Raw genomic sequence first — 142,798 nt, forward strand, 5'->3', positions numbered from 1 at the left:
TGTACTTTTGAACCACAGCATAAGAAGAAACATATAACCTAATACTCTGAGCTAGGCTTGTCCCGATCCGATCCACGTATCGGATCGGGACGCCGATATTGGCAAAAAAATGCATATCGGCAAAGCATGTAAAATGCCGATCCAGACTGCCGATCCAGTTTTTAAAAAAATATCCGGTCCATATTTTCCAGTTTCACCGATTGAAACGATCCATTCCACTATTTTGCGCCAGCGTTCCCCTGTTTTGCATTTTTATTAAAACTTACAGTAATACTTGCACCTTTAACTGTTTACGGTTTTACTGCTCACTGTGCAATTTCAGATTGCTATTCATAATTTTGTCCAGTTTGTGTTTATCTCTTAATAAACAGGTAAGTTTGTTGTTACCAATCATTGTGTTTTATTCAATCTCACCTAATTCAGCTGGCTAGATGTTATCAAGAGTACTAAAACCCTTTTCAACATGAGTCTTACAACTAAGGCTAAATACTTTAACTTAAACTTAAATACATGCTCGGATAGGCTGGTATCGGCCAGTATCGGATCGGAAGTCCAAAAACAATATCGGTATCGGATCGGAAGTGCAAAAACCTGGATCGGGACATCTCTACTCTGAGCTCTGTGCGCTCCATTGGAAGCTGCTGCTGCAGTGCATGCTGGGAAAGCTGTCAATCTTTAGAGTGCACAAGTCTGCTCTGATCATTAAAGAGGGAGGGGTTCTTGTGAATAGGAACAGTACTGGGGCTGAGGCTGATGACGTTTCACAAGCACATGAGAACGCACAAGTACGCATATTGAGAAACGGCCTATATCTTTGCTGATATGTTGCTTTCAACATGAGTAGTATAACATTCATTTGATGGTTTCATTTTGGTCTTCTCCTTTTTCTTGTTTTAATGGTGGTCGGTGAACAATTTTGAGGTGCATGAGGAGTGTAACAGCTTTATAGACGGTTGAATAGACGTACATCAAAATCTGTGATTTTTATTCGTAAATGTATGGTTTTTACTCATAAATCTGTTATCTGTACTCCAAAATGCTTGTAAATTTGGGGTTCTATCTCTCAAATTCAAGATATGTAGTAAATTATGAATTTTACTTGTAAAGTTGTGATTCGCACTCGTAGTTTTGCAAATGTTGCAACTTTGTAATGTTGGATTCGTAACGTCTAAGCTTGTAGTCACATGAAGATCTGATGCCACATTTACATAAATGTTCACAAAAGGGAAGGAATTCAAATCTTAGATATGTTAACAGTATTAACTTACTGACGGTAATCTTACCCCATACATTTCACTCCTCATAGGCGCGTTAATCTTTATATTTTTGACTTTTTTTTTATCCCATCCAATTCATTTAACTGTCAGTTTGAGGTCAGATTGATGAACTTGGAAGCTGACCTATTATTGACCTATTATTATTATTATTATTATTGACCTTATGTTGGAGGTAAGCATTAATACAGGTGGTAAAATGGCCCCATAACCAACTGTCAAGCAGTTTGTGGTGGCAGCATCAGACTGTTGGTTTATGTAGCCAAAAATTTCTAGTCAAATGAAAGTAGAAGTCAGCATTTTTTTACAGAAGTAAAAGCAAAAGTAGCCACCCAAAGAAATTACTATAGAAAGAGTGAGAAAAGTTAGTAAGAACGCTCCTTTAGTTCTGACAAACAAATCTAAATTCCTTTAAAAATTGTTGTTGACATGTTTTTGACTAAAATAATATATATATATATATACATATATATATATATATATATATATATATATATATATATATATATATTGAACTACAAGTAAAAACAAAGTTATAAATTCAAGCAAAAGAAACTTTTTTCTAATTATTTTTTCTTCCATAGAATTATGAAATCAATACTTAGAGCCTTTAATGTATATACAGTGAGTTGGAACAGTGCAGATAAAATATGTCTAACTGACCTCTAAATTAATTAATTTGCTCAGAAGATAGAAGGAAACCCTAAAACAACAAAGCTTGTGTATAAGCAAGAAGTCTCACTTCAACATAGATCACGTGTGTCTCTGGTAGATTTTCTAGTAAAAACAAACAGTTACTCAAGGCGCCATACTTGAGTAAAAGTACAGCGCAGTAAAGCTACCTTTTAAAGCATGTTTGTTTTTTCCAGAAATTACTCAAGTAAATGTAACTAGTTATTTCCAAATTGTAGTGGAGATTTTTCACTGCCAGTTATTTGTAGAGATCAACCGCTAGATGGAAATCTGGACCATTATTGGTTATTTATTCTAAACACTGCAAAGTGGGGTTTGGAATAAATAAAGCAAACTGATATTAAAACATTTGGACTCATTCTGTCTTCAAGACTGTTGTAAAATAAGAACGATGCTTAACAGCCTGGTCGGTGCTGAGGAAAGCGATGTGGTTAATATGCAACTTACCGGAGAAATTTAAACCACAACGTTAATAGGGAGTGGGAATTCACACCAATGATGAGTGAATGTAAAGAGTCTGAAACAGAAAAAAAGCTGTATATTTGTCAAGTTTGTTTATATGTATGAAATAAGTCTAAAATATTTGAACTATGCTTCAGGAAGTAGCTTTTATTTTGAAAACAAATGCATCAAACCGTTTCCTCCATTTGTGATTTCATAGTCTTCCATGGACTTTTGCACTGAGCCTGAAATCCAATGTAGAAGGAGCTAAAGCTTTTATGCAAATATGTTTAAGCTTACATATATTTATATTTTTTCAAGGCTTGCTTTTATTTTAAATAGGTCTTCCTGGTTTTATGAAAAGATGGTATATTCTTGCTTCTACTTCATATTGTGCACTTTAAAGCAGATGTAGGTCATTTTGTGAGTTTAAAACAACTATCTCTGCATCAACAGAAATGGGAGAGAGATGAAAACAAAAGCATTGTTTACATCTAACTAGTATTTAGTCTATTTTTACCATTCTTCTTTTGTTTAAATGGTGTCATTTTGCCAAATGAGATAAATAAACCAATTCTGGTTGCTGGCTTTAATTGCAAAGCAGCATGTTGTAGGATGTCCAGGTGAAATGTGTTTGATTATCCAAAGTAGTGCTGCAGGTTATTCAACCCTCAAAGCATTTAGATCTAAAGTAACGAAAGAGAAAAAAGTATTTAGTTTATTATGCAAAAAATGTGTTTACTTTTGATGGATGTATTTATTCTTGGGTATAATGGTACAGTCAGGGTTTATTACAGGACGTATTTGAAAATGTTTGATAGATGCAGTCGGCTCATGTTTTGTTTTGTTTTGTTTTTTTCTTCTTTTACATTTTTTCTATAAGAACAATCATCCTTTTCTAATAAACATTGCTGCTGTTGGAGCAAAAACATGGTTTAAAAACCAAAAGTAAATTAATCAATTCTAGATTAACAGTATAAATAACTGGTCTGGTACATTCTATAACCATATTCTATTTTCCAGCAAAAATAGGGAGGATAATTAGAATAAAAATCTATATCAATTAATTAATTATTACAAATGTGTTGAAGTACATTATATACATTATATATATATATATATATATATATATATATATATATATATATATATATATATATATATATATATATATATATATATATATATATATATATATATATATATATATATATATATATATATATATTAATTTGTATTGTTTATTCAAGACAGAAATGTACTATAAGTTATTGTTTGTGAATAAAAGGGAGGTGTTTGTTATATTTCAGGAAACTAAAGCCCTTCAGGCTGCTTTACCTGGAAGTCTGCTATTTAAAAATTGATATTTTTGCCTGCGAAGCATTATTTTCCTCCCCTGAGCCTTTAGAATGCATATCATAAAGATCGACCCAGGAAGAAAATGGATCAGGAGAACTGACCCTCCCTTGACAGCTAAATGGCTCCAATGAAATGCTAGCTTTCACATTCACTCTTGAGAGATGAATCATTTGGCTCAGTACAAATGCCTCCCTTTATTCTTGAATCAACATAAAATGCTTTCATTGAAGCTCTAAAGTCAAGTGAAAATATTTAACTTTACTCACATGTTATTTTGGAGCGTTATTTTATTTACAGGAATAAAAAAAGATGCAGTGGATTGCATTCCTTACAAACCTATAGCTGTGCATCTGCTATAATCACTCGGCTAGCCAAAACCTGCTAACATTATCTAATTAAATGTATGTTTTATGTATGAACTTGTTTAGTGTCGCTTTCAGACTAGTAAATTGCTTTGTAAGAGTTTTTGAGATTGTCAATCACATTGTTTATGTCAGAAAAGCTATGGTTATAGCCTTTTCTGGTTTCCCGCCTAATTTACTTTCCCGCCTTTTTCCAAATCTCTGTGCTGCCTTGGGTATGGAGTCTCTATTGGAAGCTTATACATGAGGAGTCACAAAATTTTTGCATAATCAAATTAAAATCTTAAAAGGATTTATACAACAAAATAAATCCTTGATTTCAATCTGAATTAAACTTGAGTTTTTATTTTTTTAAAAAGCTTGGCTAGCTTATTAGCAAGTTGGCAAGAAGCCAAGCTTATTAGCAAGAAAAAATTAACAATTTATGACAAAAAAAAAATAGAAACTGTTAAAAATCAACAAAGGTTATGATAGTTAATCATTTCAAGAATTAGAGTATTAATCTTTTTCGATTAAATCTATGTTTTTAAATCATTTTAATTAACAGCTGTATTCTCAAGATCAAAAAGTATTTCTTGATAGTGTTTACACTGTATTCAAGACTGTTGAAATAATATCTTTAATGATATATTATTAAAGTTTTAATAATTGTTAGACAACGAAGGCACATATTTAAAGAAGACATTTCTGTTTTAAATGTATTAATTATTTATTGTCAATCTTTAAAGGTAAAATACCATAAAGTGCTTCCTAAAGGATTCAGTTACAATATTGTTTTATGAACCTGAAGGTTAAACGTCTCAATGTTGTACTTTCCTTTTGTTGTTGTTTTGCATCTCTATAAGAGAATATATTTGCACTGCATTAAAAACTATTTACATGCTTGAATTGCCTGCATTTATGCTTTATCATCTTATCTGTGATAATTATTATGAATCAGGAAAAAAACATATGCATATCAGTTCCTATATGTAGAATATTATCCTTGTACCATTACTTTCAAGATCATATCACTTTATTCTATAGCTATGTATATCTGTTTATGCTGTTTTGGTCTCATGGTTTTTTAAACCCTTTTTTATTGTGTGAATAAATTATTCTGAGATTGCAAGTATTTAGAAAGCTCTATGCCTTACTGTTGTATACCATACATTTATTATTTGGGGGATGTTTGGCTTGTAATTTACCAATAATTTCTTACCGTTAACTTTTATAGTTATGCAAAAATGTATTGTATTTTAGAAAGAAGCTCATACTTAAAGCTTTTTGTGTATAAAGTCATAACTGCATCCAGACCTGTTACAGGGCAGAAAATTGTACGATGTTTTGGCTATGGCTCAAATTAGTGTCATTTAAATGTCTAAATTCTTGCTTTGCCAACCACCCATATTGCTTTAAATGTACCAGAAATACAAGAAAACCTGCTGTTTATGGGCTGTCACAGTCATAATGCTGCTGAAATAAATGTTTTGTGCTTCCACTTAAGAAATATAAGCGGATATTAATGTTTTTACTCTTTTTTTATGGTAGGGTGGATGTCTCAAAAGTTTTTTTTTTTTTTTTTTTTTTTTTTCATATTACATACAGTTGATTGAAAGTTTACAAACCCTCCCATTAAAAACCGAAAAACAATCAGCTGTCATTACTAGTGTAATTTTATCTTTTTCTCTGATTGGGAAGAGTATGTAAAATTGCAAGCACAGCAAGATTTTTTTCTGAGTAATGCTCATTAATTGTGCATGAGGTGTTTCTAATTGTTTTTTGCTTTAACAGTATGAGATTGAATTTAAAAAAAAGGTATTATCGCAATAGTCATCTGAAAATATTAAATACAACATATAGCTTGTTGATGGGTTCCTTTAGTTAACATTTAAATGTAAAACCTCTCTTTAACAAGCTAGCCAATAAAAAAATCCATTATTAATTAACAAGTAATAAGACCATTTAAATGTATATTCCAGGTGACTTGTTTTAGTTTCCTTAAACCTTATTTTTAAGTAGCTGTGTTAATGTCATTACTTCCTTACTTGTTGTAACTAGCTAGAGAAACACCAAAGACTTAGTAACAAATTATCATTGCCACTGAAATTTCTGTAATAAAAACATTCAGATTTTAAAAGAGCAGAGTATGTAGATGGCAAGTTACAGAAGGGTATTAAAATCTAATTTCAAAATGCATCTTAACAATTTATTGAGGCTAGATAGCTGCAAGCTAGCAAATAAAATTTTAAAAAGTAAAGAAGACCAATAAAACGTTTCATAGTAAAGAAAATAACGTGTTTTTTTTTAACACTTAGCAGTTACTTTGAGACCGTAAAATATATTTTGAAAAAGCATACATTTTATCCATCTGGTCTAGCTAATTACTTAGCTAGTAATGCTAACTTGTTAAGTAAAAATTAAGTGTTCAGTAAATCTATCAAGCAAATTTGTTATGGCTATCTAATGAAGGTAACTAAACATGTAAAAAAGTTATTAACTTTATGTATATTATATTAAAGTCAAAATAAATAACTTGTTTTAGCTTGCACTGTCTCCCCTAGGAATTTTGGCGGGAGGGGAAGACTGTGCTAGCTGAAAGGAATATGTCAAGAAAAATAAACCACTAAGAAAGTTGGATAGTGAATGATGCTTTCCTTACAGCTCAGTCCCAAAACAAAATAATAATTAAAAAAATAAAATAAAATGCAGGTGTGGATTGTAATTATAAACTCTTATAATGGAATTGTTTCGCGCTATCTTTGATCAAATTAGATAACAAGCTAGCAGTAAGCTAAGAAAATAGCTTTGTCTTTATAGATTGACATTTAAAGGTTTGTAATAAAAAGTTTACATCTAATTATATCTGGTGTACAGTGATAAGTAATCTATATAGTTATTTTATCAATTAACCATTAATTGGCTGATCATTTAATTACATTTGTTTGTAACAAGCTTACTTGCTAAATTATTACACTAGTTATTATCATTTTTTGATTTTCTGCAATAAGGGCTGGGCAATAAATCTTTTTAATCAAAAAAATAATAATTTGGTCTGTAAAGACTAAATATTTTTGAAAATTACGCCTTTTTTTTGCTGATGTACTTTTGCTCTTCTATAGTTCACAATGAGATTATCTGATCACACTTTGTTTTATGATCAGAGGCGTGCACAGACATTTTGGGGGGCAGGTGCTCAGGAGGGGGGGAGGGCATTTTTTAGCGCACGTGGAACACTTAATTATAAAAAAAAAATACACACGCATGTTGAATGAAATTTGACTTTAATTTGTAACATTCTCTAAACGTGAGTTTGCAATGGAAAAAAGTCACATCACCAACAGAACAGACTAAAGCGTACTTCTTTCATCTGGCTCATCTCCCTGTTCTCCCTCATCCTGGTCTTTTTCTGTCTCTGTGTCTCCCTGAACTCTTCCTCATCTCCTGTCCTGGTAGATGTTGATAGTATAGAGCTTCCCTGCTGTGACTGGCTACAATATAATAATAATAACCATCATGACAATAATAATGATAATAATAATAATAATAATAGCTTTAACAAATATGCCACATTAGTTTAAATAATGGGCTATTAGGGCAACATAACTGGAAGTCTTGTCACGTGGATATGACTTATGGTAGCCTACAATATAATAGCTATTTTAATACCTGCTGATTTTGTACAAACCACTTAAAAATAAAATGTGAACAGCTTTTAAGATTTTTCAATACGATTAACCCTCCTTTCTTGGCATTGTGCTGCAATTACTAAATCAATATACAATTAAGACAATAAAGAGACCAAAATGTGTTAATTTATATTGCCTAACAAAACCTATACAACAGAAAACGTTTGTCTTAACACATAGATTTGTATGGAAGGATTAGGGCCACTGGAAAAAAAAAAAGTTGACTGATTTTTAAATTTTATTTAAAGGGTTAGGATTAAAAAGTCAGAATACTGAGCAAAAAGCCCTTTTTAGCCCTAATCCTCTTCTGTAGATTTGCAATTGCAAACTCTACCGAAATTATTTGTAGCCTATGTGGTCGTCCTCACGTTATCTGTCATTGGCTTGGGCTACAGTGTAAAACTTTCAGAATCGGGTTTATTGCCATTGTTAGTGAAGGAGTTCACAAACTAGGAATTTTTTATGGTACAATAGTGCAACATGAAACATATATGGAATAGGTAAAAAAATTATGAAAATATCTAAAAACTGTGGGTATACAGCATGCAATAAAATAGACTAATATATACACTTAAGATAAAAATATGGTTATAAAATATAAAAAGTAAAATAGCATCTTACAAGGAGACAACTAGTTTATCAGGTGACCAGTCGCAAAAATGCTTGTTTGGTGCTGCTGAATGAGACATTTTAATGCACAACAAAATGATTTTGCTTGATCTGTATATTACCTGGCTAATGGGGCACGGGAGAAGCAGCCTGTCAGCGACCGTTCCTGCTATCTGAAGGGGCTTACTGAACTGCTATGATGCTGCGCATCTGGATACAGTAGGCTGGTCGGCTGCTGGCTCATATTGGGGCATTGTTTCAGTCGTTTTTAATGGCTCAGGTTTTCAAAAGATCATTTCAAGACCGACCTCAGTAAAATCTTAATATATTAATAATAATAATTTAAAAAAAAACGAGTTTCAAAAGGGCATTTTCTTTGAAAAAGGGCAAACTTCCTAGTACTTTAGCACCACCTAGTGTCTATGTATGCACACCCCTGTTTAAGATGTATCATTTTTGGGTAACAGCATAAGCTACAAACAATTTTTGCTTTATGGCAGTGCATTCCAACTTATTTAAAAAGAAAATTTTACAGCCTGTGTTTCGTTCCAATTTGAAATCAGGTAAACTAAAATAGGATATGATCGAAATAAATAGCTTATAAAATTAACTTCTGTCATCTATTTGTTTTCATAAAACTAAAGGCTCCAAAAATGTAATTGATTTGATTTGAAATCTGGGATTTTATTTTTTATCTATATTACGCGGCCCCAAATTAACTCCATATGGTTGCTTAGTAATTTGAGAAGTTAAAGATTCACAAAGTAATCCGATTTATTTACTATATTTAGTAGTTTTTTTAATGGATGCAGTTCAAATGGTTTGTAGAGATGCTATAAATAACAGCATTAACACCAACATTGGATGATGTCAGACATTTTTTAACATATTTGCTTATAATGATGCAGTGAACTAAAACCAAAGTAGGATAATATCCATTCCTATCAGCCCATTTTTACATAAATAAATTCCTATTTATATTTCCATTAATTTTATGTTTTTTTAAAGTTATATACTCCATTTTTGTCCATGAGAATATTTCTCATACTTCCCTGTGGTTTAGTTTATTATTTCCATTATATAACCCCCCCTAATCCGGCTGTCCCTCCCCTCTCCTCTTCACAGCGAGGGCTGCAGGCGAGAAAACACGGTGAAGAATGTCGGCACCAGAAAATACGCCTTCAACTCGCTCCAGCTCAGGGCCTTCCCCAAACACTACCGGCCGCCCGATGGCACCTACGGGAAGGTGGAAACCTGATGGAAGCACCGGCGCCATGTCAGGTCATCAACAGCATCACTGGACCTCTTTGTATGATTCAGATTAGACATATTTACAGTCATGACTCATCCTGGACTGATACCAGATGTTTTAGATGACATTTTGTTGAAGGAAATTTAATTTGCAAAGTAGAACCATATTAAAAAAATATACAGGCAAATCTTCTAAAAGGTTTGTTTTCAGGTACGCATACAGAATGTCGCATATGTTATGTCCATAATACGCTCAACACTGTTTTACCTCACTGCCTCAAGTTTTTCAAGCACTGATAATCGATATTTACCTGCCAGATTTGAGGGAGGAATCATGTAAAATCCAGCTTTAGCTAAAAATTAGTGCACTTATCATGTAGCATAAGAAGCAGTGCCTTTAAAATGTTGTCTGAAGTGCCCAAGGAGTACCTTTTGTTTTTATTAGTGGATGGACCGGATAAGTTCATGTTTTGCACCTCAGTGTTAAAAAATGAATCAGCATTTTGCTGAACTTTAACAATAGATTATTTAAAAAGACCTAATAAGGCGATTTAAATGAGGGCAGATTAGAGCAGAGCAAACGATGTTCTGAATTAAACACAGAGGGAGGCGTCACTGTGCTTCTACCTAGATAATGTACGCAGCTCTACATGTCTGAACCCGCTGCCATGTGTGCTAAAGTTGTGCTATGTACATGTTTTAGTCCTCACTGAGATTTTGTTTTATTTTGTCTCTGTTAACATACACAATTTACTTTGAATATTTGAACATTGTTTTGTCATGTTGTTAAAATAAACAACTTTTTTTGCGATGTTATCGTCTTGAAAGTGAATATTTATTTTATTTGAGCACACTCACTATGAAATAAGCAGACATCAAGGTAGGTAACTGATTCCTACAGCTAGCTTTTATCCATAATGTCAGAAATGTTATGTCCCTCATAAGTTCCCCCCCTTTTTCCACACAAATTAATCTAAGATGATAAAACTTTTTTTTTGGTTAAGGCTCTCAATCCTCATCTGTCTGCTGATAAAAATTGACTGTTTCTGATTTAATCCTCATTTTACGAATGAGGCTAAAGGATTGCAGGTGACTTGGTAACAACGGGGGAGAGATTAAAGCTGTGTCCCATTAGATTTATTACCATCACACCTATTTGACCACAACACTTTGTGGAATGAAACATTACGCAAACGTACCACCAGCAATGACCCAATGACACATGCCCCCATTTCAGGTTCTGTAGTGTTGCAACTTCAAACACATTAGGGCCTTTTAAGGCTCCTATTCTGAACCAGTTCAAACAGAGCAGGAGAAAAGATAAGACCTCTCACCCTGATTTATTGTGGTAAAAAAAAACTTTATGATATTTGGAAAGTACAACAATAAGGCATTGGATTAGCAGTTAAGTGCACAATAAATACTGCAAAATTTAGATTTAATCCATCATTTTAAACTCATTAGCCTTCAATTTTCCCTTTTTTTTAATAAATATGTACCCTTCAAGCTAAAATATCCCAAATAACTCCATTATTCTACTTTCTTCTATCGTTAGATTACAGGGTTTATATGTTATTCATTTCAGGAGAAAGACAGAAAAAGATAAAAAAATTTGTTAATATTTAAGAAAGAAGATTTTAAGGGAGCTTATTTCAAATGTCCTGGGAACAGAAACAAACAACATTTTATATACTGGTTGAAATAATGTGTATGAATAATTCTTCAAATGAAGATAAGACTGGATGTCAAATAGTTTTTTCAGTGTTTTAAAAGTTAAATATAAAGGCCAGGTACATAAAATATTCTTAAAAAACAAAAATTATTTATGCAGAGATTGTATAAAGATTGTTCATTTTATATATAAACATATTTGTGTATATATATTTTTTCCAGTGATGTAGAGTTAGGTAAACTATGGAAGCCCATTTCTGCCACATGAAAGTAAAAAATGCCAAATACAAAGTCATAATTATGACTATCTATTTGACTTTCTTTTTTCTTTTTTTTTACTTTCATGTGTCAGAAACAGGCTTCCATAGTAAACTTGTATTTTGATCTTTTTGTCTTTATTACTATTGCAACTTTTTTTGTAAAGCAGTGCAAAATAAAAAAAAACTCCTGAAACGTTTTTTTTTTTTTTTTTTGTTGGGTTATAAGAAATCAAATAATCTAAAAATCATATGCCAGCATAAAAATAATATTTAAAATATTTTTCACCGCTCCCTGGCTCATAGGATTATACCTGTCAAAAAGCTGGATACAAAAAACAAAATCCCATACCCCTCACATTAAGACGTTTTTGTCGTCTCTAAAATTGATCGCCGAGTAACTCCTCTCGGTTATAGATTATCTCTGCAGCTAGCCGCTAGTCTCTCAAATTGATCGCCGAGTAACTCCTCCTGTTTATAGACTATCTCTGCAGCTAGCCGCTAGTGTCAACAGAAGAGCTGCTAGCAGCGGCTTTTCTCTGCTAACAGCTGCATTAACGGAGGAGTTACCTTCTGGGTGAAGCTGACAGCGAGAGAAACGGCCAGAAGAACCGGCTGGTGAGGAAGAGGAGGTTAATTCATCCTGGTTACTGTAAAGGTTTGCCTTAGTTTCTAAGCTAGTTTCCACATTAGCTACTAAAGATTAGCAAACACCTGCCAGAGGCTGTTCTGATTTTAATTAACGATTGCTGCTGTAAATAAGATATTAGATTATTTGTGTTGTTGTTGTTTATCGTAGGTTATGAACGTAAGGTGGTTTCGTTTTTCTTTTTGAAGTAGTTGGTTTCTGTTTTTCTTCCTATCAGGTTTCAGCCTGTAAATGTGAGCTGATTGATGGACTGCAGGTCAGAGGTGACAGGTGACTGTGCAATGATGGAGGATTAAAGCCCTGATGGAGCCTCAGGGGAAGAGGTAGGTTTCCCCCCCCTCCATGGATGTGATCTCCATGTGACACCGCCTCACTGCTCACTTCTGCTTCCAGCTACAAAACAACAGTTGTTTGGTGTTAAAGCAGCACATGGTGACAGCTGCTGCCTAATTAGCCCACACATTTTTATTTTTCAGTTTCTTTCTTTTCTTGATGTTTTCCTCCGTTTCAGCTCTGAAGATGATGATGGAGGAGAGCGGGGTCTCCTCCACTCCTGGAGGGGCTACTCCTGCAGCTTGGTCCCAGAGAGGCTCCTCCTCCAACGGCCGGTGCTCCAGGTGGCCCTTGGGGCCCAGCATGGAGTGCTGTTGGTGGAAGGTGAGACCCTGTTAGATTCAAACTGTGAAACCATTAACCAAACCCATTGAGGGCTCTACAGTAGTTTATCAGTTAAAATATGTTGATAAAGCAAAAGAACCAAAGAGCCAGAGGACTAAAGCCTCTATACATGGGTCGTGCACACTAACCACTGCGCCACCTGAATGCCCCCTGGTTACATCTTTAAATAAGGCCGTCGTACGTGCCTTATATCTGTGGTGAACTACGGTTTCAGACAGTCATTGAAGCTCACCTTTTTCACCATGGTTCTTTGAAAATGGCTGAGGGTCGTAAGAGGAAAAAGTGTCTATGAGAAGAAAAGAAAAGGCCTCAGAAGTGGCAGATGTATCCCAGAATGCTTTGCGAGAAGAGCTCTCCTTGCAAATCGTTCCGGGATATATCTGCTTCTTCTGAGGCCTTTCTGACACCATAGTCTGTCACTAAAGTTATCAATTAAATTGGGCCCGTGTAGCTTTTGCTGCACAGAGGAGAGTCATCAACTTCCCTTCTGTGCTCACAAGGTGAAGATATGATGATGGAAAAGCGAAAAAAAAAGACTTTCTGGCAGTTAGCATGGCAGGTTTTGTAATTTAATACGTTTCAAGAGAGCAGCTTGAACAATCTGTTTAAAAACGCTGCTAACAGCTCAAAGTCTCATCCAGATTGTTGGATTACATTTAAAACATAGAGCTAGTTAGCAGTTAGCGTGACCTTCATTGAAACTAAGTGTTAAATATTCTGACAGTATGTTGGAGATTCCTGTTTTGGTATTGCTGATTAATAAGTTTAATAATATGTAAGAAAATATGTTTTTGTTAATTCAGTCAGTGTTTAATACCTGACAACAAAGATGGCGCAGGCACCGCGCAGTGAAGGAGGAGCAAAAAGTGGTGATGATCTGTTCGAACAGTCAGTTAAATGAGTTCACTATAAAGTCCCCTCTATATATAGAGATTTAGGGGTTAGGGTGAACGTTAGGACACGGTGAGCTTGTATGAACAGCAACTTTTAAGCAGAGCATGCATGAGGAGAAATGGTCTTATGCATTTAGTATTTTTAAATGGAGAGAGCGGGTTCAAAAAAAATTCACAAAAATCCTCCACAATACCTTTTAATTAATGTTTTATTAATTTCAAATGTACTTTTTTCACTCGTTATGTAAAGAGAAAAAGGGAAAACTGTTAGAATCATTCTGTAACGCAAAGCAAAAAAACCTTTAATTCTATGTCTATAGATCTATATTTATACCCTCTAACTATTCTTGACTCTCATTTGCTGTTTTGTATTCTAATAATAAAACCCTGCTGGGATTTTCTTAAAATAAGGGTTTCAAGCAGGTTTCTCTTCATATTCAATGTGTTTTTGTTGGGTTTTCTCTGTTTCCAGGAGGACAGGTGTATAGTTTCGGAGAGTTACCATGGAAGCAGGCCCAGGTCGCCCAGGCGACGAAGCCAACCCTTGAGAACGCCCTTAGCGGTCAGCGAGTTGTTTCCGTGGCAGCGGGGAGCTTCCACAGCGGGGCGGTGACAGAAGACGGCAGCGTCCACATGTGGGGGGACAACGGGGCGGGCCAGTGCGGCCTGTCGGGCCTCAGCTGTGTGCCCAACCCCACGCCGGTGGCTTTGTCGGACCCAGGCGGCACCCAGACGGCGCCGGTCCTGGAGCTGGCCTGCGGGGAGAAACACAGCCTGGCGCTGTCGGTGCAGAGGGAAGTGTGGGCGTGGGGCAGCGGGTGCCAGCTGGGCCTGAACACCGACGTCTTCCCCGTGTGGAAACCTCAGAGGGTGGAGCAGCTGGCTGGGAGGTTCGTGCTGCAGGTGGCCTGCGGGGCCTCCCACAGCCTGGCCCTGGTGCGCTGCCCAGGGCTCGAGGGCCTCCAGCGCCCTCCTGTGGACAAATGCAACCAGTGTAACCAGCTGCTGTACACCATGACGGACAAGGAGGACCACGTCATCATCTCTGACAGCCACTACTGCCCGCTGGGGGTGGAGGCCAAAGAGGAGCCCGCTCCCACCCAAACGCTGAAAACATCCCCATCTGAACCCGTCCTGCCCTCCCACAGCAGCTCTAGTTCAACCCCAGCAGATCCCACCCCGGACCCTCAGGACCCTCAGAAAGCAAACCTCACTAACGGAGCGCCCCCGCCCTCTGACTCGGACCCCCCAGCTCCTCCTAAAGCCGTTAAAAGCTCCCCTTATCCAGACGAACAGGAGGTAAAGGAGTATCTGAGGAAGCTGTCGGACACGTCGCAGGCGGAAACCAAGATGGCGGCAGGAGGTCTGCACACCATGCAGGTGAGCATCCAGAGAAAACAGATTTTAGATCTAGAACTTTACTTATTGTGCTCTGATTTATTTACCTTCATGGACAGAGTTCCCACCCTCATATTACAGCCATGTTGTAGGAAAGCACTCCCACATCATGATGCTGCCACCGCCACTCTCATAAAAACCTATAAGGCTTTCAAAGATAAGCTTAGGTAAAATTCCTGATTTTGGTAATCGAATGGGGCGGGGCTAAAACCTTGCTACATTTATATAAAAATATACCAAAAACTGTTTCATGTTTTCCCACCGTTGAAATCCTTTAAATTAGCTTTATTGTTCATCAGAATTAAATTTGTTCCAGCTGATTAATTGATAACTTTCGCTTTAAAGGAGTTTGTCAGGCAGTGAAATACTTTAAAATTTCGAGTCAAGATTTTTCTAGAAGGACAGTAAAAGACCTTATTACCTTTTTAACATAAAAAATATATATATTCATGGCAAAAATCGAGTTTGATGCAATTTTCAAAAGCAGTCATTTGTTCTTATATGGTTTTAAAATAAAAAGTGCTCTATAAGATTCCTGAAAAAAGAAAAAACTCTTTAAGAAACAGACATATTTTTAACTTGATTTATCAATTCTTTTAAAGTCAATAAACAATTTAAAGGGGTCATAGAATGATTCTATAAGGTACTGGTTCTTAAGGTCTCTGAATAGGGTGTGTAAAATTGGTTGGGCCAAGACGTCCTCTTTTCCCCAGATATGTCCTATTTTTCATACCTAAAAAATGTCCGGGGGGAATTTCAAAATCGTCCGGCTTAGCGATGCTAAACAGCTTAGTAACAACTTACTTACAGCTTGCGATTGTGTGTCGGAACAGTCCCTCGTTTCGGTGAAAGAAGTTTAGCAAATCTTGTCCAAGATTTTGAAAGCTGTCTTCAGTAAAATCATTAGAGCAAATAAACAGCTGAGCATCAAACTTTGCAGGGATCTTCTGATAGACAAATATAATCCATGCCTGTCGAGTCTTTGGATCCTTGGGAAGATTGTGAAAATTTCCCTCTTTCTCCGTGCAGCCTGGAACACTGCATTTACACCCCTGGTTCTGGCTCATTTTCAATAAAGAACCTGCCCGCTTTGTAATTCTTGTAGAAGTAAACCCAACTGTAGGCTAAACAGCTAAACTGACGTCTTACATCTACCTCTATTCATGTTCTTGGCCAGTGAACCAGTGGGCTGGTCTGTATGTACATTTCGTGGCGTGACAAAAGTACAGGCCAGAACCAAATAAGGCAACATCCCCGAGTTGATGTCAAGTCGGCGCTTCATTTGGATTCGCCGGTTTTATGGTGGAAGTTTAAAATTGTGAGATTTGCAGAGAAAGGAGGTTGATGGGGTTTGAACTTCTCTATACGTCCATTTCACCCACTGAACTATCATTATTCATCTATGACAATGTAAACTCTGTTTTGCATTCTATGACCCCTTAAAGTTTAAAATGGCTTTTTAACTTTTTGACTTAGCTTATTAAGCTTTTAACTTAACCCAGTGACTGTTTTTAAACTTAATTTACAGCTGGTATCAAATCTCACAAAGTAGGTAACATTAGAATACTGCTGGTATTCTATAAAGCGGACATTCAACCTCATGATTTTGCCTCATTGCTGCGTAGTGGTTTTACCGATGAAGGGGAAGTTATCGCCTAAATTTCGCCTGTGTAGCCTTGCTGCACAGAGGAGCGGCATCAACTTCCCTTCTGTGCTCACAAGGTGAAGATATGATGATAGAAAAGTGGAGGAAAAAACATGGGGAAAAAAAAAAGACATGCTAGCAGTTAGCATGGCAGTTCTTGCAGGCTTTTGTAATTTAATACATTATTGTTGGATTACACTAAAAGCAGAGAGCTATTTAGCAGTTAGCATGCACTTCATTGAAACTAAGTGGTAAATATTCTGACAGTATGTTGGAGCCCTGTATGTTGGAGGCTTAATAAGTTTAATAACATGTAAGAAAATATGTTTTTGTTTATTCAGTCAGTGTTTAATAAGGCTAAACAGAAACATACAGGGAACAAAAACAGGTGATGCTGTTTTCAGGGATTTATTTTGAAGATTTGTGTCAAAACTGATCATGAGACACTAAAGGTAAACAAACACACAAATATACAGTGTTCAGGCAGGTTTACTACTAAAAATAAATAAATACAACAAAAATAAAGTGACGATGTAAGTAAATCTAAATCAACTTTTAAATTCAATCACTTTTTTAATACAAAACTTTTGGTATTCAACAAGAGCGTCGAATAAATGAATGAAAAAGAGCTACAGCTGAGAAGATTTTAGGTATTACAGGTTGTTTAGAACTAAAATAATTTATTTTTTTATTTTGGCTCGTCTCATTTCTGCGGAAGCGTATTGCATTAAATGGGATATCACATATTATCTCATAATTATGACATCTTATCTCGTAATTATGAGATAAGATCTCATAATATTGAGTACAGGATCGCATAATTACGAGATATTATCTCATAATTACGAGATCTTTTCAGATAATTACGAGATGATATCTCGTAATTATGAGAAAAGATCTCATAATTATGAGATAACATCTCATAATATTGAGATCAGGAACTCATAATTACGAGATATTATCTCGTAATTATCTGAAAAGATCTCTTAATTATGAGATTATCTCTTAATTATGAGAAAAGATCTCTTAATTTTGAGAAAAGATCTCGTAATTTTGAGAAAAGATCTCGTAATTCTGAGAAAAGATCTCGTAATTATGAGATATTATCTCGTAATTATCTGAAAAGATCTCATAATTATGAGATAACATCTTATAATATTGTGATCAGGAACTCATAATTACGAGATATTATCTCGTAATTATCTGAAAAGATCTCCTAATTTGGAGATAAGATCTCCTAATTAGGAGATATTATCTTGTAATTGTGAGAAAAGATCTCGTAATTACGAGATACTGAGCTCGTAATTTTGAGATAAGCTGTCAGATTTTTTTTTCTTTGGTGAATGCAAAACGCTTCAGTACATTTCCGCTCTGTATGACCTTTTTTAATTCATCCTTAAATTTGCTCTCACTCCATCTTTTCCCGCCAGCCGTCATCGTCTGGACGCAGCTCTTCCGCTCTCAACAGCCTGGTGGCTTCCTGCGCCTCGGCGGTGGGCGAGCGGGTGGCCTCCACCTACGAGGCCCTGTCCCTGAAGAGGATGATGAACTTCTACCTGCCGTCACGGCTGGAGGTGCTCGGCGGGGCGGCTGACGGCTCTGCCGAGCGAGTCCGCAGGGAGGAGTCGGTGCAGACCAAGAAGAGCTCCAGCACGGGGGACATCCATGAGGAGGAGGCGGAGGGTCTGCGACGCCGCCTCTCACTGCCGGGGCTCCTCTCTCAGGGTAGATACGCTGTTCACCTCTTATCCTCCTCCTATGGGCCGCTGCGTAAGTACAGCGTGTGCAGCTGGATGCATGCCATTGGTTCTGCAGCTTCTTTACTTGCTCATCCTCTTCATGTTGGCTGAAAGCATCTTTCGTTTGCTTTCATTGACTTTTTGTGTTTCCTGTTTTTAACTTTTGCCTCAGGGAGGCTAAAGTTCAGCCTCCAGCTGTTTGCAGGAAGGTCCATAGATAACCATCTGCATGATCGCCTCTGAACTCTGCATAGCGCGTCGATAGAAGTGAGAAGGGGAAGTCAAAAGGTCTGATTGGAAATTTTAAAAATGGTTTCGGTTTCTAAAAGGAACAGCAGCTGCGGTGTCTGCCTCAGACGAACAGGAAGAAAGTTTCATTAGTTCTCATATCAAAGCTAAAGATTTCAGCCACACGTCTGAAAAAATAATTCAGTGCTTTGATTTCACTGAATATTAACTAAACTTCAAACTGTCCATGAATTCATCCATTCATCCATCCATGATTTCATTTTTCTGTCCATTCATTCCTCCATAAGTTCACTCTTCCCCTCATGAATCCACTAATCAGTCCATGAATTTCCAACTCATCTATTCGCAAATTGTACCCATTCATCCATCCATGGATTCAACAGTTAATTCATCCATTCATCAGTCCAGACATCCAGAAGATAATTCCGGAATTCACTCTTTGAATTTATCCAGTCATCAGTTCATCTATCATCCATGAATTAATTCATTCATCCATCAGTAAACCTTTTAATTCATGAATTCAACAGTACATGAATTAATCCATTCATCCATCTGTAAACCATTTAATTCATTAATTCAACAGTACATGAATTAATCCATTCATCCATCAGTTAACCATTTAATTCATTAATTCAACAGTACATGAATTAATCCATTCATCCATCAATTACCATTTAATTCATTAATTCAACAGTACATGAATTAATCCATTCATCCATCAGTTAACCATTTAATTCATTAATTCAACAGTACATGAATTAATCCATTCATCCATCAATTACCATTTAATTCATGAATTCAACAGTACATGAATTAATCCATTCATCCATCAATTAACCATTTAATTCATGAATTCAAAAGTACATGAATTAATCCATTCATCCATCAATTAACCATTTAATTCATGAATTCAAAAGTACATGTATTAATCCATTCATCCATCAATTACCATTTAATTCATGAATTCAAAAGTACATGAATTAATCCATTCATCCATCAATTACCATTTAATTAATGAATTCAACAGTACATTAATTAATCCATTTATCCATCAGTCAACCATTTAATTCATGAATTCAACAGTACATTAATTAATCCATTCATCCATCAGTTAACAATTTAATTCATGAATTCAACAGTACATTAATTAATCCATTCATCCATCAGTCAACCATTTAATTCATGAATTCAACAGCACATGAATTAATCCATTCATCCATCAGTTAACAATTTAATTCATGAATTCAACAGTACATTAATTAATCCATTCATCCATCAGTTAACAATTTAATTCATGAATTCAACAGCACATGAATTAATCCATTCATCCATCAATTACCATTTAATTAATGAATTCAACAGCACATGAATTAATCCATTCATCCATCAATTACCATTTAATTAATGAATTCAACAGTACATTAATTAATCCATTCATCCATCAGTTAACAATTTAATTAATGAATTCAACAGCACATGAATTAATCCATTCATCCATCAATTACCTTTTAATTCATGAATTCAACAGTACATTAATTAATCCATTCATCCATCAGTTAACAATTTAATTCATGAATTCAACAGCACATGAATTAATCCATTCATCCATCAATTACCATTTAATTAATGAATTCAACAGTACATTAATTAATCCATTCATCCATCAGTTAACAATTTAATTAATGAATTCAACAGCACATGAATTAATCCATTCATCCATCAGTTAACCTTTTAATTCATGAATTCAACAGTACATGAATTAATCCATTCATTGATCGGTTCACCCTTTAATTCATGTTTTCAACGGCACACAAATGAATCATTTGATTCACCAATCTACCCAAATGTCCATGAATTATTTTCCAAATTCATCCACCCATGAATTTAACTGTTCATGAACCCAGGAATTCATGAATTCCTATATCTATTTATCCATCGATCAGTTCATCCATCCATCCATAAATTCATTTATTCATCAATGGGCTCACCCTGTCATTCATGAATTTGCCCAGTCTGTCCGTTCAACCCTCCATCATTTAATCCATTCATCAATTCAACATGACTAGATCTTCATTTTACTCACGAATGAATGAATTCATCCAGCTGTCTGTAATTTTTCACCCATTCCTCAGTTTCTCTTCATCCATCAATTCATTCATTCATTCATGATTTTCACCCCAATCTGCCCATGAATTCACCCATCTCTCAGTCCATCCAACAGTCTATAAGTTCATCCTTTCACTCAATCATCCTTTTTATACTAATTTCCTCACAGAAATATTGTATTGATTCCAATCAGAGACTAAATGTTGTTGTTTGGTCTCATAGTGTTTTTTCCAGTGAGGCGATCCTCTGTTGTTGTTGAACAGTTTCCTGACGGGAAGCCTCTTGGCCTCAATGATGAACTCTTTCCTCCATTTTACTCTTCGTCTATCCATCCATCTTGAATCCAGTCGAGTCATTTTTTTCCGTCTGGGTGCTTCTCCTCGTCGACCCAGATGGGATACGACTTTCATACAGTCCTTTCACAGCAAAGTTAGATACTCTGATTTAGTCTTGCAGACACAAGGACTGCAGCTGTCAGTCATCATGCATTCTATTCACTAATGGTGGTAAATTCACAGTTTGAAATGATAAGTAAAAAGAAAATAAACTTGTATTGCTTTATAAACGGTATATATTTATTCTAAGTAGACGGCGACAAGTCTGTAGAAACGGGCAGGACATCATGGTTCAAACCAGCATGTTTCTCTTGCTCTTAACCATCAGCTTGTTTTCCTTTATTATCACTGCTGGTTAAATGCAGGCATCGCCTCCACCTGTGTGCCGCATGAGTTGCATTTTTATTGAGCTTGTCTCTGTGGATCAAATTGTTCTGAATGCTTGCTTAGGAATTTTAAAACTTATTTTTTTTTACTTATAAAATAATATATTATTAAATATATTATAATATTAATAATTAATATATTATAATATGATTTAGTATATACATTTATTTGTTCTGTCTGCAGTGTCGCCGAGGCTTTTGAGGAAAATGGGACGCGGACCGAAGACGAGGACCTTCGCCCTCACGCCAATGGGAGGGGGCGTCCCTGAGGACCAGGAGGTGTTTCCCACCCTGCAGACCGAGGTGTGGAGCTGGGGACACGGCGAGCACGGCGAGCTAGGACATGGAGACAACCTGGCCAGGTAGAGAGTGATTTAAACAAATCATCACACTGCCGCTGGAAAGGTTTCACTACATCTAAAGATAAGAGAACAGACCCAGGTTTTGTTTTTTTCAAGACTGCAGCCGCTCTGCATCAAGAGCCTGAACAAGAAGGAAGTGATCCGTGTGGCGGCCGGCGCTCATCATTCCATCGCTCTGACGGCTCAGTCTCAGGTCAGTTTCTCTTTTTATTGATCTTATTGAAAGTTTATTATGGAAATGTGAATTTTGTTCTGTTATTGTTGCAAGCAATGGACACTTTTTATGAATTAAAATGGGAAAAAAGGCAATATTTAAATGCATATTTAATTATTATATCTCATGTTTTGTTTTTGTTGTTTCCCTAACAAACTAATTAAGATTTGTAAATGGTGTTTTACAGATCACATTCTCTTCATTCGCAGCTCAATATAATATCTTGCTCTTAGCAAATAAAAAGGTTGTTTCCAACGTCCATGCAGGCCAATAGAAATGCATCTTCGCTCCTCACTCCAGAGGAAAGCTCGCCCCCAGAGTGAAGAGAGTTTGATCTGTAAAAATGCAATTTGTAGTGATTTTTAAACACTCAAGAGACAATACGAAATTTTGTTAATTTAAAAATTAGGCCAATAAATTACAAAAATATAAACTTAATGGACATATTTATTAATACCTATATATAAAAAATTAAAGGGAAAATTGTTTCACTTATCAATAAAAACCTAACGGATCTCAAAAACAATTCAACCATACAATTCAAAGCGACATCGGAAATTTGACAATAACAGAGCAGGAATGGGCAATAATGTGGAGATATCATTGGATGTTTAATAAATCTCTACAATGACAAGAATTTGGATGGAAAAATCTGGTAAGATATTTTTTATCAAACCTGCTCAAAAATGTCACTATGATAGAAATCCCCCCACATGTTGGAGGAAATGTAGAAATTAAAAAGGCAAACAATCATCATCATGTCTTCTGCCCAATTATAAAAGATTACTGGAAAGAGATAAATAATGCCTTAAAAGATATTTTCAAACAGAACATTCCTTTGGAGATCAATTTTATGTATTTTGGTATTATTTCTCAAGAAGCCTAAAAAAACAAATTAATATTTAATGACGATTTTATTAACAGCAAGTAAGAAAAACATTGCGAGAAAATGGTTATCACAAGACAAACCAACTTGGGATGATTCGATCAACATAACATTTAGCATTTTAAAATGGAAAAAACAACAGCCTCTCAATCACAAGACTGAACAGTTGTCAGTGGTGGCAGATTTGGGTAGACGATGTAAAACTTAAAAGATCTGATTTCAACTTTAGAGAGCTAACTTGATTAAATCTCCTCAACTATCTGCTCTCCTAATATGTTACATTGAATTGAGTTTTTTCATTGTTGTTTCCTTTTTTTTTTGTTTTTTTTTCTTGTTCTTTTTTTTATTTCTTGGTTATAATCAGGGAATTGAAATCTCTGCTTTGTTTGGACTGCCATAACGCAATGCCTTACTTTTTCGCTTTATTTCAAATGTTGGAGTTAACACTGAGAAGTAGAGGCCTATGTCTATGTAAACGATACTTTCCTGAGAATCGATAAAGATTAAAAAAAAAAATATTGTAAATCTCAACCTGGAAAAATAGAATCTTGGGGGATAAAAACTGTGAAATGGAAAAAAAAGGCTAAAAAAATATAGAATTTGAAAGAACTGAAAAAGCAAAATATGAATAATTTCAACAACAAAATTTTTTTTTTTAATTTCTGAATTGTATTGTTTTTGTTTGTGTTTTTAAATTTACAAAATGTGCTTTTTGCTCACAACAAAACTGTAAGAAAATTCCCCCCATAATGAATTCAATTATTCATTCAGTCTCTCTCCATCCTCCCTCCAGGTGTATTCATGGGGCAGCAACATCTGCGGTCAGCTGGGACACATGGAGACTCCCAGCACCGTCCCACGCCTCGCAAAGGTCTGTAGACTGACCTGCGCCCCGTCCTCATTGAGGTATCCTTCATTTCTTCAGGGTTTTTATGTGGTTTGTTTCCACTTTCAGCTGTCGGAGGGGATCAGGGTGTGGGATGCGAGTGCAGGAGAGCAACACACTCTGCTGCTGGCCGACGGAGACTGCATCCAGCCCATCATTTACTACAGCGGGCGGCAGGTGAAGGAGGATGAGGAGGGAGGAGCAACAGAAGAGGAAGAGGAGCGGGCAGGAGGCTGCACCCAGCAGCCTGTCCTGCTCCCTTTCTGCATGAACGTGAGGAAAAACTGCTACATTTTATTATGTGCCACAGATTTAAAAAGTCTATGAAGTTCCAGGTTTTTATGAATCAAAAAACCCATAAATAGCTTCAACCCTCTAATACCCACATTTATACACTTTTATATTAAAAATAATAACATTAGTGTTTTTGATGTTAATGAGATGTTGGATTAAATCAAGGTTATTTATTTCAAAATTGGCATTAATTTAGGTATGAGGCTAATTAGGAACACCAGGCATCTAAGGAAAAACAAACTTTTTATTCTCAGGATCTTAACTATTTGCTGCTTTGCTTAGACATAAACACATGAATTAATTCAAACCGTACATTTTTTTTTTTAGCTAGAATTTATTTATTTTTTATTTCACTTTGTGTCAAATTGACCAAATTCATGGAAAGGGCCTGCAGGGCCTTTTCTGCAATAAGAAATCAGTTTTAGAAATTGGTCTACGACACAGATTCCTTAAACATTCCCTGTGTTCTAACAATTAAAAATGTTAATCATTTGCATCACTTTCCCATCAGCTGGTAATAGTTATTTTTGCAGTAATTAAAACAATTCTGTTGAATTTCAGAGGAGCTTTTATCTCCATGTTTCGTGGACCAATATTTTATTATGTTGTGAAATCCTATAATTCATTATTCTTTTACATAATGGAAATTAATGCATTTAATTGAAATTTTCTACAATTATGCTTAAGTAAAACACAAAAATGTATACAGAAAATGTAAAAGATACCAAAAAAACTGTATTTATTTTTTTTTATTTACAGCCTAACTCACATTAAGACAGTTTACTGAGTTTATCAGTAAAGTTTAGACAATTTACTGAGCATGGATGCACTGTCTTACAGTGTATCCATTACACTGTCAGAAGTACAGAGCAACGAAATTAACTCTTAACCCATCCCAGTGTTTAAATCCCAGGGATCAGCATTTTGGACCTAACTTTAAGGACCCACACGGGCTCATTCCCCCCAGCTGGGATAGGGTTAATAATGGCGCATCTGCAATATATCACGGTCACGGAGATGGATCTAGAGTTTCTAGACATTGAAGAGGAACACGTTCTGTTAATGGAGCGGATTATACTTTTGCAACCGCACACTAGAGGCCCGCCCCCGCAGTGTTCAGACCCGCTCACGCAAAGGATTATGATTTTCAGTCCCGCTCCTGCTCGCACCTGTAATAGTTTATCCCGCTCCCGCCCGCAATTCCCGCATGATTCCGATGTTCAACTATTGCTCAAGGCAATTGTGTCATTAGTTTGAGGAATTAAACACGCTGTGCTTAGCTGAGCACATTACTGGGTGATTCTTCTCCGCATAGTGCATGACTCGCGTTAGGTGGCACGAGCTGCAGTATGCAGCACATTGTGATGTATATACATGATATAGACTGATAATAAACGGGACTGCTGCTTATCACCGCTCCCGCCCCCAGCTGCACTGTGCGCTCTCCCTCCCGCCTGCACCCGCAATGAACTTTCAATATTTGTCCCGCGCCGCACTGCTTTGCGTTGGGTCCCGCGAGAGTGCAGGGCTCTACCGCAGACATCAAATGTCGCTTGCGTCTTGTCATGAACAAGTTTTGCTGGTATGCTTCTGCACCGTCAGTCTGGAATTTCTAGGGACGCACAGCAGTTTCCCGCCAAAGTGCAAGAGGGAGCTTATTCGAGTACTCGTGAGAACTTGAAGTTTTTATCTCAGTCTCTTCCACCTTTGCAAAAAGTCTTTTGGATCCCTCCAGGAGTTGGCAGAGACCTTGGCGACTTTATATAATTTGTCTGAGGCATCGCACAACTGGTTGTACTTCCGAACCTCCTCAATTAACCTTTTGTCATAGTTATCCATGGTAATAGTTCCTCGGTTTTTATAAATGGCGCGCCCCAGTATCAAATCGAGAAGGATGACCACACAGACAGCCGGAAAGGCATACCAAGGACCAATCACAGCGGCTTTTTGTCTGCGCACTTCCGCTTGAGATCTGCGTGGATTTGTTACCATCCAATGTGTAGTCAGGATTTTTTTAGGTCCACGACCACAAAGAAAAAAAAATACCTTGTTGTGAATGAATGAACACTTTATGAACCCCGAGCAGTGAAGGAAACAGTCGTCAAGGTTCCACCTTAAAAGAACTGAAAGACGTAAAAAGAACTGAACCTCATAAAAAAGAAAAAGGGACACAAAATACCGGATTTCTACTGAGAGCTTAATTTTTAGGGATGTTCTTGTTAAAGTTGAAACTTGAATAAGATAGAAACCATTTGCCCTTTTGGCAGAATCCTTACTTCATATCAGTCTTCTTGTTTATTTTTTCAGCCCCCTGGGACTAACTTGAGTACAGCTGTAGTTACAAACAGCTTTGCAAAACAACTGTGGTCTGATCCTCTTCTTGACAGGAAGACAGTTTTGTTTTTATTTAAAATGATTTATAGATTTTGTATATTTCAGCTCGGCTACGTCAGCAGCGTAGCCGCGGGCGGTCGTAAGTGCGCTGCGCTCTCCGACAGGAACGTCATGGGCTTCATCGCCAGCCTTCACGAATTGGCGTCAGCAGAGAGGAAGTTCTACTGTAAACTATCAGATGTCAAATCTGAGGTCATACGCCCCCTGCTGGAGCTGGGTGAGAATACGTTTCCAAAGTAATGTTTACAGCTCGGTGCATCGGAATCCCACTCTTTATCCCCTCCCCCCTCCTGTTTGTCAGAGGCTCTGAGCTCGGCGCTGGGGCCGGTGGTCACCGAACTCCTGCAGACGTTGGCGGGTAGATTCGGTGTGTTGGCTCGTCTGACGGGCCAGCACGCCGCCAGCCTCACCGCCAGTCTCCGACGGGGCCGTGACGTAAAGACCCTTCTCATCCTCGACCACGCCAGCATCTTTCTAGACTTGTATAACGAGTACGTATCCAGAAATCCCCTCTTTTTGTTGTTTTATTTTCACACTTAGACCAACCTTCTGTTTGTTTTTTGGTTTTTATAGTTACTTCTCAGCTGTGGGTAACTTCTTCGTGATGGGTGGTTTCCATGCTCTTACAAAACCGTCCCTGTGAGTTTCCTCGCAGTTTTATTATGAAAAAAAAAAGCTTTACAAAACAAGGGGTTTATTCTTAGTTTTTTACTTTATATTTTTTTTTTTATAAGGGACATCTTTGGGAAAACCCCTGAGCTGCTGCAGAGGCTGCTGGAAAGCGGCGAGGAGAACGCATCCACCTCCGACCTCCTCACTGCACTTTTCTACCTCCCATTGCAGCACCTGCACGAATACAGTCGCCTGCTGCTCAAACTGACCACCTGCTTTGAAGTGGTAATGGAAGAAATGTGTGGTTTCAAAATCTCTGGAATCAAAATGAACTCAAACTTTTGAAACAAATCTTCATAGTTTTAGTTTTTTATTGCTTTTAGAGCTCCGGTGACTACCAGAAGCTGCAGGACACCTGCTCCAAGTTTGAAGCTCTGACTCTGCAGCTGAAGAGGAAAAGGAAAGAGGCTGAATACACCTTCCACTTCTGGAAGAGCTTTCCAGGGAAAATGACGGTACTTTTGCACCATTTCAGTCTTGATGTCTCAGGTTTTCGACAGGTAGCTGAGTGTGAGCTTCGTTTTTTTGATCAGGACTCCCTGAGGAAACCTCACCGCCGACTGATCTACGAAAGCAGCAACAAATCTCTGACCGTGCAGAATGCCGGGAGGTTCTCCGTCAACTGGTTCATCCTCTTCAATGACTCTCTGGTGCACGCGCAGGTCAGCTCCTCACACGTCTTCTTGTAGCGTCGCATGTTTTTGGCTGTTCTGCTTTTCTTTTTTTTCCTCTCTGTTGTTTTTCAAGAGTTTGTGTGTGCTTGCCTCTGTGCTGTCAGGGCGTGGCACCTTGTAAAAACTTCGTAAGTATGCAGCCAGCTAAAGGTTTCAACTCTTACTCCAAGTCTCTCCCCGTCCTTCCTTCTTCATCGTTCTGTTTCCGTTTTTTTTTTGTCTTGTCTGCTTTAAATTTAGGAGTTTAGAGCTTTGAGTTATCAGATTTACTCAACAAGTAATTTCTTATCTGCTCATAAAACCGAAAATAACAGCTACTTGTATTTGTTATACTCCGAGAATTTATGCTAATTTACAGTTTAAAGGGATAGTTCGGTATTTTTGACATGAATCTGTATGGCATCCCGATCACAAGCGGCATGCAATCACACTGACTTACCCCTGGCAGCGTCCTGTGAGCAGAGTTATCGTCCAGTTTTGGTCAAGCCGAAAGTAGTCCTGCAGGTTTTTAGGAACAGCGAAATAAAACTTTTCTCTTCCCAAAACATTATGTGTCCAAAAGAGTGATATTTTCGCATCCCAAAAACATTGTAGGGGAAAAAGTCACACGTCGTTATCAATTGGTCCTATTTTCTCTCTGTTCGTATCAGTGCGTGCCGTCATTCAGACAGCGAGCCCAACAACAGCCATGTCTCCCTCCGCCGCGGAAGGAGACATGGCTGTTGTTGGGCTCGCTGTCTGAATGACGGCGCGCACTGATACGAACAGAGAGAAAATAGGACCAATTGATAACGACGTGTGACTTTTTCAACTACAATGTTTTTGGGATGCGAAAATATCACTCTTTTGGACACATAATGTTTTGGGAAGAGAAACGTTTTATTTCGCTGTACCTAAAAACCTGCAGGACTACTTTCGGCTTGACCAAAACTGGACGATAACTCTGCTCACAGGACGCTGCCAGGGGTAAGTCAGTGTGATTGCATGCCGCTGGTGATCGGGATGCCATACAGATTCATGTCAAAAATACCGAACTATCCCTTTAAAACCTTAAAATTAACAACTGAGGTCAGTAGATTGACATTTTTTACCTGACCTTGCTAAAACGACAGAATTGATAAATATTATACAGCAAAATATGATAAACCACATAAATTAAAAGTGAAACTTAGCCAATTTAAGTATTCCTAAACTACAATTTGATGAGGTAAAGAACACCTGTGCTAAAAACCACTGAACTTAAAGCACCAGTGTCTAAGATTTAGTGCCATCTAGTGGTTTGCTATGTAAATTCCAAACACCTAAGTGTGTAATAACTACTATGGAAATTACAGGGTGTCATATATGTGACAATGTAAACATCCTGTATAAAATTAAGAATTGTCAGATGATGCCGTACAGAACAGTGCATAGTTCTGTTTTTTTTTTTTTTTTTTTTTTTTTTTTTTATGCTAACAAGTTAAAATTTTAGCTACTGCTAACAGCCAAAGTCGCCTGCTGGTTTGACTTCTGTGTAGAATAACAGCGACTGATAACTACTGCAATGAAGCTCGTCCAGGGAAGGCTAACTACAGACTAGTTTCTGGAGTAAATTTCACTTTGCTATTGAATTAACTGCCCAGCAGAAAGCCTGCAACCTCCATGTCTGATGTAGACTCTAACTCTCCCTCAGTGTTTACTATTTTTTTTTTTTTTCATTACTTTCTATTTCCTCTTGTATTGGTGAGAACAGTCGTCCCTCCGTTTTAACAAAAAATAGCAAGTAGAACAATCTACAGTTGTCTTTGCTAGTTTTATTCTCCTTCACCAATAACATGTCTTCATAAACGGGTAAAACACACAGCTAACAAATTTGTTAGCCAAATTAGTTATTCGCTGTCAATTTCAATTATATGACGAAGTATTTAAGCTGAGCTAAAGTATGCTAGCTCTAGCTAAAGAAAGTTAACTGAGAATGAATTTAATGTAATTACTAAGCTAATACAAAGTAAACAAACTTAAGATAACCGCAGTAAAGTTAGCTAAACTTAGCACGACCTAACTAGCTATTTAGGATAGGCTAACTAGCTTATGCTAAGCTATATTATTAAATATGATGTGTTAAATTAAAGAGGTGTATGTTTAAATAATTCCAAGCTGAGCTAAATGTATTTTCAGACATATAGTATTTAATTTCTGTAAAATAAGTATTAGTTGCAGCAGTTTTACTTTTGGTTTCTATTTTTTTCTGTACTTCTAAATGTATTTCCTAACTCAGCCAATAGACAAATCATATCTGTGTTCGTTGTTGCATGAAGGTTTTCTTTAACTTGACCTCCACCCTCTGCCTGACCCCTACATCCAGGAAGCTGCATGGGAAGATAAACTCTCTACAGCCAAGGCTCCGGCGCTCTAATCCTCTCTTTGTTTATCCATTACGTTATCAATGATTATCAACCAAAGTTAAAGTAAAGATCCAAGCAGTTATTTCCAGCAAAAGCCTTGGTTCCAACTGTTTATATTGTTACCTTCTCTAAAGCAGCATCCTGTTTGTAATTATTTCCACCCTGGGTTCAGTCGTTTAGTTTCTCCTGTGGTTGTTCTGTTCATATAATAGTATAAAAAAGCATCTGCCCTCTTCTTGATTTTTTTATTTTATTTTATTTTTTTTTATGTTTTAAATGCTATTCAAATATGAAATAAATTAGCAGTTTGAAAATGAAGGAAAAGAGTTATGTTATTTTAGCCTCATTTTTATTTTTATTTTAAGATGAACGGTCTTTTTAGGGTCATGCCACTTTATCTCAGTGAGATTCAGAACAGGACTTGGACTTGGCCACTCAAAATCCTTTGTTGTTGTTTTTTTTTAATATTTCTTTATCCACTTTATCCACTTCCACTTGCTGCAGAACCAGATTTTCAGCTAGAAGTCACTAACAGATGGTTGAATATTTTAGAAACGCTGCGAAATGTATGGTTCCATTTATCACAGCAAGGCTTCCAGGTCCTGAAGCATCAAAACAGCCGCAGACCATCATGCTACTGCCACCATAGTTTATGCGGAGTTACTTTTCTGTTATACGCCTCAAGTTTGCTTTTTTTTTTCATAGCAAAAAGCTACATTTCTGACACACTGTCTCTTTAATTTTCGGAAATCTTTAATTGGCCGATAATTGAACATAAAAAAAAAAACAAAAAAAAAAAAAACATCTTCACCAACCTATGTTCAAGTTTGAAAATCACCAACCATCAATGCTCTGTTGAAGGTAATATTGAAGTAAATATTGAATATGAAAGTTGGCATCGGTCAAAATAGGAATCTACAATCGGTGCAAAAGGAATCTCAATACTTACTCTCTGATTCCTGATTTTCTTTGGATGTCGGCAGGTTCTATTTAAGTGATTTATTGATTAAGGACAGGTGTGGCAGTGATCCCTAATATAAAAATACTTTATTTAAAAACAGCACTTTGTCTTTACTTGTGTTTTCTTTAGTTAATATATACATTTGTTGATATTTTTTTTAAAAGTCGTGACAAAAAATGCTAAATGAAGAGGGAAAAAAGCAATTAGGAAGAGGACAGACTCTTTTTCACATGACCTTATCAGTTCTCTTGATTGTGTGAAACCCAGCCTGGTTTAGATGTAATCTCTGGGTAGAAGCGCGGTTAGACTGAAGGGCAGTTAAGAAACGGAGCTTCCTCCTTTTCTGCTTTGTTCCTCCTTTTCTTCAAACTAGCATTTTTAAAAGATCCCTTAGGTGCCCTACCACATGCCTGAAACCTTAATTTGTCCCAAAGCGACTCAGAAAACAAAGATTTTAATATTGGAAATACAGAAATTTCAGCGTCTTTTCTCGTAACCTGTGGTCATTCAAATTCTTTTTGGTTTTTTTTGTTGTTTTTTTTACATCTGAATGTTCGAGTTTTTATATAAAATCAATTTTTAAGTTCCCCATCTTTCTTTTTCCCGCTTCCCCTCCAGTTCTCCACCCATCACATCTTTGCCTTGGCCACGCTGTGGGTGGAGCCGACTCCAGAGGACGATTCTGGACTGTAAGTTAATTACAAACTCTCAATACATTTTTATACATTTTATTCAGATTCCAGATGTCTCTTTTAATTTTTTAATTTTTTTTTTATGGTGTTAGTTTGTAAAGGTCAACAAAAGTTTCACTCATTTAACCCTATGGATGCTGGATCAGTCCCCAATTTATACTTTTCTCCTGCTTTTGAGCTTTTTTAAAATTTAAGTAAGATAAAGTGGCACTAATTTCATTTAAAACTAGTTTATTGGTTTAAAATGTATTCATTTAAAAATTAGCTTAAACTATGTCGTGTTTGTGTGTAGACATGGCTTGAAGGTGGTGACGCCTGAGGAGACTTTAACGCTTATGGCCTCATCTTCTGCTGAGAAGGTGAGTCTTAATAACAAACAAAGACTCTGTTTGTTTCCTTTTCTTTTTTTTGTTTTATTTACCAAACCTCCAATCTTCTCATTTTAAGACTAAGTGGCTCCGTGCCATCAACCAGGCAGTGGATCAGGCTCTGAACGGAGCGGCACAGGACGCCGGCAGCCCTGGGTCGAAGGCGGAGCCTCCGATCTCCAGGACGGCTTCCTACACCTTCTATAAAGACGGGCGGTTGAAGGACGCCACTTACGAGGGCCGTTGGCTGGCTGGGAAGCCTCACGGCAGGTCGGTCACCCTTTGGGGTTAAGGAAACAAAGCAAAGTCTGATTTCTTTAATTTGCTGCTTTTGTTTTCAGGGGTATTTTAAAATGGCCTGATGGGAGGATTTACACGGGATCTTTTAAGAACGGGCTGGAGGATGGGTGAGCAAAGCATCAAATCAGCTCTTAATGCATTGCGGGGGGGGTTTGTCGTCCTCTCACTCAACTTGTATTTATTTTTCAATGTCTGTGTGCAGCTTTGGGGAGTTTATTTGGCCCAATAAGGCTCTGAACAAAGATGATTTCTATCAAGGTTATTGGAAAGAGGGGAAAATGCACGGCCTCGGGACATACCGGTAGGTCTCACTAAAACTAAAATGTTTTCTGTTACAGGAGAACTGTAAATACAGATAAAGATGTTTTTTTTTTTTATTTCTTCCACCATACTTATCTTTTATGCACATTTTCGTTCTTGTCCACATGGGGGCAGCAGATCTCCGATTTACAAATACATATTTCCAAGATTTTGGATTCTTTTTTCTAATGTAGGGTTAATTTTACATCAATGACCTGCAAATATTTTTAAAAACAAAAAACAAAACCTTGTGAAAATGTTCTCAAATCCAAACTGGGACAAAACAGTGCAAATAAATATTTTTGTTTTATTTTTTACATAGTGGTGAGGGGAGTGGTTTCCTAGTGGGTAGAGCATTGTGTTTAGGTATCAGAATGTTCTGAGTTCAAAACACTCCCACAAACTTCTGTTCTGGGACCCTGAGCAAGGCCCCTAAACCCGGGCGCCGCTAACTGCTCCCAAAAAGGTTAAATGCAGAGTTCATTTCATTGCTCTGTACTATGTGTGTAATGACAATAAAAGCTGAAATTAGTGCCATCAGAAAGAAAATTTGCAGAGGCAAAATTCATAGTGAAATGTATTGTTGGTACATTTCACTAAACTGAAACGGAATAAATACTTCAGAAAAAATATAATTACCAAAGACCATGATTTATGATAAAGCGAAGTCCTGACAAGGAAATAAAAATTTAATTCCCCTGTTTCCAAATGTCTGTCTTGTTTTATCTAGACCATTGGAAAGAATCCGTTTTTTTATGGAGTTAAATTGAGGCCAAAACATTTATTTGAAGAAAAAAAAAATGTTTTTTTTTTTTTTTTTTTCAAACAACGTTTCCTTTTTAAAAAAAAAAAAAAAAAGCTTTTGATTAGTTTTTTTGTTTTGTTTGTTTTGCTTTTTAACAAGTAAATGTTTTACACTTTTGTTCAGATTTAAATGTTTTTCTTTTTCTATTTCAATTCTCTTTTTTCAGGTTTAATTTAACTCCATACTACTTAAGGTTCTCGGAATCTGTTTCAAAATGGTTCCATAAAAATATTATTCCGTCTTCATTAAACCAAAAATCCGCCATCTTGGATCTGTGGCGAAATCTATGGGGGGAAAAAAGACCAGCTGCTTCGTTTTTGTTCTGTCTAAGAGATGAAAACTCCTCTGTCTTGATAAAGGTACGCAAGCGGTGAAGTTTACGACGGTTCCTTCCAGGATGGCGTGCGGCAAGGCCACGGGATGCTGCGCAGCGGAAAGCACAACACCTCATCCCCCAGCGTCTTCATTGGACAGTGGCTCCAGGACAAGAAGACGGGCTACGGAGTCTTCGACGATATCACAAAGTATGCCCTGAACTTCTCAGACACTATTTTGCCGACATATTCTGTCTTACAAGTTCCCCCTGTTTTCTGCACAGAGGGGAGAAGTACATGGGAATGTGGCAGGAACACCAACGGCAGGGCATGGGGGTTGTTGTCACCCAGTTTGGTCTGTACTATGAAGGAGCTTTCAAAGACAACAAGATGATGGTGAGTTTTCTAACAAACTCGCTAAGATGGATGGAAATGTTTAAGTAGAATCAAATCTGACTTTTAGGGTACTGGAATCCTTCTGTCTGAGGACGACACGACCTACGAGGGGGAGTTTTCTGATGAATGGACCCTCAGCGGAAAGGTGCTCTAAATGCAAACTGATCTAACGGAACCGTTTTGCTTGAATACAAGATTTCTCTCTATAATTTCAGGGCGTTCTCACCATGCCTAACGGTGACTACCTGGAGGGCTCCTTTAGTGGCGAGTGGGGGTCTGGTCTTAAAGTGACAGGCTCCTATTTCAAACCAAACCTGTTCGAAGCTGAAAAGGACAAGAACCGCGCCGTGTAAAGCTCCTCTCTTTGGCAAAGCCTCTGGATTAAACGTCTCGCTCCGGTTTACTTTTGTTTGATTCTCTTAATGCAGAAAGCTCGGCCGTCTGAGCGTGAGAGCGGAGGAAAAGTGGCAGGCGGTGTTCGAGGAGTGCTGGAGTCAGCTGGGCTGCGAGGCAGCAGGGCATGGGGAGCACTGGAAGGCCTGGGAAAACATCGCTGTGGCCCTGACCGCCAACAGGCAGCAAATACATGACAGGTTAGCAAAAAATAAAAGTTTAACCTCGTTACACCGCTTAGAAACGACCATTATTCCTGCGGCTTGTTTCCTCAGCCCAGATACTTTGTCTCGGAGTCATAGTAAAACCCTGGAGTCTCTGGAGGTGATCCCCCAACATGATGGACCGATCACAATGGAGAGATATCATAGCATCCGACTCTATCTGATCAAGGTGCGTTCAAGAGTCGGTATCAATGAATTCACCTTCCTTTGGCTTAAAATGAAGAGCTAAATAGTTATTTGAACAATAGAAATATGACCTAGCTTTATCAAAAGTATCAACACTTTTGACAACCCTGTTTAGTTACGAGCTTTTTCTTTATAAAGCTGCATGTTTTCGTTTTAACAGGCATGTGACACCCCCCTCCACCCGCTGGGCCGGCTGGTGGAGACCCTGGTGGCGGTCTACAGGATGACCTACGTTGGCGTTGGAGCAAACCGTCGGCTGCTGCCTCAGGCAGTCAACGAGATCAAGTCTTACCTCTGTCGCATCTTCCAGATCGTCCGGTACGGATAGGAACCTTTTTAAAAAAATAACAAGGAGGCTTCTGTTTAAATTTCCTTTTCTGTCTCTAAAGGTTTCTCTTCCCCGACCTGCCAGAAGAGGGCGGTCTAATACCGGAGCCTACAGAAGGTCCTGAAGGCAGTAAGCAGGATGCCGCAGACGCCCGAGCAGAATCGCCCAAACCAGGGTATGAGTCACGCCGCCGCCTGCTGCTGCTCGCAATCCCAACAGATCAGGATGTTTTGTATTTATTTTTTGGGGTTTCAGCCGCGTGGTGAGCAGCTCGGCTCTGCTGCTCCCCGTCCTCCTGCCTCGCCTCTACCCTCCGCTCTTCACCCTCTACGCTCTGGAAAAGGAGAAGGAGGACGACATGTACTGGGAGTGCGTCCTGCGCCTCAACAAGCAGCCCGACCTCGCCCTGCTCGCCTTCCTGGGGGTCCAACAGTAAAGCTGCTCTGTTCCTGAACGAAAACAACCATCGGTGTAAAACTGGGTCTTTCTTTTTCATTTGTTTGTCTTATCCTGTTGCAGAAAATTTTGGCCCGTTTCCATTCCTAACGCTCCACCCACTCCGGGCGAGAGGCAGCCGGTAAATATTTCCCGCCGTAGCTGATAGACGTACCGTCTCCTTCTAAATGACTTTGTCCTTTCAGGTCATCCCGACCACAAAGGACGCCTGCTTCGCCTCGGCGGTGGAAACTCTGCAGCAGATCAGGTCCCGCCCTCCTCTACATTTATGATATATTTAATAGGTGCCATATTTTCTCTACTATAAGTCGCTACTTTTTTTCCCACGCCTTGGACCCTGCGGCTTATATAAAGGTGCAGCTTTTTTGTAGATTTTTCCAGTTGGAAATAAAAGAAGGAGGGGCTAATTTTCATTTAGCACATGCTAGCAGCCAGAACAACGGAAAACAAATTTATTTGCTTTATTAAAGCTGTCGAACCAGTGAAGAGACTGTGGGCAACCCCTGCAGAGCTGAAATAAAGATTGACAAAGCCCCATCTTTCATTAGAAGCTCTTACTGCTGCGAGACAACGAGCTAACAAGAGCTAGCATTCTTGTTTGTCCCTACTCTAGGGTAGAGAGCTCCCCCTACAGGTGTGTTGGGGGACAGTTCAGTAGATGGCGGGTTATAGCCCGGTGCAGATTATATTGAGGGGCTCCCTATAGTCCAGAAAATACGGTACAGTTAAAATGAAGCCTTCTGTTTCTCACGATTTTTTGCAGCACGACTTTCACGCCGTCGGATAAGCTGCAGGTTATCCAGCTCACTTTCGAGGAGATCACCCAGGAGGTGCAGTTGCTGCTGAAGCAGGACTTCCTGTGGTCCATGGACGACCTCTTCCCCGTCTTCCTCTACGTTGTGCTGCGCGCCCGGTAAGCCGACGCTTAATCCAACCCAGTGGCAACATCTGGAACCCGTTTGATTACCTGTGATCTTCCTCTTTAGAATCCGCAACCTCGGTTCAGAGGTGAGCCTCATCGAAGACCTAATGGACCCTTGCGTTCAGCACGGAGAGCATGGGATCATGTTCACCACCTTGAAGGTAACAGAAAATCACACTCATCCGATTTTATGTTTTTATTTTCTTTTTTTATGTTTTTTTTTTCTCCTAATTTTCCAACTGCAGGCCTGCTACTACCAGATCCAACACGAGAAGATTTCATAGAACGATTCCTGCGTTTTTCCCCTCTTCCTCCTTCACCGGTTCAGCCGATGACGGGAAGTTGGTAAAACTCAAGTCTGCTTGCTCAGGAAGTAGAGTTTGATCATCACCCGTCTTGACTTTTTTCCGTTCTGATCGGGAAGATGGAAACATAAACAGCGAGCTGCTTTCTCCTCTTCCGGATCCAGCTGGAAGTATTACTGAGTTTTCTAGCGCGTTGACGGAAATAAGAAGCAAGACGACGAGAGCAGAGTAAAAGATTTAAAAGCTACAGACGTATTTAAAAAAAACAAAACAAACTGAAGTATTTTCATTACGGTTTACATTTAGTGTCATCATGTACTTCATGTGATGAAAAAACCAAACTGTAATGCCCTCTGGTGGAAGGTTTATACGGAAACGAGGACAGTCCGGGACTTTAACTATCCTGCAGAAGAACTCTTTTAATAATAGAAGGATTAATATATGCAAAAATAAAAGATTTATTAAATAAGGATCTAGAAACAAAAAAAAAAAAATCCTAATTTAAACTGCTTTGACTGTGACTCTAAAGCTGAATAAATGCTTGGTTTTGGTCTAATGGAGGACTTCTATACCTCTGGCAGAAACTTGGACTGGAAGCATAATGTGAAACGGTAAAATGGGGTTTCATGTGTTTTTGTTTTTTTTTTCTAGACAATCTCAGCCTAAATATCCCAGATAGACTTAAAAAAAATGTCAAAATGAAATGGCACAGACTTTAAATTAAAATTGAAACTTTTTAATCTGTATTGCTAGTGGATATGAAATATGAATTTATGAGGTTGGTAATTCCTAAAGGTTAAAAAAAAAAGTAAAATCTATCATCGGTTGACGTCATAGAGGCAGTGGGATCAGTGCTGCAGATGTGGATCAGATCTCTGCTACATCTGTTCATACTGACCTTTTTCTTGTTGATGCTTTGAGTCAATTGTGCCAGTTTCCAATACAGTCTTAAGAAATGATTTTGTGCTAAAAGACAACAGCCGGCGGTAAGGAGAGTGGAAAATCTACAAGAGGTCTGCAAAAACCTTTGGGAGGCTCATGTCATTCCAACATTTGTGTCCAGATTGATTTACTCGAAGTGAAGCTGCGCATGACAACTGACTGTACATTTGTGCTTTTGTTTGTAAAGATGAATTTTAGTCTTTTCCTTTCCCTGTTGACTTCATCTGTTGTTTTTTTTGTTTTTTGCCTTTTTTTTAAATGCCATCAAATGTGGTGAAATTTTAAACAAGTGGCAATAAATATAATTTACTGGCTAAATCAGAGCGATTGAGTGGATTTACAGCAAAAGAAAGCTTTTCTACAAAAAAATCCTAAAAGAGAATATCGGACAATTTGTTCTTTAATCCGAATCGGCTTGATTTGGCAAATACGCTGACGATGCGCATATTTACGCAGCAATAAAAATGGGAAATGTATAACTTCTATAAACAAAATGGGTAGATTACAACCTTGTAGTAGTTGGGCCATGGGAAAAGTTCAAGGATGCAGAAGTAAATTATTAGATAAATAGATGTGTAGTAACCAGGAAACAGGTGATTATTATATGAAGCTCCTGGGTTATTTTATAGGGGTTGTTGACACTGAGTAGCCATCCTCATGGATTATTGACAAAATAAAAGTTTCTTATTCATTGGTGTTCTTTGGAAAAGTATACAGTTCCAGATGTCTTGCATTTAAAAAAAAAGAGCATATGTATTGAAGAATTGTGAAACACCAGTGCCTCACCAGTAGGTGGGGATTATTTTCATATTAGATCTTTTTACGTATATAAAAATAAAAGGATTAATAAAAATATATATATATATGTGTAAATAAAGCCCAGAGAAAATATGGTCCACCCTGTAAATGACCCAGACCACCCTACTGGCCTCCCCAAATACGGTTAGTTGTTGATTTACAGATTAAAGCTAATTTGTCCATAATGTAGGGCAATGTTGGTGTCACTTAGTCCTATTATGTTCCCCCCCAGGTGTCATATGAGTGGCTCGGGAATTTTTATTTTTAAGAAAATGAACTTATCTGCGACCCATTTAGATGTTGGAAATTTAGCAACTTCTTCTCTACTCTACGAGCCTCTACTTTAAAAGGGGTCATAACCTGGTATTTTACATATGCAATCATTTTTGAAATTCTCTTTCAATTCATTAATAATTTTAGGACATTACCTTTGACATAATAGAAATCAGTTTTGCCATAGTTTGACATTACCTTTGACATAATAGAAATTAGCTTTCCCATAGTTTGACATTACCTTTTAATTTGGGCAACTTTAGTTTTAACAAAATGGACTTTAGCTTTGACACAGTTTGACTTTAGCTACTATGTAGTGCGGCTTTAGCTTTTACATAGTGCAACTTAAGCTTTTACGTTTGTGTGACTTTAGCTTTCACGTAGTGCGACTTAAGCTTTTACCTAGTGCGACTTTAGTTTTTACGTAGTGCAACTTAAGCTTTTACCTAGTGCAACTTTAGCTTTTACCTAGTGCAACTTTAGGTTTTACGTAGTGCAACTTAAGCTTTTACGTTGTGTGACTTTAGCTTTCACGTAGTGCGACTTAAGCTTTTACTTAGTGCAACTTTAGCTTTTAAGAAGTGCAACTCAAGGTTTTACCTAGTATGACTTTAGCTTTTACGTAGTGCAACTCAAGGTTTTACCTAGTATGACTTTAGCTTTTACGTAGTGCAACTCAAGGTTTTACCTAGTATGACTTTAGCTTTTACGTAGTGCAAATCAAGGTTTTACCTAGTATGACTTTAGCTTTTACGTAGTGCAACTTAAGCTTTTACCTAGTGCAACTTTAGCTTTTACCTAGTGCGACTTTAGCTTTGACGTAGTGCGACTTTAGCTTTAACGTAGTGCGACTTTTGCTTTTACGTAGAGACTTAAGATTTTACCCAGTGCAACTTAATATTTTGTGTAGTGCGACTTTAGCTTTTATTTAGCGCGACTTTAGCTTTTACCTAGTGCGACAATCTTTTACCTAGTGCGACTTTAGCTTTTACCTAGTGCGACTTTAGCTTTTACCTAGTGCGACTTTAGCTATTACCTAGTGCGACTTTAGGTTTTACGTAGTGCAACTTAAGCTTTTACGTTTGTGTGACTTTAGCTTTAACGTAGTGCGACTTTTGCTTTTACGTAGAGACTTAAGATTTTACCCAGTGCAACTTAATATTTTGTGTAGTGCGACTTTAGCTTTTATTTAGCGCGACTTTAGCTTTTACCTAGTGCGACAATCTTTTACCTAGTGCGACTTTAGCTTTTACCTAGTGCGACTTTAGCTTTTACCTAGTGCGACTTTAGCTATTACCTAGTGCGACTTTAGGTTTTACGTAGTGCAACTTAAGCTTTTACGTTTGTGTGACTTTAGCTTTCACGTAGTGCGACTTAAGCTTTTACCTAGTGCGACTTTAGGTTTTACGTAGTGCAACTCAAGGTTTTACCTAGTATGACTTTAGTTTTTACGTAGTGCAACTTAAGCTTTTACCTAGTGCAACTTTAGCTTTTACCTAGTGCAACTTTAGGTTTTACGTAGTGCAACTTAAGCTTTTACGTTGTGTGACTTTAGCTTTCACGTAGTGCGACTTAAGCTTTTACTTAGTGCAACTTTAGCTTTTACGAAGTGCAACTCAAGGTTTTACCCAGTATGACTTTAGCTTTTACGTAGTGCAACTCAAGGTTTTACCTAGTATGACTTTAGCTTTTACGTAGTGCAAATCAAGGTTTTACCTAGTATGACTTTAGCTTTTACGTAGTGCAACTTAAGCTTTTACCTAGTGCAACTTTAGCTTTTACCTAGTGCGACTTTAGCTTTTACGTAGTGCGACTTTAGCTTTAACGTAGTGCGACTTTTGCTTTTACGTAGAGACTTAAGATTTTACCCAGTGCAACTTAATATTTTGTGTAGTGCGACTTTAGCTTTTATGTAGCGCGACTTTAGCTTTTACCTAGTGCGACAATCTTTTACCTAGTGCGACTTTAGCTTTTACCTAGTGCGACTTTAGCTTTTACCTAGTGCGACTTTAGCTATTACCTAGTGCGACTTTAGGTTTTACGTAGTGCAACTTAAGCTTTTACGTTGTGTGACTTTAGCTTTCACGTAGTGCGACTTAAGCTTTTACTTAGTGCAACTTTAGCTTTTACGAAGTACAACTCAAGGTTTTACCTAGTATGACTTTAGCTTTTACGTAGTGCAACTCAAGGTTTTACCTAGTATGACTTTAGCTTTTACGTAGTGCAACTTAAGCTTTTACCTAGTGCAACTTTAGCTTTTACCTAGTGCGACTTTAGCTTTGACGTAGTGCGACTTTAGCTTTAACGTAGTGCGACTTTTGCTTTTACGTAGAGACTTAAGATTTTACCCAGTGCAACTTAATATTTTGTGTAGTGCGACTTTAGCTTTTATGTAGCGCGACTTTAGCTTTTACCTAGTGCGACAATCTTTTACCTAGTGCGACTTTAGCTTTTACCTAGTGCGACTTTAGCTTTTACCTAGTGCGACTTTAGCTATTACCTAGTGCGACTTAATCTTTTACCTAGTGCGACTTTAGCTTTTACCCAGTGCAACTTAATATTTTGTGTAGTGCGACTTTAGCTTTTACGTAGTGCAACTTAAGATTTACATAGTGCGACTTTAACTTTGACATAGTTTGACTAGATTTTACGAAGTGTGACTTTAGCTTTTATGTAGAGCGACTTTAGCTTTTATGTAGTGCAACTTAAGATTTACATAGTGCGACTTAAACTTTGAAATAGTTTGACTATACGAAGTGTGACTTTAGCTTTAACATAATAAACTTTTGGTTTGACATAGTATGACTTCAGCTTTTATAAAGATGTTTCCTATAACATAGATGATTTTATGTGTGACTCCTTTGACTTGGCAGTTGACATAGTTTGATTATGTCAAATCTCTAACAAAATCTTCAAAGGGTATAGATAAGGCGATATTGAAGTCCTGAACTCCTTAAATGGGTCTCTGATTCCTCACACCTAAATCAGTTAACTGAACTATATCCATAGTCAAGAGCTCAGTCAGAATAAAGTAAAACCGAGCCTTTGCTCCCGTCCCTTCAATTTTTTTGCGTTCAATAGGAAAGACACTAAGGTTTGCAGTAAAGGAACTCTGTATTGCTGTGCTGTAATCAGACAGCCTTTTGACAATTTGCTGTGTTTCGATTGAGGGAAGTTCTCCAGAGTCCTGCTAGTGACCTGGTTATAGACACAGGTTAGTTGAAGCAGTTCAGAGGTGTAGCACAGCGGACGTCGAGAATTGGAGAGCCCCTGGTATAGATTCTGTAACAGTTACCCATTGACCCCTTTGACTCAAAGAAAACGGATGTGTTTAGAGTTAAATCTGTTTTTAATTATGTGAATGAAATGGGGATCAAATGAGCATTTTTCTTGAGAGATTTGTAACTGATGATTGTGTAATTAATCCTCAGATGTATCAATTCTTACACTTATTTAAGGCGACACCTTCGCTTCCTCTGTCGTTATCCCTCAGTTACCTTCGTGTACCGCTAACAGCTGAAATGGTTAAGAAGATTTGGCAGCTCAGCATAGACAAGCCAGCCGGTGAGGGAGTAACCGGCTTCCTGGGGCCAGAGGCAGGCAGCTCACTTGCCTGGGATTAAGTGGGATCGAGAGAGATTACAGCCCTCTCTCTCGTTGCCCTGTTTCTCGATGAAAGCCCGAGACTCTGTCCACTCTCAGGGGAATCTATTTTCCCAACCAATTGATTTTTCTTTCTTCCTGCATTGGAGGAGGTGGACGAGGACTTGAACTCCCTCAAAGACATCAGGTGTAAAGGTAAGACACATTATGTTTATTGGTTGAAGAAGAAGGGAATGAATAAAGGCCACAGGGAACAACCTGGCAGCAGTTACCTCTAGTAGCTCCACCTACCTTACTACACACTTCCAACAGGTCTATCATAGAAACTCTTTCTAGGATAGTAATCAGACACCGAAGCAGTAACATCCATCTAATAGTAACTGGGTTTTTTTTTTTTTTTTGAGTTATGACTGCCCAACAAGCAAATGAATCTTGCTTTTTTAAGATTTCTGGACAACATTGCTGTTAATCAGAGATTATCATCTGTTTATCGTCTGTTTTTATTAAGTATCCCATTAACATTTGTACCCCAATTAAACTTGAAAAGCTGAGACTTATCCCATTGCAGTTCCCCACTTCTGTAGATCTTAAAGTCCACTAGTCTACTGCCTTGCTTTTTAAATTTTATATTGCATTTGTCTTGAAATCATTCTTATATGGTAGCAATGTTGCTATATTAGAGCCACCACTAGAGGGTGCTGTGTCAAAAGAGACTACAATGTATTGTTTGCATCAATAAATATTATAGGGCTGGACAATATGGACAAATCATGATATGTGATATCATAGATATTTCATTATCATATATTTCTTAATTAAAGTCAATATTTTATAACTTCAATATCAATGTAAACAAAATAAAATGCCCACAACAGATTCTTGTACAAAACTGTTATGCCATTAAAAAAAAAAAAAACAATATAACATTTTAGAAATTCAAAACCAAAAGTTAGAAAACTACATAATACCTGGAACTTCAGTCAGGGACAAATTATATAATCATAGACCATAATGTATATTGAAATACTGAAAATGTGTTTAACCACCACTGTTGTATAGAATTATATTGAGTTATTACTCAACCCTAAAATACTGTTAACATATCGTTGAGTACTCTACATCCAATATTTAGAAAACTTTTATGTTTTAGTTGTTTTTTTTTATTAGACGCACAGGTTTTCTAGCTGTCCCAAACACATTTTATTAAACTTTGATACAAATGTTTAAATACTATTTCCAAACAGTATGCAGAAACTGCTTAAAATTACTTATCCAGCGAATTCTTCTATTCAACATCATTAACTGCTTTAAAGTTACTAGCAACATAAACCTGGCTGTATGTAAGGGATTCTGTTTTGTATTGTCAAAGTCAAATACTTTTCTTCACTCAGTTTTTATGATTGAGCCTCTAACATGTCTGTTCTTACAGTCTCAGTTTAAATAAAGGCCTTTATTCAACCCAGCACCAAAGACTAAACAAATATATATTTTTTTTTTTTCATGAAACCCCAAGCCTGATACTACTTTTTAAAATAATCTTGAATGATCTCTTAAATTGACATTTGTTACAAACAACTTTGAGTTGCAGTCACATGTGGAGTTCCTCATGGATCCAGTTTCGGGCTCCTTTTAATTTAGTATCTACATTCCCTCGTTAGATGACATCGTAGAGTTTCTCTCAAACAACGTCTGATGACACATTAACTTATGTGTGTCGATATGACCAGATTCACAAATACCAAGTGCTACATTTAAAACTAGAAACACTATTTTTGACATCTTCTGTGAGAGTTCTACACTAGATTTCTCAATTCTAATTATAAAGTTTTTAATCTGGCTAAACACTTTGGCCAAATATCTTTAAAAAGAAGGGATGGGAGTCAAAACATTATTTTACCCACACATAGTCGGGCTTAGACTATCCTGTTAAGAGTTTTTAAAGACACGTCTAAACAATGATTAATAAAAATACTAATATGTCTAATGCTGCAATCCTATTTGGCGTTCCTCAAGTCGCTGTTCTCGGGCAACTCTTTATTTTTTTATTTTTTTTTTTTCATTATTCCCATTTATTTCAATGAATTATAAAAGCATATTACATCTTTTAGCATGCACTGACATACAATGTCATTAATTTAATACATCATCACATTCACTTGCAATTATTATGTCTGAATAACAAATGTGCCAGAATGTTTAGTTTGTTTGGGCTTCAAAATTATATCTCAGAAATTAAGACTCGTTAACGACAAAACTAAATGAAATATTGAAAACCTTACTCGTCTTCATTGTAATTGTTTACTTTCCATGATGTAGTAAATGTAAATCCTTACTTATTTATTCATTTATTTATTTATTTTGACTTTTTCTTCTGCAGAAGATTGTCTGAGCTGGTATGTTTTGCCCTAAATAAGGCCAGATTCATTTAGAGATTGTTTGCTTTGAGGAAATACTTTACAGTAAAAAAAGAATGCAACATTTTTCAGACAAAGAGTCAGATAACGAGGAATCAAAGAAGCTTCTGATTTTAATCCATTAATCCTTAGGTTTACCATCCATCCTGGTGAGCAGTTAACAGCTGGTTGGGGGTCTAGTGATCATGAGGCAGGCGGCAGAGGCTCAAGTTATAAACCCCCACTTTGAGCTTGGAGAGCAAGGTGAGGAGGAGTCCTGTATTAGAGTTAAGGTGTGTTGTCTACGGTCTAATCCGAAGGTTCCTACTCTGCAGGCCTGCGTCAGGTCCTATCTGATGTGATTGAGGAGGTGAGATGCTCCATTAGTCAGGAAATTGATGGAGCAGACATCCTCCACGGTCTGCTGACGGCATCCTGGCTCCAGTCGCTGCTTAAGGTTACAAAAAACTACTTTTTATCAAACAGAGCCAAACCTTGCAGCCAACACTGATTTTTTTTTATAGATATCCTGCTCTATTGATCCTTTATAATTGTCCTAATTAAGGCATTTTTCTAACGATTTCCTTTTGCCAGGTATACGAATGTCTTCAAAGGTATCTTACGTACTCCCCTGCTCCGACTCTGGATTATGCTTCAGGACTCTCACTGCAGGTTCATCATGCAGTCATAATACCGTAGTGTTTAATTTAATCCTCACAAACTGAACCTGCCATGGGTTTGTGTGTAGTTGCTGATAGATATCAGGTCCCAGCCATGCTGCTCTGAAGAGGCCAAGGAGCTGTACCGTCTCCTCCAACAGCCCCACATGCAGGTGAGAAACCAGCCGCTCGCTGCTGGTAGGAAATATTAACTGGTCCTGTAAAGATGATGTCTATTTTTAAAACATTAATTACGTAGGAATTTGAAAAAATCTTACATCAAAGTTATAAAAAATACCTAAAATATGACTTTAATAACTAAAAATAACAGCTCTGTTAAGTGTTTAATAGAGTTTATTTTATGGTATTTTGATAAAGAAAACACTAAAAGTGGCATCTTTAAAATATCCTTATTAAAGGCACAAGATGATTTTAAGAATTTTTATAATTTAACCTCTTTGACGATTATGCAGGGCAAAAGGGACCAAATTAAAAATATATCTAAAAGAAATAAATGGGCAAGTTTATTTATATATAACGTTTCTGTAGCAAAACTGTTCAAAAAGCTGTAAATGAGGAAAAAAGGTACTTTACAGTGAACATTAATAATTAAAGAAAAGTATTTAAAAGAGGATAATTGCATGAAAAGAGGATTAAATAATTGATAAAAATAAAAGATAATTTGGACTAAAAACCTAACTAACAATGTTTAGGTAGTACTGACAGGCCATGCTAAACAAATATGTTTATAATTTAGATTTAAATTAAACGTTTTAGCATTTTCTGACAGTTTGTTGTTTTTCTAGATTAGTGGAGATAAAAAAGCAGATTTTCCTTGTTTGATTCTGAATATGTAGAGTAGATTTGAGGGGTTTGGCTGGTTTATACATTGACAAGTTGTAACATATTTTTTTGGTTAAAAAAATCGTAAATGTACTCTGAAATCATTGAATAATTCAATGTATCGTTTGTTTACTTAATACTTTATTAGATTATTGAATATGCTATTAAAGAATATACAATATAAAATTATTAAAATCATTTCAGTATATTTATATGGACCCAATTCACAACACATATCATCTCCAGGCACTTTACAGAGACAGTTCAACCAGATCATACAGTCAAATTGATTCAAAGTTTTCTATCTAAGGAAAACCAGTTGATTGCATCGACTCATTGACTCAAATGCAATCCCTCACACTAAGCATGCTTGTAGCGACAGTGGAGAGGAAAAACTCCCTTTTAACAGGAAGAAACCTCCTGCAGAAACAGGCTCAGAGTGAGCGGCCATCTGCCGAGGCCGACTGGGGTTCAAGGAGAAGGAAGCAGATGTACATAATTAGATAATATTAAATAATTTCAAATTACATATAAAGGTCTTTTTCTATATTATGAGTGAAATAATTACATGGATTTTTAGGGGATCAACTAGTGCGTCTGTGTGATTATGGCTTAAAAAAATCTATCATGCATAAGTCTTTCATATCGGTTGATATCAACAATTATTGAGTAGTTTGTTTGTTTTTTATTTGTAAGTCACCTGTCTGACAGGGTTATGTTTTTGGATCAACTCATGTTTTTGGAACCACACTTTGAAAATAGATTCCGAGCTTAAAATAATTAATAGCAGTCTGTGGGAGTGGGGCTCGAACTCAGAACCTCAGGATTCCAATCTCTATGCCCTAAGCACCAGGCCGCCACTCCCCCTATAAGAGCTTAGAAGATAATGCGGCATATTTAGCAAAGTTTAACTGAATTAAGTGTTTTAATAGCTGCTAAAAAACATGTTGTGACAATTATGGACCTTGCATTGCCCTAAAGAAGGTCTTGAAATCTGGTAGCCAAGGTTTAAAAGCACTGAACTTGCACTGAATATACTCAAGTTGACAAATATTGAAGTTGCTTAAGTTGTTATCTGATGCTGATATCAGGTGTCTTTCATATTTCGTTCATTGTAAGTTTTAGATGGTCATTTTATGTTATTCACAGATGTTCTGTAGCAGTATTTAACGGGCTTACTAAAAGTAGGAAAAAAATACAAATGTTTTGTTGCAAGAGTGTTGTGTGAAAAGAACAAGCTGTTAAATGAAAACATTTCTGCATAGTTAAAATGTTTATTTTTAGGCTCTGCTCTCGGCACACGACAGCGTGGCCCAGAAGGACTACGAGCCGGTGCTGCCACCGATGCCAGACGAGCTGCCGGATGAGGAGGAGGCCACCCGGATTGTCTGCCTGGTCAAGAACAAACAGCCGTTGGTGAGAAGCTCCTTCGTCTCAGTCACGTTTTAAAATGTGACTTTTGTGAAAACTTGGAAAAAATGGCAGTAATGGTTGATACTGATTTGGAAATGTGTTTCAGAGCTTTTTTCTTTAAGCAATCAGTTGAATTCAGTTACCTGAAAATGAATTTAAAACAGACATCAAATGTTAATTTTGGCAATTTTTTTTTATTTTTTTTACATGAAGTAAATTTATTAGATTACCACAGAGACACAGAGTGTCTCATAATTGCACACTTTAAATTAAATTATTAAAGAGGAATTTCAAATTGTTTTCATCAATCTATTTTTAAATACTGCAATTTCAAAATGTGTTTTCAAAAGGCATTTCTAAAGGGATACTTTAAAACCACAATTCATACATCTTGATTTTTTAATGACTGTCATTGCCAAACATTAAAAAAGTAAAAAAAAAATTTCCAGACCCAACAATGGCATACAGGTGCTGGTCATAAAATTAGAATATCATGAAAAAGTAGATTGATTTCAGTAATTCCATTTAAAAAGTGAAACTTGTATATTATATTCATACATTACATACAAACTCATATATTTCAGATGTTTATTTTGTTTAATTTTGATGATTACAAATGACAACAAATGAAAATCTCAAATTCATCATATCAGAAAATTAGAATATTGTGAAAAGGTTCAAAATTGATGGCCCCTGGTGCCACACTCTAATCAGCTAATTAACTCAAACCACCTGCAAAAGCCTTTAAATGGTCTTTCAGTCTAGTTCTATAGGCTACACAATCATGGGGAAGACTGCTGACTTGACAGTTGTTCAAAAGACGACCATCGACACCTTGCACAAGGAGGGCAAGACACAAAAGGTCATCGCTAAAGAGGCTGGCTGTTCACAGAGCTCAGTATCCAAGCACATTAATAGAGAGGCGAAGGGAAGGAAAAGATGTGGTCGAAAAAAGTGTACAAGCAAGAGAGATAACCGCACCCTGGAGAGGATTGTGAAACAAAACCCCTTCAAAAATGTGGGGGAGATTCACAAAGAGTGGACTGCAGCTGGAGTGAGTGCTTCAAGAACCACCACACACAGACGTATGAAAGACATGGGTTTCTGCTGTCGCATTCCTTGTGTCAAGCCACTCTTGAACCACAGACAGCGTCAGAAGCGTCTAAAGAGAAACAGGACTGGACTGCTGGTGAGTGGTCCAAAGTCATGTTCTCTGATGAAAGTAAATTTTGCATTTCCTTTGGAAATCAAGGTCCCAGAGTCTGGAGGAAAAGAAGAGAGGCACTTCATCCACGTTGCTTGAAGTCCAGTGTAAAGTTTCCACAGTCAGTGATGGTTTGGGGTGCCATGTCATCTGCTGGTGTTGGTCCATTGTGTTTTCTGAGGTCCAGGGTCAACGCAGCCACATACCAGGAAGTTTTAGAGCACTTCATGCTTCCTGCAGCTGACCAACTTTTTGGAGATGCAGATTTCATTTTCCAACAGGACTTGGCACCTGCACACAGTGCCAAAGCTACCAGTACCTGGTTGAAGGACCATGGTATCCCTGTTCTTAATTGGCCAGCAAACTCTCCTGACCTTAACCCCATAGAAAATCTATGGGGTATTGTGAAGAAGAAGATGCAATACACCAGACCCAACAATTCAGAAGAGCTAAAAGCCACTATTAGAGCAACCTGGGCTATCATAACACCTGAGCAGTGCCACAGACTGATCGACTCCATGCCACGCCGCATTGCTGCAGTAATACAGGCCAAAGGAGGCCCAACTAAATACTGAGTGCTGTACATGCTCATACTTTTCATGTTCATACTTTTCAGTTGGCCAACATTTCTATAAATCCTTTGTTTTTATTGGTCTTCAGTAATATTCTAATTTTCTGATATGATGAATTTGAGATTTTCATTTGTTGTCATTTGTAATCATCAAAATTAAACAAAATAAACATCTGAAATATATGAGTTTGTATGTAATGTATGAATATAATATACAAGTTTCACTTTTTAAATGGAATTACTGAAATCAATCTACTTCTTCATGATATTCTAATTTTATGACCAGCACCTGTATTCATGGTTAAGCTGTAGCTTAATAAGAGTTTAGTTCAATTTACTAACAGTTTAGCTTCATCCTATTAACAGTGTAGCAACAGCTTATAAACAGTTTCTCAACAGGTTAACAGTATAGTTACAGTTTATTAATAAGAGGCATGGGTTAATAATAACAATATTAGTAATAACAAAAAGGATTTATAAATACACATATAAAAGGAAATTGAAAAGGGAATTACCTTTTTATATGTTTGATTAGAAAGTACATTTATAATGAGATTCATGAATTGTGGTTTTTCAATCTCTTTTTTTTTTTATTCGATTTGACTATACACTTTTGATTGCAGTATTTATGGACTGATAAATAAAATTAAAAACATTACAAAACTATTTTCTATCTGGATTTTGAATTCTATGATTTAAATGTTAACTTTGAAATTGTGTTTTACTTTAACTGACACTCCTGATCCTCCATACAAGCAGAGCAATTTAGTTGTGTTTTTCCTTTAATGTTTAGTTTCATTTTCATTTAGATTTGCTGAATATTTTTTGTTTATCGCATTTATTTTTATATATGTCTAGTAGACATTAAAGGCTAAATGAAACAGCACATTAGAAAATAATAAAGAATTAAAAAAAAGAAACTACTGTATAAATCATAAAAAAGCAGAAAACAATATTACAAAAGTTGTAAAAGTTATACTTATTCCTTAGTTATTAATTAATACTTATTAATAATAGATGTTAAAACAGAGAGACAATGAGTCATTAGTTGATTTAAATAAAAGTAATAAATCATTGAGTATATTATACTACAATAATCCCAACAAATCTACCTTAAAGAAGACAGAAGAATATTTCAAAAATTGTTTTTTTACTTTTTCTTTTCATTGCAGATTTTCTTTCAATTTGAATTTGTTGTTTGATTGAAATAAGTCCTTGATTTCTTTCCTAGATTAGAAATCTGCGTGAGCATACAAGCACCATTTCTTATCCACATAATATAGCTTATGGTGCTACGAATTAAATAGAAACAACAGGGATCTTGAGGAACACTACAGTTAATTTGGCATTTCAGATCAGAAATGTGACGTCCACACCATGTGGAATGAAACTTTATTTCTATATTAAGAGAACACAACAATAACCGTTTCTTTGTTGTCTTGGAATGTTCAAATTTTTTTGTGCAAAGACATTATTATGGAGATATTTTCAGTGACTCTGTTGTGTCACAGCTTGGCGGGCTGAGTGGTGCCTCCCATGCCTGTGCAAGGAGTTGTAGATCAGGGATGGGAAGTGCCTGGAGCATTCACAGCAGTGAGACATTTAGAGTGCAAAGTCCTGCCGCTGAAAACCTGCGGCGCTTCTCATGTTGTGATGTCCGGAGGACCTGCAGCCATCCTGCAGAGCCGCAGCGCCCCCCAGCAGAAGTCCGAACGTTCCTACTGCCTCGACACCAAGAGTGCTGTCACCAAAAGATGGTTCACTGCAGAATGTGTTACGCTGATCGGCTCTTTGAGCAACGGTTGAACCAGTCGGCACCATCTATCCACAGCCCTATTGGGTTTGGTAAGAAAAGACGTTTCCAGAAATCATCTCTTTTGCCTTGAAAACTCATCCGTCTCCATCCATCATCTATAAATCGATAGACTGTCATATGGATTGATTTTTTTTCTCTATTTCCTATTGAGACCACCCTGCTGAAAGTGAGACCGGACTGTTCTCTAGCGCTCCGTATTCTACCTGTCTTGGCGTACCACGCTGCCTTCAAAAATGCCCCTACCTTCAGCCAGGTCTTCCTCGAGCCCAAAGCCCTTGCATCCGCACGGCTCCACCGAGCCCCATGCGACCTCACCGGGTGCTGGAGGAGACCCCTGTAGAACTGGCCAGGCAAGAGAGCCTGGATGAGTTGAGGACTACCATTAAGCTGGCAGCCAGCTCGATGGAAAACAGCAGTAAAGATATCACAGTCCTGGGAGAGCGGATGGTAGCCGCCACGGAGCGTATGACAGAGACGGTACAATCCCTGGTTCTCCTCACCCAGGTGGTGGACCGGCTGCAAGCACTCCTCACCACCACCAGGACTGAGGTCACTACCACAAAGACTCAAGACACAAAGCTGTGTTCATCCACCTCCAGTGCCAGTTCTCTGGATGCTCCCTCCACCTCAAAGGACCCAACTCCTTACTCTGCATCTCATCATGGTTCTCCACTTACCACTGTAAGAACAAAAAAACCTAGCCCAAGGGTTCCAGTAATGTCCAAAGGTCCACTCACCAATGGCGAACTGCTCGACTTCACCAAGACAGCAAACAATATAAAAGGATGCCACTCAAAAAAGAGGAAGAAGAGAAAGAAGAGGAAGAAACCAACCTAAGTGACGAAGAAGGGGCTACAAACAGTGAGCTTTTTTATGGGATTGTTTCTACATTCCATTCCATCATTTGAATCTTCAACGAAAACAGTCAAAGACACCCCTCTCATTTCAAGCACTAGTTTGGTTCTTGTCTTTTCAAAATCATACATTCCTTCTGTTTCATGCATGGTCTCTAGCGGTCATCAGTACAAGAGCATTCCCATTGTTTGGACACTTTAGCCTCTGAGCTTGACATGGTGTCGGTTTTTCTCTATCAGGGAGCGACGATTAAGAGAAACGAGATCACGGGAGAGATTTTCGTGGCCCGTGTTATTCATGGAGGCCTGGCCGATCGAAGCGGTAAGACACTTTTTTTCTTCTGTTTGACAATGTTGTGTCAACTGATTGGAGTTGTTTGAGTTACTGTTGACTTCCTAACAGCTCGAACCAGTCTAGCCGTTCCCCTCTGACCTCTGGCATCAACAAGGAATTTGTGCCCAAAAAACTGCCGCTCATCAGATACTCTCTCTTTTTTTGAACCATTCTCTGTAAACCGTAGAGATTTTTATGCATGAAAATCTTAGTAGATCCGCATTTTCTGAAATACTCCCACCAGCCCATCTGGCAACAACAAACATGCCACGACCAAAGTCATTTAAATAACCTTTCTTCCCCATTCTGTTGCCCATTCTGCTGCAGATTGTCTTGATCATGTCTACATCCCTAAATCAGCCATTGGCCCAATGGCTGATTTGAAATTTGAACTAAGGAGTAATTGGACGGGTGTACCTAATGGCCAGTGATCTCCTGAACACCTTTCCAGCCCATTCTGGTCAACATTATGGTGTTCCCAGGCGAGCAGGGGCATTGAAGGCGTCTCCTATAAAATCAGAGTATCCTACTACCTGGATGTTACTCGTTTTTGTATTTAGCTGGCTATACAGTTGTACAACTAGAGGGAATTCTTTGGTATCCCAATCTAAGATTTTTAACTTGGTGAACAAAACTTCTATGTAGGGGTATATGTTCTCCAATGAGTTTGGGTGTCCTTGAAGGGCAACATGGACATTAAACCTCCAAAAGTAGCCATTCGGGAACCATTCTGATAAATTCCTGATCCATTTCTGGTGAAATTTGTGAAAAAGCAAAAAAAGTGATTCTAAATCTAATTAGCTTCCCTGTATGCCCAGGTCTTCTCCATGCTGGGGACAGGATTGTAGAGGTGAATGGGTTTCCGGTGGATGGATTGAACCCTGAGCAAGTGATCCAAGTTGTGGTGGGTTGATTGGTAGTATATTTTCATAATCATGAAATTCCTTTATATTTGCTATAAAATGTTTTTTTCTTTTGTTCAATTACATCCAATTAGCAAGCTCGGGCACAAGGCACCATCATGTTTAAGGTCATCCCCATCACAGAGCGGCCAATCCACAGCCAGACCATGGTAAGTCTTCTACCACCTTTCTGTGTCGTCTGTATTTCACACGCATAAAACTAGCTGAGAGTCTAAATCTGTTTGTCAGCTCTACGTTCGCGCCATGACCGACTACAGTCCTCAGCAGGACCCGAACATCCCCTGCGCTGACGCAGGGATGAGCTTCCAGAAAGGCGACATCTTGGAGATCGTGGATCAGACTGACACAGTTTGGTGGCAAGCCAAGAAGCTGCCCAGCAGTTCTGCCTGTGCCGGACTCATCCCTTCAGCTAGCCTTCTCAAACGGTCTGCATCTTACTCCTTAATGTAACTTAGTTCTGGGTTGGCCTTAGATGCCAGAGAGGGTGCCCACAGGGGACTAGGACCGCTTAGGGGAATTTCTGCTTAGGATAAAACGTTTCATCATCCTCATTGTGTGTTCGCACCAAAGAACAAGGCGAATGGAGTTAGTGATTTTGAATGTTAGCCTTACATTAGCAGCCATTTAAAAAGGCCCTTCTCAGTGAAACGCCGGCCGAATGGCAGCCCACTTCCCTGCAACTCCCAGCAAAATCCCCTCCAACCTCCAGCCACTGGAATGACCCCCTCTTGCATATTTTTTGTCTCTACCCTTTCACCGAATTATAGGGTCTGACCAGGAGATGACGCTTCTCTTTAGATCTTAATGTCCACAAATCATGACAGAATATTTTAGAACAAAGATTGAAGTTTAAAAATGAATTGTAGGGGACCGGCCTAGGGGCCATCAAGGAAAGTGGAGAAATTTTGAATGGTTACTACTGTACGAAGAGGCAAGATCAGGAGCAAATAAATGGAGCAAAGGACTTGTTTTGGTTAATAGGAATCTGGTGATGTGTGCGAGTAGACTAAATGGTTACTTTTGTTCAAATTAAGGCTGAATAATAAGGCCAAAACTTACATTACAATATATTTCTTGATTTCAGTTGATAAAATATTTGGAGGTGGATAACAAAATAAAAGCCTCAGAACAACTGAAACGAATTCCCACAACAGATGCCTGTCTAAACTTAAGACAATTATTTTCTCTCATTTTTTTTTAACTCCTCCAATGTAATATTTTTGAAATAATTGCTTTAAAAAAATGAAACATAAAATTGGAGACGTCAGTCAATGATATTAAATTATCGTCCAGCCCCAGCTTGGGTTCTAAAATCTGAACGTTTCCCTCAATTCAAGTCCCTAAAACCAATCAGGAACTGGAAGTGGTTGTAATGAAGAGTCAAGAAGAACAAAGGGGACTAGGGATCCAATTACAGCAAAATGTTACAGACTCTGAAACCAGGGTTGAAGTGCGTCAACGGTTGCCATAAAAGTAAAGTCCAAATGGAGATGGTAAGGAAGGAGGTAGGAAGAGGAAGCAGGAGGCTTCCTATAACACATCATTTAGCATTAGGACCAAAGCATTCAAAACATTCCTGTCTGGTGCTTAGGACCTATAATGGAATACCGTAAGACATGATGTGTACTCTGCAGGGGCGGAGCTAGATGGGGGGCCAGGAGTGGCCATGGCCACCCTTAGCCAATCATTAGCCCCCCCCCCTGTGGCCACCCCAACCACTTTTTTCCTCTAATGCAGACAGTGGCACAATACTCTGAAGGGGAATGTTCAAACTTATTAAACATTTTAATTTTTCATATACAACTACTTGACAACAGAAACACTGGTTAATTATGCACATCAATATAAAAACATTAAAGATGATAAATACAGAATTAATGCTCTTTTCAGAACTAAATTTTGAAAAATTTGGGGTAAAGATATAATTATGTGCCTCTGCAAGTCCTCGAGGAGTTTTCAGTGAAATCATAGATAAATAACTACTTTAATAATAACTTAAAAATTCATTAAATGTGGACATTAGTGGAGTTAAATATATTTTTTTTTTGCAGAATGATTATTGATAAAAGTAGGTAAACCCAAACCTGAAAGAATTTCGTCCACTGTATCTTTTATTTACATGGCATAGATGTTTAAATATATGCGTCTATTTGTTAGCAAAGGCTTCAGGAAAGTATAGTTTGTCTTTATTTAGAAAATATGGATGTTGTGCTCATTCCTATTGAAATAGTGTAGAGTGACCCTGAGGTTCTGGTGCCTTTCGGCCCCTCAATGTAAGGTGCTTATTGACTGCCCGCCCCTATTAGGATTTTCTGGCTACGCCTCTGTGCGACACACATAAATATACACACCTTTATATGTTTTTTGGTTTTATAATGGAGATCTGCATCCGCTCACTATATCTTAGGAAATTGCATTTTTAGTTGTTCTTTTCCAGAAGATTGTTGTCCCAATTTTTTGGGTGTCATCTATGTGCATTTCTTTCTTACTCCATGAAAATTAAAGGAACAGGAGTGAGGGGACAACAGTTCTTGAAAAAACACAAGTACAGCTGGAAGCAACCATCTTCCAGCCACCAGCTTTCAGAGCTGATTGACGATTCTTCTATGACTTGGCGAACTTGGGCCACCTTTTCACGTGCAAATTGTCTGTTGGCCACATTAAAAATTTGCCTTATTCTCATCCTGTGTGAGCGAACCAACTTTTCCTTTGATGGCTTGTAGCTCATTAATATTTTTAAAGGTTAATACAAAAAAGATAATTAAGCACAATCTTCTTGACGTTTGCCTTAAGAATCATTGAACAAACTCCAAATGCAACGTCTTGCCTTTAACTTTAGGGTTTTATCATCAGTTTGATTGAATACAACAAATGAATACCAACTAAACGGTATTAGAAATTATTCATGATTTTTTTTATGTTATTGTGCCTTTACTTGATTGAAACAGTTGTTTTTAAAATGACCTTTTGCAGCAATACCATAGTTTCAATTTTTGTATAATCTACATATTGAATTTCCTTGCAAAATTCCCTGCAGTCAGTTAAGTCCCCTTCCAAAACAAACAAACAAACAAAAAAAAAAACAATCCACTGAACTTTGTTTCCAAGTTTGAAGATATTTCACTTCCCATCCAGGAAGCTTTTTCAATTCAAATGTCAGGAATAGCGTTGAGTTTGAGGTTTTATACAGTAGCCTAACAAAACATTTCACTTTTTTTTTTTTTGGAGTGACTATGACCTGGATAACTGGGAATCTTCACCAGCATAAATCCCCTTATAAAATATCTGAAGTACATTCTATGATCCAACACTTTGTAGAATCTTTTTAGCAGAAATAATTCCCAATTGTTGGTTTCTGTCCATCTTTATCCACCTTTTTAATCCCTGTGGTGGAATTTTTCCGACGCTTTCTTAAATTTGTGCTTCAGCTCTTGTGTCTGCAGATATTTCTGTTCTGCACAGCTCTCCTTAGATTTCGCTGCAGCTCCAATCAGACGACGTCTGTACTTTGGATGCTCAATAGAAAACATAAAAATTTTCTTTCTTAGATGTCCTTTAAGAGATCTGTAGATTATTTTTTTTATGGTTCGGTTACAGAGCAGTCTTTTAAAATAGAAAGCTCCCTCAAAATGTCATTATTATATATATTGTTTTGCTTTTTATCTTTTAATGATGCACAAATGAGATGTAGATTATGGAGTTTAACCTGAGCCGTGTCTCTGTGATATAGGAAGCAGAGGGAGTTCTGGTGGTCCCAGCCTTACCAACCGCACGCCTGCATGCAGATCTGTGAGTTTCCTGCTCTTCTTTTAGCTGACGTCACCTATTTCATGCTCTGTACGATTTAACAGATTGGTTTCATGTGTTTTACTCCATGCTTGCTGCAGTGAGCACTGTAGATGAAGGTCAGTAAAGTCTATGTTCGTATGTGGTTGAATAATTGTGATTTAATTTTTATTTTTTTATTTTCTTCTCCCAGAGGAGGATTTGATGGCCATCGATGAGAAATGTGTTGAAGCAGGTGAGGTGTGATCTAAATGTAATTTCCAAATCATTTTTTGCTGCTTTGCTTAATTATCTGTGTGTTCTGGGTTTGAAACAGACGAGGAAGCTTTTGAATCCGGTAGGTAAGTTTTTCCTTTTTTGGGGGTGGTGGTGGTGGGGGGGATTTGTTTTTTTTTTTTATGCTAGAATTGCTTCGTTGATCTGTTTTCTGCCTCCCATGGAAACTTTTGTTTGTCTTTTCCAAACATTTCTCGGTTGTGATGGGTAAATGTCAGAGGAGCTCAGAGAAGGTGAGGAAAGCTCCTTTTCTTCTGTCTTCCAGATTTCTTGCAGAGGATAAATTTGTCCATTTATTTACCTTAGAAAAGGAATTTAAATAGGCTTTAACCTCTGTAGGTCCATCTTATCTTTAGTTATGTTTAATGTGTCTTCTGATTTTTTAATCAGTTTTGCTAAATCTTTGCATCTCTGTTCTTTTTCTCCCACCAGAGGATGATGACTTCAGCAGCAACGTTGAAGGATTTTATATAGGTAACCTACTGAAATCCTGTTCATCTGAGTTCTTATTTAATGATTTATTTGGTTTAGCTTTACTTTCAGCTGTGTTAATGCTAGGGCCGCAATTCCAATATAATTGCAATTTACTGCAATTTTCAAATTGCAGACACACTCAATTTAAGTCACATTGAATTTAACTAGAGCAGGACAGTGGCAGAAATATGCTTAAAATGGGTTTTCCGCCAAACCAAAGAGAGGCGAGTTGCAGCTAGCACCTGGATCCATGCATGATAGGAGAAGTAAGAACTTTTTCCCGCTGTACAACAATGGACTCTGGACAAGCAAGCCTTTAAGGTCAGAATCCCTGGAGTAAGACATCTACATGCTTGTGTGGTTAATGGAAAGAGAAATCACAATAAAATTACTATCGCAGAATTGGTAAAAAAAAAATCACAACTTAGATTTTTCGCAAAATCGTTCAGCCCTATTTAATGCTTGCTTTTCATACCACTTTTATCAGTTTCCAAAAAAGAAATTTAACAAAAAGAATAAAAAAGTAGCTCATCATAAACTGAATAACTTTTTAAAGCAGATTTAACCTTCTTTAGAAAACAGCCTTGACTTTAAACTGATAGAGAGAATTTATGGAGGGAAGATTAGGGTGATGACAAAGAGGGCTGCCAACCTTAAACACTTAAATAAAGCTCAATAAAAAAGAAACAAAAGACATAAAAGTAGAAGCAAGATAGTTATTAAATGTGTTTATTAAAAAATTCCTGTCAAAAATCAGCCTCTTGGCTGAAAATATTGTAAAATCTAGAGTTATAGTTGGCATGATAAGAGAACTGTAGTAAGTTTAACCTCACAGAGCGAGCGTCTGTATTGGGCTTAAAGTGAAGTAAAACTCAATCAAAAAAAGAGATGCTTGAGTATATAAAATGTTTTAGAAATAAAAATTTAGGAAAAAAGATATAAAAGAAAAATGAAAAAAAAAATCTAAGAACAACATTTTTTATTTCTGGGTTCCACTTTTTCTTTTCAAATTTCCGTTCACATAAAATATTCTTTGCTCCTAACAATAATGGAATAAAACATCACTCTATATCTCTATGTCCGCGCAGCTTCTTGCAAAGATAAAATGTATATATTTTAAGGCTATCAGGATAGGAAATACTAGCTGGGGCTTCAGTTTTATAACCTGATCATTCCTTAAAGTTTAGCCTCTGACATTCTTTTCGTGACCATCAGCGGGCTTCAGGCGTAGCATTCGTCTCTGTCGGCGGCGTTCCCACAGCATCACTCAGCCATCCTGCAACCTCCGCTGTCCAACCAGCTGCTACAGTGCCCTGAATAACCCTTATGAGGAGGTGGTTCGCTACCAGCGCCACCCAGAGGACACACAACGCCTCATTACGCTCCTTGGTATTTTTATTTTTATTAGAGTTAAAAAAGAGGATAGCAACAAATAATCATTGATTTTCTTGTTCATTAGGTCCGTCTGGTGTGGGCGTGAATGAACTTCGGAGGCGCTTAATCGAGATGAACCCAAACCTCTTCCAGGGAGCAATACCTCGTAGGTTTAATCACAAAACGCATTAGGATTTATTATTGTCTGAACTCCAAGTCTCTCATGTTTATCCTCAGACACCACCAGAAGTCCAAGAGGGTATGAGGAATCCGGGAGAGAATACTACTTCACCAGTCGAGAGATTTTTGACAACATGGTCTATAATAATCGGTAGAGCTGCTATTTCCTACAGCTTTTTTCCCCCCCGTTTCTTTAAATGTCTGCATTATTTACATGTCAAAGCTGCTGTTTTTGTCAGGTTTCTGGAATTTGGCTTGTACAAAGGTAACCTCTACGGAACTAGCATTGATGCTGTGAAAGAAGTTTTAAACAGCGGAAAGATCTGCGTCATCGACATAGACGCTAACGTAAGTCCAGGAAGTTTTACCTGGGAACAGTTTTAAAAGCAGAATCAAAGATGTAGACTGAAAAAAAAACTTGCTTTGCCTCCTTTTTTTTAGGCAATTCAGGCAGTGAGGACACATGAACTGAGAGCCTACATCATTTATGTGAAGCCTCCATCTCTGGAGTGCCTCAGAGAGACAAGACAGGACTCCTACATCACCACCAACTACTATGTCAACCGCCCTTTCAAAGTATGCTCTGCAGCGGCCATATTGGAGACAGTGGTAGTGTTGGTAGCAGATATTATATGGAGGGAGTTTTGTTCCATTATTGTTGCAAAAAAACATGATTTGTATATGGAAATTTATAGAAAATGCAATCCAGCAAAAGAAACTTTGGAAAATGTTTCAATAAAAGTAAAAATATTTTAGGAGTAACTTAGCTGTTTTTAAAATGTTATTAATACATTTTGGTACAGATTTTGTATTTTCATATTTTCTTTTTATATTGGATTTCAGATGGAGTTTTACAAACTTTTTATTGCATTTCACACATTACATTGGCTTCACCGTAAGTCTCTCTTTACACATTGACCAATAGGAATGTTCGTTTTCTTATTGGTCATCCTTTCAGACCAATAGAAATGTGTCTTCACTCCTCCCTCCAGAGGAGAGCCCGCCCCCAAAAGTGAACAAAATTTAATCTATGAAATGCAATTTAAAAGGATTGCAGCTTGAAAAACTGAATCTGGAAAACAGACATTTGTTGAAGAAAAAATTAAAATGTTTAGTAAAAATATAAAATCTGTAGTTTTGTAATTATACAATTAAGGAAATAGAAAAAACAAAAAGTAAAAAACAAAGTATAGAAAACAAAACCAAGCACCAACACTACAGGAATATAAATTAATAATTTTTGATGATTCATTTTTTACAGATTTCAATTAACAAAAAGTTAATTGAAAAGTTTTTTTAATCCAATTTCCAAATACTAAACATATTCTGTGCTTGTAAAATATTGCAACAAATTCACTCCATAATGTGAGATAACTTAAAGGAAAAAAAAGTTTGGTTCATGAACACAAAGAAAATGTCAGTGAGTTCTCACAGGATGGACTTGAACTATGAGAAATTTGACTTTAAACAGGATGAAGACTTCCAGGAAATGGAGGAATCAGCCCGGAAGATCGAGGCCCAGTACTGGCAGTTCTTCGATGAGGTGATCGTCAACGATGAGCTGCAGGACTCGTGTGTCCAACTGCTGACAGCAGTCAGGAAGGCGCAGGATGAACCTCAGTGGATCCCTGCCTGCTGGATACGACCCACAGCAGAATCATGAGAGGGACGAAACTGACTATTTTTCACACGAGATAAAAAAACAAAACAAAAAAAAAAGTTGCCTGAGTGTTTGATGAGAAACAGTTCATGAAAAATATAAGACCTTTGATCTGTATATGTTTAAATCCCATAAGAGCACAAAGCTGGACTGAAGCCCTAGAAAATCCTATAAACTGTGTCACAGTTAAATTGAGCATGGTATAAACAACTTAATCAGTTTTAGATCTGCTGTAGCATGCTTGAGGATGTTCAGATTAAAATAAGTCTTCTGCTTTTTTACTTTGGATGCAGCTCTATTTTACAACATGCCGATTCATTTTCAGATATTGAAAACTTGCTTAAGACATTTTCATTTCTTATAAAAATGTTAAACTTCTAACTTCAACTATTTTTGTGTTTACTTTTGTTTCTTCGGTTTTCCAGAAAAAAAGGTCTTTGAATATTAATAGTTGGAATTATATGGAGTAAAATTAGTGTCAAAAAAACGTGTGCGTAGGTTTTTGGATTTATAAATGTAACTCAATAAATCAAAATAAATATAACATTTGTATCTGTGCTTGTCGTCCACTCATGCATACATGAAAACATGTTCTACAACAAGTATAAATGACAAACTTACAAATGCAAGCAACGTAACGTAAAACTTTTTTTTACAATCTGCGATTAAACGAGCAGAAGAGGAAGAATATTAAAAGCATCCACTGAATGTTCTATTCTTGCTGAAATGTTTTCAGCGCAGTTTAACGTTCAGTTGATTGTTTTGTTCTTGTCTTCTCATTTTAAGGCTATTGGCGAACAACTGTCATGTTTTACCGCCACCATCTGGTAGGGAGTGTAATAGCATCGTATATTTGTGACTTTGTACTTCCGTCGTTCCAAAGTTGCAACTTGTATTTGTAAACATGTCAGATGTACGAATGAGTTGACGACGAGGAACAAATACAAATGTTGAACTTATTTGCTTTTGCTGAGTTGTATGTAGAATTTGGCTGCGTCTCAATTCGCAGGCTGCGTACTTGGTAGGACGCATTTTGAGGCCGGTGACGTCACAACGCTGCGCGGAGGCCGTCCCATTTGGCAAAAATTCTGAGGACGCTTAAAATGCAGCCTTAAAATGCGTCCTCCTTTTCCCCGAATTCTGAGGACGCATCGCTACTGTCCTTAGTGGCCTCGCCTCCCACTAGATTTCCCGAGGTGCTTTGCGCGCTTCTTTTTTTTTTTTTTAGTAGTTGAAGAAGAAGAAGAAGAAGAAAGTCGGATTTTCTTCAAGTTACGGACAACCGAAAGCAGCAGCAGCGCCGACAGTAGTGCGGAGAACACCTTTATATGTAAGTATTGTGTTTTTTTTTAATGAACATCTATTAAAATACATGACGGTAACGGAGCCACCGGAATATGTAGGAGCAGCTAAAGCTAAAGCTAAGAGCTAACCTGTTGATACGTGATGTTCATCAACAATTAAAAGCCTTCATACAAATGTCACTATTTTTTATTTTAACCTACATCTTACTGTACATATAGCCGTATCCCTCTCTAATCAGATCTGTTTATTCTCAAACAGTTTATTACAAAGGATTAGAGCTGTTAAAGCTTAATGCAGCTGAAGAAATAACATTAGTCCAGCTGTACTGGGCTGTTAATACTGCAAACGTTTTGTTTTAATACTCAATAACGTATAGTTTATTTACAGTACAGTATAATAAGGTTTAAAGTATAATTCGCTTGAAGAACAATACAGGCATAATTATACAGAACAGTTATTTTGCCTGTTGACTTAACAGAAATATGCTTTACATGTCATTTTGTTCCAGGGAGCAGACAGAGGAGTGGATAAAATGACCACCTTATCATCGGGGCCAAAAATACTGCTGCAGGCGGATGGAGGGAAGAGTTGAGGCAGAATTCCATCTACATGTTGCATTTCTATGTAAAAGTCACACAAGTTAAAAGAAGTCCTGTTCAAACACCAACATACAAATATAATCTTTTGATCACATCAAATGATGCTCAGATGCCACTTTTTGTAAATCTCATATTTGTGATAGAAGTGATCCTTGTGTGGGACAACTTAAAAAAAAAAAAATACAAAGTATGTTCAGGTTTGGATAATGTAATGAAACACACACACACACCTATATATGTATGTGTTTGTAGGGAAATTACATCTTTCATTTATTATATTCATGTTAATTTACACTTTGAGTAAGCTTGAAAAAGTAATCTCCAGGTTACCATTCCAAAGTCTTTTTCTGTAGAATTTCATCAATCCGTCCAAATCATGAAACATTCCTTTTTTCTAGCTTTAAAGAAACACTATAGAAAATAGCATCTGTTGATAAAAATAGTTTTCCTCTACTTTAGGAATGCAAAGATCATTGGACAGGGCAGGGGGTCAGTGGGAATCCTACTGCTGCCACCTGGCCCTGGTTTGTCCTCATGGTTGAGGTATTAGGACAGAGGCCCTCTATTACCCCACCTGTCCTAATTGCCTCCATCCCTGAGGAAACACCAGGGCCAGGTGCTGCAGAGGCTGAGCAGCATCAGGGTGACGATGAGGAAGAGAATGGGGATGAGGGAGGAGGGAAAGGAGGAAGAGAAGAAGTAATGGTGGATTTAATCAGGGAGGATATCAGATGGCAGAGGGAGGCGGGAAAGGATGGACAGATTATTTCATTTATTGGAGAGGATGGTGGACAGAGGTTATTATTTTTTTTGGTGTTTTTTTTAACAAGTTGAAGTTCTGTGTTGCTGTTATGGTTAAATTGAATTATTAAATTGTTTATAAAAGTTATTGCTGTCGGTGTGTTCTTAAAGTCTTTTAACCTTTTTACATTATCTGTTTCATCACTTTGTAATTTAAGTAAACTTAGAACAACTTCTCAGTGACATCAGTTTATTTTTAGAGAAGCAAGTATTTACAATAAACTATTAAACATTTTTAACTATTGACATTAGATTTTAAAATTAACTACTACAACTATTTACAGAAGATATACAGTAAATATTATTAGAGAACATATATATATATATATAATTGTGACTGAGCAGGAGTCCCTGGTGGTGCTGCTGGACTGGATGCGATGCCACACAGATGTCCTTGGAGTCTTCTGACTGCGAGTGGGACATCATCTGGGGGGTGGGGGGGATGCCTCTCTCCACTGCTGACCCAATCGATGGCTGCCATGTTACTAAAAATGTTCAAGAAGACGCAGAAAATAATGACTTTACTAAAACTGTTTATAACCCTGAAATGAGAACAGCTAAAATGTGATTCTACTTGCCATCTAAATGTAACGGTGGTCAGGTAGACGCTCCTCCAAGGCAGACACCTCAGCAGACAGCTGGTCCCTCCAGTGAGCACCACTGACTGCCTCCTACACCTTCTCCCCTCCTCATCCTCTGGCATGTAGTCCTGCTCTTCATCCTCTGGGGCTGTTATGACCTGTAGAAAAAAAAAAGACAAAAATATTTATTTTTATTCAGTCATCTATCTTTTTTTCCTTGTCTTTATTACATGATTTATTAGAAATTCCATTTTACTTCATCTAGATCCACTAACTTATTTTTTTCGTTTTTATATTTAGATTTTTTTTTCCTGTATTATGTTTATATATATATATATAAAATTGCAAATAAAATCAGGCAGTAAGGGGATAATAATTTAGACAAAAATTATTTATTTCTCAACAGTTTGGCTTCTCAACACAACATTAGTGATGGTGAAAGTAGTGATTTAAGTCAGTTATTTACAGGGTTTGTACACATTTAACTATTCAATTCAAATTACTAAACAAATAAATCACAAACTTACAAATAAATATAAAACTTTGATATTTAAACATATTCATCAATCTGCTGACAAGCGTTTATTTAATAACTGGTATATTCTGATCATTAGCAGGCCCCTGTGGGGTTAGAATAATAGCAGGTAGATCTTACCTCTCCACTGCGCTCTGCCAGCCTGAGAAAAATCCGCCGCAGGTTTTGCTGCCGCCGAAGCCGTCAAAGCGACTCTCCTCCTCCAATAACAAGTAAATAAAAAAAATAAAAATGTCCATATCTATTTTTTTGTCGTTTCTTTCCGTATTTCTCGAGCTGTCGGATTTTGTTTCGCGCTGTGTTTGGGGTAAACGTGATGACGTCGTGTCGCAACCAGGAAGTGCTCCAAAGGCTAGACCGTCCCATTTACCAACGGCTGAGCATCCTCCGGAGCAGCCTACCAAGTCTGGGTCCTCCGGAGGCTAGGTAGGCTGCGTCCTCGGAAGTACGCAGCCTGCGAATTGAGACGCAGCCTTTCAGTCCCTTTATGCCTACGTTTTTGACAGCCATCTTAGCCCAAAGGCGCAGAATAAAATCAAAGAATTCAAGTTAAAGATATTTTAGGATATTTTCCACATGATTAAAAACGTTTGAAAGATTAAAAATGTTGGTTAATTAATTCAGAAAAGTTCAATATTTTGCCACGTGTTTTGAGTTTTAGGCTCCGTCCGAGGTAGTCATATGGTAAGGAGTCTTTAGCCTAGATGGAAACGAATGTATGTTCCTGTCTGACGCTAAGGAGCAACAAGGTATCCCACAATCCTTTGTGTGACATGAAGTAAATGTAGGTACAGCCAAAAAAAATAGATTTTTCCACATTTCCAGCCTGATATTTGAACTTGATTTCCAGTTCATGAGAATGGTTTTCTTGGTGAGAGCTGATATAATAATGAACATCCTTTGGTTGGTTTTTACTGAAACGCATTGAAGGAAGTTCTAAACTATATAAAAGGATATATTTTCATCCAAAAACAAACTATCCGTCGATCTTTGCTAATCCCACCCATGTTGCAAACACTGCATCTTTTTCATGGTAAGCAACTTTCTAATCCTCAAAATAAAGAGTCATCTGGAGTTTTTATAACAAATATACAAATTTTACAGCCATTTAATATAAAATGCTGGAATTTCCCTGCCATAATGCGGCATTATGTCTCAATTTGTCTTAGTGTAGCACATTGTATACTGTCCCATAATAAATCCAGTGTAGTTATGCAGTAAATTGTCCCATTATGGACAAACTTGGAATATTAAGCCTCAAATATGGTTTAATACAAATAACACCTAAAATACTAGTAAAGCACTCAGAACGCTTACTGAAAGTAAGCAGCAGATTTTGGCCCAGATTGTGCCTTACACCTATAGCTAAAACTGACCCCCTGATGTGGATCATTACTAAATTCTAGTTCATTTTGCCTTGGGATGAAGTCCACCCACTGATCTCTATTTAGTCACTGGATTGCTGATAGGACATTGGTCGCACACAGTGCTGTGAAATCAGCAGCCGCCATATTGGTACTCCCTAGTTAAACCATTGATCTCTATTTATTCATAGAGTTTAGTGAGTTAGACCAGTTGGAATGTAAACAATACCGTAAAGCATTGAACTAAGATGATGTTCTCATTTTCAGGGGGGCTTAAGACTTTTAAAATAAAGATAGTCTTCACTTTGACACAAACTTGCTGTTTCATAGCATCTATAGATAACTGTAATTTTCTTTTTAAGAAAAAGAAAGGACCACAGGCCAGATTGGAACCCAGGTCGGCTGCATTGAGAACAAAGGCCTCCATACATGGCTCATGTGTGCTAACCACTGCACCACCAAAGCATGCCCCTAGATCACTGTAATTTATGATAAAAAAATAGGCACCTAACATTGCATAGTCAGTATGAACTCTATAAATCATGAAAAATAATATATTACACAAATCCATTATAACAAAATTAGTGTGTTAATGGAGCATAATACTGTTTTCAGATATTAAAATATTCCACATGCACACAATGAAGATGCACATGTAATATACATTTATTCATTACATTGATATGGTAATTACGTATAATTCCAAGATTTTACATCAAGACTGTTGCATGCTATAGTATTTTTCTACTTGCAAATTGTGCATGCATGGTGGCATATTTTTTATGCTGTCTGTGCATAAGTGTGCAGGTAAAATTACCTGTGAAATGTCTTACCAGAGCCAGAAAACTGCTTGTTTTTGCAGTTAAACGTTGCATACATAGGATTTTTTTGTGGTGAGACTTCATGAGAGTGGGGAGTACCAAGATGGTGGCAGGGGACTTCACGTTTTTTGGGCTATCAGCATTCCAGTGAATAAACGGAGATCAGTGGGTGCAGCTTTGGTAAAACTGTCCTAGAATCCATTCAGAAGTTAAAAAATAAGGCACAGTGTGTCTGCAGCCTCTGGTGTCTGTTCTGCTCTCACCTTCTTCATTCCCTCTTTTTTCCTTTGATCAGCAGATTGAGACTTCAAGCGAGGCATGGTTCCCCTTTCCTGCGTTTTTGGGAAAATGCTTGTTCCACCAAATGACTTCAAAGAATCCTTTAAAAAGGTTTTTGCATCCGGATTAGGATGTAGGGTCGCTCCTTGGCATGATACCCACCTTTGGTAAAAATGTCATCATAATCCATTCATTACTTTTCCGTTATACCACTAACAGACGAACATGACCTCCTTAGTGGAGGAAATGAAGCATGGAGGGAATATAAACAGTATAATAAACTGATGCACTGCTTAACCTTTAATTCAGCTTGTAAGTAAAATATTGCTAAAGGATATTAGCAAAGATCTTATGCCATAGTTTGACTCCTTACTGTTGATCTATCACACCTCCAGTTTTACGTCAATGACGAAACAAAAAGAAGAAATTAAGAAATTAAATGATTTATTAAAATAAATTGTTAAATACAGGAACATATTGTTTAGAAACAGATCATGGCGGCGACAGTCAGTCATAATCGTGGTCTTTAAAGTGAAGAGGCCAGTGCTGAGAGGCTGACACCTGCTCTGCCACTTCCTGTCGTAGAAGGAGCCCTCCTTTGGCGCCCTCCCCCTCAGGAGGTGGGGGATCGAGCGAAGGCCAGGGTTCTTCTACAGCTGGGTCCACACTGTCGCCGTTGGTGACTGCCAGGTTATGGAGTATGGCGCAAACAGCGGCCACTTTGGGGGCGAAGGTGGTGCTCACTTCCAGTGCTTTGAAGAAGACCCCTCTCCATCTGGCCTTCATCATGCCGAAGGCCTTCTCGATGACGCAGGCCTTTGGGGGAGAAACATGTAGTTAGTTCATACCCCTCCCACCTTTGACAGCTTCAACACCTACCTTGGCATGACGGGCGTTGAAGCAGGCCTCCAGTGATCCCTGCAGTGACTTATGGTAGGGGGTGAGGAGAGCTATTGGTGCGTTGATGCACGGGTACCCCCCATCCCCCACAATGAAGTACCCAGAAGGCGGGTAGATGCCGCCGACGAACACCGGACTGTTCTTCAGCACCTTTAGCTCAGGTACAGACCCGGGGTAGCCGACAAAAATATCCAGGAGTTTGCCGGTGCTGTCGCAGATTCCCTGAAGCAGGATGCTGTGGAACCGCTTCCTGTTCAGGTAATCTGGAGCCGCTCCCGGATGAGACGCCTTAATGGGGATGTGACACACACCGATGGCTCCAGCGCAGCGGCCGAAGGCGGGACTGCCGGCCAGATGTTGGAAGCCACTCCTTATTTCTGGACACTGCTCTGGTAGGGGGAACCCAATAACTCTGTCTAGGAGGGTCAAAATGGCGTCACACACACGGTGGACGAGGTCGCACACCGTAGATCTCGGCATCTCAAAGGCGTTAGACACCAATCGGTACGACAGTCCGTGCGCCAGCCAGTATAACACCATGAGGATCTCCATTTCCTGGCCCCAACCGTGCGTCTTCTCCCTCCTGAGCAGGTCCATCAGGGCCTGGATGGTGGTTCTTGTAAGCCTGTAGTCTCGACGTAGATCTTGGGTTTGGTCCAGGTACCGTTCCCAAGGAGGCACTATAGAGCTGGGGGTGGCGTAGATCGGCACATCCTGGAAGAGAACACAACAGAACTGACTCAATACCAAGTCCCAATACCCGCAGGTCTACCCAACTCCACTACTTCCTGAACTTCACTTTGTCTCCAGTCTTTCATTAATGGACAAACTGATTGATCCAGCTGTGCCGGGCCATTATCGTCATAGTTACTGAGGTCACCACTTTTTCCTAACCTTACAAAATAGAAACATTTATAACACATACATGATGTATGGTTTTACTACGTATTTTCACGACCATAAGGCGCACCGTACTAAAAGGCGCAGTCTCAGTTATGTGTCCCATTTCTGTATTTAACACACACATAAGGCGCACTGGACTATAGGGCGCATTTTTTATATACAGGTACATGTCCTCTACTACCTTTAAATAGCTCTACTGCATATTTTAAAAATACAGCGGGGGCAAAACTGAGTATGACTGTGCTTTATTCATGTATTTATTACAAAGTATTAATCAAACCTGCGAGCTGGCCATGAGACAGACACATCGCAGATGACACAGCGCTGTGATTACTCCTAAATTAACTTAAAATCCTGAAACCTGCCGACGGAATATGTTCGCTTTTATTACCGGTATCCTGGTGCCTGCAGTTTAAATTATTTAGATGAAAAACACCTGCCCAGCCTAGAGGCTGCTGTTGAAGGGATTTCTGCTGTCGGTGCACCGCTGGTATGTGGGGGTCTGAGCGCCTCCGACAGAAATAGATAATCTGGATGAACTGACTGCAATTAAGTTTTCAGGTGGCCTTTCTCACTTAAAAACATATTAAAACTACTTTATTCCCACTGATCACAGCAAATATAGCTGCAAGATGTAGATTATTTAGATGAAAAAACACCTGCCAGCCACCGCGGTGAAGAGGAGGAGACCCGCCCACAGGCTGCTGATGCATTAAGTTTTCAGGGAGAAAAATACAGCGGGAGCAAAACTGAGTATGTTTGTGCTTTATTCATGTATTTATTACAAAGTATTAATCAAACCCATCAAAGTCATCATCCTCTGTTTCTGAATAAAACAGCTGCGCTAAATCAGACATGCCAGTTTCCCATTCTTCGCTGTCAGAGTCACTTTCCGTGCAGCGCGGCTCCTCAGAAATAATGCCGGCTTTTGCGAAAGCTTGAACAACAGAGCCAGCAAACACGTTAGTCCAAGCATCTACAATCCATCCGCTAACGGTGGCGTAACTTGCCCGGCGCTGCCTTCCACTTATCCTGAAACTGTGGTCTCCGTCTGTCATCCATCGCTCCCACGCCGCTCGCAGCCTTACTTTGAACGGCCGCTTCACACCGATGTCGAGCGGTTGAAGTTCCTTTGTCAGACCCCCCGGGATAATGGCGAGCACAGCGTTCATTTGATTCACCATGTTTTTCACATCGGCTGTGAGATGGGCACACAGCGATGGTGATGCGTGGAAAAAAGCACCTGGTCTCCTCACATACACCTGCCTTTCATCATCTCCTCATCCATCCAGCCTTTTTCATTTGCGTTAATATCATATGTCATCAGAGCGCTGTGTCTGTCTCGCTGTCAGCTCCCAGATCAGCTTCTCTGATTGGTTGATGCGGCGCGTCCAGCAGCAAAACTTCAATTTTTCCATCTCGAGCAGCAGCAGCACGTTGGCGGTGCGTCAGATGCTTAAACGCTCCCGACGCGCTGCACCTGCAGCTCAAAACGCGCTGCGGGACCTTTTGCTGCACCTATACGCGCGTCAACCATTGACTTTGCATGTAAACTCGCTGCTTCTGCTGCACCTGCTGGGTCCGGTTCACACCGATGTCGAGCGGTTGAACAGCGAGCACAGCATTAATTTGTTTCCCCATGTTTTTCACATCAGCTGTGAGATGGGCACGCATGGAGTTACATATTAACAGCGATTGTGAGGGGTGGAAAAAAAACACCTGGTCTCCTTACATTCAGCCACTCTTTCATCATCTCCTCAATGAGGTGGTCTCAAAAGTCGTAGTTACAACACACATAGGGCGCACCGCACCATAGGGCGCACCGCACATTTTGAGGGGAAAAAAAGACGTTTAAGTGCGCCTTATAGTCGTGAAAATACGGTAATTAATCTGTCAGTAAAATCTTTTCCACTCATTTATTTTAAATAAGAACCTTGTGTAGAAAAAAAACACATATAGTAACAGTGACCCTCAATAATACTCACTATAAATGTATAAAGTGGCCAATTTTTTGTGAAGTTAAATAAAACCAATTTAAAATACCAAACCAAATATATGTTGGTAATAAATTTTAAAGAAAATATTAAAATTTAAAGTAGATGAATTAAGGAAGTAAGAATTGCCTGCATGTCCTTCCGTTTCAAAGTATTCTGGTTGTACTTTACAAAATAATTAGAACCTTTCAAATTTTGAATTGGGTCATAGATTCTGCATCAGCTGTCCAAGTTGGTCCCTTTTTGATTTGCAAATGTTCATTGCTCTATAAAAAAATAGCCTGACTTTCTTAAGTTTTTTTTTCTTTAGATAATGCTGCTCTATAAAAACATTGAAAACAAAATGAATTCAAGAAAAATATGATATAAAATGCCTTTATTCTTATTTCTACCAGTTCCACTTATTGCTCTACAGATGTTTTAATATAATGTGTATTTTTGTATCTCACATGTTCACGGTTGATATTTTTGTTTGAATTTAACTTGTTTTTTTAATAAATAAGGTTAGAAAAAGTTTTCAGGTGGATTTATTAGAATAATGTTTAACTGTGCATTTGTGAATACTAAACAATTTACTGTTCCAATTTCAAATTGACATTTTTTTACTCACAACATTATAAAAACAGAGACTGGACACTGAGACAACTCGGGAAGCAAGATCTATCCTACTGCTCAAGATTTCAAGAAAAGGAAAACAGTTGTTACTATGGCAACACAGCGACTCACGATCCATACTGGAAAAATTGTTCCTTTATCCAGCCTTCAGCTGAACAAAACAAATATTTACAATTTTGTTTAGAGATTGAAACACTAAACAAGAGCAGATTCTGTTAGATTATTAATCTTTCAGAAGTGCAATAATCTCCATTTTTCTTTAATTTGAGCTTTTTTTAATCTTAAAATGAAAGTCATTCTTTCCATAGTGAATATTTCCTGCACAATGTCCATCCACTGAGTGTGGTTGGGTGGCTCAGGTCTGAGCCATCTTCTTGTTATAGCTTTCCCCCCTGCTGACAGTAATATTATAACCAAATACTGATCATCTTTTTTCACATTAGACATAAGGCCCAGATACATTGTGGTAAAAGTAAACAGAACAGAATACAACAGTACTTTGAACAGAGTGAAGTGGATAGAAGACCAGAAAGGTTTTTATCTCAATGCAGTTCCTGAAAACATGTGCATGGTTGGCGTCAGCAGCACCACATTGCCTCCAACACATTTGTTGGGTGGACAGTTGCTTACTTTTAATAGATGGCGTGATAAAGAATCAAATTAAAATTTACAAGTTGAAATCCGTCCATTTTAGTGAATTTGTAGAAGTCTGAGACGTCTCACAGATTTTATACCATTCCTTATAGGGCTCGGGATCCACGTTGCATTGTGGGACGTCGCAGCCATACTGACTGCTACGCAAACGTAAACTTAGCTCTGACACAACATTGTTGTTGAAAGAAGAGACAGAAGTAGAGAGAAAAAAGATGTTAAAATCCCGAAAAGGATCTGGAATTTACCGGGACACATTAAATAGAGAAGCCTCGGACCGGTATGTTGACAAAATCAGCATTATTAATCATTTGGATCTATATAAAGTTCCAAACAATGAGTGGAGCACCGATGAGTGAGCGCCTATACTTCAAAACAGTTCCGAAGCTACAAGTCCTTGGAGTCTCATATGCAGTTCATGAATGGATGGGTTCAGGAGCTGCAGATCATAAAGCCAGCAAACAGTGGGAACACAGTAATTCGTACGAAGGTAAGCTGTGATCAGACGGGCTCTGGAACCTGCTAGTTTAGTAACTGCTAACCGCTAGTACTAACAACCACTCACGCATGTAATGTACTTTTAACTAGCTGCTATGTGTTTCAAAGGTGTAGTTAGTAACGTTAACTGCCAACCCTCCGGGTTTCTCACGTATTTGAGCCTTTTCCCGCTGCCGTTTTTATTATTTTCCCGTAAAAGATCCCGACTTTGAAGGAAAGAAACAAAGTAGGCTATAAAATAAAACCGTGCATCTTTACCTTACCAGAATGAAAATGCAGGGAACACACTCTCATTGACATTGGAATACTGTGGAAAGTTATGTTCGGTCGTCTTACAGCCGCGATCCAAGCTAGCCAACGACTCTTTATCTCTGACGCTTGGTCTCCATGGTTACGCCTCCAGTCAGAAAAGCGGTGGAAAGTTAACCCATTTTCTATGTTTCCATGGCGATCATGTGTTGAGCTGTTACAGCCCACAATACAGCAACGGTTTACCATGGTTGAAATCAAGTTAAGGTGAAATTAATCAAATTAAAACACGGCTGAGAGGGAGTACAGTACGCGGTAGTCATAGGCAGTAGTCTGAGCCGCGGTAAAAGACGCATTCAACATGGCGGCGACGCGAAGTGCTTACGTCACGACGACCAAGCCCTATTGGAAGTTGTGACCATTTTTTTCTTTTTTCCCACTTTCCTTTGACATACAGAGTTGTATTTTTTCTTACATGACATTAGGCTAATATTAAATCATTTTAAATCCAAATCCACTCAAATCGAGGGAATATGCCCCTTTTCTGAGAAAAAAAAAATGTATTTAATTATTTTTTTTAGTTTATGCTTTCAGATCAGGGGCCTGGACCAGTTCACCAGGGGCGCTGGCCCCTCTCTAGAACCGCCCATGAACTTTAGGCAGTGGTTTTAACACTACATCAGATGTTTACATTTTATTATTGAAATATGATCCATTGTAGCCAAATACTCACAATCTGGGAGCACATGGCTAATAGCCTCCTCATCCGAGCCCTCCTCCTGATGATCTGATGGTTGCTCCTCACAACAGAGACACAAGCAGCAATAATGGGATCCATCCCTGCATGTATTTTATTATTTTAAAAGGTTAGCATCATTTAGATGGGAAGTAACCCCAGTAGTACTACTACTACAGCAAGAGGGTATCCAGAATATATGAAATGATAGCAGTTCAACAGAAGCCACAAAATGTGAATGAAGTAAAGCAGAGATGCACCAAAACATGCAGCGACACAGACTTTAAACATGTAAATTCATAAAATTCACGCACCTTCATATGTTTGCTTTTGTTTTTACACTAAAATGTATAAGCTTTAACCGCTCGCTGCACTAGCAAAACTAGAGTTTTGTTTTTTGTAGTTCTTATTCAGAAAAAGATGTAGTCCTGGAATTAGTTAGCGTCATCTATGTGCGCTTCCGTCGCGTGATGACGTATGAAGGTAGAGGTTGAACGCAGCTTAAAAATAAAATAAAACAGTCCGATACTTCCTTTCTACACACAAAGGAGATCTTATCGTTGATTTTATGAAATATTAAAATGTACATGAGTAACAAAAAGAAGAAGCCAGTGACTACATCTAGGCGTTTCCCGCGGAGCTTTGTTTTGTTCGACTTTTACTTTGAAATCCTGCCTGTCGGTCACAACTTCCGGCTGAGTAACGGCGGCTCGCTGCGGCGTAAACAAACACACTGCTTTGTTTTTACTAACGTTTAACCGTGTTATTGTGGGATAATATATGTTAGTGTTTTTTGTTTTTTTTATTATTATCTAACTTGACGTTTTTTAAAGAGAAAAAGACGGAGAATGGACGGAGGAGACAGTAAAGTAAGAACTTTATTATAACGCAAAAATAACGGGTGTTTTATCTTACTTGCTTAATTACTTTGCGATGATTTAGATATATATTAAAAAACGTTTTAGAAAGGTTTTGTGGGACTACTTTTCCACTTTTGAAAAGTAAAATGGAAAAATATGTCTCTTTGCTTTAGTCTTTATTCTACTTCATGTTTTTCTATTTAAATATAAATTAATTAAGTGTTTAAAACACGAAACTTCGGATAAATTAGACGCAGAAGATCTGTAGGAAGTCTGTATGATTTAAAAGGGAATAATTATGCAAAAGAAAAGAGAAACATCTTTTAAAAAATGTAAACATTAGAAAATAGAAAGACCTTTTTTTAGAGGAAATGTAGTTGTTAAAAAAAAGTTAATTGTAATAAAATCTGAATAAACAGTAAAGTTACTATCATTAGCTTTTTTTGTATTTTTTCATTTCTGAATTGCATTTTTTTACATCAATTTACAAAATGTGTATTTTTCTTAGAATGTGTTTTTTTTTTTTGTAGTGATATATATATATATATACATATAAATAAATGAATCTGCAGCCTATTAATGTGTCTTTGTTCTGTTGTTCAGAACCTGAGGTTCAGGGAGCTGCCGCCACTTCCTCAGGTCAGTAAATTTACTGTGGGTTTAATTCTTACCATTACTGCTTTGTAATCAACACACATATATATATATATATATAATATACTGAGTGACAATAAATGTATAGACCATCACTTTTGTTAAAAAAATAGAACCAAATAAAGATTTTTGTACATTATATTTCAACAGAGATACAAGTACAGCATCACTTTAATTTAATATTGGAACAGGCTGCATAAAACAAGTGAAAAAATCATATATAACAAACTTTATATGAGTTTTTAATACTGTATATTATTATGTTCAATAGAAAGGTTTAACTTCAGCGGCTGTACTTTTTTTTTTAAGACTACAAAATATGATTCCACACCATCCAAACCAGTAAAAAAAATCTTAAACAGCTTTCATCAATAAGAAAATTTAACAAACAACATTATATTTTTAATATTATGCTTTTTCTGTCCATTGATAACGTGACAGATTAGACTTCTTACCATGAGAAAGAATCAACTTTCAATCCCTTTCACATCAAGCAGTTATGAATTTCCCTCCATTTGTTTTTTTACATTTTAGGGGAATGTAGGATATTATTTACTTAAAGCTCTTTTTCAGGGTGGCTCATCTACATAAGTGGTCCTCCTAATTGTCAATCATTCTGGTGATATGTTTACGTCCTACGTTCTCATCCCTATTTTCAGTTAATGGTGGCGAGTCTGACATAGTGGAAAAATTGCAAATTGTCTTTTGGAAAGTAAGCTTGTATGAGCGATGCAAAAAGCAACTTTTAAACAGAGCGTGCACGAGGAGAAATGGGCTTGTGCACGCTCTCGCACGCGTTTAATAGGTGTTTCCTCTCGAGAGCGGGTACTGGGTTGTGCATGTTCCTTTTTTTTTAAAGTGGAGAGGTCTTGTAAAAAAATTACGAAAATCCTCCTCTATACCTTTAAAAAAACTACTCAAAAGCAGAAGGGAGGTTAAAATTAAATGCACATATAGTATATTCTTTATCACCAGACTTGAAAGCTGAGTTCCGTGCTTTTAGCGATTTCCAAACCTCCATTTATCGAGGGTCATTGGTTTGCCCGGGTGGTGATGTTCTTTTTGATGCTGACGCCCTTAATGCATTTGTTAGCCGACACAGTCATGGCTTTCTCATCTATGTCTAACAGCAGAAGATGCCTCGGCACGCCGTGGGATGTTTTATCTCATATCTAAGGAGAAATAAACTTTTAAGAAGTAAAGATAAAATATTACTATTTGTGATTAGAATATCAGGGCCTGTGTTAAAAAGCATTAAAAGACATCACTATTATAATTTTTTGAAACTAAGCCCTTAAATGGCATTAAAAACTATTATTATAAAATATATAATTTTTTCTTCTTATTATTATTATTTATAATATATATTATTTTAATTCTAAAATTTAAAATTAATTAAAATAATTACTGGTAGGATTGTTGTTTTTTTTACATTTTCTTTGTTTAATAAATGTTTTTGTTTGAGAATTACTTTTATAAAAAACTGATTTTTCATTTATTGACATTAACATGAGGAACCAATTCAAGAAAAGTTTTTGGTTGTTTTTAAACCTGGTGGTGTGGAAAGAAGTGTGGCGCACAGAGGCAGGGAAAAAAAAAAAGAATGGAGGGAAAAGGCAAATTTCAATAAAAATGACTGGAAACTATGGCTGCAGCCTGTTGATGGTAAAGATGGAGAAGGATTTTATAGTGGTTGTAAAAGAAACAAAAATAATTGTTTGGTACGATGAGTGTCAAAGAACTAGAACCAGGTGTACGATCTCAAAGAGAGCGAGCAATTCATATACGTAAGAGAAAAGCTTTGGAAAAAAAGCCCTAAGAACTGAAAAAGAAGAAGAAAACCTAAGAAAAAAACAAAACAAATCTAGAACGTTTATGGCTCAAATGATAACAAAATCTAATACTCTGAGAAAGAGGAACAAGGATAAACCAAGTGAACTCAATAATGCTGAATCAGAAGCCAACAAAAGAGCATGCATTAATCCTCTTTTCTAAAAAAAAAACCCAAATCCTTTGTAATTGATGTCCCATATTCTGTAGCATTTAAAATCCACCGTTCTGCTAAATATTCTCAGTTCAATCCCATCTAATCCACATTGCTGTATCTTCCCATAATCTTTAAAACACATAAAGTTTCCTCAGTATGTTTTTACACATATGTCTGAATGGCTACTCGTTAATAGCAGTACAAACCTTTAAAGAGCATTGTGGGAGCATTTAATAAAATGTATTAATTTGTGCAGAAATTCTCTATTTAAATTCTCTCGATTTATCAGTGTCTATTTTAGTATTAAAATCAAACTTGCTTTATTTTCAACTGTTTATTTGCAGCTCAGTAGTTGTGTTAATATGGTCATTGGTTCATAATTTATGCATCTCTGTATTATATTTATCATGGGAATTTGTTTATGTAGCTATAAATGTGTATAGATGGATTAAAAGAATATTTAAATATGCAGACCCATCTTTCTCCATACATGGTGGCTGTATTTAAAGTGTTTGCAGCACAAAAAGCATGAAAAGTTTAGTGTTTTAGTGTTAAGATTGATTTCCCACACCTCGACAGTGCCAATTGGTATCTCAGAAAACGGCATGAATGTGTCTGTAGGTTCCACACATCCTGAACGCAGTCTGCATAGAGTCATAGCTTCCGTATCTGGTTTTTGGAGAGCAAGTTTTGGCTTAAAAACAGGGGATTCCTGTGCAGCTAGCCTCAACAGAAAATAGAAATTAAAGTTATAGTGGAGGATTTTTTTACAAATCTTTTAAAAGACCCGTCCTCTCCACATAAAAAAAAAAAACTGCACATGCACAACATGCACAACCCTGTACCCACTATTAAACACGTGCTTTTGTTTAAAAGTTGCTGTTTGCATGGCTCATACAAGCTTACTTTCCAAAAGAAGATTTGCAATTTTTCCAATATATCAGACTGACCACCGGTAAATGAAAATGAGGACAAGAACGTAGAACGGCCTTATGTAAACATATCAACACAATGATTGACAATTAAGGCCACTAATATTGGTGATTTGGTTTGATTTTTTTTTTTGTATGAATTTTCGCCAAGGAGCAAAAAAATCTGTGTACAACTTTAAAAAATCTATATCAAAAGTTTAAATCTGTGAAAAAGCTTTTTTTTTTGTTTTTGTTGTTGTTTTCTTCTTGATTTATTTTTTTAATCACATTTTTTTATTCTTTTCTTCACAAATTGCCAGAGATGTTACAGTTCAGCAGATAAACACATTTATTAAACACATTTAATAACACATTTTCCCCACTGCCATTAAACTGCTGAATGTTATGTAAAATGGGTTATTTTATTGTATTCTATTATTAAAAAACTGAAATGTTAGAACTGTAAATATACAGCCATATGTTTATATATTACTGTTTTTATGTATTTTTTACTGTTTTCAAGGCTGCACTTTAAAAAAATGAAATTGTCTAGAGAGCTGTTCTTAACGAAATTTCTACACTTGTTTATACAAAATGACAAAATAGATCTAAGTCTGACATGACACCATTATCTCTATAAGTGATCTTTTATTTAAACTTAGAAATAAAAAACCTGAATTAAAAAAAATGTTTCTATAATTTTTTCAATGTGCCAAAATTTCATTAGATACATAAATATTTGTAAATATATTCATAAAATCCACATTTTATCAACATTTTACATCAATAAAAACCTCTTCATTTAGTTTATTTATAAGAAAAAACATTTCATTATTGTAATAATGGCATTTGTCTTCCATTGATCTCATTTATATATAAACTTAATAAATGACTACGTTTTTGTTGTTTTTTTAACCACAATAATGGTCCAAAATTTGTGAACTTTTGCTTTCTGCTTTCAAGGAATCTGAATTTCATATAAAAAAATGAAAAAAAAAATGCTACAAAAAAAAAATCTATTTCAGTAATTAAATAGAATAAAGACAAAGAGAAAGTTAATATTGTCTAAATATACCAGGAATAATAAGTAAAATTCAGGCCAATCCCACCAGAGTTCAGCTTTCTATCGTAACAAACATTCACTCCGTTTTTGACGCTCCAGGTCTTTTATAAAAAGGTCTTAGACGTTTGACCTGTGCTCCAACTAATCCTCCGTCTTGAACGATTTAGCTCAGGGTTTATCTGTCAGCATGTTGTGTGTGCGGCTTCACTCCAGTCTGATCTGAATCCTTGACTAAAATGGCCAGAAAGACGACGGTAAGGTTTTATTATCTCAGCCGTTTGTTTAGACTTTAGTCTTCGCCAAAAAGAAACAAACTTAGCCATCTAATCTGATCTATCTAAGTCTGATCTATCTGGGATTAAAATAGTCTTTATGTGTTTGTTCTGTCTTAGAAGATGGAATTCTTAACAAGTAATTGAATCTGAGTTTATTTATAATTGGGAAAGAAAAAAGAATGTTGATGTGTTTATATTCAAAAAGTTAAAAACAAACCACTGGACTTTGTTTTCCAAGTTTGAAGTCGCTTCCCATACAGATAGTTTTCTCAATTCAAAATGTCTGGATTAGCATTGAGTTTCAGGCTTTATAGAGTAGCCCAACAAAGCCATGTTATGGCTTAGAAAACATGCAAATTGAACCGAAAACAGGTCCACCCCTTAGTAACGGGGAGTCGTTGAGGTCGTTGTTTGCCTGGCTTAACAGACACAATGTTTTTGACCATCTGCAAACCTAACTGTTTATATTAAAAAGATAAATTGCCTCAGTTAGTTTGTTGGTCTTAATTTAAAAAGTTAAATCATACACTACCGTATATGACATTAAGGGCCGGATTTATCAAGATCCAATTTTGCGTGCCGTGCAGTAATTTGGGCTCGCAAACTGGAATTTTGCGCAAGGGGCTGATCCATGGTTTGCGGGTGATTTAACAAGAGTGATTGCGTAACTGGTGGCAGGTGCAAAACTGTTGGAGACGCCCTATTTAAATGATGGTTTTGTGCGTTTTGTGGTTTGTGGCAAAGTAGTTTGTAGTTAGTACAAACTAGTGCATTAAGAAATTTAAATCTTACAGTGACCCCCCCCCAAAAAAAAAAAAAAAAAAAAAAATATATATATATATATATATATATATATATATATATATATATATATATATATATATATATATATATATATATATATATATATATATAAAGAAAAAACTTTGGCAACCTTTATTCCCTAAGGTCGTATGTGGCTGAATTTCTACTTCACTGCAGTAAAAAAAAAAAAATGGTGTTTTGTATTGGCCTGTAGAAAAATGCACATACCAAATGGCTCACAAGAAGTGACTGTGGATGAGATTACTGCGTGTACGCATCCCCGCAGCATTGGCATGTTGCTCCACAGGCGCAGGGGGGAGGTCGGGGTTCTCCGGTAGGGCGTCAGGGTGACATGGCATTTAGAACGTCGGACAGCACTTCTGAAAAACGAGATTGGGAGATCACAGCTCTCGCTGCAACCGTACGCTGGAATGACCCAGATGCAAAAAAGTGCAATGTTGCAAGGAGTTTTGTGATATCTGGTATTGCGTGGGTCCTCCTTGTGGCTGGCTCCAAATCCATTCTGAGTTCCCCCAACAGCTCCAAAATGGCAATGCTGGATAAACGATATGTTTTGATGATCGTTTCCTCCTTCATTGCAAAAATATTCACACGGAGTGAAAAAATGCGTTCTCTGCGTCTCCCTGCTTCATTTCGATGTCTCCTTGCGACAAAAAACGCTGCCATGTGTGCGCAATTACGCATACAGACCATTTGCACCTTCTTTTGAAACGTGTTAAATATAGAGTCAGATACCGTTAGCAAAATTGCTTTCAGGTTTGATAAATCACTTTGCGAGTGCTAAATTAATATATTTACATGTTATCCTCCCACAAGACGCACTTTTGCGTGTAAACGCCCCATGTTGCATATTCATTGCAGAAAAAGTACTAAATGGATAAGAGGCGCTATTTAGCACGTTTTAAAGACCAAATCCTTTTAGCACGCTGTTGATAGATCAGTTTGTACATTTTTTAGTGCGCGCAGTGAAATAGCTCACGTTTTTATACACGCAAACCTTTGATAGATCCGGCCCTAAAACTGAAACAAATAGTATACATTCCACCCTTAACAAAAATAGATGAAGTGTGCGCTGGGGATTTAAAAGGGAAACGTTTTCTATCAGTGTTCTACAACTTGTTGATGCGTTTCTTTAAAGATTTAGCAGTAGATAAGTTAGACGCTTGGAGAAGAGACACTTTCGAAGACAGATGAAGAAGAATGGAATCAGGCATGTTTAAAAGCACAAAAAAAAAATGATAAACACACAATTTAAACTTCTGCAATATAAATGGCTTATAAGAACCTATATAACACCAGTTAAGCCTCATCATGGCATTACATTCCACAGTATGATGCTGCCCCTGCTATGCCGAATACCAGAAAGTTAAAGAGCTTCATTTTGAATCCTCTATACTTACCTGTTTATTAATGTGAGCTGTAAACCACTGCCAGCTGTGGATACTGGTGTTCTTGAAGCTTCCATCGGAAGCAGAGTTGAGTCTTGGTCTTTCTAGGTTGTTCTTTAGCTATTCGCTTTAATCAAGTGAAGAGAGTTGAGGTATTTTCTTTGCTTTTTATATTTTATGAACCATGAAAGCTGTAGCTTCAAAAGTTGATCAGCAAACCAGTTTGAAATGATCCAGATTATCCTTTTAGGACTTTTTGTTAGGTTTCAATTATAATGAATAATAAATCTGCTGAATTAAGTTAAATTACTTGAGCTCAATTAGATTTCATGCTTCCTTTCTTGTTTCTTCAGCGAGGGCAAAGAGCACTTCCTACTATGTCCAGGTAGGAAAAGAAATGTGTTTTTTTTGTTTGTTTTTTTACATTTAAAAAACTCCTCTGATTAAAATAACCCCCCATATCTCTCTTTTAATGTTCTTTTTTTTAAGCCAAGACACGGCAGGTGGGTCAGAGTCTTCAGAAGCTCCTTTTCTAGCCATTCTTCTTCTCTTTCTCTTTTTTAAACCTGAATTGCGTTCACAGATTTTCCAGCCCCGAAACGGAAAAAGAAGAAACCAAAAAAGGATGGAAATGAAGCAGGGGACATTGATGGTAAGCAGAGGTGTCAAAAGTATGTATGAATCCTACTGTTTAAAACACTTTTGTAGAAGTTAGAGTATCTACTAAAGCTTTTTACTCAAGTAAAAGCATAAAATACCATTTTTAAAACTACCTAAAGTATAAAAGTAAAAGTAATTCAGAAAAAATGTTAATGAACGATGCTTTAAACTGTATACTGGTTACTGCACTACCCTATTAAAGGAACATTTTTCTACAATTCTGGATAATACCTTCCTTACACTTGATTTTTGAAGTTTTATAACTAATGGCAAAGGCATCAAATTTAAGTTTGAATCATCATGAAAAATTATTTATGTTGGTATGTGGTGAACAAGTTGGTGCAGTACTGAGTCTAAATTGTGTGGATGAAACAAATTATTTTGATAGTTTTCATTTTTTATAATGAAAATGGGCCTAAATGAAACTAAACTAACAAATCTATTTTTAAAATGCAAAGACTGGAAAGTAGAGATAATTGCAAACGTATGTAAAGAAGTAAAAATTACACAAATTTCCAATTAGGTAAGGTAATGAAGTATTTGTATTTTGTTACTTGACACCTACAATGCTAAGACATTGACGTCAAACTAGTAGCCAACTTGCTATTTTAGTAGCCCAAACACATTAGTCCTTTTTTTCTTACATTAAGATTTATATTTTCCCAGATGAGGACATGGAAATGGGGGGGCTTTCCAGCCGGAGGGAGTCTGAGGCCGGTGATCATTTGACTCTGGAAGCTGCAACAGATGCTCCAACACAAAGGAGACGGAAGAAGAAGAAAGCCGTGCCTACAGGTAAAAAAACTAAACATGCTGCTTTTCTTTCCTATTTCATGAAAATTTCTCCTAGCATTTTCCAACTCAAGTGTCTGGATTTCAGATTTGGAAGAAAACCAGGCGGACCTGGTCAACGGAGACACGGGAGATCAAACCACTGATGGAGAAGAAGTTGTTAGGAAACCCAAAAAGAAAAAGTAATTAAGTAAAAATAAAGAAATACACAAAATTAGAGTAAAAACCACAAAATGCGGAAGACTGATGTTTGTCATCTTCAGGAAATCAAAGGTTGGAGAATCCCAGCTTCCGGAGGAGTTTTGTGTCGAAGAGGATGACATCATCAATGACACGTCTTCGCCGATCCCCCAGCAGTCTCTGTTCTCGGCCCCGCAGGGCCAGAGCCAGCCGGTCGGGAAGCTGTTCGTAGAGAGAAACAGTCAGTTGAACAATGATTTCACCGAGTTGGTTAAGAAAGAGGAATTTTAGCCCCTTTAGGACATTTTAACTGTATTTATAATCTGAAAAAAAATGTATTAAACATTTTAAATTCCATACATATTTAAATGATGGATTCTTATTATTGAAAACTTCTGTGCTTATTTGTCCATGTTGATGTTCAGAGCGATTCCAGGCTGCGGAGCGCTCTGACTGGAAGACGACCAGCGACCAGATGGATAGCATGACCGAGCTCCAGCATATGCAGCAGCTTTGGACATCTAGAGACGTTTCTGTCCGAGTGCACGAAGGCTTCAGGTGAAATAACAAAAAAAGAAAACTGTCTTTAAAAAAATTTATTTAATCTTTTCTTAAAGTTTCTCTGGTTTCTGTGGCTCAGGGTGTTTGGTCTGTACTGCCACGGCTTTCTGGCCGGGTACGCAGTTTGGAACGTGGTGGTGGTGTACATGCTAGCCGGGCAGCACCTCACCGCTCTGCCCAACCTGCTGAAGCAGTACCACGGCCTGGCGTATCCCTTCCAGTCTCTGCTCTATATGCTGCTGGCCATCAGCACCGTGGCCTCCTTCGACAGGTGAAGCCCCTGAACTACATTTTCCTTTGTTCATTAAAGTCGTAGGGAAGTCATATTTAAATGTCAAATCATTCTGGCTTAAACATGTATATAAATGTACTCTTATCAGAAGATATTGTCGAAAAAAGTTAGAACATTTCTATTAAAAAAAAATTTCCTGTCTTAAAATCTTTGGGGTTTTATTTTTGTTATTTTATGCAGGCCAGTTAGTTATACGTTAGCTTGTACACCTAAATCCGTCCAATCATATATCAATGGTCTTCTGTCATTCGATTTTTTCGGTCATAGCATGTTAAATCATATGTTGCAGCTAATATATGCAACGGTTGACATAAGAAATACGAATCATTTACTTCACCATTGAGTTCCGTCCCAGTGTTCACAGGGATGGACGTCTGTGTCTTCGGCAGGCGTAGAGCTAACAGAACTGGCAGCGTTGTGAGGCAAGGGCTCTGCCGCCATGGCGTCCTCTTCCACAACAATTTCATCCCTGCTTTCCTCCTCTAGATAGAAAATGTATGACGGAAAAGACTCAACCACGACCTTGACCCAAATCTCTCCTCCTCTTGCATGTTTCCGCTGTCCATAGCTTTCCTTGACAGTGTCTTTGCTAAGTGCTACATAGTCCCAATGTAATTTCCCATTGGGAACCTACTAGCACTAAGTTGCTAACTGGTTAGCAAGATGCTTCCGAGACACCGGCCACAACCAAACTTGCTTGCAAACCTTCCGCCACAACAATCCCGCACCTTAGATAAACGAGTAATCACATTCACTTTATTCACTCGTGTAATAAAAAGGATACACACCAAGGTATAAGGTTTATAAGGCTCCTTTTGCAGGAGAAAATGCTGGTTAGGAGGTGTGAGGGGCCCCAGTCCCGCCCGTTGTAAGAGGGCAGTTGTTACTACAACTATAAAAACCATAAAATCTAATGTGGTGACAACCAGAGCCTATATCATGACGATTGTGTTACTGTCCAGATATTTCTGGTCTCAATGTAGACAGAAGAGAGAAAGAAAAAATAAACTCAATAAAGATGTTAAACTTGTTAACCTTTAGCTTATTACTATAGGGTTGGTCTGATTCATTCTTTATGTGTACTGAGAATATTTTTGTATTTTCAGGGTAAATCTGGCTAGGGGTCCCGTGGCTCTGCGGGAGTTCATCACTCTGGATCCCGTGGCTCTGGCCTCCTTCTGTGAGTCTGAATCATCCATTCAGAGCTGATTGATTCCTCTCTGTTTGCTTTAATCCCAAACTCCCTCTTTCATTCCTCGCAGTGTATTTCTCAGCGTTGGTCCTCTCTCTGAGCCAGCAGATGACCAGCGATCGCATCAACCTCTACGCATCCTCCAACATGACCTTATGGTGAGCTGACTGCGATTATCCTGATGTTCTGAGACAAATTCTGACGCCAGGATTAAGTTTCTCAATTGTAATCTGTTCCCGCTGTAGGCCTCCAGGATCGGAGCACCAGCTCCTCCACCCGTGGGTGACCATCAACCTGGTGGTGGCTCTGCTGGTGGGCTTGGCGTGGATCTTCATCTCCACCAGACCCGAGACGGACTACACTGAAGGTGACTAACCATTCCACATCCAGTACAATCTGCCTTTAACATGTCGATTATATCATATTTCTGCCTTCTATAGGTTATCTGAGGACAATGGAGGTTGAGCCTCCGAAGCCAGACGACAACTCAGAAATTACTGCCTGAGCTCCTGTAAATCTCCGGCTGCAGCTTTGTTGACGTCTGTGATTATTTTAGAGATTATTTTTCAAATGTTTGTTTCTTAAAATAAAGAGTTTAAACTAATCCAACAATGCATCATCCTTCAATCTGATCAGAAATCAACGCAGCGCCAAGCTCTATTAGAAATCCAATTATCTTCCAAATAAAAGATTAAAAAGATTTAAAGAAGCATATAAACCAACAATTAGAGCATAGCTGTGTAATGAAGTGTTGATTAAACCTGCAGGCTTTTCTCAAAAAATTTTTGTTTTTAAAATACTTATTATGGAAAAAATACATATATTTTAGGTAGTTAAAGACATCACAGCAAAGCAGTGCTACATAGAAGTGAAGGCCTCTGAAGAACTGAATTGGTTCCAGCACAGGGATCAGTGCTGGAACCAATTCTCTTTACTATATATATGCTTCCAATCAGTAGAGTTATTAGACAGCATAGGTTTATTTCCACTGTTATGCTGATGATAACCAAATAGTGGTTCCTTAAATTTCTAAAAATAGAATGGGAGTCACTGCAAAAACCATCTAGAATTAAGTAAAAAAAAAAAAAAATCTTAAATTGAGTGTATTTTAGCAGTTAAATAAGATTAATTGCCAATGGAATTAGTATTTCTACCCCTAAAACAAGATAATTAGATAATATGCACTTGAAATAAGACAAAGCAATTGTTTTTTTCTTATTTTAAATGTAAATTGTCTTGTTCCATTGGCAAAGTATCTCAATTACCTCCTCAATTCAAGAAACAATGCACTTCATTTAAGCAAAAATGACTAATTTAGATTTCCATTTTTTGCAGTGGGCAGATCTTTTAGTAGTCAGGCTCCTTTCCTGTGGAACCAACTACCAGTTTTAGTTTAAAACCTTATCCTGTGCATCTCTATAGTTATGTTGCTAGAGGTTTAGACAGCTGGAGGACATAGGGTCCCCTTTTTCATTATTCTACTTCATGCATCTCTCCCATTCTGCAGAATTTGTTAGTTCAATCTTGAACACTATTCTCTCTCTGCTTTTTCTCATAGTAGCTGGTCTGTTCCTGTTTGGCTGTGACTCCATCCTGGAGAGAAATATCAGCTGTGCTGCTGCCATCAACACCGTTGTTTATAGATGTTGGAGATCGGTCTGTTTTTTTAGTGTAATCCTGTTTCTCTGACTGTGACTGGTTGGAAGTGCTCTCTTCATCCTCTGACATGGGAGCTGGCTCAGAGCTTGTCTGTCTGGCTGTGTCGCCTGTGGAGCTGGTTTATAGTTGCCTTTTGTATCTCTGTTTCTGTCTCCTTGAACCCCAGTCGGCCTCTGCAGATGGCCACTCACACTGAGCCTGGTTCTGCTGGAGGTTTCTTCCTGTAAAAAGGGAGTTTTTCCTCTCCACTGTCACTACAAGCATGCTTAGTGTGAGGGATTGCCTTTGAGATTATGAGTCAATGCAATCAACTGGTTTCCTTAGATAGAAAACTTTGAATCAATGTGACTGTATGATCTGGTGAATGTTAAGTACCTTGAGATGACATGTGTTGCGAATTGGCGCTATAGAAATAAACTGAGTTGAATTAAACATGAAGCAACAGAACTATCTATCGTACATGGGTGTTCCAGAGTAATGATCACTCAAAAAATTAAATAGGAAACCTAAAAGGGCCATTAAGTGGTCTGGTAAGTCAGATATCAATACTGCAATTCTACTGACACTGACATTTTTTGGATAAAGATTCCCTCTTTAACTTACAATTTCGATATTCATATAAATTAATAAAATGTATGATTATTTTTCACATATTTAATCATTAATAAGAAATAAAATGTAATGTAACTGTCAGGGATTGAAAAAATTGTCCTGGAATGCACACAAGAAGTCGATCGATTGCTTTTGTCTGCTGTGCTTTGTCTGCCCAGGTGGTGTAGTCGCACACAGATAAAAAATGTTGACGTGGTAACTGTCAACATTAGGATGAAAACTATCAAATAAAAACGAAAAAGCACAAACGAAAGCAGCCATGTTGGACTTTGCCATTTTCGCTGTCACGTTTGTCGTCATTTTGGTCGGTGCTGTTCTTTATTTGTACCCGGTAAGTCCGTGTTAGCTCAAAGTTACTTATCATTAGCAGGCTGCTATCTTAAGGTCAGACTTCAGGCAAAAAACATTCGATTTTAAAACTATCACTGATTATTGAAGTCATATGAGCTAGTATGTATAAAACTTTTACAAATATAGACATGTAGAGATGTGATCTAATGTTCGGCATTTGTTATATGTAACTGGCAGGAAGTAAAGTTTAGGAAAAAACGGTTTAAAGGATTTAAGATTTGCTCCGACCTGTTAAAACGCGGAAAAAATAAAAAAACTTAAAACTTCAGAGTGTATAATTTCATTGCCGATTTTTAGCAAGAGCGAATATCTTTTGCATAATCAAATAACTGTCCTTAAAATGCTTGCTCTACCTTTTAAATGGCTAAAAATAACGACATTTAAATGGGAATCGCCTATTAACTGGAGTTGATGCTTGTTTGCAGTCTTCCAGGAGGGCCTCTGGTATCCCTGGCCTCTACCCCACAGATGAAAAGTAAGTTATCATATTTAACCCTATTTATTTTATTTTATAATATTAATTTGATATACCACTTTTTAAAATTCTATTTTGTTTATATAATATGATTTATTATAGCACTTTGTTTCTGTGGGTATTCTGTGTGATATTTAGATATTTTAACACATCTGCATACTTTAACTGTATTTTCTTGTCTTTTTCTTTTTGATAAATGGCTTTTTATAATATTTATACTAAAAAGAATTAAGAAGTACTACATAGCTGCTTAGATAAGTCTTAAATATTTACCAAAATTGTTCATTTAGATGCTTTTATTGAGCCACCAATGCTTGTGATGATGCTGTTCAATTCAGTTTATTTCTATAGCGCCAATTCACAACACATGTCATCTCAAGGCACTTTACAGTTCACCAGATCATACAGTCAAATTGATTCAAAGTTTTCTATCTAAGGAAAACCAGTTGATTGCATTGATTCATTGACTGGGATGCAATTCCTCACACTAAGCATGCTTGTAGTGACAGTGGAGAGGAAAAACTCCCTTTTAACAGGAAGAAACCACCAGCAGAACCAAGCTCAGTGTGAGCGGCCATCTGGCGAGGCCGACTGGCGTTCAAGGAGACAGAAGCAGAGATACAAAAAGTAAAAGGCGGCCCGTCCAGGAAACACACAGCCAGGCGGACGAGCTCCGAGCCAGCTCCCATGTCAGAGGATGAAGAGAGCACATCCTGCCAGTCACAGTCAGAGAAACAGGATTACACTAGAAAAACAGGCTGATCTTCAACATCTATAAACAAAGGTGTTGATGGCAGCAGCATAGCTGACATTTCTTTCCAGGATGGAGTCACAGCCAAACAGGAACAGACCAGATGAAGCTACTATGAGAAAAAGCAGAAAGAGCAGAACGTTAGAGATTGAACTAACAGATTCTGCATAATGAGATAGAATGAAGCAGAATGATGAAACAGGGGTCCCTATGTCCTCCAGAAATCTAAGCTTATAGCAGCATAACTATAGAGATAGCTCAGGATGTTGACATTTGTTGTCTCACTGCTTATTTAGGGATGGGAATTTGCAGGACATCATCAACAAAGGCAGTCTGCATGAGTTCCTCGTCAACCTCCATCAGGAGTTTGGATCTGTGGCATCCTTCTGGTTCGGCGGGCGACCGGTGGTCAGCCTGGGCTCCGTGAAAAAGCTGCGGCAGCACATCAACCCCAATCACACCAGTGAGGATGTCGTGCTTGCCGCTGAACGTTTTTGTTTCTTTTGTTTATCAGAGCTTTTCTCATTTCTCTCTCTGTTTTCATAGCGGACTCGTTTGAAACCATGTTGAAGTCGCTGCTGGGATACCCTCCGGGGAGGGGAGGTGGGCCCAACGAGTCAGTAGTTAGAAAGAAACTCTATGAGGCGGCCATCAACAACAGCCTGAAGAGCAACTTTCCTTTCATGCTTAAGGTGTAAAAATATCACATTAAATGAATTTTCCTTTAAAAACGACGCACCAATCTGGATTTTCTTTAAATACTTTTCTGTCCAGGTGGCGGAGGAGCTGGTAGGAAAGTGGAAGTCTTTCCCAGAGGCCCAGCATATTCCTCTCTGTGCCCACCTGCTGGGTCTCTCTCTGAAGACCATCACCCAGCTGGGTCTGGGCGAGCGCTTCAAAGACGACGCTGAAATCATCTCCTTCCGCAAGAACCACGATGCGGTTAGAATTGTGACCGATTTAACTGTTGTTTCTTTTCTTTGTTTTAAGGCATCAACATTAAATCCTTTTTTCCTCTAATCGCCACAGATCTGGTCTGAAATTGGGAAGGGCTACATGGACGGATCCTTGGAGAAAAGCTCCAGTAGAAAAGCACATTATGAGAGTGGTGAGTCCTCCTACCATCTTTTCCAAACATTTGGAAAAGTAACTCAGTTTTTGCTTAAAGGGATCCGTGATTAGTTGTAACAATAGATCTTATTTGAGAATGATTTATTTTGAATGTAAAAACAATGCACAAAAAAAAAAATCCCGTAAGATGCTAAGTTTTAATAAGTTTAAATGAAATATAGTCACATAGACGTCGCCACGTTTCATCCAGGGTTAAATTACGTATGCTAGGTCCTGTAGTGCTAGTTTAAACCGCAATTTGGAACATTTAACCTTTTGAATTTGAAATTGATTAAAATGTAGAACTCATGAAAGTTAATGAAGATGGGGACCAAATGGAGGAAGATGGGAGGGTTTCCGTCTCCCGCTAATAGATGCTAACCCAGATAGAGAGCTATGCTACAAAGAGCTACAGTTTCTGTTTACGGTTAGCATCGGGATCCAGAAAAAAGTGTTAAAATGACTGAAAGATGCTTCTCTTTCACTTTAACCAGTTGTTCATTGTCTTATAATTAGATTTTTTATTATGTTAGCCTCTGCTAATTGTATTAGCTCTAGCTGATATAGCAAACGGTGGATCACGGGGTGATCACATGCTCTTTTCAATAGATATCTCATGAAGACTTTGAGGCAGTCACGCAGTGTGACATTGTTAAAAGTTTCACCAATCAAATGTAGTCTGATTAAAAAATAGCTCTGCTAATGTTAGCCTTCCTTTATTTACTATATAGGATCCATTTCAGTAAGACCTAACCGCATTATCTACCCAGCATGCATTGCGCAAACAAAATGGGGACCTCCATGGGTGAAATATATCCTAAGAATATATAATTTTGAAGTAATAAGTTTTCAATGTATCTCAAGCTGCAATTTTTAAGTTTTTAATTGGAAAATAGAAATATTTAATCCCACATGTTCAACTAGTTGTGGATCGCTTTAAGCTCCAGCTTTGCATTACTCAAAAGTAGGTTATAAACTCTTAATATAGATAAAATAAGATCTGGTCTTTGAAAAAAAAATCTATGATTTCACATTCAGTTCTTTTTTTTTTTTTACAGTGTCTGCTCTTTAATTATTAGTTTAAATATCTCCAATAAACCCCTAAAAAGGCGGGAATCACCATAGCAACCAGTAGGTCATAGTTGATCTCTAGCTCTTATGTTTATCACCTTCTGTTATACAAGCTTGTCAAAATAAATACTAAATATTGCAGAGCTAACTGAAGGAAGTATTTTTTAATCAAAGCTCATTGTGCAGATGCATTCATCCAGCTTTAACCTGCAAAAGGTCATTAGTGTTAGAAAACTGTGATTTTTATGTACAAAATGTCAAAACATAACAAAATTTAATCCATCTATGTGTACGTTTGGACAAAATTCGCATTCGAATGCAGCAAAGAGGTCATATATTTATGAAGGAGGGATTTGGGGACATCTAGTGGTCGAGTCATTAACTGCTTTCCTCATCTTCAGAGCTTAAAGGAGAACCTGTAGCATCACCTGAAAGGAAAAATTGCTGTTGGAACAAATTGCCCTCCAGGAACTCTTTGCTGGATTTTACCAAACATTTGCTGTATTTTTCTTCTTTTTTTCAAATTTAACCTTACATTAGTTTTTATTTCTGGTCAGCTCTCTCAGAGATGGAGTCTCTGCTGCTGTCAGTGGTAAAGGAGAGGAGAGCCCAAAAAAAGCAGACGGCGTTTGTGGACGCTCTTCTTCAGTCCAGCCTCACAGAGCGACAGGTAGTCTAAGGAAGATGATTTAAAAGAATAAAAAAAAAAAATAACTCCAAGCTACTACAGGAACCCATTTAATTAGTGTTTCACCCTTTTTTCTGCTGTTTAGGTCATGGAGGACTGCATGGTTTTCACTCTGGCTGGATGCGTCATCACTGCTAACCGTAAGTGACGAATTTACCTTTAACCGGAATGATCCGAATCCAAAATGAAAAAGCAGAATCACTGTTTTTGCAGTGTGCATCTGGGCGCTGCACTTTTTATCCACATCCAAGGAAGTGCAGGAGAAGCTTTACCAGGAGATACAAGATGTTTTAGGTTCTGACCCAGTAACCCTGGACAAGATTCCTAAGCTCAGGTAAAACCTAGCCCTTCTTATTGGTTCTGTTTAAGAGAAACACATAATGAGTCTGAAATTCTCCTTCTTTGGGAAGATACTGCCAGCAGGTTCTCAATGAGACGGTGAGGACCGCCAAGCTGACCCCCGTAGCTGCTCGGCTTCAGGAAGTGGAGGGGAAAGTCGATCAACATGTGATCCCTAAAGAGGTATCAGCTTTCCTGAAGCATCTAGCCCAGGGGTTTGCAGCCCTTACAATCTAAAAAGCCATTTTTTACTCCTGTCCAGATAATAAAACTAATTTACAGCCGCAAAGATTGCCTTTTTTAATAAGCATCTACACAGGAGATTTGCACTTTTAAATAACAACAGAGTCATTTTAAGATGAAGGAATAAGCTTGAAAAAAAAGAATATATACTTTTCCAATAGGTTTCTGATATTTTTGGAATACTATATATTTTAAATATCTATTTTTTCCCTTTAAACATATCAAAATATATATATTTGTTATAATTAGTCATTTAATTTTGTGAATTGAAGAAAAAAAATGACTTCAGTCCTGCTGATAAGATACATTTAAAACTGCAAACATCACATGGCATTTTTTCCAAAAAAAGGAAAAATAACTTTTTCATTTGACAAATATGTAAAAAAAAAAAAGGTAAAATATCTGAAAATGAACTCTGTCTGTCTGTCTATCTATCTCACATGACCTTAATGTAAGAGCACGTATATTTAACAAATATTGACAGTTTGAACAGGTATGAACAGGTTGCTAATATTTTTAGAATGTTATTGTTTTTAAACTTAAAAAAAAAAGGACAAAAAGCATATATTGGTTCTAATTTTTGTTCTTTTTGGGGAAATTCAGCGCATTTAGTCAGTAGAAAAAAGACCAAAACATGCATTTGTTAGTATATCGATGTTAAAAACACTACCTTGCTGTTAATCATGTTCAGCCAAATTGATAGAGAGCCACTGTGGAGTTTTAAAGAGACCCTCTGGCTGCAGAGGGTTGCAGAACACTGATCTAGTCAGTATGACAATATGAGGAAAGGACAGTAATAATGCATTTGTTCATGTTTCAGACTCTGGTCATCTATGCCCTGGGAGTGGTCCTTGAAGATGCTGACACATGGAGCGCCCCCTACAGGTTCACACATTGTTTTGATTTTTGTGCCTGATTATTTGCGTGTTTTGGGGTTTCAATTTCTGCTACAAGAAGTTGTAGTGATCAAATCAAAGGTTGTTGTTTCTATATCAAAGTAGGTCAAAACTAGGTCCTCAACAGGACAAAATCACCAAACATGCAGCAAATCTATGTTGGAGTAGTTAAAAAAAAAAAAATCAGTCATCTCTTTACCCAGTGTTCAAGGGGTTCCCCAAGGATTTGAACTAGGACTTCTACTTTTTCCAATTGTTTTCATTTTTCCCAAATCAGAAAGTTTACATTTTAATTCAATTTACAGTGTCTAGAATTTGAAATCTCTATAGGAATTAGAATGTGGAATATATATTTAATTATTTTTTTTTTACTTATATTTATTAGATTCGATCCAGATCGATTTGAGGAAGAATCGGCAAGGAAGAGCTTCTGCCTTCTTGGCTTCTCAGGGAACCAAACGTGCCCAGAACTCGGGTAATGACACATTTTAATAACTCTGAGCTGCTGTCAGAAGAACACGGTTTAAATATCTGAACTGCTTTCCGTCAGTTTCGCCTACACTGTGGCTACAGTCCTGCTCAGCACGCTGGTGCGACAGCTGAAGCTTCACCAGCTGGGAGATCAAGCAGCAGAGGTCCGATCTGAGCTGGTTTCCACGCCGAAGGATGAGACCTGGATCACAATCAGCAGTAGGAAAACCGCAACATAGTCTGCAACATTGTGTATTTAGAAAGCAATCAACCTGAGTGAGCATTTACCATCAAAGTATTACAGTTGCGATTTAAAATCAAGCTCTTAATTGAACCCATTTTAAGGCATGAGGACTTGAAGCACATTTCCACCTTTTAAGTGAGGAAACTCTTACCAGAGTGAAAAAGAATTGTTTTTTAAAGGTGGACCCTGAAACAAGTGCTGCCATCTAGTGGCTGTGGTAAGATCACATCTTTCCAATAGGTGGTTCATCTGTTCTTGAGGAAATTTGCCAAAATAATCAATATAAAATAAAACTATTTGAACTTAAAGCTCTTTTTGTTGGATAATCTACAGATGGAAAAATTACTCAGAATTAGATTTTCCTTTTTTTTTAATACAATGTTTCGCTCTTGTCCTGTTTTCAAGCAGATTTTTCATCTAAAAAATGGGTAAACACACATTTTTTTTAAATCACAAAGATATTTTCGAGTACGAGTTTGTTGCAAATGTTTGTTGTTATTTTCATCACTGTTTCAGGCCAAATTTTGAAGAGCCTTGTAACATTTGTAACAATGCGTTCACTTTTTTTTAAGCCTCTTATGTAATAAAACTTGTGCCAAAAATTTGTTGTTTTTGTTTACTTTACAAAAATGTATTTTATTAATAGGTATGCGTATTTTACACATTTATTTAGTACTATCTGAATAAATTTACATGATGTTTGAGTATAGATGACCAGCAGGCTTAACCAAGACAGATAATTTATTTGAAATTTAAACTTATTAATTGGTATTTAAACGTCATATGATTTTTATTTTAATAAAATGAAGTGTTGCACTAAATTTGGAAAGTGAGTTTTCCTCTTCAAAAATCAGCCTTGTTTCCCCTGCTGGTCCACAGGCGGCCGCTAGAGGCACAGCGGAGCCCCGCTTCCACAGGCGGCCGCTAGAGGCGCAGCGGAGCCCTGCATCCCGCTCCGCTGAAAGATGTGAAAATGGCGGAGCTACAAATGCTTCTAGAAGAGGAGATTCCAGCGGGGCGAAGCGCTCTGCTGGACAGTTTCACCAACTTGGAAAGAGTAGCCGAGTACTGCGAAAGCAACTATGTCCAAGTAGGTTATTGTTTCATTTTTTGGCTCCGATTTTAAACACTCGCATCCCTGATTCCGGCGAGCTAATGCTAGGCTAACTGTTGCTAACGCTGTTTGATAGCTACCCTCTGCTAAAGCGAAAACAAACGACACTTATTTGGGATTAAATCAAACAGTATCATGGTTTTATTTAGTGTTATCGACGTTACTCACTATAGCTTGTAGGTTTACATTTTTAACGTTGTGGTGTAAATGTATTGTAGCTCGTTAGCTAGCCACTTTCCCCTCATCCTAGCCGTTTAAAAAAAGAAAAATCCCAAATGAGAAATGATAAAGCGGGCATTTAAATCAATAGTTCCGGTCTGTGTGGATCAGACGGCTGTCGATGAAAGATATACACTTTGACTAATCTGACCAACCGCTGTGATCACACGATTACACCCCTGATTTAAGGTGCTAAGCGGTGCCTCAGAAAGTACTCTATCGTGCTTTTAAAAGCCTCCACATGAATAACTTTTTGTGTGTTTGTTAATAGTCTATTATCTGTTGCTCTGTGTGTATTTCAACATGCAGCTGACTTGAATTCGTTGCCTTCTTGTATTAAAATGGTGATCTGATGGGAGGAGGGGAGCCAGCAGCTGCTTGTGTTGCTCATTATTTATTTTTTTGCTTTGTTGCATCTTTCTGATGATTATAGCTTGGTTTTCAATGCTCTGGTTTGTTAAGTTATATTTCAGCAGTAATGAGAGTGAAGCTCAGGGTGTCCAGCTTGCAGCCCTCCATCATACTATCCCTTTGCTAGACAGGGTGGTTTAACCAACTCTTTCTAACAACTTCACCCTCTGATCCTGTTTGAGATGGACAGAATTACCTTAGAAGGTGTCATGGAGGAATTTTGACTCGATCAGGTCTGACAGCTTCTCCTGGAGAGGAGGTGGAGGATGGCATCCAGCTGTCTGGCAGGTTTTCCTCCCTGCATTGTTGCTGTCAGATGGCTTTAAAGCGTTTGTCAGGAGAATGCTATTAAGATGAGTCACTTCTCACTCTGGATGTGGGCCAGGTTTCTAGTAACAGCATCAGTCATGAAAGGCTTTGGACCTGTTGAACCTGTAAGCCTTCCACTGAAGAACAGTGGTGTAAAAAGTACATACGTTTGTTACTTAAGTAGAAGAATAGATCCTGAAGTTTAAAAGCACTCTGGTAAAAGTTGGAGTATCAACTTGACCCCTTTACTCAAGTAAAAGTGAAAAAGTATGTGCTCCAAAAACTACTAACAGTATAAAAGTATAAAGTAACCTTTAAAAAAACAGCCAGATGCCACGATATGAACTGAAAGCTAAATTTTTTTCTTAAAATTCTTTGAGATAGGGCCAAGGATGAGGGAGGTCTTGTTTGTCTCCATCTCCTGATACGCTCTCACCTGTGTTCTGAATCCGACATTGTAGCATGGCATAGACAATTCATGTTTGCAGTTTGAAGAACGCCTGCTTGCTTCTGATGATTTCCTTTAGCTAACCAATGAGTGTTTGCGTTATATGACTCATCCAGTTACACTAGTTTTCACTAGAGTTGGATGGCGGCAATGATCTGGCGCACATGACGGGAAATAAATATTTATAAACATTTAACCGAAGCCAAAAGTAACGAGTAACGTTTGTTTTAAAAATGTAAGGAATAGAAAGTACAGATATTTGTTTTAAAATGTAATGAGTAGATGTCAGAAGTAGAAGGAAAAATAAGTAATGGAGTAAAGTATAGATACCTGAAAAGTGTACTTAAGTACAGTAACGAAGTATTTGTGCTTCATTACTTGACACCTCTGCAGAAGAGTAGGTCCTATTTGGAGAGAGAATACATGAAAATCTTACAGATGGAGACTTCTGAACACCTTTGTATAGATAAGAATAGAAAATCCCTTTATTGTCCCGCAATGAGGAAATTGCGGGACAATGTTTGACTGTTAACCAATTTGGTATTATGGTCAATTGGAACCATTTAGTCCTTAGTTAGCTGATGTATGATATATATCTTATCAAATAAGCTTGTTCAGTCTGCAGATTCCAGTTCTTTTTGACCCACTTGCATGACCTGTAATCTCAGCTTTAATGGTGGATAGTAACTCCCTTATTACATAAAAATATGAATAAATGCACAAAAGAAAAGCGTTGGATGTTTCATAGTGTCAATATATATGTTCTCCAAACTAGAAAGCTTTAAAGCTGATAGCTACACAGCTTTGAAGCTTTAAACTCCCTCCAGCCAGTAACATTTAAAGAAGCAACACTTGAAATTTCACTACAAGGATGGGTTTAGCACATTTTGACCAAAACAAGATGTTGGGGCAGTGGTTCAACACTGCACCGTGCCAAAACCACCCTGGTTTGTAGATATTAAATCCCACCTCAAGGTTATTACTGGATTTGGGCCTGCTTAAGGCAAAATATTCACCAAAAGAAACAAAACTTTTCAGTAAATTTGACCTTCTAGGTTCTTCCGAAAGGAACTGGAAGAAAATTTTTCTTCTGGCCCGATAAAAACAGGGATAAATTATGGATAAAAACACCATCCAGAAGAAACTTCCAATTCTGTGAAGCAGTAACGCGTAACTTTATAAATGCTGTTAGCAAGGGGACCGTGCTTTGGTGAACCTTTTGATTTTTTTACCCTTTTGGCTCATATGCTACACTGCTATCTCTGGGCAAGTTGTGGCTGAGCTGTTAGAGGCTAACCGCTCGCATGCTGGCCTTGCTTGTGAAAAAGAGACAACACTGAGCGATGGTGTTTGATGTCATACCATGCTCCATCTAAAAAGATACCCTTTTGTTAAAAAAAAACTGTTTTTATTCTTTCAATCTATTTTTTTTCTGTTCTTTAGTTATTTTCTTTCTAATATATTTAACTGTTGCTTAATCCTCCTATATTTTTACCAATCCAGAATGGAATAGCTACGTTAACACTGCAGGCCTTGATGCTCAATTCCGATTTTTTTGTGTGAAATCCGATTTTTTTTTTTTTCTTTGCTGTTCACATTTCCAAATACATGCGACTTCTATGTGACCTCCTGTGTGAACTGCAGTCATAAAACGCAAGTGTCCCACATGCACAGTAGAGGCTGCAACGACGTCACAGGCCAGCGTGCTCTGTGTTTACAGAAGTAAACATGTGCCGGAGCGCAACTAGCGATCTTTCTCATCCATAAAAACACAAACTTTTCAAGATGGTTAAACATAAATACTGCTCTCCGCATCATCGTCTGCCATGGTTGTGTTTTTTCTTGCCGCTTCTTCATAGCAAGACCCAGAATAATGACTTTTGTCGCATTGGAGAAAATCAGAACTGTGTTGTTCAGACTGCCATGAAAAGATCAGATCCAGGTCGCATATGGGGGAAAAAAAATTTGGGTCACTTCAGGCTGCAGTGTGAACGTAGACAAAAGGTTAACCAACATTCTCCTTCATTCTGCTCATTTTTGGCTTGAATCTGATTAATGTAGTTCTCACTGAGATACTAGCTTCTGAGCTCAGTCCCAGTGACTTCAATCCACTATTCTACAATGATGGCATTGTAACCAGAAGTAAATGTTTACCTATTTTGGGCCCATCGACATCTATTAAAACAATTATTTACTAGGGTTGAATGAATTTGTTCAAAATTTTGATTATTTTATACCAATATTGCGATTTTTATTGCAATTTTATTTTGCAATAAACGCAATCATGTAAATGTTTTACTATAGGGTTTCATTTTTTTGCATGACCTTGAAAGCTTACTTATACAGAGTCCATAATTGCAGGACTTTTGTGTAACCTTTGCATGAAAAGTTATTACCTCTGATAAAATACATGGATCTGCGTTCTAGCTGCAACTCTCTCTTCCCTCCTGTGAGGCGGCAAACCCACTTTAAGTGTCTTAACGCCACCTAAAGGGCTGAAGGTGGAAATTTAGTGTCTTACTCTTACTGTTAAATGTAATCTGAATACTTCTGTGCTTTCAAATTGACATTTTTCCTAAATTGCAATTATAATGCAAATGCAATTAATTGCCCAACCCTATTATTTACATACTTTTTCTTTTTTTTAAAGTAAAATCAACACGTTTGCACACCCACTTAAAAAAAAAAAAAACATTGGAGTTCCGACAATATAAATTGTTAACATCAGAAGAACTTTTTACATCCAGATCAATTAGCTTAAAGAACAGCCTCTCTGATTTTTAGGCAGTCATTCCCACAGAATGAAAGATAATCCACAGTGCTTGAAAATGCTTTTGCACGTTTTTTTCCTGTGGGATTTGGACCAGGGGACTGAGATGGTTGTCATATTTCGAGTTTGGAGAACCTGGTTGCTTCATTTATTTTATTTTTTGAGTTTTTACCGCACTAGTGGCTCTTTTTTTGACAGGAAAGGGGGTATGAGAGAGGGGGAGAAATATGCGAAAAACGACCACAGGCCGGATTCGAACCCCGGTCGCCTGCGTCGAGGAAAAAGGCCTTCGTACATTGGTCATGTGTGCTGGTCATGCACGCCCTAATCTGGTAGTTTTAGATCATTATGGTGCTGTAGAACCTAATGACGATCCATTATAAATAAAATACTCTGGTATGTTAATGATTTTATATCATTGTATTGAAACCCAGAATCCCAGCACCTTTGCTGTACTGTGATTTTTAATGTCAACATCCTGTCGTTCCTAATATATTAGACTAGTTTTCCCAAATGTATCAGTTCAGGCCGTATGGGAAACATTTGCTGTGGATGTCTCGTTTTAAATGGAGGAATGGAACCAGAGACTGTTGTGACCTGCTGTCTGTGTGTTTACGCTCTGTGCTGTCGGGGATCGATCCGGTGGATGTGGCCGTAACAAATGGGTTTTTCTGCTCCCGTTTAAGCAGCACAACATTTCCCAAAGCAATTGATTAAAAGCGGCACCCACGCTAAGATTAGATCTAGAGGTGGCACCTTTTTTTTTGTTTGTTTTTTTTGAGAAACACTCCAGAAGGAAGCACTGCCCTAGAAGGGAAGATCTCCGTCTGATTAGGAGGTTTTTTTTTGGTTTATTTGCCTCATGTTTGGATAGATGCAGGGTTATGCAAAAACTTTCACCTCTAGTCGCTAAAGCTAATGTCTTTAACACATAAAAAGGTCAATATTTCACAGAACGAGGCACCGACTGATAGTAAACACCCATTTCTAATAAGCTGGAGTTTGAAAATCTGACAAAAATGCAATTTAAAACAGATATTTCTAGCAGCTTCGTTAGACTGTCTGAAAACTCTCATTGGCTTGCTGTAATTTGTGAATGTCTCTTATTCTCAGTCTCCAGACAAGCAGAGGGCGCTGGAGGAGACTAAGAACTACACAACCCAGTCGCTGGCCAGCGTGGCCTACTTGATCAACACGCTGGCCAACAATGTGCTGCAGATGCTTGACATCCAGGCGTCGCAGCTGCGCCGCATGGAGTCCTCCATCAATCATATCTCACAGGTACCTGTTTCGCTTCAATCTCGTAATCTGAGATAAAGTATTTTTTTTTAATAAAAAGGCCTTTCCTGCTTCCAATCCCTCAGACGGTGGACATCCACAAAGAGAAAGTAGCACGGCGAGAAATTGGCATCCTCACCACCAACAAGAACACGTCCCGCACGCACAAGATCATCGCCCCGGCCAACCCGGAGAGGCCCGTCCGCTACATCCGCAAACCCGTCGACTACAGCCTGCTGGACGACATGGGCCACGGAGTCAAGGTGCTCAGCTTTTCTCTCCCAGCTTACAGCTGACTAAACTGTTTTAACTGCGATTTAATGTTAGAGCCTTTTTTATGTCAAAGTCAAATGAATTATTGTGAGAAAAAAATGACTTTCTGACAAGATTTGTGGGTTTAAGTTGTTGCAAACAAATATGGAGGACATGAAGAGGTCAAACAGAGAGCTCTCTGGTTTCAGTGAATTTGAGAGGGAAGTAATTTAAGAAAACAATCGATAAGTCTGTCTTTTTCAGTAGGAAACTGAATCTAAACTCCTTTAACTCCTTCTGGACACAGATTTCAACCCTTTTCTTCTCTCATATAACAAATTAAAAGTGGTTTTAATCTAAAAAAGCTTGGCTCACTCCCGACACTTTGGCTTTTTGTTTCCCTTTTCTCAGGGAGCAAAGATTCCTTGTTTCTAAACAACAAGCTTTTCATCAAAGCTGTTTCCCTTTCAGCTAACCTTCTGGTCTCTTTCTCTCCTAACGCTTGCCAAAATGTCTTTGTCAACCATAGTGGTTGCAAAGGTTTAAGGTAAGAGTTTTAAAGTAAAAGTCTGACATGAGGTGGGGGGATTGTTTTATTTTGAGGGGGTGTTGGTGGATTGGTTTGACCTTGCAGTGGGAGTGGGCTTCATTTCTGTTTTATTCTGGTTCTTTGTATTTATTGTTCAGTTTCTATAATCTGTTTTAATTCTGATAGAGGATCAATTTAGTAAAATTTTTCATCTTATAATGTAAAGACGCAACTTTTTAATCTGTCCAGCATTTAATATTTGAGCCACATGTTGTTGCATAAGACATTTAGATGAGGAATTAAGACAGATTTTCCCGAAGAGATAAATGTAGGCGTATCTTCCGGACCACAGGAGCTCCTTCCTTCCTTATAGGATCTCCATCTTATCGTATCCACACCTTCAGATTCCCACCTTTAATTCCTGTCCTAAAGATTTACTGTAATTCCTTACTAGTTATGATGCGTTCAACTTTTGCCGCCAAACTCGGGTGATGTAACGTGGCTCAAAAGTCTTCTTAAGGCAGCAGAAAACGTCATTTTAACAATGCTTTTTTGTTTGGAAATCCTTGGGGATGTATGGAGCGCCTAGAGCTGAAATGATTAATTCGATTATTGAAATAATCTTTAACTAATTTAGTAGTCGATAATCGTTAACTGAAGTGTAGAAACTCTACAACATAACTTTAGCTGACAGAGCTGCCCACCGTGAGCAGCAATTATACCAAAATAGTAAAAAAAAAAAAAAAAAAGTAAACATTTTGCATTTAAGATAAGAAAAAAAACTGTCAATATGCTCTATCCAGAAATCTGCAAGTGGTAACATTTTGATTTCACCTTGTTTAATTTAGCAAAACATCTTTAAGGAAAGTTTTGCCTTCCGAATATTAATCGAAAAAACATTCGACAGATTAATCGATTTGCAGAATAATCGTTTGTTGCAGCCCTAGTAGTGACAGTAGGGTCGATCGTTAGATTCCTGTTCCTTTGTTATAAAATATCTGGCTAACTGCAGTTCAGGCTGGATGAAGTATAAATTTCTCAATGAAATTTTAATTCTTTGAACATCTAACTTTGTGTGAATGTTACTATAAACGATCACATAGTTATTTACGTACACTATATTGCCAAAAGTATTTGCTCACCTGCCTTGACTCACATATGAGCTTAAGTGACATCCCGTTCCTAATCCATAGGGTTCAATATGACGTCGGTCCACCCTTTGCAGCTAGAACAGCTTCAACTCTTCTGGGAAGGCTGTCCACAAGGTTTAGGAGTGTGTTTATGGGAATTTTTGACCATTCTTCCAGAAGCGCATTTGTGAGGTCGCACACTGATGTTGGACGAGAAGGCCTGGCTCTCAGTCTCCGCTCTAATTCATCCCAAAGGTGTTCTATCGGGTTGAGGTCAGGACTCTGTGCAGGCCAGTCAAGTTCATCCACACCAGACTCTCATCCATGTCTTTATGGACCTTGCTTTGTGCACTGGTGCACAGTCATGTTGGAAGAGGAAGGGGCCAGCTCCAAACTGTTCCCACAAAGTTGGGAGCATGGAATTGTCCAAAATGTCTTGGTATGCTAAAGCATTCAGAGTTCCTTTCACTGGAACTAAGGGGCCAAGCCCAGCTCCTGAAAAACAACCTCACACCATAATCCCCCCTCCACCAAACTTTACACTTGGCACAATGCAGTCAGACAAGTACCGTTCTCCTGGCAACCGCCAAACCCAGACCCGTCCATCAGATTGCCAGATGGAGAAGCGCGATTCGTCACTCCAGAGAACGCGTCTCCACTGCTCTAGAGTCCAGTGGCGGCGTGCTTTACACCACCGCATCCGACGCTTTGCATTGCACTTGGTGATGTATGGCTTGGATGCAGCTGCTCGACCATGGAAACCCATTCCATGAAGCTCTCTGCGCACTGTTCTTGAGCTAATCTGAAGGCCACATGAAGTTTGGAGGTCTGTAGTGATTGACTCTGCAGAAAGTTGGCGACCTCTTCGCACTATGCGCGTCAGCATCCGCTGACCCCGCTCCGTCAGTTTACGTGGCCTACCTCTTCGTGGCTGAGTTGCTGTCGTTCCCAAACACTTCCATTTTCTTATCATACAGCTGACAGTTGACTGTGGAATATTTAGGAGCGAGGAAATTTCACGACTGGATTTGTTGCACAGGTGGCATCCTATCACAGTTCCACGCTGGAATTCACTGAGCTCCTGAGAGCGACCCATTCTTTCACAAATGTTTGTAAAAACAGTCTGCATGCCTAGGTGCTTGAATTTATACACCTGTGGCCATGGAAGTGATTGGAACACCTGATTCCAATAATTTGGATGGGTGAGCAAATACTTTTGGCAATATAGTGTATATCAGTATAAAACCTATGAACTCCAATATATATATTATAGGGGTGGAACGGTTCACAAAATCCGCGGTTCGGTTCAAGGTTTTGTGGTCACGGTTTTCGGTTTGGTTCGGTATTTGTTGATTGTTAGCCTGACATGTTGGTTGTGTTGCTGTTAGCATAAACAAAACGTGTTGCACGATGCTTGCACGCTGTTTTTATCCACAACATTCTTTTCCGCCGTCATCGTAGGTCACTCTAAATGTAAAGTGGTCCCATACAGCAGACCTATAAAGTGCTGCTGGCGCGTCTTCCAGCTCCTGTGCTTTCCCACTCGCCATACCCACACAGTTCTCCACAACTGATTTATTTCTGCTACACCCGGCTACGCTGCTTCGCTTCTTCTTCTTGTTTTCTACTGGTGGTTGGCTTTGGTCGCAGTACCGCCACCTTCTGCTCTGGAGTGTAAACGCTTCGCCTATGAGAAAAAGGAGCAGCGCATGAACCGAACGAAACACACGAGAACCGAACCGAGACAGTCGAATCGAACGGTTTGGACGGTTTTCATAAACCGTTCCATCACTAACATATTATGACTTGTTAGTTACATCTTCACATGGAGGCTTATTGTTTAAAGCCTCATTAAAAAGCATTGAAATAAATCCAGTTTCTAATGCTTCAGGCACTCATCTGTTTGTCAATTTTATCATTTTATTTTGCTGATTCTGACTGTGGTGCGGTTCAGATTACAAATGATCTTGAATAAGCAGTTAACTGATGTTACGCTCAAAATGATAGATAGCTTTGGCAGCTCTATGTTAATGTGCTTCTCGTTCTATCTAGAATGGATGAGAAACGAGGCGATGTATAAAGACGTAAAGTTAGAGGAAGAAAGTATAAAAAGGCTCCGTTCTCCCTGCAGAAGGCGTGCTATGAATGTAGAGGAGGTTTCCGTTAAATGTATATAGTCACGTTGTATGCTTATAGCAAAAAAACCAAAATAAAGTTGATTGTAATCAAATAAGCCATATACTCCAACGATCCATCCAGAGAGTGTCGTAATAGCCTTTATTTAGCCTAAATAGAACTCCAGCACCATTGCGCGGTTAGCTAACATAAACAGAGGCCTCAAGAAAGACCTAAACCAACACTAACAACATTAGCGCTATTAGCTAGGACATGTAGTTGCGTATCTATCACTTTAGCTCCAGCTTTAGTCTTCTCCAACGGTCAGACTGTTTTCCCAGCACTAGAGTTTCATCCCTCTTGGAATCAAAACTCCTCTTGAGCCTTTTTTAAACTTGATTTTAGACTCTTCTTTTTTTTTTTTCTGCAACCATGCTGGAAGTTTCTCACTTGTTTGCCTCCATTGCTTCAGCTTATTGACAAATTGTTCTCCTGCACAGTGACTTCATCCCAGTCACATGTTGTTCTTTAATCATGCACAGAAAGGCTATATTTAACAACACACTGAGCAAAAACAAAGATTAACAGACAGAAATAACAAATACTACAGGAGAAAGAAGCTGTAATTTGTCATAAAGATGTTTAAATAAATAAAAAAAATCACAAATAATGTGACCGTGTATCTTTAATATGGACTTTTAACTTATACAACAGAGATGTAAATTTATTCAGCTGTTATGTTTTATATTTATATCTTTGTTTACCTTCTGCTTACTTCTAACCCCCAACCAAAGGTCCATCTGGACTATTTGTCTCCTGTTTTTCTGCCTCCAGCTTTATAAACTGGGGAAAAAAATGATCTAGAAATAAGTAAAAATTTCTTTAATCAAGTTTATTTACCCTTAATTTGAGTAGGTAAAACATATGATTTGCCAATGGAATGAGTATTTACTCTTAAAATATGATAATTAGATAAAATGCACTTGAAATAAGACGATGCAATTGTTTTTTCTTATTCCAAAATGTAAATTATCTTGTTCTATTGGCAAAATGTCTCTTTTATCTCCTCAATTCAAGAACAAATGCTCTTATTTTAAGAAATTTTTATTTTTTTCCAGTGTAGCTTCTAATTTGTATTTTCCTCTGTTAAATAGAAGCATTATTTTTGTGTTCACTCGTCTGTCCTCCCGCCACAGGCCAGCGCTCAGAACATGAAAACCGGGGGAGGCGCTCTTCCTCGCACCAACCCCCCCACACAGAAGCCCCCCAGCCCGCCCATGTCGGGAAAAGGAACCCTTGGGTATGTAAGCTGCTGGGGTTGTTTAAAATCGTTCCTTTAATTCAGATGGTTTGCAACATTAAAGGTAATGCAGCTCCCCTGGAGCTCAACTGTTTTCCCTTTCTAGAAGGTCGGGCTGCATGCGTGGCGGGTTAACGATACCTGAGCTCAGCTTAACTCGCCTCTTTCAGGTCATCATTAATAAAGCATCGTCAGTTCATGCTTTATTAAAGCCTGGATGTTACCTGGTGAAGGCTGAGAAACTGAAACTCTACTGTTGATATGTTCTCTTTAGGTACACCCTCCTTTTCTGTTTGTAAAAATCTTTTTCAAGGTTTGATTTTAATCTCAAAGATACTGAAACTAAAAACAGATTACACACTTTCTAAATCCCCAATATTCAGTTTCTCTTAGGAAAGAAATTGGATTTTTAACACTCAAAAGCAGGGATCCCCCAACTTTTTCCTGTGAGGGCCACATAACTTTTCCCTTCTCTGATGGGGGGCCGGGGTCAGTTTGTAACAGAAAAATTGTGACGATTGCAACAGTGCCTACATTTATGATGGGACTTATGTCTTTATGACGGGATTCATAGTGTCTTCGCAGGTTATATTCTTTGAATACCGCCACCGCCTCTTGACAGATGAGACAGACAGCCTTTTCTTTGCATTGAACAAAAAAAATAATCGTTTGTCCAATTCAGGCTAAATGCGCTGCATTCTGAATCAATATTTCTCTTACCTAATCTTTTCGCCATTACTCCATTCTCTCTTTACGGAAGAGGATTAGGGCCATTCAAAAGAAAACAAAGACTATTCAATTCTGACTTTTTTTCCCTCAGAATTCTGACTTTTGTCTAAGAAATTCTGAGATTAAATTCAGAATTCTGACTTTTTCCTCAGAATTCTGAGAATAAAGTCAGTATTCTGATAAAAAAGTCTGAATTAAATAGACTATTATTTTAATTTTTTTGAATGGCCCTTATCCTCTTCCGTATCTCTTTGAGAGGGGCGGGTTTAAGATTTTTTGCTGGGGGACCTCAAAAGGGTGGAACATTGTCACGTTGTATGTGTGTATGAAATAGTTACTAATAGCTAATAATGAAAAAACTTTATAATTAAGGAACATTTTATTCCAAATGTCCAACTTTATTATCAAATACATAAAAAAATAAAAATAAAAAAACACTTATATGAAAATACTCTCTGGCATTGTTCAGGGGGCCGGACCAAATGTGGAGGTGGGCCGGATGCGGCCCACGGGCCGTAGTTTGGGGACCAATGCTCAAAAGTGTGTTTTTATGAGCCCTGACATTGATCCACCCCTTTTATAATCCACAGGATGGAAAACCTAAAGAAAAAAGGCAGTTTAGAGGAAAATTAAGTGGAAGGAAAAAAAAAAATCTAACTTACAAAATCTTTAGAAATAGACACGGAAGTCTATACTAAAAAAAAAAAAAGTACTCAAATGATATAAAAATACATTTTAACCTTTTTTTCCCCTATTTATTAATTGCGGATTTCTTAGAATAAAAAAAATGGGAGGAGGAACTACTGTTGGATTGATTGTAGTCAGATTTGTATAAAAAAAAAGATCTGTTTTCAATATGTAAGGATGATTTTTGAGTAGAAATCTAAGGTTTTGTTTTCTGTTGCAGTTCCTCACACAGGCTGAGCATCTCCCATGTTTTATATTTATTAACTTTTTAATAAAAGTTTAATTTATAGGGTGTTAATCCTCCAGGCGTTCTACATCCTCAGCTTGTATATTTGTCCTCAGGTGCTGTTTGTGTCTCTCTGTCTATGAAACTATGTTTGTCTGTGAGAAGTCCAGTGTGTCCACACCTTCCTATTGACCCATATGGGTGTGTTTTCATCACCTTTCAAGATGCACATCATCCTCTTTGATTGTTAAGCAAAAAAGCCTCCCAGATTTCTTTTTTTTCCCCCACATATATATTCCATCTTTTATTTATTTTGACCACTCCAGGCTGCTTTACATGGAACCCTTTATGCATCCAAACAGTGATCAGCACCTCTCTGCAGATAGCTGAATCTTTGCTTCCTCATCAGAGCTGCTGCTGTTGGACGGGTTAGCTTGTTCCTGCTTACCAAACTACTTCCTGGTTGGAAGAGAAAATGGGAAAAAAAAAAACAGTTTTAACATTTTATTTTCTAGATAAGATCCTTTTATTAAACGTTGTGATAAATTTACAGCTTTAAATCCGTATATAAATGTTTTTCCAGTAAAAAAATTTAGAGTGACGCACACATAGCTCAAAAATAGATTTAAACCATTTCTTAAAGGGACAGTCACATTTTATTCCTTTATAAAAAAGACCAAGAACTATTTAATCCATAAAAAAAAGTTATAGCCACCAAACATCCGTCCTGATAGTTTTTAAATAGTCCTTTTTTGAGCCTAAATAGATTTCCAACACCAGGTGCCATGAACTGACATAAACAGACATGCCGCCATCCTGCAATGCTTCACAGTTAAGCAACAGTAACCGATCTACAGCAAATTCTACCGTCTCCTAATAGAATATCAAGCAGAAAGAAAATACATCTTCCTATCAAAAACAAAGACACAGCATCTAAAGTTAAATATATTATAATTAATAAAAAAAAAAGTGCAAATCCACAGTGAGTGCATTGTTGATGAGCTCTGAATTAAGTCTGATCTTGTGATCTTCTGGATTTTAACCGCTTTTAGAGAAAATCAATCAATATGTCTTTTTAATTTTTTTTTTAAATAATTAGCAGAGGCGAAGAATAGCATGTGAATGCAAACATTCATATTTTATTCAGTCTTTTCTTTCTTTCTTTTTTGTGCTTTTTCACACTGGATCTTGGTCCTTTAAAAAAAAATTTTTAACATATAAATTTTGATTAGATATATTTTAACGTATTAAAGAAAATCAATGAATCACATTTTTTCTTTTATCTTAAATAAGGAGATATTAACTATTTAAAACTTAAATCGGGTCCCAACATTATTATTTTCTCAACCTTGCTGGAAGGTGCTAACTAGCATAGCCCCAATGCTTCCTTATTGTTATACCTTCATATTGTTATCAGAAATATACACAGAAGGGTTATTTGCGGAAAAATCCATCAAAAATAAAGCCTAAAACCCAGAAATAATATGCAAACCGGACGAGTTACTTTACACTTAAAGAAAATAACAAAACAACTTTTTATACGACCAGAGGGAGTTAATTTCTATCCAAAAAATGACGTATAAAGAGCAAAAATGACTGGACTGTAAATAAAGATCTGAAAGTAAATAGTTACACCCCAAAAACAAAAGAAAATTAGTTATTACTTAAACTTATATATATATTTTTTTTTTTGTAAGATTTGCTAACTTTAATTCCATCCACTTCACAGTGGAGGTTTATATATATATATTTTTTTTATATTTCCTAAGCATTGCTTGGAGTTTCCCTCTCAACTGGGTTTCCTTCCATAAGCTTCTCCTGAAGGTTTCGGTTCATTTTTGGCCAACTGTTCCTGATACTGAATAAACTGGCTTCACTTCAACCATCATGGCCACCACTTTCTCCTTAATTTGGCTGTACGCCCAAAGTCGAAATCTAAAACAATCCTAAACAAAATATGAAACAGTTGTTGTCTCTTTTACTTCCATTTACCAATTTATGCCTTTCAGCTATTAAAAAGGAAAAAAAAATTCTCCAAAACAGGGAAACCTGTCGATGGAGGAAAGTGGGAAATATCTACAGAGATAATCATTCCACGTGTTTTAGGTTGGTTAGTTTTTAGTGAATATAGACAGATTAGTTTATATTTCATAGAAAGGATGAAATCGTGCAGCGTTTTGAGAGGAAAAAAGCCCGACTTCAACGAGGAACATGTAAGTGTGTCGTTCCTCCAGTCCTCACCTGTTGCCCCCATATTCACCATCTGTCATTTGTCATTTATTATTTTAAGTTTGCTTTGTTTCTTACTCTCCTCCTCCCCTCCTCCCTCCTTTCCCCAACACTCACCTTTGAATGCACCCCTCCCCACCCCACCCCACCCCTGGACTCCCTCTAACCCCCACCTCCCCCTCACAGGCGCCACTCCCCCTTCCGGACGCTCGAGCCGGTGCGTCCGCCCGTTGTCCCTAACGACTACGTCTCGAGCCCGACGCGCAACATGGCGCCCCCTCAGCAGAGCCCTGCACGCACCGCGTCCGTTAGTCAGAGGAACCGCACGTACAGGTACCCCTCCCTCGCCCCCTTTCCCACTTCCCAGCATGCCTCTCTACTCTGAAGCTTTAAACGAGCTCCTTTTTCTCCTGCAAACTTCCCTCTAAGGGAGCCAGCTTGTGAAAATCTTTCCACTTCTTCTTTGAAACGTCTCGTCGTAAGGACTCCTCTTTAGCCCTGTCAGTTCCGACTTTGATGAGCGTTATCGCTCCAGAAGATGATATCCGTCCAGCCTCCGCCCGCTCACAGGAGAAAGACGGCAAGGATGGTTTTGGATCTGCGCTCCATCTGTCCGACAGAAAACTTTCCCCCCTCGAATTTCCTCTGAATTCATCTTCATCCAGAGCTCCTCCTCCTCCTCTCCACCTCTCGCTGATGCTTCCTGCTTTCACGTCATCTCGTGTTTGTGTCTGTTTCTCAAGTTGCGACTGCATTATGGGGAGAAACTTGTTCCAGTATTTTAGAAAGCAAAAGAAAAAAAATGTATAAATGGAAATGTAACGAAAACATGTTTCAAGAATGAAACATGCAAAACATAATTAAAAAAGTAGTAATATAAAGTGTTTATAAAACTTCTACCTTTTATTTTTCCTTTACTGAATTTTTATTCTTTCACATTACATTTTTAAAATTTTGTCCCTTTTTTGTGGCTTTGTCAAATAATTTTTTTTTCATGAAAGTAAAAAAGAAAAAAATTGTTAAACCATCTTTTTCTATATTTTCTATTTTTATTTTTTTCGTTTTCGTTTTGATTTCCTTTTTTTTTAATCTAGCACCTAAAATTTCTTTTAGTACTTTTTTCTCAAATTTTTTTTTTTTTTTTCAGATTTTCAAATTTCTAATTAAGTGTTTTTTTCAGGATTTTGTTTTTAACTTTTTTTCTTTTGTGTGTGATTTTGTGTGCATAGGCTCTCTGTCCATCTTTTTTTTCAGTTCCCAAAAAGGAGTGGGAAAAAAAAAATCTGTAAAAAAAAAAATTATTTTGGCAAACCTTTTTTTGGTAAAGTTTAATAAGAAGTTCCTATTTTTAAATGCTTTTTTCCCTCAAATTTCCATTTTTGCAATAAGCTTTTTGCTTAGCCAAATATTGGAACAGATTTCTCTTCATACCTGTGTTATCTGTCCTTCTTCAGGCCTCTGGCTGTGTTGTTTCTGTTTAATCCCTGTCGTAGTCATTTCAGAAAGTCACGCTAACACATTGGTGCTTCTTGAGGGTGTCGCATAAAGAAAACAGTTCTGTTTTTAGGATACAAGGTTAGCATTTTATTATCCGCTATGTTTGTATTTAGAGAAGTTATTTGGATCCTTTCATTCTTATTATCACCAGACGGCTGTTGGTGAGAATAGATGCGATGTATTAAAGTACCTTTAAACAAATGAAGTGTGCCGGTTAGCTTCCTGTGGTTCCTCATGTTAGAAGGTAGTCCGGAACCAGGACTACCTTCTGGTGTAAAGGACGCCATATTGGGTTGTTTTTGCTGTCTGACGTGTCTTGCCGCCCCGTCACCAGCAGTGGGAGCAGCGGGGGAAGCCATCCCAGCAGCAGTCGCAGCAGCAGCAGGGAGAACAGCGGCAGCGGAAGCGTGGGTGTGCCTATCGCCGTGCCAACGCCAGCCCCGCCCACAGTATTTCCAGGTAACTTATTATTCTAATTTTATTGTCCTTTTTTTTTTTTTCCCCTCCGTCATCGTTTGGCCTGAAACTAACTGGACTAATCTGGATCGCACCGGTTCTGCTGTTCTTTCTCGTCTCATTCTGATCTTTCCTCGCCTCTTTTCTTTTCCTTCTTCCTGACCTTTAACACCCCCTCCCACCCATCAGGTTCAGCCCCTCCCCCACCCAACACAGCCAAATCTCCCCCTAACACTGCCACCACCCCTGGGCCGCCTCCTCCTGTCCTAGACGGCCCCCAACAAGCCCCTAACCCCACCGTTGAGATTCCACCTGTCCCCCCACCCCCTCCTCAGCTCCCAGCCTCCATGGCCCCCACAAACACCGGCCCTGCTTCTTATGGCAACCCCGCACAAGGTGAGTGTGACCCCCCCACCCCCCTCCTCCAATCATGCACGTTTCCAGCCTCCATCACTCCTCCCCTCAAAGCTTAAAGCCTGAAGATTTGTGTTTCCACATGTTGCTCTACGTCTTTGTTTCTTTTCTTTTTTTGAGGTACAGAGATTTGCGACGATCATAGTGTTGTGACCGATATCAGATCTCGTAGAGAAGCTGTATTAAACAGTTTGTTAAAGAGGCACAGTCACACTTTATTCCTTTATAAAAAAGACCAACAACTATTTAATCTTTAAAAAAAAAAACTTATATCCACCAAACGTCCATCCTTATAGTGTTTAAATAGTCCTTTTTTGAGCCTAAATAGATTTTCAGCACCAAGTTTTTTTTTACACTAGCGGTGTTTCTGTCTTAGCATGATAAAGAACTTTTAAAATGTTGGAAAAAAAGAAAATGCAAATTAGATATGTTTATATCCATTGAAGCAGGTGGAACCATGCGATGCAAAGCGTAAAATTGTTATGCGATTAGGGTTAGGGTTAACTGTAATGACGACATGAAGAGTTGGTTAGCTAGCATTGACCCACAATCAGTAATGGAGGTTTTTAAGAATGCGTTGAAATTTTGCATTTTGTACTTATCATGTTAGGTAGCTTTAGCGTTGGTTAGAGTCATCTGGAGACATCGAGGGGAAAGTGCGATTCTATTTTCTTTTGTCCCGAAAGAATCAGAAACGACCTCAAATAAGCGTAAAACTTTTTCTTTACCAAGTCATTTTGAATTCTGCTGCTTTGACCAAGCTCTTCTAATGCGATATTTCAAATCGGATAAAAAAAACGGAAGAAAACACGTCTAGTTAAAATGATTAAAGAGCGTCTTTTTTGCATTTCATGTGCACAATATATGAATGTTTTGTTTGAGGGGTCAAAAGGCCTGTAATTTGACTTGCGTGTTCAAATTAAGGTTCAAATAAACTTATTTTAAGAAATGTTTTCTAATTGTAGATATTTTTTGCAGTGTATGAGAGGATATTCATAAGTCCTTCAGTCTTTCGTTTTTTAGCCATATTTACACAGATATTTTAAGGATGTTTTAGATTGTATAGTCTCCCTGGCTGAATAAATCATCAGGGTGGACGTTGTTGAAACTATTGTCCGCCAACACCTCCATGCTTCCTTTAAATTTAAATTTGGACGCTGCTTTGTCACCTAAAACTGCCAGCATTGACCAGTCTTTGCTCTGTACTGACTTCTACACTAAAGTGTTGCTGTCAGCTTAGTTATGGTGTGTCCGCTTGTTGAGGAAGAACCTGCTGCTTTTTGCGACTGATGGACGTCGTCGACACTCTTTTTTTTTTTTTTTCCTCATCTGTGTTCTGATGTAAAATGCCTGCTGGTGTTTTCTTTGTCCCTCATTTTATTTTATTTACTTCTTGTTTTCAGTGAATATTTTACATTTCTGTCTCCATAACAATCAGTTTAACTGATTGTAACATTAAATTCAACTCCACAGATTAACCAATCTGTAGAGTAAGCCTAAAAATGACATAAAGTAGTTGTACATGTTGAGGACTGACTCTCTGCTGCCCCCTGCTGTCCGCTCACAGGTGCTCCTCAGTTCTACAGCATGAACCGCCCAGCACAGCAGCCCCAGAACCCCCAGGTCGGGGGATCCCTGCCGTTCCGCCGGCCGTCGTCTGTCACAGGCCAGCCCAATGCAGCCCACCAGAGCCAGCTGAACGGAGGGCCGCATTTTGTCCAGAACCAAGGTAACGCGAGGGCGTCATGGTTACCACAAACTTTAATGTATTTCAATCATTTAACACAAGTTACCCCTTTGTTTTAGAGTAAGGGGGGGACTCTCTGTTTATTCTAAAGATTGGAAACATCCGTCCTTTTGAGGTTGGAACTATGTTCCGTGAATATAACATGTTTTATAAATGGAAATTTGAACAATATTTTAAGAAAAAAATAAGGTTTTAAACGTACCTTTGCTTTTTTCTCAGGTTTGATTTCAATTTTTTAAAAAGTTAATAATTTTTCAGATTTTCCTTTTTTTAAATCAATTTTTGTCAAATATTTCGAACAAGGTTTTCTTTTTTAAACAATTTTACCAGTTTCTTTTTATTGCATTTGCAAATAGAAAGATTTGACATTTTGATTTCCGTCTCTTCAAAATTCTCTTTTGACAGAAATGCATTGTTTGTTTTTGTTTTTTATTGCGTTTGAAGGCAGGCTTTCCTCTGGAGTGAGGAGGGAATACGCATTTCTATTGGTCAGCGTGGATGTTAGAAACAAACTTTTTATCGGTCAAAGGCGAGCATTTGTAATGGGCATGAAATGAAGAGAATGTAATCCATGAAACAAATAAAAAAAATTGAGAGGTAACAAAAGTAACGTTGAGAAAAAGAATCTTTTATGACTTTTTAAAAATTAGATTTGATTAAATATAAAATAAAATCTATTAAAAAAGTAAAATCTCAGAAAGCAGCAAAATTAAAACCTTTTTTGATTAAAATGTTTTTCAATCTCATTTCTGGGTTGCATTTTTCTTATTGAAATTTGGGTTTACTACAAAAATTCTTGCTTTAAATTAAATCCCAATTACCGTAATTTTCGAATTATAAGTGCGACTTTTTCCCCATTTTTCGACCTTGTGGCTTATATAACAATGCGGATTATCTATTTTTTTTTAAATTAAATTTGATTAAATATAAAATAAAATCTATTACAAAAAAGTAAAATCTCAGAAGGCAGCAAAGTTAAAACCTTTTTTGATTAAATGTTTTTCAATCTCATTTCTGGGTTGCATTTTTTTATTGAAATTTGGGTTTACTACAAATATTCTTGCTTTAAATTAAATCCCAATTACCGTAATTTTTGGACAATAAGCCACGACCTTTTTCCCCATTTTTGGACCTTGCGGCTTATATAACAATGTGGCTTATCTATAGACTTTTACAGCTAACAGCCACTAGGGTAATACCTAAATCTCTGGATTTTACCATCCACCGTGTTGACGTCACATTTGCTTCGACACACAAGTACGGTAACCGCACGCGGGAATGCGGAGGTCCTCCGGAAGCAGACTTCTACCGCGAGTGGTACGAGACAGAGCGACAGCGAGAAAGACGGACATTGCGAGCGCAAGACCGCTTGTGTATAAACATAAAAAACCTGCCGCTTATAGTCCGTTGCGGCCTGTATATGTACAAATCATGCAATTTAGCTTCTGCGGCTTATATTCAGGTGCGGCTTATAGTCCGAAAATTACGGTAAATACAGTAGATCTGAAGGCTTTCAGAAGGTGCAGGAAAGGTTAATAACAAACTGAAAAGCTTCTTTTAAATTCATGTTTTATTTCAACACTAACATTCAATTATAAACCAATCAATCACTCTTTAGTTTGTTTTATTCTCCAGTTTCTTGAAGTCTTTTATAGGAGTTCTGTTCCAGTGCTTGGTGTCAACATGGCCATCGGGAAGCTCCGCCTCTTTTCTTTTTTCTTCTTTGCAACATTTTTTCTGTTTCTCCTCCAGAAATCTGCTTCTATATTAGTGTGTAAATGCTGAAACCAGACGGTGTGATTAGCTATGCATTTTGTTTCCTAACATAAATATTTACTTAATGGGGTAAGATGAAAAATTAAATGGTGATGAGATAAAGAATCTGTTATATCACTCTGCTTCTCTTTTTTCCCTGTTCATTAACTCTCTGTTATTTATTCTCTAACGCTGTCCTGGTGTCTGATTCTGTGTACTGGTGCTAGCAGGCCCACACGCGCCCCCTCCCCCATCCATGCAGATCACCCCCCAGCTGCCTCTCATGGGCTTTGTGGCCCGAGTTCAGGAGACTAGTAAGTAGCTTTTTAGCTCCTTGCTCCCTCTGCACGGCTCCTCAGCAGCTGATGTCTAGGATCCTTTCCCTTTTTCTTTGCGTTGACGTTGTCCTCCTGTGGTCATCCCACCAACATCATCTGATTCTGGAAGCCACCATCTTCAAATTCAGAACAAATAAAAAGTGAAAACATATTTGTTTGAGATGGCATTTTGTCAATCAGTTGAATGTGGGATAATTGGAGGCTTCTGTGGCAGCAGATTTTGGTGGCTTGTTCTGAAGAAGGCATGCAAACTGTGACACTTGTTTACATGCATGATGATTTATTTCAGTTATCATATTTTTCTATCATATCTGTTCCTGGAACTGCATAGTTTGCATGTAGCTTCCTCCTAAAACCTGTGTTTCCCGCTCAATCAGCCATTTTGCTTTATTTTTAATCTGCCTCTAGTTTCAGACGTGCCGCCTCCGCCGCCACCTGCCGACGACCCGGTCTTCGAGGAGCCTACACCGCCACCTCCTCCGCCTGAGGACTACGAGGATGACGAGGAAGAAGAGGAGTCGGCAGTGGTGGAGTACACCGACCCCTACGCCGAGGAAGACCCGCCGTGGGCCCCACACAGCTACTTGGAGAAAGGTTTGCTCTCGCATCTGATTTCTCATTCAAAAAAAAAAAAAAAAAAAAGCTCCCATCATCACCCTTCCTTTCCCCAGTGGTGGCCATTTACGACTACACCCGCGACAAAGAGGACGAGCTATCTTTCCAGGAGGGCGCCATCATCTACGTGATCAAGAAGAACGACGACGGCTGGTTCGAGGGCGTGATGAACGGGACCACGGGCCTCTTTCCCGGCAACTACGTGGAGTCCATCATGCACTACGCCGACTGAGCGGCCCCGCCTCGCATCCTTTAAGCAGAGAGCGAAGCCTTGGATCAGACGGAGCACGTTCTCCATCCGAGCGAAGCGGTTCTAAAAGACACTACAAAAACTGGGGGTCGTTCTTTCGACAGAGTTGACGCCATTGTAAAACAACCACTCTAGATATATCTTTCCTCATTATGTTTCTTTCTTTCTTTGACCAAGCAGGAGTGTTACGTTATAAAGCCACTACATAGATTTTTTTTTTTTTTTATGTTTACCAATTTGCCCTTATTTTAAACGATATTTATTTGTAAGTGGAGAAAGGGCTGGAGGAAAATGCCTTCATTTGTAGATTTCTCCTCAACACTCCAGAGACAACAAGATCCTCAACAAAAGGGGGCGGGGATTGCAGATTTCCGGTCGGGTACCTCAGGGACGGTGCCAAAGCTGAGCAAGACAAGCACACGGGATGTCTCAGCGCGACATCAGTAGGCAAACGAGTGCTTTAAAGTAGTTCTGCTTAATTTTTGCAAAGTTAATTTAAAAAAAAAGTGTAACTTTCAGGCCTGGTTGATTCGCTCTCCTCATTGCAAGCCGGCGTGCAAATTGTTGAAGCGAAGGAATCCTCATCCAGCCCTGGAATAACACAAAACCTTTGTAAGGCGCAACATCTTCTCTCTTTTTTTTTTTTTTCCAGTTACCTCTATGGGTTTTAGCTTGCAGAGCATCAGACTGCATGATTTCCTATCGATTACCATCTTAATATTTTCAGATATGGTGTGGTTTGGTTTTCTATATTCGCCCTCTACGCAGACGACGACGTCGTATCTCGGTCATCTCAGACGCTTGTGCCATATTGAAGTGTGTGTTGCTGTTCAGAGGTTATCTATCACTTCATTTGCAATAAACTCGCCTGGTGGGGGAGGGATAGAGAGGATGGGGGGGGTCTTAGGGTTTGACTGGTACTGAAATGCAAAGCTTTCTCAGCGTTTCCCGAGTTTTAAATCAAAAAGCACATCAAGTTTCTTATAAAATGGTGTAGAAAAAGAATATAACTGTGAGATGTATAATGTCCTCACAGAGGGACTTATTGAATATGAAAAGAAGCCAGCTGTTGTGTTTAAATGGTTTTAGCGGCCATAGTAATGAACAAAAAAAAAAAAGGAAATTCACTTGTCCTCCGCATAGTTAAATACGCTTGGCCGATGGGTGTTTCCACCATGTCGGAATCTTATTTTTTTTTTTAAATGGAGAAAAAAAAATAAATAAGTGGGTCTGTATGTGAGTCTTGCATGCCATTGTTCTTATCTGTAAACCTACATGGCGAGATCACCCATTTCTAAGAGGAAAAAAAAATAATAGCAGCCCTGACCAGTTAAAACCAGCCTCATCCAAAGAGACTGTCCAAGTTCAAGCCCAAGTCCGAGGAGTCACTCTCCGACCTAAAAGTAGCCGCCATTACATCACCCGTGGACCATTACGTGTAAGCTGCTAGTGAATCCAGCAGGCAGGATGTTGCGTTTAAAAAAAAAAAAAAAAAACACTTCGTGGATGACACTAAAACGGTCAAAACTTACATGAAAGGCCTTTTTTGGCCTGCAGGATTCACAACCTTCTGGAGTCACGGATGTTCTTTGGGACGTCCGGTTAACAGTCCATAATGCCATTGTGTTGCACAGTTAAAGTTGAATTGCAGAAGTATCATATTTGTAAAATCATGAGAACAAAGACAATAAAGTTATTAAGATTTACAGCTGTGTGCTTTTGATCAATTTATATCGTCACCAACGGGTTTTTCTGTTACACCCGATTCTAGATGGAAGTCAAAAGCTTTTTATTTTACACCGGTGAATGTTTGTATAAAAGTGATCGTTCTTGATCTATAATTTAGGGAAGTTAAGTAAAAATGCAAGATAAAATTTAACACTTAACCACCAGGGATGTGTTTTTGTTCAAGGGTTTCTGTATAAATGTGTCTGACATTGATTTCATTATTTAACCACAGCTTTAACTGTTCAGACCAATATGTGTGAATAGGTGTTTCATGTTTGGCATTATTTAAAATCAACACAGAATGTGGTGCTTTATAAAAAATATTTTCACCCAACAATATTTAGATTTTAATTCAAATTATTTATTTTTCACATTGAACTCCTCAGTAAAGAACATTTAATGTTGGATTTAGACATTTTTAAGCCACCTTAAACTTTTTTGTCCTGTACATTTAAGATTTAGATAAAGAATTTTGTTTTATATTTGTATTATAAGAAATGTGTGTTTTTAAAAAAAAAACTGAACAGGACACTAATATTATAAATGTTAAACATTCAGGCACGTAGATGTTTGATTCCGTGCTGCGCCTGCAGGGGGCAGTAACGCGCAGGCCAGGTGGTTTAATTGAATTCCAGCTAATTGTTACACTTAGAAAATTTGGAAATAATAGGTTTAAAGTTTTAGTTAATTGAGCTGTTTTATACGCAGACGCCGGCCTACGTGAGGTTAAAGTTCAGCCAGGTTAGAAAAAAAAAGCACGTGTCTCGCTAGCATGAGGACGGGTAGCAATTAGTCGGTGGTTCTTTGATTAAGGTGGCGTACAGACGTTTTACTTTCATCTTAAAGGTAAGAAACTTTATTTTTGTGCTATAAAAGCTGTAGGTTATGTTTTTGTTAACATTTTTTCCCCCGAAACACACTTTCTGTTCTATCTGCAGTTCTTAATTAACCGGACTTTCTTACAGTAAATATTCTAATATAGGCCGGGGCCTTTATTTTAACTCAGGTACATCTTGGTCCAGGTCATTATTGGAAGGAGGCCAGAATTAGGCAAATGACAGCCTTGCCACCCCAGTTGGCGGTAAGGGGTGGCGAGGCTTATAAATGATGGATAATTTGAGAATTACGACCGCTAATTTCCGATGTCGGACTGCAGTGAATGCAACACGAGATGACGCCAGAGCGACTGAGACTGATAAGTTTTGAAAACCGAATATGGAGCAAAGCGAGGTAGCGAGGGGTCATGGGGAGAGGAGACAAGGGATGAAACAGGTAAAAACTTAACTATCTATAAATCATAATGAAAGCACAATGTAGCTAGCATAGCTGCAATGCTGATTTAGAGATGATAAAAATCAGGTAGCAGAACGTTATTTCTCTAACTATGATGTCAGTTAGGCCTGACGTCTCAGGCTCAGAAAGACATATTTGCGGTCAACTATGACAGAAAAGAGACTATCAAGTTTAGTTGAACTCAAATCAAAACGCACAAATTCATTGGATTTAAATACATTTGTGAAGCGTTTTGCTGAGCAACATGGAAATCGCTGCGTTCAGCTGTTATAGTCATGTTAACTTTATGTTATGCTCTATGGTGAGTCTTTACAGAGCTGTTACATTTTGTTTTGGCACCTGAGAAAATCTGATATTTCCTTAATTAAAACCAAAAGTGTTAAAAGTAAAGTTAAAAATGTGATACTGGTGTAAATCCTGCTTAATATGAAGCAGTGTTGTTTCTATATATATATATATATATATATATATATATATAGTATGAAACTATCCAGAAATGACCTGTATGAACCTACTCGCAAAATGTTTTGTACTTTTTCAGACTGGAAGCAAAATGTATTTTTATGTTTAGGGCGCTATAAAATCCGTTTTATTTTTATTTATTTGTATCAGGGGTTGACGTTAAGGATTTTTACCACTTGCCCAAAGGGCAAGTGACTTTCACATTTCATTTGCCCAGAAACAATTTTTATTTGCCCAGTATAATGTTTTATAAATATAGTTTCTTATATTCATTTTTGTATATATATTAATGAAACATGTTTGTTTTTTAAATGTTTTTTGTAATACAGTATTTTTTAAGTTTACAGGTTCTTGTAAACTTCATGCGTCAGATAATGAACTCAAGCCTACATTACCGCGTTAACATGCCTTTCAATCCTTCCTGCACATTCTTTTCAAACTAAACTTTGCTTTAAACTGTTGTGTGCTTGGAAAAATATAAATTGTAATGTTAAAAATCTAAAAAAAACTTGACAGGTTAAAAACTTAAGATAAATCACAAGACAGAAGTCAATGTCACAAATGAATAAGTTTTATTTTAGAGTCTTGGTATGTTGATACAAGATAATACTATTAATATAATGTGACTTTTCTAGAGAATCATTATACATAGTTGTTTTATACAGGGGTTCCACAGTCTTACATAATTTCAGAATTTCCTGACTTTTAACTGACTATGGATTAGTTTTCCCTGACAAAATAAGTGCAGCAACAAGACAATAATAACATAACAGGTCACAAATTTAACATGTTTAGCTCTATAACATTTAAAGGGATAGTTCGGTATTTTTGACATGAATCTGTATGGCATCCCCATCACCAGTGTCATGCAATCACACTGACTTACCCCTGGCAGCATCCTGTGAGCAGAGTTCTCGTCCAGTTTTGGTCAAGCCGAAAGTAGTCCGGCAGGTTTGCTAGACCCAGCGAAATAAAACGTTTCTCTTCCCAAAACATTATGTGTTCAAAAGAGTGATATTTTTGCATCCCAAAAACGTTGTAGTGGAAAAAGTCACACGTCGTTATCACTTGGTCCTATTTTCTCTCTGTTCGTATCAGTGCGCGCCGTCATTCAGACAGCTAGGGCCTACTAACCTGACAACAGCCAGATGCATGTCTCCCTCCGCCTAGCTCCTAGCTGGGCGGAGGGAGACATGCATCTGGCTGTTGTTGAGCTCGCTGTCAGAATGACGGCGAGCACTGATACGAACAGAGAGAAAATAGGACCAAGTGATAACGACGTGTGACTTTTTCCACTACAATGTTTTTGGGATGCAAAAATATCACTCGTTTGAACACATAATGTTTTGGGAAGAGAAACGTTTTATTTCGCTGGGTCTAGCAAACCTGCCGGACTACTTTGGGCTTGACCAAAACTGGACGAGAACTCTGCTCACAGGACGCTGCCAGGGGTAAGTCAGTGTGATTGCATGACACTGGTGATGGGGATGCCATACAGATTCATGTAAAAAATACCGAACTATCCCTTTAAATGCACCTCTCCGATGTCTAAGATAAAAAAATGTAATGAACATTTTTTAATGCATGACCTGCATCACTGTACAGAAGACTGCCATATGATAATGCTTTCTAGCTTGTTTGTTGTTTTGGTAACTACATAAAAATTTAACGATAGGTGGACAAAAATCACGCCATCTGGTGGAAAATCACCCAGTTTTTTCAAATGACGCACCTTTTTCAAATCACGCTAAAAATGGCGGCAGCAACGCTTGTGGGTCATTTTCAGCGAATGTCGGTGATTTTAAAGTAATTTTGAGTGTTTTTTTTTTTTTTTTTTGCAATCATAGCACTTGCCCTCGCGGCCAAATGCAACAAAATTTGTACTCTCCCGACAATAAAAACTACTTGCCCCGGGCAATCGGGCAATGGTTAACATCGAGCCCTGCATTGTATGATGTATTTCTAATAAGAACTGTTTCACATGAAACACTGTATATACTATTCTCACCTAACTGAATAAATTCAGTGTAAACAAATGCCATATGTTGCCACTCCTCAAAAATTCCTGCCCCCCTCTCGTCAGCCCATAAATGTTTTTCTAGATCCGCCCCTGAATGTAAGCATTTCTTTCAACAAAAAGTTGTGTCATAGGAAAAGGAAAGCAAAGTGGCGGGTGTCTTGGACCACGGATCCTACAGGGAAAAAAAAAGAATAGCCGATGAGAACAGAGGATTCAAAGAAGGATGGACTGAATCATTTGCTTCCATTAGCAGTGCGGAAGGATTGCCTGCATGTAATGCAAAAGTTATCACTTTCGCATATCAATTTACGCTCTCCTGTAATCTCTTGGTTATGGTGTTCAGTCCTGCATGGAACTTCGCAGGTGGCCTGGAGGTTCATGTTTTACCTTCTAAATATTTTTTCGCTTCGTTCAAAATTTTCTTATGTGAGCATTGGTGGTTCAGTGGTAGAATTCTCGCCTGCCACGCGGGAGGCCCGGGTTCGATTCCCGGCCAATGCAACTCCTTTTGACTCCGGCCGTTTCCAAATATGTGTGTACGCGTATGCTCTCATGTGCTCGTCAGCAGACTCAGTACTCGTCCAATTCATGGCAACACCAGGCAGAGAACAAAGAGCTTACTTGTCTGTTCTAAAGATGACAGAATTCCCAGCATGCACCACGGCAGCAGCAGCTTCACTCTTTCTTTTCTGCAGAAGTTAGTCTTTTTAAGATAATTTCCTATATAGCCCATTTTCTGATTTAGTGCCTAATTTAAAAAAAACAAAAAAATTTTTTGTGTTTATCTGACTGAGTTAATCATTATTCCCCCACTCTAGTTATCCCAGAGTCCATACTTTCCTGTCTTCTTGTAAAGAACGTAATTGATGAGAACACAAGTCAATCGGTCTTTGTCAGACACGTGACTGACACGCCCCCTAGCGCCATTTTTGTGGTGAGCGGAAGAAAAACAAAACAGCAGAAAACAAGAGGAGAGCGCTGCCAGCAGTGAGGATTATCAGTTAAATGGAAAAGAACAAGAAAACTGAACGGATACCCTACCCAGACAAACTTTCTAAAGCTGCTAGGGAACGATATTATTATTACAGTGACAAGGCAGATGTTGTGGGTAGTTGCACAGATAGCTGCAGTTATTAGAGCAGTTTGTGCTTCTCATCAGACTGAACGAAAAAACTTGTCATAATTTTTGCACATTGATAAGTTGCACACTGTATTTGCTGTTCACTTTATCCAGGCCTGTTTTCACTGGGATCTGCAGTCTTCTTTACAGATATCACCTGTTAGGTCATATCTCTAAGGAAGACTACAGACCACAGTGAAAACAAGTCCAGGGAAAATGAAAATCTTCTCATTTAATCTAAAGAGCAATCTGCTATATACGAGGGAGGAAGACAAAGTAAAACATTTGAAGCTTTGCACTGTTCTGCATTATCTATGTATTTGAGATTTTGTATTGCATTTTCATAAATTCTCTGCTTGATTGAAAAGATAATAACAACGCTTGTTTCAAATTTCAAACTCCACTCTTTATTGTACACACATTTTTACAACTTCAGAAAACATTAATATTTGAAGTGATGGTGAAACTTATATTTGTTTTGCTGTTATTTTTCAAAAGTAACTTTAAAAAAAGCAAAATTCTATTTGTGTGAAAAGAAGAATAAAAAAAGAATAAAGTTGAAACAGTACTTTATCTTGCATTCATTTATTAGCTGGTTTCTCTGTGAAAATTTCAAAACAGTCAATAATCACTGTGACTATGTCCAAAGGCATCCACAAACTGATGAGGCATAATTTTGTGCAAGGTGTCTCTATCTGGCCACACAATTGCACGCTTTAGATTTGCCTATAAAAATGACAGCATTTCATTGAATGTTCTGTACACTGTCTTTGGTGAAACACGGAAGAGATAAGCAAGGTGTTTTGAGGGCAGATCCAATCTCAGACGCATGAAGGTTAACAGAAGCATTTGAAATGGACTGAGAATTTTATTTTGAGCAGACATGAGAGGCAGCAGAAAATTAAACAAAGGTTGCCAAGTTTGGTAGACCCGTATAGTACTTGACTTTTTCATTACTGTCTCCAAAGAAGCAATCAGAGACCTGCAGCTCATCAAGTTCACGCCGCAGCTCTCTGTTTTCTTCCAAAAGACGGTTCATCTCTGCACACCTGAGCACACACAGGTTACATTCTGTCTGTCCTTCCTGACGACCACCTTCTGTGTCATCCTTGGTGTTTGGCCGGCCAACGTTTTCAGCAGCCTTCTGCGTGTCAGTCTGTTGCTGGTTAGGGTTCTCTGTCGCCTCATGTGTAACTTCATCCTGTCGCTGAAGGATTTCATCAGCCTGATGGAGCCCCGTTTCAGTTGCTTGCAGGGCATTCTTTTTCAGCTGTTCCCGATAACCACGTCTTAAAGAGCGGTCTGTGTCTGTTGGTCTGATGTCAGTGTGGCCCAGATGCAGGGATGGAGCCCAGTCTGGGTCAGTCTCCATCATCTCATATGCAGGTTGACCTGCAAAGTAGATGAAAGGTTGAGTGTTTTACACATCTATTCAAAACACTATATAAAGCACCTTAATAACAGAGCCCATTAGATTAGATGAGTTATAAAATAAGATATGCTTATGTGTCCCACAGTGGGGAAATTTGCTATACCGAAACAGCACAAGTACATCGGACTAGTAAGGCCAGAGGTAAATAAATAAACTGAAAAGCTTACAGGACGAACAAAGGATTATAATAAATAAACTTAAGTAGATTACACAGGATGAATAAATGCAGTGAGTTGGCTGACGAGTGGGTATGTACAGTGTTTTTATATGTACACTGTATTTATATATATTTATTCATAAAAAAATATATTTGTATTGCAGATTGTGTAAATGATTATATACAGATAATGCATTATTTATTCAATTTTAGCGGTCTAAAAAAGAAATAAACAAAACAAACATCACTTTCCGCTTCTCTTCCACAGCATGTTTCAGTAGGTTTACATGAACTCCTGCAACTTTATAAGCAAACCATTTCAGCGTGTTGATTTCTATTAGTGTATATTTATAAGGACTTACCTTTGTGAAAATGCCGAGAGCAAACACGAACATGAGGAGATATTTTATGAAACGTGATGTCTTTCCTTCTTACAGCAGCGACCCATGCAGCCCGACGCCTCTTTAAGTCCTCTGTCTGCGGTCCGTATTTTTTTTCCAAGTGGGGAATACGAAAAACCGTACGGCCCCATCTGCTGTTTTCTGTTTAGAATTACTATTGCATCCTTTGACGCAGCACCAGTGTCCCATTATTTCCAAAGAAGCAACTAGAACACGTCTGCTCTCTGTTAGTTTTCTTTTGTTTGTTGCTGCTGTCTCTTCACCACAGAAATGGCGCTAACTACCCTAAATGAATTGCGCTTTTGCGGAAGTGACGTACACTGTCACAGACCGATAGTCGCATTCTTGTGAACTGAAAGATGGCCTGAAAGCCCATGAGATAAATGGGTACAAGACAAAAAAACAAAAAAAGTAGAAGCCTCCCCGTCGGGGAATCGAACCCCGGTCTCCCGCGTGACAGGCGGGGATACTCACCACTATACTAACGAGGAGATGGCTGCCAGATGCCACCATGGGTAAAATAGATATCCTGCGCTAAACACGGAGTGTTTATGGACTCTATATGCCGGACACTGGATATCCTGCGCTAAAAATACTTTTCCCATTTCTGGCCAGCTTGGACAGGAAGAGAGGTGTAGATTTTCTAGAAAGAATCTAACACAATGAGAGCTGCCTGGCTTGACCTATATGTTAAGTTGACTATCTTCCATGATTTTTGATGTGGTCTGTGAAGGTGTCGATATTCTTGTTCTTTACTTTTTCATCCCCATATTTGAACCAGTGACTCACCACTGTGGTACACAGAGAGATGTGGTCAGTTGTTAACTCATCATTGGCAGTCATTTGGCAGTAAAATAGCAGAAACAGACTCATCTTAAAAGCTGCACAGCAGCAGTATAATGTAGAGACTTTTATTTTGGAAGGTCACTGGAGTCTTAATTAAATGTCTTGCAGGGTTGTCTGTTGAGGAAAGGATGAGACCCAGCATTGATGCTTGATGAATTTCCAATCATTAAATTGCTCTTTTTACCTGTTATTAGGTCTATAGATGAAGTGTCAATGGGAGGCTTTTATTTTGAAATTTGTCATTAGGTGCGTTTTGAAAATCCCCCTAGAGTCTAATTTTTAAAAATTGGTTGGTTTTGGGTCATAATGTTGAGCCAAAAAAAATATGTGAGTATAAAGAAGAGGCTTTTATTTTGTAGGGTCCCCGGAGTCTTATTTTGAAAGTATATCAGGGTTGCGTGTGAAGGGAAGGGTCATGGCCAGTAGTCATATAGTATCCATTTCCAAATGTTAAATCAGTGTTTTCTCCCTCCATTAGATTAAAATGTGCTGTATAAAGTGGCAGAGGTAAAATCCCTTTGAAGCTCCGTTACCTTGACAACGCTTAACAAGCCTGTCAGTGACAGAGAGAAAAGCGCAGCAGTATCGTTCTTTAGATCTCAGGCTTTTTTGAACGAGTGCTGAACGCAAACCGTAAGTGGTATCTTAAAGTCTTTCAGTCTAAGCGACAGCTATCCGTTGTCTCAGATTGGGGTGACTTTAATGGGGTAACTTTCATTGGCCACGGTGACGATGTAAAAATTTGTTTTTTCTGAGTATGAGGATTTTTCTCAGAATCAACGTTTTCCTATGCCCGAGCAAGTCAGCTAAACAGCTAAACCATAAATGATATTGAAAAAATTCCTTCAATGTGAGTGGTAGACGCGTCTGCAGATGGTGTATACAAAGTTTCATGTTAGTACATCAAATGGGAGCGATATGAAAATATGTGTCGTTTTGGATTTTCAGATGTGATTTTTGGAAACTCTCTTATTGGATTTCTGTTGGAAGAGTGCAGACTTCTTGGTGATCTAGGCAAAACTGCAGGAAAACTAAATCCCACACAAATGAGAGTTACATTTCCTGAATCCTGGCAAAAATACATATGTTTTGATGTAAAATTTATTTCAATTGAGTGAAAAATGAGAGAATGAGAGACTTTCAAAATAAGACTCCAGGGAACCTACAAAGTAAAAGCCTCTATATTACAGTCATGTATTAATTAATGCAAATGGCTCAGCATTATGACCCAATCTCCACCAGCTTGTTTCTATTAGACTCTTGGGACCTTTTCAAAACACACCCCAGAGAAAATTTACAATAAAAGTCTCCCATTTATACTCTAATACAGCATCTATTCAGTCAATAACATGGAAAACGAGTGATTTCACATTTGGAAATGGATTCTATATATCACTGCTGGGCATGACCCTTCCCTTGACACACATCCATGGTAGACTTTCAAAATAAGACTCCAGGGACCCTACAAAATAAAAGCCTCTTCTTTATACTCACATACTTTTTGCAGCATATGGCTCAACATTAGGAGCCATATGAAAAAATAGATTCTAGGGGGGTTTTCAAAACGCACCCAATGGCAAACTTCAAAATAAAAGCCTCCCATTGCTACTTCATCTATTGACCTAAAAACGGGTAAAAAAGAGCATTTCAATAATTGGAAATTCAACAAGTACCAATGTTGGGTCTGACCCTTTCCTCAACAGACAACCCTGCTAGACTTTCAAAATAAGACTCCAGGGAACCTACAAAGTAAAAGCCTCTATATTACACTCATGTATTAATTAATGCAAATGGCTCAGCATTATGACCCAATCTCCACCAGCTTGTTTCTATTAGACTCTTGGGACCTTTTCAAAACACACCCCAGAGAAAATTTCACAATAAAAGTCTCCCATTTATACTCTAATACAGCATCTATTCAGTCAATAACCTGGAAAACGAGTGATTTCACATTTGGAAATGGATTCTATATATCACTGCTGGGCATGACCCTTCCCTTGACACACATCCATGGTAGACTTTCAAAATAAGACTCCAGGGACCGTCTTCTTTATACTCACATACTTTTTGCAGCATATGGCTCAACATTAGGAGCCATATGAAAAAATTGATTCTAGGGGGGTTTTCAAAACGCACCCAATGGCAAATTTCTACTAACAAGGCAAGGAAAAGCATCAGATGAGCTACCTGAGAAACTAACGGTACATTTCCCCACTTTAAAACGAAACAAACATGGTTACTCACCCTGTTGATGAGCTCTCTTCACTGCCATCGAAGGCTCCAACGTGTTTTCTTTTTCAGGTGCTGCATCATAACAGAGGTGCTTCCATGCCATGTTAATTGGTTTTTGCAAAAGTTGCATTTTACAACATCTATACATCTGAAATCTAGATAAAGCGATTCATCCACATATTATAATGCAGTTGTCCATTTTAAAGGTTAAACCTATCTGGATCTATGTTGTAGTCTTAGGAATGGCAACTTCCAGTTTGCAATCAAACAGGAAGTAATGTTTTCTGCCATTTAGCTGTAAATGTAGCTCCATCAGTTCATTCAGCATGTCTGTAATCTTACATCTGTAATCTGTAGGTTTTGGTGTTCAGTCCTGCATGGAACTTCGTAGGTGGAGGTCCATGTTGTCATGTCTTCCCATCTCATTGTTTTTTTACCTACGGGCGAAATTCTCCCATGTGAGCATTGGTGGTTCAGTGGTAGAATTCTCGCCTGCCACGCGGGAGGCCCGGGTTCGATTCCCGGCCAATGCAACTCCTTTTGACTTCGGCCGTTTCCAAATATGTGTGTACGGTGTGCTCTCATGTGCTCGTCACCAGCCTCAGTACTCGTCCAATTCATACCAACACAAGGCCCAGAACAAAGAGCTGACATGTTCCTTTTCAAGATGACAGAATTCCCAGCATGCACCACAGCAGCAGCAGCTTCCAAGGGAGCGCTCACAGACCTCAGTTTTAAGTTAAAAATTCACTTTTCTGTTGTTTTTCTGCAAAAGTGAATGTTTTTAAGATCATTTGTGGTGAGAACATTATACTTTTAAGCTTAACTATGTAGCCCATTTACTGATTTAGTGCCTAATTTAAAAAAAACATTCATTTGTTGTGTGTTTCTCTGACTGAGTTAATCGTTATTCCCCCACTCTCGTTCTCCTCGATTCCATACTTTCCTGTCTTCTTGTAAAGAACGTAGTTGATGAGAACACAAGTCTATACACGCATTTTTATGAACTGAGATGGCCTGAAAGCCCTTGAGACAGATGGGGACAAGACAAAAAAAAGATAGAAGCCTCCCCGTCGGGGAATCGAACCCCGGTCTCCCGCGTGACAGGCGGGGATACTCACCACTATACTAACGAGGAGATGGCTGTCATTGATCACCATGGGTAAAATACATATCCTGGGCTAAACAGTGTTCATGGGCTCTTTAAGTCGGACACAGGATATCCTGCGCTGAAAATACTTTTCCCCATTCTGGCCGGTTTGGGCAGGAAGAGAGGGGTAGCTTTACTAGGAAGGATCAATGGATGTACAATGGATTACAGAGATCTACTCTATGCTGTTGCCTTGGAGTGGTAACCAAGAGACCACGCCCACACAATTCCAAGTGGGTGTGGTCACATGGAATTATGTGGGCATGACCACACCCACTGTGACATCATATTGTGACCTCACTTGCTGTATTTGCATAAGCCCAATTTTCAGCAGAGGACATCAGTCTTGAGGAGTAGCTGAGGAGTTCACAGTGTACAATTTTTCAGGTAGGAGAAATTTTACATACACGTTATTCAAATGGAAGGAAAAGAGTTGGTTACTTCTCAACATAACATTACTAAATTGGGGGGGGGGGAGTTGCGTCCTGCTCGATTTATGTGGAAATATTGTGTATTGAAAATACAATATGAAAGGCAGGTGGTGAAAAACCAAGAGCAGCAAAAAGAAATTGAACAGTTAAGGATAGAACGGGATAAAGCAAATCTAAACTGTGAAACCTTCAGCAACTATTATTTAGATGGTTTATGTAGATAGGCCTACTAGAGCAGGAGCATTTAGAGGTAAAGAGCTTTAGAGTGCATCTTAAACACAAGCTGGCTATGAAAATTCAGGTAAAAGACTCGAAAACAGAGACCCAAATGGATCAAAATAAACACACTTCTCTCGAATTCTTACAAAATGAGTTGGATCAATTTAGGGTTAAAACAGAAATACTGAACAAAGAAACGGTGTGCATGCATGAACATATTTTAAAACTAAAAAAAAAACTTAAGCTCAAAGACCTGGATTTTAAAAATGCTATGGAGCAGGTTAGCAGGAAAGTTGAGGAGAACACTGGTCTACAGACAGAAATCGACGATCTTAACCAAAAGCTCTCTGAAAAGAACAAAGCTTTGCTAATTCAGGAACAAGCTAGGAAAACAGAGACTTGGAAGCTTCAAAATATGCTAACTTCTCTCGAAGAAGCAGAAAGAGAGGTTGATGAGTCTAGGGTACAGACACGATTACTGCATCAAGAAAACAAGAGCTTGCATGAAGAAGTTTTAGAGTTGAAAAAAAAACTCGAAGAGAACGAAAAGGTTTTACAAAAAAGAGTTATACAACTTCATCTGAAAAATGCGTATTTAAAAAAAGCTGCAGAAAGGTTGACGAAGAATGATGAGCGCTTTACGGTGTTAATATCAGAGAACACTGAGTTAAAGACAGAAATCAAAAATCTTAACAAGAAGCTGTTTGAGAATGAAACAAATATACAAAATCAGGAAAATGCCTTTAAAACAGAGACCCAAAGGCTTCAAAATACTCTAATGTCTCTCGAAAAAACACAAAAAGACTTAGATGAGTTTAGGGCTCAAACAAAATTACTGCAAGAAAAAAAATCATAGGTTTCATGAAGAAGTTTTAGTGTTGAGAAAAACACTCACAAATAAAGAAAAGAATTTTAAACAAGCACATGAACAATTTAAACAGAAATCCCTGGAATTTGCGAAAGCTTCTGAGAAGGTCAAAACGTACAGCCAGCAAATTACGAAATTGACATCAGAGAACAAGGACTTAAAGATGGAAGTCACAAAACTTAACAAGAAGTTGCAAATTCAGGAACTTGCTATGCAAAAAGAGACCAAGGAATTTAAAGAGGTTCTTGGTTATCTCAAAATCACACAAAGGGAGTTTGATAAGTGTAAGGCTGCATTAGCATTCCAGCGCAGAAAAAAAACTCAAATTCCTAGATAATTGTCTTTGCAATTCAGTTACTTTTTAGTTATCTTCTGACAGTGACCCAATTTTGTTTCTTTTTGCTGTTTTTTGTTATTTTTTTCTTTCCCTCTTGACCCTTGCAGACTTGTATGAACTGCTGTTCACCTTCTGCGCTGTGGGGTGTACAATGGTAACCTGACAACAGGCAGATGCATGTCTCGCTCCGCCTAGCTAGCACTGTTGCCTTGTAGCAACAAGGTTCTGGGTTCACTCCCAGTGTAGGGTCTTTCTAATTTTTGCATGGTCTTCCTGTACATTCTGGGTTCTCTCCGGGTGCTCCGGCTTCTTCCCACTGTCCAAAAGCATAAGCTGTTAGGTTAATTGGCCTTTGCATGGTTGTATGTCTCTCTGTATCTATTTTTATGTTATTATCCTATAAATTAGTACTTTTCTGCAGAGACTTTATTGATTTGAAGGGATGAACAAATGGATTTTTGTTTTTGTAAAAGATGGACAAAACTACAGATTTTGCTGTAAGGTCTTTTAATCTAAATGTTAACCATGTTAACAATATAAAAGAATAGAGACCATTAATGTCCACATGGGTCATAAAAAATGTTAGCCAGAAAGAAAGATAAAAACGTAGCTTGTCCCAATTAAAGAGCATAATTAAGTGCAAAAACAAATAGACTAAACTAGTTTCTTAAACTATCTATAAATGAGCACGATTGCAACTCCTGGTGAAATTAGATACAATACATATCCGACCTGCAAGACGCACATTTATAAAACCCCAATCCTTTAGTTAGTCCCAAACATTTTCCTCTATTACAATTTAACTGCTTATCTATTGCCTATATGTTATTTAGAAAAACACAGGAACTAACAAAAAGCTAAATTTAAGCAAATAAATGAACAAAATGAATTCTGTAAAACAGCAATATCACTTTCACTAATGTAGTCATAAAAGTTTTGTTTCTTAAATAGTCTACATGTAACTACTGGTTTATAAGAATGTTTGAGAATTCCTTGTGATCTTTAGAGTGCAAATGATATTACGTTTCCCATTCATGTGTATTGGACGTTTACTTCCAGATATCTAAAATAACATTATTCCTATCTAAAATAAAAAAATTTTCCTATCTAAAATGAATTCTGGCCAGGATTAATTCTAATTTCACTTCTCTATAATAGAGTTACTGTTAGTCAAAATTACTATTTCAGATGTTAAAAAATGAATATATTACAGATATCCAGAAATCCAATTGTTGAAATCTAAAATATATTTGTTCTAGTAGAAATATATTTACAGATATCAACTATTGATATATGACTAGTTAAATTGGAATTTCAGATATCTACATTTTAATAATGCCTATCCAAAATACATTGGTAGATACTTTGTGCAGTGCACACAACGCTCAGTGCTGAGGTTCCTGTTGCAGAGATTGCACACCTGGCTTGCTTATAATAACAATGCAAAAAATCTAAAAAAAAAATAGAGTTTAGCACATATTCCGAAAATAAAAGTTGTAGTATAAACTAGATGAGGTTATCTATGTGTGATATACGTGTTGTGGCACTATAATGATCTATAGTGTAATCATTGGCTATTATATGCCAATAATAACAATGAATAAATCTCCAAAAATACAGTTTGGCCTATCTTCCGAAAGTAAGAAAAAAAAGAATGTTAGAACTGTAAATATGCAGTCATAAGTTTATATAACTATTTTTTTATGTATTTATTACTGTTTTCAAAGCTACACTTTAAAATATGAAATTGTCTAGAGCTGTTTAAACGAAATTTCTTTTTGTTTACACTTGTGTATACAAAATGGCAAAATAAATCTGTCTAAGTCACAAGTAATTATTGGCTTTTATATACTTATAATAACAATGAAAAGTTTATAATATAAACTTTTTTAATATAAACTTTTTAAGTATATTATACTTATAATAACAATGAAGAGTTTAGCACATTTTCCCAAAGTAAGAGTTGCAGTATGATCCAGATGAGGTTATCTGTGTATCCTACACATTTGAAGGCAGTACAGTGATCTATAGTGTAGTCATTGCTCATTTTATACTTATTCTAATAATTAAATAGGTGTCATTTGTCATTTAGGCTTTTGGATATTCCTCAGAAAAATATGAGCTTTCCAGCTCATGCAGCTATTTTCATTGTACAGATCAGTTATCGTCTGATCGCTGTGCTGGTGGCTGCGCTAAAATCATTGCGCTGTTGGCAACACTGATGACGTAGACCAAGTTATATTTAATCACAGATATGATCCCCCCCCCCCCCCCCCCCCCCCACACACACTCAGGTAAAACACTCTAAAAGAGAGAGACTTGAGCTGAAACCGAAACCGAAGGGGGTGGATTTGTTCTCCTGCCACAGCGCTAATGGGGCATTTACATCTGAAAAGGGATTCATGAGTTGATAAGTACTGCGGGGGGACTGGAAGCTGACGAAAATTTTCGTATCTCCGGGACTTTTAGTGTTAAAAGCATATTTTGACAAAAAAGAATCGATGACTAAAAGTAGCATATCTGACACATGTTGTGGGAAAAAAGTATTCAACTATTCACCCTAGTTAAATAAATGGAGATCAATGTTATGAATAAACCTTGAGAAAGAATCTGATTTGTCAAGGTGAAACAGACTGAGTGAAAACTTTTATAGTGAGTAAATAGGATAAATTAATATATAATAGAAGAGAACTCAAAATTTTCTGACAGGGGAGAAACAGGGGTGGGTTAGCTTTCCTCTCTCTTTTGGGAACCTTCTGTTCATTCTTCTGACCCTTCGTCTGGCCCTTCGCCTGACCCTTTATCTGAACCTTTGTGCTGCGAGCAGGGAGCTACCCCCCTTTGCCGTTTGTTCAGGACGTTGGGGGTCGCCATCCTATTCTCCTCTTCTGCCTTCCTTGCCCTACCTTCAGCTTCTAAACGCAGTTCTTTGGCTTCTACATGCAGTTTTTCGGCCTTCAGGCGCAGTTCTTCTGCCTTCAGGCGCAGTGCTTTTTGTAATTATGACTTTCTCTGGTACAGTAATGCAAGTTGACCAAACACATTTGTAAGAAACCACTGAGCTTATTAGGTTCCATTTATATGGAGGCCGCAGAAGCTCCCACTGCTATCTGATCCTGATCCCTCTCCATTAGATTCATTGGGGGGAAATAGGGTTAGTCGTACCGTATGAGCAGTAGCTGCGTGCAAGAACTGGAAAAAATCGCACAGTGTAGGCCCGGCTTTAGCAAGGTAGAGTGAATACACAACCTTGAATAGGGGGAGGGGGTCTTGCAACCTCTACCATTAAGGGGTGAGTCAGAACCACGTGATCCCATGCAAATGTGTCCAATGCCACCTCCTCGTTAGTATAGTGGTGAGTATCCCCGCCTGTCACGCCGGAGACCGGGGTTCAATTCCCCGACGGGGAGAAAAAAACAGTATGTTTTTTTTGGCCTGTGACGTCATTGCATCCACTGCTGCGCCTGCGGGACACCTGCGTTGTATGACTGCGGTTCACACAGGAGATCACATACAAGTCGCATATATTTGGAAATGTGAACAACATTTTTAATAAAAAAAACGTTATTGAGCATCAAGGCCTGCAGTATGAACGTCGCCTAAGTCATGAAGTGCTATTTAAGGACCGGAGAGATAGAGCTTCAAGGTGTAGACCCACAGAGCCTATCTTTAACAAGGTCAGTAGAAATCTGATCACAGTGTGAAGAATTATTCACCACAAAGCACTTTGAAACGCTGATCACTGCCCCTCTATGGTTTCTGCGAGTACTTCACCACCAGGGTGAGACAAGGTGCCTTCGCCTGGGAATTTTCAAACTGTGGTTGCGATGACAAGCCTACGCCACCATATGGCGTCAAATAGAGCACTACACAATTTGGATCTGAAAACACTGGAATCAGCTGAGTAGTTGTAATAAGGACAATCTCTGTCAATGTGGCCTACATTGACCCAGTTGCTGTGACTTTAAGAACCTTTGTGATGCACCAATCCACAATTTGATCTCACGGCTTCACAATAGCAGCAACCAACAAACAACACAGCTGAAATCCCAAATCACCAATTCTCTATTAGCTTCTAAGTCTGAGATTTAATTAACTGGCCGTTAAATCTACTCAAACCAGCTAGACTCAATACCTGCAACACCGCAAACACACCCGGTCTATTTTCAGCAGGAGTAGCATTTTTAGCTATTTAACTAAGAGTAGTCTGGATGATTTATCTGTTATTCATATAACGGATGTTTCAGTCTCAGGGCCACCCAGGGACAACACCAATATGTTGTGCAAAATAATATCCTGTAGATAATGAATAAATTATATAGTTAATTAACCTATTCAAAATCGGAGGTGAAATCAATTTAGTGTTTTTAGTTGAATAATGGTAGCTTTAATTTACTTACTTACCAGGGATTGTGGTTTCACCTCTGAAACTTAATAATTGCAGTCAGTTCATCCAGATTATCTATTTCTGTCGGAGGCGCTCAGACCCCCACATACCAGCGGTGCACCGACAGTAGAAATCCCTTCATCAGCAGCCTCTAGGCTGGCAGGTGTTTTTCATCTAAATAATTTAAACTGCAGGCACCAGGATACCGGTAATAAAAGCGAACATATTCCGTCGGCAGGTTTCAGGATTTTAAGTTAATTTAGGAGTGATCACAGCGCTGTGTCATCTGCGATGTGTCATGTCTCACGGCCAGCTCCCAGGTTTGATTAATACTTTGTAATAAATACATGAATAAAGCACAGTCATACTCAGTTTTGCCCCCGCTGTATTTTTAAATACGCAGTAGAGGTATTTAAAGGTAGTAGAGGACATGTACCTGTATATAAAAAACGCGCCCTATAGTCCGGTGCGCCTTATGTGTGTGTTAAATACAGAAATGGCAAACATAACTGAGACTGCGCCTTTTAGTACGGTGCGCCTTATGGTCGTGAAAATACGGTAGTTAAATAATCAACCTTTGATGCATTGTGGCAATATATCCCTACACTAGTTATGCTTTCTCCACAGGGCAGTGCAACGCCACCTCCTCGTTAGTATAGTGGTGAGTATCCCCGCCTGTCACGCGGGAGACCGGGGTTCAATTCCCCGACGGGGAGAATAGTTTTTTTTTTTTTTTTTTCTCTAATGTATAATCCCTTAATAAGTCTTTAAGAAACACGTTTCAGGCTTTGACAAATTTGACAAATTCCAAGCCTAGTGGTGTCTAAGGAATGATACTTGAACAATTTAATTAGGGTTTAAAGTATTTCACTGCTGCATCCCACGTGCAGATGCTGTTCCTTGACTTCAGTTCAGCTTTCAACTCTATCACCACACAGCATCTGATAGGCAAACTGGAACAGGTTTGTTTGGCTTTCGGATAGACGAGTCAGAGCAGCTCCATTTCACTGTGAAGCTCAGCCCGACGTGGTTTTTAGTCGTACAGTGTGAGCAGGCAGATCGCATGAGAGCGTTGGGCTGAACATAAATCGTGAGCTATGAGCTCACACTGTATGACTAAACCCTGTGGTTTAGTCGTGCAGTATGAGCAGTAGCTGCGTGCAACGACTGAAAAAAATCGCAGTGTAGGCCCAGCTTTAGCAAGGTAGAGTGAATACACAAACTTGAATAGGGGATGTCAGCTCTGAATGTGTACAGCGTGTCTATGGTGTATGGTGTGATGTGATCTCATGCAAATGTGTGCCATGCCACCTCCTCGTTAGTATAGTGGTGAGTATCCCCGCCTGTCACGCGGGAGACCGGGGTTCAATTCCCCGACGGGGAGAAAAAGTTTTTTTTTTTGGCCTATGACGTCATTGCATCCACTGCTGCGCCTGCAGGACACCTGCGTTGTATGACTGCGGTTCGCACAGGAGATCACATACAGGTCGCATATATTTGGAAATGTGAACAACAATGTGAAAAAAATCAGATTTCACAAAAAAATCGGTATTGAGCATCAAGGCCTGCAGTATGAAGTGTTATTAAGGTGTAGACCCTATCTTTAACAAGGTCAGTAGAAATCTGATCACAGTGTGAAGAATTATTCACCACAAAGCACTTTGAAACGCTGATCACTGCCCCTCTATGGTTTCTGCGAGTACTTCACCTAGACCCATGTCAGCTCTGAATGTGTACAGCGTGTCTATGTTGATTTTCTCACAGAAAAACTGATTATGTCACCTCCTCGTTAGTATAGTGGTGAGTATCCCCGCCTGTCACGCGGGAGACCGGGGTTCAATTCCCCGACGGGGAGTTTAAACTTTTTTTTTTTTTCTTCTCAGACCTTAAAAAGACAATATCCAAGCCAAGTGGCGCCTAATGAATGATATTTTAACGTTTTTTTTGCTGCCGCAGCAAAATAACTTTACCATGAGGCCTTGCAAAGCTCTGACCGTAGACCGCAGCAGTTAAGCAGCAATTTAGTGGGCCTGACAGGAAGAGAGGCTTGGTTACAAAATAAAACACATCTGTGCCTCTTGACAGAGAGAGAGATCTGGGAAGTTTATCTGAGTTTTTGTTTCTTTGTTTTGATAGAGGTGAGAGTTACCCGCTCTTACCTGCTCTGTCTGCCCATCGATTTGGGGTTTTTTTAGGCTCAAAGAGGTTCACAGTTTTACTGTCCGTTTTTCTTTTGTGGAGAGGGATAAACTTCTTTTTGTCCTTCGCTGTGTTTGAGAGGCTCAAAGAAGATCCCTACTTTATCCGTTTTTTGTCCACCTGAACGCCTTTAATGGTAAAGTATTATTTTTTCAATGTTTCATTGATTATTCACAAGTCTACCCAGCATGCTTTATATGTACCTGGCTCACAGGAATGACTTTCCAGGCAGGAGGTTGTAATGTCACCTCCTCGTTAGTATAGTGGTGAGTATCCCCGCCTGTCACGCAGGGGCCAGCCGCGTATAGGTGTAAAACGCTGACAGCCTGAAAAAAATGTGACGTGGGTTCGACTCCCGGTCTTGGCATGAACCTATATTGATTAACCCAACCTTTTCTGTTTGTTATGATTATGTTCCAATCAATAATATTCTAAAGAAATCATGCTACTACTAATGAGGTGTTTATTATTATTTTAAAGGACGAAAATGCTTAGATTTTAGTAATATGAATTGCAGGAGCTATTACAGGTTGTAGCATCAGTGTTTTCTCTAAATTCTTGAACTAAGCAGCTATAATGATCCTTTATTTTACATTTAATTAGAATAGGATTTTCTTGATGTGTCTTGAAACCAGTAAGTATTTTAAAACCTTACCAGAAAGCAACGTGATACATTTGCTTTTACCTCAATATCTTTTGTCTTCTACAGAGATCTTTATGGTAGATCTAAGCATTGTGTAAATTGTTTAATGATATGCAATTAAACCAAGCAAATTTGTTCTTTTTTTTTTTTATTCAAAAAAGGGAACAACAGTTCAAATTCACACACACACACACATAAATATATATATATATATATATATATATATATATATATATATATATATATATATATATATATATATATATATGTGAATAACATTATGCTATATACAATATACATTGTGTATATTAGAATGTATTGTTCAAAAGGAAAAGCATGTCGGGGAAAAAAAAAAACCTAGAGCAAATGTTATGGCATGCTTCCTGTGAAATATTTACATTTGTAAACCTCCCATATTGACAGTATACTCAGATTATTTTGTAGATATATTGAAACCTATAGAATAATAACAAAAATACCTATATAAACTTTACAGAAACATGTGCATTACTTTTTCCTCTCAGCCACCCACCGCTGTTTTTCTGCCTCATAGAAAGGAGACTCTGAAAACTCCTTCCAACCCATTTCCCTCACCATACCATGTGACTGGTAAATGGACAGAATTTTTGATGGACAATATATATATTTTCCTGGCACTCCAGGGAACCCAGTGTGAATATGTGGACTGTTTGGCCCCTGTTTCAGGTCTTTGCGACAAAATCTGCAAAGTTGGCTGGGATTCTGTCCTTTTTCTCTTCTTTTCTGTTTTTTCCTCAACCCGTTTCTTTGTTTCCTGCAGTTCCCTTTGAAAGAATTCTGTGGAGGAAAATTCTTCTTCTTCTTTGATGCAGTCTGGTCTTACCATCTTCAGCACTGTCAGCAAAGGAAAGGCCTCGCTTTGCAGAGGGGGAAGCTGCACTTGTGCTGGAATCTGAAAAGGAGTGATGTTGTTACTTATGACTTCAGTATAACTATAAGATAATATATAAAGTAGTTAAGATTATCCAGACACTGTCGTTTTTTCAACAGACATATGCTTAAAGACGGATTGAAACAAACCTTTAAACTCAGATGTTTTTGCACTCTCTGTTTCCTTCAGTAGAAATGAGAGCTGTGATGGAAGGGCTACAGGCGTCTTTTGTGGGATTGGCAGTGCTGTAAATGGTCAGAAGAACATAAAGGATTTTGTTTAGCATAACAAAACATTAAAAGCATCATATTTTTCTCAGAACAGAATTTTTAATCTCTTTACCATCACCTGTTGAGGATTCTGGTCCATCCAATGCAGCAGAAGTCCTGGACACCGTTGCAGTTGGACCTAATTAAAGAAAATGTATTATTCACCATATAAATCACAGCCGAACACAGCAGATTATGTTAGTCAAAACTCAAAAACTTGGTACTTTTATTCCTTCTGCTTATTAGACCTCTAAAAATGTTTTAAAAGTAATTTCCAGATGTGTAAAATGAAACTATGCCAGCTCTAAGCAGGAGGAATAACATCACTTAAGTAAACAAACATGCCAGTTAGTAGTAACAAGGAAAAAAAAGAAAAAAGAAAAAGTAAACATGCAGAATGAAAATGTATACTCACCAACACCAGGAACATCTCCGTCAATTCATAGTCCTTTGGCATGCAGAGTAACGGTGGCAAACAGTGATATTGTAACAGGAACTTGACCGGAACATGGCCAGAACAAAAGAACATAATGAGTCAAGGCTCAGTTTTGGAGGGTTATTCATCATAAGAGAGAATAACACCCCAGCCCTGAAACCCCTTATTTAAGAAAAAACCTGTCTTTGCTCTGGAACATGGTTTGGGCACCGGGGTTCCTTCTTTTTCTGCTGACCCTGCATACACAAAAACAAAATATAGAAGAGTGACAATTGGAAGCAAAATAAATTTTAGAACTTGATCTAGTGTAACTGCAAAGTAATCACGGCTCTGACTCAGGAGCTTAGAGGGGGAGATGCTCAGCATTGCAGCTTCCAGTTCATCATCCTCCTCCATCCCTATGAGAGACACAAAAATTATGCCACACAAAAAGATAACTAAAGGACTAATTTGGAAGGTATATACAATATTCAAGGAATTTTCATTCTTATATCTTAAAACTTTTAATATTATATTAGTTGCTTACCCAGGGGTTTATGCGGCAGACTGGTTTTTATTTTTGGAGGACAAGAAGATAATGTTTTCTGGAGCAAGTACTGCTGCAGTTTTTTCATTCTAGTCCCTGGAAGGCAGCTCTTCTTTAGAATGAAATCAGTGTACCCATCTTCTCTTGTGTCCCAAATTTCCTTCCAAGTGCTCTTGGCCCGAGAGCCAAAACCAACCAGCTGATCGTCTTCAGAGGTTGTTGCGCTGGTGCCTCTGTTGGTCTCATAATCCAGAACATCTTGGATCTCTTTAAAACTCAGTGCATATTTCACAAAGGTTAGGAGGTTCACCTTGGGAAGGCTCTCGGTCAGGCAGATCCCAGCTTCCTCCTCCTTTTGTCGGTTTCGGATGATATAGATTGTGTAACCCACATCATTTTCCAAAAGCCAGCGGAAGCACTTCCCTTTGTACTTTCCAAATTGGAGGCTGTAATCTCCCAGCACTTCCAGAGCATCTGTGACATCCCCACCTCGCTGACGAACCACAGACAAAGCGTTTTCTCTCACAGCATCCTCCCTTTTTGGATCTGATTTGTCACACAGGCTGGGATCATTCTTTATCCTTTTGGCCTCAGGGGAGGGATCCTGCAGAAGAAACCCAAGAGGTCCCTTGCGGAAAACAACACTTAGTTTTCCGGGTTAAAAGATAGTCTTCTTCTGCATCTTGGCCTTGTGGAGAGAAAAAAAAAATAGAGATGGATCATGTATTTTAGAAAATACCTAAAAATCTTTTAAATAAATTATCTATTACTAAATGTA

General features: G+C 38.1%; 6 protein-coding genes and 8 non-coding genes across 38 annotated transcripts; 11 read left to right on the top strand and 3 right to left on the bottom strand.

Annotated features, from left to right (window-relative positions):
• Positions 1–12,051: 12,051 nt before the first annotated feature.
• Positions 12,052–38,639, top strand: als2b (alsin Rho guanine nucleotide exchange factor ALS2 b). 3 transcript variants are annotated; one of them, XM_038282111.1, is made up of 35 exons: positions 12,052–12,243; positions 12,452–12,557; positions 12,746–12,891; positions 14,278–15,185; positions 18,279–18,618; positions 21,848–22,025; positions 22,122–22,218; positions 23,919–23,996; positions 24,081–24,284; positions 26,745–26,916; positions 27,001–27,190; positions 27,273–27,338; positions 27,434–27,596; positions 27,695–27,826; positions 27,905–28,033; positions 28,150–28,173; positions 32,009–32,079; positions 32,375–32,441; positions 32,530–32,720; positions 32,792–32,857; positions 32,953–33,051; positions 34,215–34,379; positions 34,454–34,565; positions 34,633–34,710; positions 34,781–34,914; positions 34,994–35,158; positions 35,234–35,351; positions 35,529–35,686; positions 35,758–35,871; positions 35,952–36,128; positions 36,216–36,273; positions 36,338–36,399; positions 36,916–37,065; positions 37,139–37,235; positions 37,320–38,639. In XM_038282111.1, the coding sequence occupies exons 2-35, from the start codon at positions 12,538–12,540 to the stop codon at positions 37,356–37,358; spliced, it is 4,968 nt and encodes a 1,655-aa protein (XP_038138039.1). In that variant the 5' UTR covers positions 12,052–12,243; positions 12,452–12,537; the 3' UTR covers positions 37,359–38,639. The 3 variants fall into 3 exon arrangements, with proteins under 3 accessions (XP_038138039.1, XP_038138040.1, XP_038138041.1); XM_038282112.1 differs by lacking the exon at positions 28,150–28,173; XM_038282113.1 differs by lacking the exon at positions 28,150–28,173 and having other exon boundaries at positions 18,279–18,573.
• A 4,298-nt stretch (positions 38,640–42,937) lies between these two features.
• On the top strand, positions 42,938–61,831 carry mpp4b (membrane protein, palmitoylated 4b (MAGUK p55 subfamily member 4)). The gene is made up of 22 exons (XM_038282067.1): positions 42,938–43,190; positions 45,542–45,652; positions 45,724–45,845; positions 45,983–46,060; positions 46,137–46,220; positions 48,175–48,306; positions 52,989–53,070; positions 53,901–53,986; positions 54,080–54,154; positions 54,234–54,430; positions 57,736–57,794; positions 57,893–57,910; positions 57,985–58,026; positions 58,108–58,128; positions 58,286–58,300; positions 58,500–58,541; positions 59,757–59,930; positions 60,001–60,081; positions 60,153–60,246; positions 60,335–60,443; positions 60,537–60,671; positions 61,567–61,831. Exons 2-22 carry the CDS (start codon positions 45,595–45,597, stop codon positions 61,756–61,758), a joined length of 1,896 nt encoding a protein of 631 aa, XP_038137995.1. The 5' UTR covers positions 42,938–43,190; positions 45,542–45,594; the 3' UTR covers positions 61,759–61,831.
• Positions 61,832–68,467: 6,636 nt separating this feature from the next.
• On the bottom strand, positions 68,468–75,051 carry LOC119781598 (protein ANTAGONIST OF LIKE HETEROCHROMATIN PROTEIN 1-like). The gene is made up of 4 exons (XM_038282153.1): positions 74,901–75,051; positions 74,584–74,690; positions 68,920–69,654; positions 68,468–68,856 (listed from the first exon to the last, which is right to left on the bottom strand). The coding sequence occupies exons 2-4, from the start codon at positions 74,686–74,688 to the stop codon at positions 68,548–68,550; spliced, it is 1,149 nt and encodes a 382-aa protein (XP_038138081.1). The 5' UTR covers positions 74,689–74,690; positions 74,901–75,051; the 3' UTR covers positions 68,468–68,547.
• A 247-nt stretch (positions 75,052–75,298) lies between these two features.
• LOC119781597 (transmembrane protein 237B-like) lies at positions 75,299–86,835 on the top strand. Of its 2 annotated transcripts, XM_038282151.1 has the most exons (14): positions 75,299–75,455; positions 76,050–76,085; positions 82,903–82,934; positions 83,039–83,052; positions 83,133–83,201; positions 83,876–84,004; positions 84,090–84,183; positions 84,265–84,422; positions 84,607–84,739; positions 84,822–85,013; positions 86,141–86,214; positions 86,297–86,384; positions 86,472–86,593; positions 86,667–86,835. In XM_038282151.1, the coding sequence occupies exons 1-14, from the start codon at positions 75,435–75,437 to the stop codon at positions 86,729–86,731; spliced, it is 1,227 nt and encodes a 408-aa protein (XP_038138079.1). In that variant the 5' UTR covers positions 75,299–75,434; the 3' UTR covers positions 86,732–86,835. The 2 variants fall into 2 exon arrangements, with proteins under 2 accessions (XP_038138079.1, XP_038138080.1); XM_038282152.1 differs by lacking the exons at positions 75,299–75,455; positions 76,050–76,085 and adding an exon at positions 80,222–80,315.
• A 1,802-nt stretch (positions 86,836–88,637) lies between these two features.
• Positions 88,638–95,265, top strand: LOC119781608 (cytochrome P450 20A1). Its single transcript, XM_038282161.1, has 13 exons — positions 88,638–88,828; positions 89,274–89,323; positions 90,371–90,537; positions 90,621–90,766; positions 90,849–91,016; positions 91,104–91,182; positions 92,813–92,925; positions 93,029–93,083; positions 93,157–93,277; positions 93,354–93,465; positions 94,346–94,410; positions 94,807–94,896; positions 94,972–95,265. The coding sequence occupies exons 1-13, from the start codon at positions 88,757–88,759 to the stop codon at positions 95,129–95,131; spliced, it is 1,398 nt and encodes a 465-aa protein (XP_038138089.1). The 5' UTR covers positions 88,638–88,756; the 3' UTR covers positions 95,132–95,265.
• Positions 95,266–96,044: 779 nt separating this feature from the next.
• On the top strand, positions 96,045–119,660 carry abi2b (abl-interactor 2b). Of its 22 annotated transcripts, none has more exons than XM_038282074.1 (12): positions 96,045–96,226; positions 101,521–101,688; positions 101,772–101,948; positions 102,467–102,484; positions 106,908–107,011; positions 111,069–111,215; positions 112,717–112,838; positions 113,025–113,231; positions 114,817–114,978; positions 116,979–117,065; positions 117,498–117,683; positions 117,761–119,660. In XM_038282074.1, exons 1-12 carry the CDS (start codon positions 96,110–96,112, stop codon positions 117,934–117,936), a joined length of 1,671 nt encoding a protein of 556 aa, XP_038138002.1. In that variant the 5' UTR covers positions 96,045–96,109; the 3' UTR covers positions 117,937–119,660. The 22 variants fall into 22 exon arrangements, with proteins under 22 accessions (XP_038138002.1, XP_038138007.1, XP_038138021.1 ...); XM_038282071.1 differs by having other exon boundaries at positions 96,046–96,226; positions 112,714–112,838; XM_038282073.1 differs by having other exon boundaries at positions 96,046–96,226; positions 112,714–112,838; positions 116,982–117,065.
• Positions 119,661–123,887: 4,227 nt separating this feature from the next.
• On the top strand, positions 123,888–123,958 carry trnag-gcc. The gene has a single exon. It is a non-coding gene; the product is annotated as a tRNA-Gly (tRNA).
• A 3,028-nt stretch (positions 123,959–126,986) lies between these two features.
• Positions 126,987–127,058, bottom strand: trnad-guc. The gene has a single exon. It is a non-coding gene; the product is annotated as a tRNA-Asp (tRNA).
• Positions 127,059–130,107: 3,049 nt separating this feature from the next.
• Positions 130,108–130,178, top strand: trnag-gcc. The gene has a single exon. It is a non-coding gene; the product is annotated as a tRNA-Gly (tRNA).
• Positions 130,179–130,711: 533 nt separating this feature from the next.
• trnad-guc lies at positions 130,712–130,783 on the bottom strand. Its single transcript has one exon. It is a non-coding gene; the product is annotated as a tRNA-Asp (tRNA).
• A 5,205-nt stretch (positions 130,784–135,988) lies between these two features.
• Positions 135,989–136,060, top strand: trnad-guc. Its single transcript has one exon. It is a non-coding gene; the product is annotated as a tRNA-Asp (tRNA).
• Positions 136,061–137,681: 1,621 nt separating this feature from the next.
• On the top strand, positions 137,682–137,753 carry trnad-guc. Its single transcript has one exon. It is a non-coding gene; the product is annotated as a tRNA-Asp (tRNA).
• A 596-nt stretch (positions 137,754–138,349) lies between these two features.
• trnad-guc lies at positions 138,350–138,421 on the top strand. Its single transcript has one exon. It is a non-coding gene; the product is annotated as a tRNA-Asp (tRNA).
• A 399-nt stretch (positions 138,422–138,820) lies between these two features.
• trnad-guc lies at positions 138,821–138,892 on the top strand. Its single transcript has one exon. It is a non-coding gene; the product is annotated as a tRNA-Asp (tRNA).
• Positions 138,893–142,798: the final 3,906 nt, after the last annotated feature.

Source organism: Cyprinodon tularosa, unplaced genomic scaffold, assembly GCF_016077235.1.
Source record: "Cyprinodon tularosa strain WSP-4 unplaced genomic scaffold, ASM1607723v1 ctg18, whole genome shotgun sequence".
NCBI lineage: Eukaryota > Metazoa > Chordata > Actinopteri > Cyprinodontiformes > Cyprinodontidae > Cyprinodon > Cyprinodon tularosa.

Coding starts and splice junctions, on each gene's coding strand:
- als2b (XM_038282111.1), top strand. CDS start 12,538: ATGGAGCCTCAGGGGAAGAG. Junction 26,917..27,000: donor ACGCCCCCTGCTGGAGCTGG/GTGAGAATACGT, acceptor CCTGTTTGTCAG/AGGCTCTGAGCTCGGCGCTG. Junction 32,721..32,791: donor GCTGGGAAGCCTCACGGCAG/GTCGGTCACCCT, acceptor TTTTGTTTTCAG/GGGTATTTTAAAATGGCCTG.
- mpp4b (XM_038282067.1), top strand. CDS start 45,595: ATGAGGCAGGCGGCAGAGGCTCAAGTTATAAACCCCCACTTTGAGCTT. Junction 46,061..46,136: donor CTTCAGGACTCTCACTGCAG/GTTCATCATGCA, acceptor GTTTGTGTGTAG/TTGCTGATAGATATCAGGTC. Junction 60,082..60,152: donor CTTCCAGGGAGCAATACCTC/GTAGGTTTAATC, acceptor GTTTATCCTCAG/ACACCACCAGAAGTCCAAGA.
- LOC119781598 (XM_038282153.1), bottom strand. CDS start 74,688: ATGGATCCCATTATTGCTGCTTGTGTCTCTGTTGTGAGGAGCAACCAT. Junction 69,655..74,583: donor TAGCCATGTGCTCCCAGATT/GTGAGTATTTGG, acceptor GTTCTCTTCCAG/GATGTGCCGATCTACGCCAC. Junction 68,857..68,919: donor TCAACGCCCGTCATGCCAAG/GTAGGTGTTGAA, acceptor TCTCCCCCAAAG/GCCTGCGTCATCGAGAAGGC.
- LOC119781597 (XM_038282151.1), top strand. CDS start 75,435: ATGGACGGAGGAGACAGTAAA. Junction 84,423..84,606: donor GCTGTTCGTAGAGAGAAACA/GTCAGTTGAACA, acceptor GTTGATGTTCAG/AGCGATTCCAGGCTGCGGAG. Junction 84,740..84,821: donor CGAGTGCACGAAGGCTTCAG/GTGAAATAACAA, acceptor TCTGTGGCTCAG/GGTGTTTGGTCTGTACTGCC.
- LOC119781608 (XM_038282161.1), top strand. CDS start 88,757: ATGTTGGACTTTGCCATTTTCGCTGTCACGTTTGTCGTCATTTTGGTC. Junction 88,829..89,273: donor CTGTTCTTTATTTGTACCCG/GTAAGTCCGTGT, acceptor GCTTGTTTGCAG/TCTTCCAGGAGGGCCTCTGG. Junction 93,278..93,353: donor GACAAGATTCCTAAGCTCAG/GTAAAACCTAGC, acceptor TTCTTTGGGAAG/ATACTGCCAGCAGGTTCTCA.
- abi2b (XM_038282071.1), top strand. CDS start 96,110: ATGGCGGAGCTACAAATGCTTCTAGAAGAGGAGATTCCAGCGGGGCGA. Junction 107,012..111,068: donor TCGGGAAAAGGAACCCTTGG/GTATGTAAGCTG, acceptor TCCCCCTCACAG/GCGCCACTCCCCCTTCCGGA. Junction 111,216..112,713: donor CAGAGGAACCGCACGTACAG/GTACCCCTCCCT, acceptor CCCCGTCACCAG/CAGTGGGAGCAGCGGGGGAA.